Raw genomic sequence first — 125177 nt, 5'->3', positions numbered from 1 at the left:
TTGAGATCTAATGTTTCATATGAGGTGACAGTACAGAATGTCACCTTTAATTTGAGGGTACTTTGAGACGTATCTGTTCTACCGTTTAGAAATGAAAGCACTTTATGTATTTAGTCCCCCAGTTGAAGATGTCGTAAGTATTTGCACAAATTCACTTATAGTGTATTAAAGTAGTCAAAAGTAAAGCGTGTGCATTACATTTTGTTTTATGGGCCTAATAATAAAGACGTAATTTAACGTTAAAAATGAATTACCTTTTAATGTGGCATGAACACAACCGGTCATGATATTTTCATCTGGTTGTCAAATAAATCACTTCTAAAAGTAGGCTAACTGCATGGTCGTCCACCCAAATAATTCCAGCATCCAAACTGCATGTATTCTGGCGCCATTTGATAAATGGAAATAGACATCTGTTACAAAACAGTGTGCCTAATGATATTTAGCTATGGTCATTGATTAGGTCTATATTGATTAGGTCTATATTAATTAGGTCTATATGAATGAGGTCTATATTGATTTGGTCTATATTAATGAGGTCTATATTGATTATGTCTATATTAATTAGGTCTATATTAATTAGATTTTAGGTTTCTATTGATTAGGTCTCTATTGATTAGGTCTATATTAATGAGGTCTATATTGATTAGGTCTATATTAATGAGGTCTATATTAATGAGGTCTATATTAATGAGGTCTATGTTAATGAGGTCTATATTAATGAGGTCTATATTGATTAGGTCTATATTAATGAGGTCTATATTGATTAGGTCGATATTAATGAGGTCTATATTGATTAGGTCTATATTAATTAGGTCTATATTGATTAGGTCTATATTAATGAGGTCTATATTAATGAGGTCTATATTGATTAGGTCTATATTAATGAGGTCTATATTGATTCGGTCTATATTAATGAGGTCTATGTTAATGAGGTCTATATTAATTAGGTCTATATTGACTAGGTCTATATTAATTAGGTCTATATTGATTAGGTCTATATTAATTAGGTCTATATTAATTAGGTCTATATTGATTATGTCTATATTAATTAGACCTAATTAATTAGGTCTTAGGTCTATATTGATTAGGTCTATAAGAATTAGTTCTATATTGATTGTGTCTATATTAATTAGGTCTATATTAATTAGGTATATAATGACTAGGTTTATAATGACTAGGTCTATATTAATTAGGTCTATATTAATTAGGTCTACATTGATTAGGTCTATATTGATTATGTCTATATTAATTAGGTCTATATTGATTAGGTCTATATTAATTAGGTCTATATTAATTAGGTCTTAGGTCTATTTGATTAGGTCTATATTGATTAGGCTTATATTAATTAGGTCTATATTAATTAGGCCTATATTGATTGGGTCTATTAATTGATACATCTTGCTGACAAATGTATTTTTTTTGTAGCCTGAAAAGGTTGGACACCTTTAATTAGGCTGAACCTGTCCCGGGAAATACGTGATGGCCACGCTAACACACACATGTCAACATACTAGACTAGGCTACAATGTGTATTACCATGAACTTCTAATAGGCCTACCGGTAGTGATGTAGTAGTAAAAACAATTGGTGGGTTATCTCTGATTGCCTAACACTCCCTATACTTTCAATGCATTTTTCTGAAAAAGGTGGGTAAATGGCGTTTACTTGCGTTTACCCTCCGCTAGGCCTACCCCACTGGCAGTAGCCTATCCTCTCAGCTGAGGCAATTCTACACACAGGAACATACGCAGAACAGGTAGCCTACATTCACTATAGACCTCATACTTAGTTGAATCAAAACATGTTTGTTGTGCATAATTCATGAGTTAATGCTTGAAGTCTATACAGACCATGTGATATAAAACACTACTTTTCTTTCCTTACTTTAATAGCATTTATGACAGTGTTATTTGTCATTACTAAGCATTTAAACAATGGAATTAGAACATTGAACCTAAACCCTGTGTGTATCTTGGAGATCTCTGAAAATGCACTGTAACTGTAACTAACTATGCCTACGTAACATTTCATTATGTTCTGCCGTGACAACAGTCCTCAAATCCAAAATAATGTAGTCCTATGCCGAATGCTTCTAACAGAAATAGTCAACTATAGGCCTACTGTCATTAATGTACTTGTTGGATGGATTGGATGCACGTTGGTGTCTAGTTGTCTAGTGATATTGTTGACCGTCATCAGCTGATCCAGGAAATAAAACAAATATTTATAGAAAATAATAAAGGTAAATAAATGGTCTAGTACTTCTGGCCACGGACGGCATGGAGAACACCAGCACCCGTGTGCACCTGAAAAACAAAGCAATGATCGCTCTAAACAGCTGACCGACAAAAAGTAAACAATGGTAAATCAACGGATAGATCTAATGCTTTGGGATAAAGGCTATTTTAATCAAGGACGCATGGCAAACAAATGGAGGAAGTACAAGATAAAATGAATTCTCAAATAAGCACAGCTGAGGCAGACATTCAGCCCTACTGAGTGGTGTAGTCTTAGATATGAGCCAATAAATGATGTAAACCATGACAGGGAGGTGGGGGTGTTCATTTCATTTGGAAGCTTTTATTTTCATATTTACCACTGTAAAACAGCTACCACTGTATTTTAAACAAATAGAAGAATGGTTAAATTAGCATTATATATATTTTTTTTTTTGGGGGGGGGGGGGGGGGGGGGGTTAAATTGAACCTTTATTTAACGAGGCAAGTCAGTTAAGAACAAATTGTTATTTACAATGACGGCTTACCCCGGCCAAACCCACCGCTCTATGGGACTCCCAATCACGGCCGGATGTGATGCAGCCTGGAATCAAACCTGAAATGCAGTGCCTTAGACCGCTGTGCCACTCGGGACCCCCCAATATTGTACTTTTGTTGCATTAAGGGGAGCTAACATCTCATTCAGGGGAGCTGAGCTCTCATTCCCCCGTAATTCGTACCCTGCTTGCCAGTCCAGTGGCAGCCTCAGAAGGTGGGCGGTAGCCTGTGTTATTTTGTGATTAATAGTGAGCTGCTGTTTTTCCACTGACAGACCATTACACAACAGCCTAACTGAGGCTACAGCATGTCGCACCCAGCCAGATTCACCATGAGAGAGGAAGAGAGAGGAGGGGGTTTTAGGTGATGCCTTGGCATTGAAGGTGTTTTATACAGGGAGGTTATTTGTTGATATAGTTGTAACATTGCTGACCCTGCAGCTGCCTTGAACCAGGTCTTTCTTGCAAAAACTTGGAAAAATGAAGATTAAATAGAAAAATCAAAAGCTTAAAGGACCATGTTTTTCCAAGTATGTTTTCCCTGCTGAGTTCAGAGTTGCTGACTTCTCCAGATGTTCTCTCTAGGTCCTAGGACATGATTTAGAACATATGCATGCTGTGGTGTACATAGATAAGAACCTGTCCCAGTTGACTGATCCAGTTGAATAATGCAGTGAGGCCCAGAGAGGAGCAGAGGTGATGGGGGATGTCAGATGTGGTGATCTCGTGGTTAATATATCACCAGGGAAGAACTGTGGCGAATGTCTCCTCAATAATTCAGCATGAATGCAGATGAAGCCTGGCTCCTTTAAAGCGGATTAGAATGAGACCTCCTTCTCTGCTTGTTAATGATGCAGAGCCTAGATTGTCTTAATGGTACATTTGGCTGATGTAAGTGGGAGATGTTACAGTAACAGCTTTGCAGGTCACGGACATAATGCAATACTGTACGGTGTGGGGCGTGGGGGATTATCATATTGTCATATTACTGTGGTTTATGTTTTACTGTAAGCACCAACAAAGGGTATTGTTAATACATCTCAGCCATAATGGGGGAGGGTAGTAATAGTATATGGTTAACAGTACTATATGAGAAGGTTCAATGGAAGCACTCTGGGGTTACTTTTCTTTGTACATTTAATAATAGACGTGACATACGTAGTCTGACGTCTGACTTTCCTATTCAGCTCTGACTGGTTTGCTTGTGTTTCTGTGAGCTTGTTTTTTACACAATTCGATGTTGAATGATGATTTGCATCCAAAGTAGAAATGCTCCCTTTGACGCAGTTCATCTGATAGAAGCAGAAGGTAAGCTGCATGTTTCTGAGGTGTCCTTGGTTTCAGTCGCAGCATGTGGGCTGCTCGGCTACAAGAGAAGGTGTTACGGAGGAATGACAGGGAAGGAATTAGAGTAGACAACAAGGATATATTTTTATTTTATTTTTTATTTCACCTTTATTTAACTAGGTAGGCTAGTTGAGAACAAGTTCTCATTTGCAACTGCGACCTGGCCAAGATAAAGCATAGCAGTATGAGCAGACAACACAGAGTTACACATGGAGTAAACAATTAACAAGTCAATAACACAGTAGAAAACAAAGGGGGAGTCTATATACAATGTGTGCAAAAGGCATGAGGAGGTAGGCGAATAATTACAATTTTGCAGATTAACACTGGAGTGATAAATGATCAGATGGTCATGTACAGGTAGAGATATTGGTGTGCAAAAGAGCAGAAAAATAAATAAATAAAAACAGTATGGGGATGAGGTAGGTGAAAATGGGTGGGCTATTTACCAATAGACTATGTACAGCTGCAGCGATCGGTTAGCTGCTCAGATAGCTGATGTTTGAAGTTGGTGAGGGAGATAAAAGTCTCCAACTTCAGCGATTTTTGCAATTCGTTCCAGTCACAGGCAGCAGAGTACTGGAACGAAAGGCGGCCAAATGAGGTGTTGGCTTTAGGGATGATCAGTGAGATACACCTGCTGGAGCGCGTGCTACGGATGGGTGTTGCCATCGTGACCAGTGAGCTGAGATAAGGCGGAGCTTTACCTAGCATGGACTTGTAGATGACCTGGAGCCAGTGGGTCTGGCGACGAATATGTAGCGAGGGCCAGCCGACTAGCGCATACAAGTCGCAGTGGTGGGTGGTATAAGGTGCTTTAGTGACAAAACGGATGGCACTGTGATAGACTGCATCCAGTTTGCTGAGTAGAGTGTTGGAAGCCATTTTGTAGATGACATCGCCGAAGTCGAGGATCGGTAGGATAGTCAGTTTTACTAGGGTAAGCTTGGCGGCGTGAGTGAAGGAGGCTTTGTTGCGGAATAGAAAGCCGACTCTTGATTTGATTTTCGATTGGAGATGTTTGATATGAGTCTGGAAGGAGAGTTTGCAGTCTAGCCAGACACCTAGGTACTTATAGATGTCCACATATTCTAGGTCGGAACCATCCAGGGTGGTGATGCTAGGCGGGCATGCGGGTGCAGGCAGCGATCGGTTGAAAAGCATGCATTTGGTTTTACTAGCGTTTAAGAGCAGTCGGAGGCCACGGAAGGAGTGTTGTATGGCATTGAAGCTTGTTTGGAGGTTAGATAGCACAGTGTCCAATGACGGGCCGAAAGTATATAGAATGGTGTCGTCTGCGTAGAGGTGGATCAGGGAATCGCCCGCAGCAAGAGCAACATCATTGATGTATACAGAGAAAAGAGTCGGCCCGAGAATTGAACCCTGTGGCACCCCCATAGAGACTGCCAGAGGACCGGACAGCATGCCCTCCGATTTGACACACTGAACTCTGTCTGCAAAGTAATTGGTGAACCAGGCAAGGCAGTCATCCGAAAAACCGAGGCTACTGAGTCTGCCGATAAGAATATGGTGATTGACAGAGTCGAAAGCCTTGGCAAGGTCGATGAAGACGGCTGCACAGTACTGTCTTTTATCGATGGCGGTTATGATATCGTTTAGCACCTTGAGTGCCGCAATACAGGCCCTTGTGCTCTGTTTGAGTTTATATATGTAGACGGTTAACTGGTTCTGTGAAAAGTATTTGTGTGTGTGTGTGTGTGCATGTGCACGTGTGTGTGTGTGCATGTGCACGTGTGTGTGTGTGTGCGTGTGTGTGTGTGTGTGTCTGTGCATGTGCACGTGTGTGTGTGAGTGAGTGTGTTTGTATGTATTCATAAATTGGCCAGGCAAAGATTTTCTGGGAGAATATTCATTGGGGGAATTTGGATCTCATTTATAAGAGAAAAAAAAGCTTCCGCCATTTTGGTTTACCATTTAAGCTTGGATGTTCCTAGAGTGTTAAAGAGAGAGGAGAAGACAGTGAGAGAGAGAGAGCGGGAGGGCAAGGGAAAGAGATTATCGTCTCTTGCCATCCTGGAACAAGCACATTTTTAGTTGGAATATGTTTCTATAGCATGTTGATGAGAATTACAGAATAACTACAGTACAGTTTGTCAGTTCATTAAGTGGGTGCAGTCTTAGATATGACCATTTAAAACCCAGTAGCCTTCGACTTGCACATTCATTTATTTATGTGCAGCCTGTAGAATATGGGCTTTCAATGAAATGTTAATGAAACCGTGGATTAACAAGCTACACATTTAATCATCTCTCCATTATTTCAAATTCATCCTATACCATCAAAGTGTAACTTGGCCTTCATTATGATTTCATGGTCCTCTTAATGGAATGATTCTTATTTTCAGCATCAGTGGCCTCAAAGACTAGATGTAATATAGTACATGTAAATCTGTGACACTCAAATTAGTATGATATGGTATGGTTACATAAGACAGAAGATTACTTTAAAAAAATTAAAAGGTGTGAGGTTGCTCAGGGTTGATGAGTAGGTGTTTAACTCGAACGTCTAGCAACCCAAACGTTGCGTGTTTTAATCACATCACGGACAACTTTAACATTTTAGCTAATTAGCAACTTTACAACTACTTTTGAGCTACTTTGCAACTACTTAGCATGTTAGCTAACCTTTCCACTAACTCTAACCTTAACCCCTAACTCCTAACCCTAACTTTAACCCTAACATAAACCCCTAACCCTAGCCTTAACCCGTAGCCCGAACCTTAACCCTTAACCCTAAGCCCTAGCCTAGCTAACATAAGCCACCTAGCCACCTATTATATAAATTGTAATTCGTAACATATCATACGAAATGGATGATGGACATCCACAAATGAATACATACCATACAAAACGTAACATATTATAAAACAGATTTACATTTACTATGTTACGTCTACCCCTGAGTCCAGGTTCTGTGTACAGCTCTCTCTGCCCTGCTTTCCTGCTCTGCTACCCAGCATCCAAAGCTCTCCATCTCATATCCTCTCTTCCAACCCATCTCTCACTCACCCTTTCTCTGCGCTATCTGTCTTTCGCTCCTCCCTCTTTTTTTTCTCTTTATCTTCTCTCTAATTCCCGTTTACCTCCCCCTTTCCCAACTCAATCTGCCTCTCGCTCTCTCTCCCTCACACAGACAGACAGAAAAACACACAGACAGACAGACAGAGAGGAGAGGGGAGCGCACATGTGAGTCGAGGACCTCCCTAACCGCTCAGCTCCACTCCGTATTCCCTCCCATGGCAGACAGAAAACTGGAGAAGAGGAGGAATAGAGGAATACTGCAGTGACCAACCAGCTGCTCTCTCTCTCGCCGCTCCACTGCTTTCATCCTTTCTTTCTAAAATTATTTCTCCCCCCGTGCCAATTATACCATGAACCTGCCTGCTGCTTGTTCCTAAGGACAGCAAAACAGGGAGCAGTGGACAAGGTATTCTTTTGTTGCTAAGGTAATGAATGCTTCATTAGTTGGGAGATATCAGGAGCATTGTATTGGCTGGCTGGTGTGAGTGAAGAGGATTGGCTGTGGATGATCCACTGCATGTCTGTTTTGTGCCTGTTGTACATAAACTTTTCACAGCTCAGAGTATCCTGTTGAGGCTATGGAATTAGATGGTGACTGTCAGTGCATGTATGTCAGTGCCTGTGTTCCATGCCTGTGTTCCATCCATGTTAACGCTAACGCAGACACTATCTACAGGACTGATGTTCTGTGACGTTAGATTTGCGTGCTTTGGAAATGAAGTTGTTCCCATGAATAATAGGTTGCAGCAGTTCATAGCAAGGAGCCATTGCAGGTCTTCATCTATTCACATAGGAATATATTGTCTTGTAGGTGTCATATACTTCATACGGAATGTCTGAATGGTTGGAGAAATTGATAAAGGGAGAGGATGTTAACTTAGTTCAGGAACTCCTGGTTACTTAGACATTCTGCTAATCAATGCAGGCTGCAAACAGCTCCTCAATCCATCATCATGGTGGCAATAACAACATTGGATAAAAAGGGGATAATGTGCATGATTACTGCTTCCTGCTCTATAGGATAATGCTCTTCGTGTGTTCAACAGTTGAAATAAATCATGACTATGAAAGACTCAAAGCAACCTTGAATGTCTAGTGCTGAGCAGCTAGTGGCTTATTGGATGTATTCAATCTCAATCCGATCCTCTAACCATTATAGTCTATGTTTGTTATGGATTACAATGCATCAGGTGGCCACACTTCAAGAAACAATAATTGTACTGAAACTCACTTAAGGAAAAATGTTGTTTTACTGATTTATACTATGTATGAAACTTTCATTTCATGCAATTTTGTACAGAATGTGCCATGATGCTCTCTCACTGCTGTTTCAGAATGCAGAGTTTCACAGCTCCTCCTTTCAGGACAACCATAATAACCTACGAGACTTTCTTGTAGTGGAACACAAACAGTTATTAAAATAAATATGATAAGGCTTTTTTTATAAAACTATTCTTGGAAGCTTTATCGTCCCTCTCTGTTCTACATACTCCAAAAATATGAATGTGTCAAATGATGTAATCCTCTCTCTTTCTCTGCCTGACACATGATTACAAATGCTTACTCCAATCTGATACACATTATTACTCAACTGGAGAGGAATATGATTGTAGCCTTGTGAACTTAGATTATGAAAATCCTTAGTTAAGCAGAATTAATTATCCTGTAAAGAGGGAGAGAGGGAGAGAGGGAGAGAGCGAGGGAGTGAGAGAGAGAGAGAAACAGAGAGAGATGTAGTGGGATAGATATTGAATGGAGGTCATGTATAATCCCTTACGGTAGCTTTTTAAGCCGTACGTGAGTACACAGGACTGGCAAGTCTGATGAAAGCACACTATGTGGCTAATGTTGTCTTAGCTGTGCAAATGGTCAAGGTTTTAACCATAGTAGCCTAATGAATTCAATAACAGGCTTATTGCACATTACCTATGCCCAACACACTATGTACCTATTATAATTATTGTTTACAGTCTCTGACTCACCAATGTCCTGAACACCACTGAGTATCTATACCTTATCAGCAGAAGGCTGTACGATGCCTGATTATACATGACTGTCGCCAGGACATTTTGCCACTTTCACTCACAGGCCTGACATTTTTCTTGGCTTAGTCAGCTAGTTTATATTCACCTCACTGTGCTGCATTACTGCCAGGGCTTTGTTATCTGCCTGTATTGTGGCAGGTGTTGTCACCTGAGAGAAGAGCAAACATTTTGGGGAATGTCATAATGATAATAATAAACTGACCGTGTTTTTCACCCTGAACCAAGTGAATACATTTCTGTGGGGAACTGTTAATCAAATATGGGATATTTGGCCAACCTGGGTAAATGAGTGTATATTATGAATAGTCTTTGACATTGATGATGGTCCTTTCATCTAACTCCCCTCTGCTCCCTGTGTCGGTGCAGCCTCCTGAGCCTAGGACACAGCAGTCATGGAGGAGGGATCCAGAGACCAGGGACAACAGTGTGTGGGGACAACAGATCCTGAGGAGGACTCTCCCAACACAATCATCTACAGAAAGGTATGTGTCTGTATGCGCTCTGACAGCCCATATAGCAAGATATAGGACAATTTGATCATTTACAAGATGGTACAGTTTCTATAGGTAAGCACCCAATGTAGTTATCCATTGGAAGCAAATTCATTTGAGTGTTTCTGAAGCAGATTGGTACAGAATCTCACAGTGGTTTCTGACACCTCAGCGGTTTGTCAAACATGTTCTAAACCCTCTCTGTGTGTGTCTGTCAGAGACAGCCGCTGATGTGACCCACACTGGCCACCACACACTTTCTCTGGCAGCCCGGCAGACTGTCTGTACTCTGCAACCTTCAAAAGTTTTAATAAGCTCTCCATCAGTGTGGGTTTGTGGAAGAAAAGGTCCTTTTATGTGTCAGGGGTAATTATATAATCCCTATGGCACTTGAGTCTCAATGCCTGTGCTTCGATTGGAGAAGAGAGAGGAGAGGGTGAGTGGCATCTTTGGTAATAATGTAGTAGGACTCACAGAAGTGGCTGCTCCTCCAAGGGTGGGCTCGTCTGCTTTCTCTGGAGCCGCTCATAAAGAGGTTGTTATCTTCACTCTCAGCTCTACAGCTTGCTCGGCACAGGCAGGCCCACTCAAAAACCTGCTCCTGATCATCTTAAACTAATCTCCGAACTAGTCCCTATGTGCTGATGATTGCAAAACTAAAGCAAAGAGTTGACAGATCCAGTCCCGATTCCATTCTGTTATTTTTGTCCTTTTTGCTAATGACTTTGCAATAGTGGGTAGAGAAAAACAAATTATTTGAGAAAAGAAATGGAGCCAATGGAAGATTGATGATGATATTGTTCAGGAAAAAAAATTTCACTGATTGAACTTCTTTCTCTAATGTCTGTCTGAAAATGAGTATGATTATAGGAGGATAATGAGTATAATGAGCTTGTGCCATGTTCAGTGCTGAAATAAGGTTCCTAGAATGAGCTTCCACTTCCCCGGGCCACCTGGAAGAGCAGTCAGAACATAAGCAGGCTTAATGTGGTTGCATGTGGTCACACGCCATGAAGATTGAAGCAAAAGTAGACAACGTTATCTCCTACAGCAGTGGTTCCCAAATTGTGGGTTGGGACCAACTTGTGGGTTGAGGCAGGTGTCCAGAAGGCTCGCGGGATTAACATTTTTGTGCATTGCAATAAAAATAAATATATATATATATATATATATATATATATATACTGTATATATATATACTGTATATATACTTTATATATTCAGTGCCTTCGGAACGTATTCAGACCCCTTTACTTTTTCCACATTTTGTTACGTTACAGCCTTATTCTAAAATGGATTAAAAAATAATAATTCTCAGCAATCTACACACAATACCCCAAAATGACAAAGCAAAAACAGGTTTTTAGACATTTTTGCAAATGTATTCAAATTAAAAACAGAAATACCTTATTTACATAAGAATTCAGACCCTTTGCTATGTGACTTGAAATTGAGCTCAGATGCATCCTGTTTCCATTGATCATCCTTGAGATGTTTCTACGACTTGGAGTCCACCTGTGGTAATTTCAAATGATTGGAAATTATTTGGAAAGGCACACACCTGTCCAAATAAGGTTGACAGTGCATGTCAGAGCAAAAACCAAGTCATGAGGTCGAAAGAATTGTCCATAGACCCCCGAGACAGGATTGTGTCGAGGCACAGATCTGGGGAAGGGTACCAAAACATTTCTGCAGCATTAAAGGTCCCCAAAAACATAGTGGCCTCCATCATTCTTAAATGGAAGAAGTTTGGAACCACCAATAATCTTCCTAGAGCTGGCTGCCCAGGCAAACTGAACAACCGGTGGAGAAAGGCCTTGGTCAGGGAGGTGACCAAGAACCCGATGATCACTCAGACAGAGCTCCAGAGTTCCTCTGTGGAGATGGGAGAACCTTCCAGAAGGACAACCATCTCAGCAGCTCTCCACTCTGGACCCCAGGACGAGTAGCTGCTACCTTAATGTCTCTGGACCCCAGGACGAGTAGCTGCTGCCTTAATGTTTCTGGACCCCAGGACGAGTAGCTGCTGCCTTAATGTCTCTGGACCCCAGGACGAGTAGCTGCTGCCTTAATGTTTCTGGACCCCAGGACAAGTAGCTGCTGCCTTAATGTTTCTGGACCCCAGGACGGGTAGCTGCTGCCTTAATGTTTCTGGACCCCAGGACGAGTAGCTGCTGCATTAATGTTTCTGGACCCCAGGACGAGTAGCTGCTGCATTAATGTTTCTGGACCCCAGGACGAGTAGCTGCTGCATTAATGTTTCTGGACCCCAGGACAAGTAGCTGCTGCCTTAATGTTTCTGGACCCCAGGACGAGTAGCTGCTGCCTTAATGTTTCTGGACCCCAGGACGGGTAGCTGCTGCCTTAATGTTTCTGGACCCCAGGACGAGTAGCTGCTGCATTAATGTTTCTGGACCCCAGGACGGGTCGCTGCTGCCTTAATGTTTCTGGACCCCAGGACGAGTAGCTGCTGCATTAATGTTTCTGGACCCCAGGACGAGTAGCTGCTGCATTAATGTTTCTGGACCCCAGGACGGGTCGCTGCTGCCTTAATGTTTCTGGACCCCAGGACGAGTAGCTGCTGCCTTAATGTTTCTGGACCCCAGGACGGGTCGCTGCTGCCTTAATGTTTCTGGACCCCAGGACGAGTAGCTGCTGCATTAATGTTTCTGGACCCCAGGACGAGTAGCTGCTGCATTAATGTTTCTGGACCCCAGGACGGGTCGCTGCTACCTTAATGTCTCTGGACCCCAGGACGAGTAGCTGCTGCCTTAATGTTTCTGGACCCCAGGACGAGTAGCTGCTGCCTTAATGTCTCTGGACCCCAGGACGAGTAGCTGCTGCCTTAATGTTTCTGGACCCCAGGACAAGTAGCTGCTGCCTTAATGTTTCTGGACCCCAGGACGGGTAGCTGCTGCCTTAATGTTTCTGGACCCCAGGACGAGTAGCTGCTGCATTAATGTTTCTGGACCCCAGGACGAGTAGCTGCTGCATTAATGTTTCTGGACCCCAGGACGAGTAGCTGCTGCATTAATGTTTCTGGACCCCAGGACAAGTAGCTGCTGCCTTAATGTTTCTGGACCCCAGGACGAGTAGCTGCTGCCTTAATGTTTCTGGACCCCAGGACGGGTAGCTGCTGCCTTAATGTTTCTGGACCCCAGGACGAGTAGCTGCTGCATTAATGTTTCTGGACCCCAGGACGGGTCGCTGCTGCCTTAATGTTTCTGGACCCCAGGACGAGTAGCTGCTGCATTAATGTTTCTGGACCCCAGGACGAGTAGCTGCTGCATTAATGTTTCTGGACCCCAGGACGGGTCGCTGCTGCCTTAATGTTTCTGGACCCCAGGACGAGTAGCTGCTGCCTTAATGTTTCTGGACCCCAGGACGGGTCGCTGCTGCCTTAATGTTTCTGGACCCCAGGACGAGTAGCTGCTGCATTAATGTTTCTGGACCCCAGGACGAGTAGCTGCTGCATTAATGTTTCTGGACCCCAGGACGGGTCGCTGCTGCCTTAATGTTTCTGGACCCCAGGACGAGTAGCACACTGACCACGTGTCAGAAAACTCCTCTTATGCACTCTGGACATGCGTTGGTAGTACCCAACTCGGTAATGACCTTCAGGTTGCTAATGGCCTGGTACTCAGGGCTCTAGTGTCGCTCTAACCACTCTGACATCAATGCAAATGCAATTGAAAATCACATCAAACACTTATCAAAACAGTAGGCCTATAGTACTTTTTAAATTCACCTCCCTGTGATAATCAAGTTGAAGAAAAAAGTTCAACAACAGGTTGAAACTGAGTGGAAAACATGGTCATCGTGGATGTTGTTTCAAAGCCTAACACAAGGAAATGGACGTGAAAGGTGATGATTCATTCAAAACACTCATCACCTATTAGGGTTTATGTATACACAGAGTCCGGAAAAAAATTAATTAAAATAATAATTGTGCCCTTATACAATACATAGCCTACTGCATATTATGCACAGCAGTAAAAAAAATAACAAAAACTGATTTCAGATGTCTATGTTACATAATTGGTCTAGCCTATTCTCCAAAAGTAAACAAATTATAGTAATCGCCTTTGAGTGTGGACTGTATTATTATTATGGATGGACTGGTTATCTTGTGCTATACTTCAAACTTTCTATTCATGATACTGGGAGAGAAGGTATAGGCCTAAGCGATGGTGTAGGTTCATTGATTTTGCAAGGCGGCTAAGCCTACAATTTTATTGAATTTGTATTTGATTTTGAATAGTCTAGTAATAGGGCATTTTTTATATATTCATAATTAATAGGCTGACCCATCTTTAGCTACAGAATATCTCACCCCCATGTGTTTCCATCTCTTCCTCTCTCTTCTTCATTCCTTTCTCCAACGTACAGAGAGAGGGGCTGCCAACAGTTTAATTAAATATGTATATTTTGTTGTGAAAACATGTTACTATCGATGTTCCCGAACAGATTTCACAAGGTTTCCCAAATAAATCACTGGGCAGCTGTCACGTTCTGACCTTAGTTCCTTTATTTTGTCTTTGTGTTAGTATGGTCAGGGCGTGAGTTGGGGTGGGCAGTCTGTTCATTTTCTAGGTTGTGTTTGTGTTTGGCCTGGTATGGTTCTCAATCAGAGGCAGGTGTCGTTTGTTGTCTCTGATTGAGAATCATACTTAGGTAGCCTTTTCCCACCTGTGTTTTGTGGGTGAATGTTTTCTGCTTAGTGTATGTCACCTTTCAGAACTGTTTCATTTCATTCTCCGTTGTTATTTTGTTTATTGTTCTGAAGAAATAAATTAACATGGACACGTACCACGCTGCATATTGGTCCGATCTCCCCTACTCCTCCCCAGACACGGACGATGATCGTTACAGTAGCTGCAGGAACGGGGTTGGAGAGCCCATGGCATACAAAATGTTGGGGAAATATCACCTGTCGAGCAGCGAGAGGCTGCATGCTCCTCAACCAGTGGTGGATGCATTGAGTGATAGAAACTGAGTAGCCTAAAAAAGGAACCAGCCGGCAAAGCGGCCTCCATTCACTATTGGAGTGCATATGGAGGACATGTCTTTTTTCCCCTGCCCCTGTTCTTGCCCATTTGATAATGGTTCATTCTATATCGAAACTAATTTTACATGTTAGTAAAGACAAGATTACATTTAGAATAGTGAAAATATGATCACTTGATGAGAGAACAGCTGTGCAGCCTGAGGCAAGCAACAGAGCGCAATATTTTTTTGATACTTTCTCAAATCAACAGCCTAGTCACATCATGCAGCCCATATATGTTTTGATTTCTAAGCCCTTCTATGGTTTGGATCATTCATAATTAAAGTTGCCAAAAAACTCTAAATATAGTGTATAAGACCTGTTTCAAATGGTCACTTTTACGCTTAACATACAGTTGAATTCAGAAGTTAACATACACCTTAGCCAAATACATTTAAACTCAGTTTTTCACAATTCCTGACATTAAATCCTAGTAAAAATTCCCGGTCTTAGGTCAGTTAGGATCACCACTTTATTTTAAGAATGTGAAATGTCAGAATAATAGTAGAGAGAAATATTATTTCAGCTTTTATTTCTTTCATCACATTCCCAGTGGGTCAGAACATTACATACACTCAATTAGTATTTGGTAGTATTGCCTTTAAATTGTTTAACTTGGGTCAAACGTTTCAGGTAGCCTTCCACAAGTTTCCCACAATAAGTTGGGTGAATTTTGGCCCATTCCTCCTGACAGAGCTGGTGTAACTGAGTTAGGTTTGTAGGCCTCCTTGCTCACACATGCTTTTTCAGTTCTGCCCACAAATTCTCTCTAGGATTGAGGTCAGGGCTTTGTGATGGCCACTCCAATACCTTGACTTTGTTGTCCTTAAGACACTTTTCTACAACTTTGGAAGTATGCTTGGAGTCATTGTCGATTTGGAATACCCATTTGCGACCAAGCTTTAACTCCCTGAGTGATGTCTTGAGATGTTGCTTCAATATATCCACATCATTTCCCTGCCTTATGATGCCATCTATTCTGTGAAGTGCACCAGTCCCTCCAAACATAACGATGGTCATTATGGCCAAACAGTTTCTCCAAAAAGTGCGATCTTTGTCCCCATGTGCAGTTGCAAAAAGCAGTCTGGCTTTTTTATGACTGTTTTGGAGCAGTGGCTTCTTCCTTGCTGAGCGGCCTTTCAGGTTATGTCGATATAGGACTCGTTTTACTGTGGATATAGATACTTTTGTACCCGTTTCCTCCAACATCTTCACAAGGTCCTTTGCTGTTGTTCTGGGATTGATTTGCACTTTTCGCATAAAAGTACTTTCATCTCTAGGAGACAGAATGCGTCTCCTTCCTGAGCGGTATGACGGCTGCGTGGTCCCATGGTATTTATACTTGTGTACTATTGTTTGTACAGATGAACGTGGTACCTTCAGGCATATGGAAATTACTCCCAAGGATGAACCAGACTTGTGGAGGTCTACAATCTTTTTTTCTTCCCATGATGTCAAGCAAAGAGGCACTGAGTTTGAAGGTATGCCTTGAAATACATTCACAGGTACACCTCTAATGACTCAAATTATGTCAATTAGCCTATCAGAAGCTTCTAAAGTCATGACATCATTTTCTGGAATTTTCCAAGCTGTTTAAAGGCACAGTCACCTTAGTCTATGTTAACTTCTGACCCACTGGAATTGTGATACAGTGAATTATAAGGGAAATAATCTGTCTGTAAACAATTGTTGGAAAAATTACTTGTGTCATTCACAAAGTAGATGTCCTAACCGACTTGCCAAAACTATAGTTTGTTAACAAGAAATTTGTGGTGGTTGAAAAATGTTTGAATGACTCCATCCTAAGTGTATGTAATCTTCCAACTTCATCTGTAGCCATTCCAAAATATCCTTTATTTTTTATTCAGTTAAGTTCAATTATATATTTTTTTAATATAAAATCATTTAATATAAAATAATGTTGTGGGACTTATAAGCATGTCTTTGCTAAATGAACAAGCCTACAGCCTATGGCATGGCACATAACCAGATAACATACTGTACTCCAACCCATATTCTGTTCTTCTGAAATACATGTTCTTCATATCATACTATTTTTATTGTGATGGTGTATATTGAATAGATTTTTGACTTTTATAAATGCAGATGTTCCAAAGGTGCACATCAGCGGCTTGTATGCACGGAGGCCTAGAGATGCTAAATGTGTTTATGTTAATTAACCGTCAATTACTGTGAGACCGGCAGTCTTTTGCATGACAATAATTGGCTGACAAGACATCATGACTACCACAGACCTAATAATTGATTTAGTGTTTGTTTTTATGCCACAGTACACAGTAAAACGTGTTAACAGTTATAAGACAAATCTTTACTAGGCCTTCTAGACCCACAGAGATCATATTCAATTCATAGGGATTTTACATGCAATTCTATGATTACACCTGTAAAAAAAGAGAGTCCTGTACCGGTAAGAAATTAAATCGACTTTCACTCCTGAGCTTGACAACTAGGCCCCGATTGATTTTGTTACAATGTTTGAGCATAAGAACATAGCATTCACCATCTCAAAGTGTGTAGAATTGCAGGAAATTGGATTTAAAACTACATTAAATTGAGGGCTTCAAAAGTTCTTGCCCAGGGCCCAGACACAATTCAGCTCCCTGTCATGCCCACCACCTAAGACCCTTTTTGATACAGAAAAAAACCCTGCATTGTTACAAATAATATCATTATTATATAGTAAATGTCTTAAAATTTGTCACAAGAGCCCATACTCAAATCTACATTCAGTTAAATGTTTTTAACAAGAGGGTATTGTTAATATATTTTTTACTTTTCTTTGGTCTGGGTTTGTTTTTTCACCGCTCAACCCTCATGGTGGGTTGCGACTCAGAAGACATCTCAATTGGTGGGTCACAAAGTCAAATAGTTTAGGAACCCCTGTCCTACATTACGACATCTACACACTTCAATGTCATAAATATTCACCCTCCGTAGATTGCAGACAGCTTTTTCAGCCTCTGATTGTTCCTGGCAGATGTACTTTGACAGTAAATCGTTGCCTGGCCTGAGGGCTGCCAATGCTTCCCGATGATGGCCTCAGTAATCACATTAGAAATGTATTTTTCATGCTCCTTATTCAGCTTCCTTTTGAGCTGCAGGCATTCAAATCAAATCAGTCAATCAAATCAAATTGTATTTGTCACATGCTTTGTGAACAGCAGGTGTAGACTAACAGTGAAATGCTTACGGGTCCTTTTCCAACAATGCAGAATTAAAGAAAAAAAAGTAGAAATAATGACACGAGGAATACATACACAGTGAATTACGAATAACAATGACGAGTAAAAATAACATGGCTATATACAGGAAGTACCAGTACCAAGTTGAAGCAGGGGTACGAGGTAATTAAGGTAAAGATGTACATATACTGTAGGTATGGTAAAAGTGACTAGGCAACAGGAGAGATAATGGAGAGTAGCAGCAGCGGGTAGCTGCTAGCTATTTAGCAGTCTTGTTTAGCAGTCTTGTTTAGCAGTCTTGTTTCAAGAACAGTCTATGGCTTGGGTGGCTGGAGTAAATTTGTTGGGCTTTCCTCTGACACCACCTAGTATAGAGGTCCTTGATAGCAGGGTGCTCGGCTCCAGTGATGTACTGGGCCATACTCACTACCCTCTAAAGCGCCTTGCAGTTGCCGTACCAAGCGTTGACACAGCCAGTCGAGATGCTCTCAATTGTGCAACTGTATAACTTTTTGAGGATCTGAGGGCCTATAACAAATCTTTTCAGCCTCCTAAGGGTGAAGACGCACTTCTTCACAACTGTGTGTGTGTGTGTGTATCAGTCATGTTCATTTCTTGTGATGTGGACATTGAGGAACTTTTTCGTTTTCAACCCGCTCCACTACAGCCTCAACGATGTGCTCGGCCCTCTGTTTCCTGTAATCCACGATCAGCTCCTTTGTCTTGCTGACGTTGAGGGAGAGGTTGTTGTCCTGGCACCACACTGCCAGGTCTCTGACCTCTTCCCTATAGGCTGCCTCATCGTCGTCTGGGATCAGTCCTACCATCGTCGTGTTGTCAGCAAACTTGATGATGGTGTTGCAGTCTTGCGCTGCCATGCAGTCGTGGGTGAACAGGGAGATTAAGCAAACACCCCTGAGGGGCCCCCGTGTTGATGGTCAGTGTGACGGATGTGTTGTTGTCTACCCTTACCACCTGGGGGTGGCCTGTCCAGGATCCAGTTGCGGAGGGAGGTGTTCAGTCTCAAGGTCCCAAGTTTGAGCTTGGAGGGGAGTATAGTGTTGAATAATGAGCTGTAGTCAATGAACAGCATTATTGCATAGGTATTCCTTTTGTCCAGGTGGGAAAGGGCAGTGTGGAGTGCAATAGAGATTGCATCATCTGTGGGGCTGTTGGAGCGGTATGCTTATTGGAGTGGGTCCAGTGTGTCTGGGATGATGGGGTTGATGTGAGCCAAGACCAGCCTTCAAAGCATTTCATGGCTATAGATGTGAGGGCTATGGGGTGATAGTCAGGTTAACTTGGGCACAAGGACTATGGTGGTCTGCTTGAAACAAGTTGGTATTACAGACCGGGTCAGGGAGAAGATGTCACTGAAGACACTTGCCAGCTAGTCAGCACATGCTTTGAGTTGTTCTCTGATGACAACTGTGCCGCAGCGGTCTACCACACTGCATCTCACTGCTAGAGGTGTCACTACAAACCCTGGTTCGATTCCAGCCTGTACACAACCGGCCGTGATTGGGAGTCCCGTAGTGCGGCTCACAATTGGTCCAGCATCATCCGGGTTAGGCCGGGGTAGGCCATCATTGTAAATAAAAATTTGTTCTTAACTGACTTGCCTAGTTAAATAAAAAAATAAAAACATACTGCCTTCTGGTGCTATAGAAATGGACTGTGTGTGTGTTTACATGGAAATGCTTATTCAATGTTGTTTTTCCAGGACCTTACATGTTCTAAAGGAGCTGTCATGTTGCAGTAAAGCGGCCGGGGCTGTGCCATTGATTCTATTTTAAAGTGGACATTGTAAGCGTTTTAAATAATACTCCTCTATCATCTTGAAGAACTATGTTTTGACAGGTAGCTTATCCTACAACAGGGATGCAGTGTTGCAGTTGAGGTGGTGAAGGACTCTATCCCAGCTCCCCGGCATGCTAATGGCCCTCTGGGCAGGCAGCCTGGCATAGTCAGTGTGAGATGATGCTGGAGCTGCTGGGGTAAGACCAGATGGTCATCAATACGCTCTGCCACCTGGGAATAGGCAAGGACCATCGTCCCCTAATCCTGGTCGCACATCAACCTGGAAGAAATGTATTATCCTAACGCAAAGAGCAACAGACAGTTACAGTACAGCCCACTAGGTATGAAAACATAATGAGGGGTTTTCACCCCAGTCACTGTAGCTGGGAAGATGAAGCTGTAGTACATGGGGCCGTTCACTGCATGGACATTAGTGCCATGTCTAAGCCTGTCTTTTGTTGAGAGTGAGTTGTAATAATATTAACCTGGATGTGCAGTTAGATGAAACTGACTGTGATGACTACACAGAAAGTGGAGAATGCCTGTCCCGGTCTGGTCTTAACAGCATTGTATTGAATTCTCACAGAGGAATTGTTGAAGCAAAACAAGGCAATAACTGTGGCACACTTTAGAGAGAGCTCGATATGTAGTGGATGCACACACACACACATACTATTTTGCTATCCTTGTGGGGACCAAACAATTGATTCCCATTCAAAATCCCATTTCCTAACCCCAAACTTAATCCGTAACCCTAAATCTAACCCTAAATCCTAACTCTAACCCTAAACCTAACCCTAATTGTAACCCCAACCCTAAACCTAACCCCTAAGCTTAAAATAGCCGTTTTCCTTGTGGAGACTGGCAAAGGAGTCGGGCCACAGCTCAGCTCCGACGGGGTAAAGCTCATTACCTATTAATAGACAAGTCAGATATCCAGTCCCCAGGACAAATTGTTCCTTGTTCTTCTGTGACACTGCCCCAGGTCTGGGTTCTTCTCTGTGGTGGTGGCTTGCTGAATACGCCGCAAATTTTTACTCGGGGACTCATGGCATGCTTTTGTAACAGTACAAATTTAGACCGTCCCCTCGCCCATAGCCGGGCGCGAACTAGGGACCTTCTGCACACATCAACAGTCACCCTCGAAGCATCGTTACCCATCGCTCCACAAAAGCCGCGGCCCTTGCAGAGCAAGGGGAACTACTACTTCAAGGTCTCAGAGCAAGTGACGTCACTGATTGAAACGCTATTTAGCGCCCACGCTAACTAAGCTAGCCGTTTCACATCCGTTACACTCACCCCCCTTTTGACCTTCCTCCTTTTTCCGCAGCAACCAGTAATCCGGGTCAACAGCATCAATGTAACAGTACAAATTTAGACCGTCCCTCGCCCATACCTGGGCGTGAACCAGGGACCTTCTGCACACATCAACAGTCACCCTCGAAGCATCGTTACCCATCGCTCCACAAAAGCCGCGGCCCTTGCAGAGCAAGGGGAACTACTACTTCAAGGTCTCAGAGCAAGTGACGTCACTGATTGAAACGCTATTTAGCGCCCACGCTAACTAAGCTAGCCGTTTCACATCCGTTACACTCACCCCCCTTTTGACCTTCCTCCTTTTTCCGCAGCAACCAGTAATCCGGGTCAACAGCATCAATGTAACAGTACAAATTTAGACCGTCCCTCGCCCATACCCGGGCGCGAACCAGGGACCTTCTGCACACATCAACAGTCACCCTCGAAGCATCGTTACCCATCGCTCCACAAAAGCCGCGGCCCTTGCAGAGCAAGGGGAACTACTACTTCAAGGTCTCAGAGCAAGTGACGTCACTGATTGAAACGCTATTTAGCGCCCACGCTAACTAAGCTAGCCGTTTCACATCCGTTACACTTTCTCTCTCTGCCTAGGAGAATCATGTGTTGGTCCTGTATTTCATCTCTGTTTGTAATCAAGTGTTTAAGTGTGGGATATGAATGTTGTTATGCATCCCATTTGTACCTGAATTGTGAGTGTATAGATGTGCTTTGCATGGTGGTATCAACCTCCAACCCAGATGCTTTTTGAACAGTGTGTTGATTGTGAGTGACTAACACAGAAATGAGTCCTGCTGAGACCGAGTTGATGAGGCAATTTGTTGTGCCAAGGCCTGTTGGGCATTCTGAGAGTAATGTTTCATTACAGCTCCATTCTCTGTGGCTCCACTGTGCAGAAAGCACACCCTGCCTAAAGTTAGTGTTCCAACACAGCCCACTCTATGTACTTTCTAAAATACAGCTATTTTCAATGGGAATGTTCTTTTGCTTGGTGGATGTATTCTTTAGGCTGATTTAAAGAAGTACTCCAGACATTTAAAAACAACTTTTACTGTTGAAAAGCAATACAGTAAAGTAAAGTACACATGCTAAAGGGTACAAAAATATGTTTTCATCAAAATAGTGTTTTTTTTAGATATACCTGCAAACTTCAAGGAGTAGGGAGGACATTGGTGGGAAGCCGTGCTATGTCCTGATTTACCTAGACCATCTTTTGAGATGTGCCTTTTGTTAAGTAAATTAGGTGTTAAATTAGGTGAAAAGGAGACTGGAGTGCCACTTTTAGCCTGTGTCCTTAGAGTGAGAAGATGTATTTATTTATTTTATTTATTTTACCTTTATTTAACCAGGTAGGCAAGTTGAGAACAAGTTCTCATTTACAATTGCGACCTGGCCAAGATAAAGCAAAGCAGTTCGACAGATACAACGACACAGAGTTACACATGGAGTAAAACAAACATACAGTCAATAATACAGTATAAACAAGTCTATATACAATGTGAGCAAATGAGGTGAGAAGGGAGGTAAAGGCAAAAAAGGCCATGGTGGCAAGGTAAATACAATATAGCAAGTAAAACACTGGAATGGTAGTTCTGCAATGGAAGAATGTGCAAAGTAGAAATAAAAATAATGGGGTGCAAAGGAGCAAAATAAATAAATAAATTAAATACAGTTGGGAAAGAGGTAGTTGTTTGGGCTAAATTATAGGTGGGCTATGTACAGGTGCAGTAATCTGTGAGCTGCTCTGACAGTTGGTGCTTAAAGCTAGTGAGGGAGATAAGTGTTTCCAGTTTCAGAGATTTTTGTAGTTCGTTCCAGTCATTGTCAGCAGAGAACTGGAAAGAGAGGCGGCCAAAGAAATAATTGGTTTTGGGGGTGACTAGAGAGATATACCTGCTGGAGCGTGTGCTACAGGTGGGAGATGCTATGGTGACCAGCGAGCTGAGATAAGGGGGGACTTTACCTAGCAGGGTCTTGTAGATGACATGGAGCCAGTGGGTTTGGCGACGAGTATGAAGCGAGGGCCAGCCAACGAGAGCGTACAGGTCGCAATGGTGGGTAGTATATGGGGCTTTGGTGACAAAACGGATTGCACTGTGATAGACTGCATCCAATTTGTTGAGTAGGGTATTGGAGGCTATTTTATAAATGACATCGCCAAAGTCGAGGATTGGTAGGATGGTCAGTTTTACAAGGGTATGTTTGGCAGCATGAGTGAAGGATGCTTTGTTGCGAAATAGGAAGCCAATTCTATATTTAACTTTGGATTGGAGATGTTTGATATGGGTCTGGAAGGAGAGTTTACAGTCTAACCAGACACCTAAGTATTTGTAGTTGTCCACGTATTCTAAGTCAGAGCCGTCCAGAGTAGTGATGTTGGACAGGCGGGTAGGTGCAGGTAGCGATCGGTTGAAGAGCATGCATTTAGTTTTACTTGTATTTAAGAGCAATTGGAGGCCACGAAGGAGAGTTGTATGGCATTGAAGCTTGCCTGGAGGGTTGTTAACACAGTGTCCAAAGAAGGGCCGGAAGTATACAGAATGGTGTCGTCTGCGTAGAGGTGGATCAGAGACTCACCAGCAGCAAGAGCGACCTCATTGATGTATACAGAGAAGAGAGTCGGTCCAAGAATTGAACCCTGTGGCACCCCCATATAGACTGCCAGAGGTTCCGGACAACAGACCCTCCGATTTGACACACTGAACTCTATCAGAGAAGTAGTTGGTGAACCAGGCGAGGCAATCATTTGAGAAACCAAGGCTGTTGAGTCTGCCGATGAGGATGTGGTGATTGACAGAGTCGAAAGCCTTGGCCAGATCAATGAATACGGCTGCACAGTAATGTTTCTTATCGATGGCGGTTAAGATATCGTTTAGGACCTTGAGCGTGGCTGAGGTGCACCCATGACCAGCTCTGAAACCAGATTGCATAGCAGAGAAGGTATGGTGAGATTCAAAATGGTCGGTAATCTGTTTGTTGACTTGGCTTTCGAAGACCTTAGAAAGGCATGGTAGGATAGATATAGGTCTGTAGCAGTTTGGGTCAAGAGTGTGTCCCCCTTTGAAGAGGGGGATGACCGCAGCTGCTTTCCAATCTTTGGGAATCTCAGACGACACAAAAGAGAGGTTGAACAGGCTAGTAATAGGGGTGGCAACAATTTCGGCAGATAATTTTAGAAAGAAAGGGTCCAGATTGTCTAGCCCGGCTGATTTGTAGGGGTCCAGATTTTGCAGCTCTTTCAGAACATCAGCTGAATGGATTTGGGAGAAGGAGAAATGGGGAAGGCTTGGGCGAGTTGCTGTTGGGGGTGCAGTGCTGTTGACAGTGGTAGGAGTAGCCAGGTGGAAAGCATGGCCAGCAGTAGAAAAATGCTTATAGAAATTTTCAATGATGGTGGATTTATCAGTGGTGACAGTGTTTCCTATCTTCAGTGCAGTGGGCAGCTGGGAGGAGGTGTTCTTATTCTCCATGGACTTTACAGTGTCCCAGAACTTTTTTGAGTTAGTGTTGCAAGAAGCAAATTTCTGCTTGAAAAGCTAGCCTTGGCTTTTCTAACTGCCTGTGTATAATGGTTTCTAGCTTCCCTGCACATCTGCATATCACGGGGGCTGTTCGATGCTAATGCAGAACGCCATAGGATGTTTTTGTGTTGGTTAAGGGCAGTCAGGTCTGGGGAGAACCAAGGGCTATATCTGTTCCTGGTTCTAAATTTCTTGAATGGGGCATGTTTATTTAAGATGGTTAGGAAGGCATTTAAAAAAAATATCCAGGCATCCTCTACTGACGGGATGAGGTCAATATCCTTCCAGGATACCCCGGCCAGGTCGATTAAAAAGGCCTGCTCGCTGAAGTGTTTCAGGGAGCGTTTTACAGTGATGAGAGGAGGTCGTTTGACCGCTGACCCATTACGGATGCAGGCAATGAGGCAGTGATCGCTGAGATCTTGGTTGAAGACAGCAGAGGTGTATTTAGAGGGGAAGTTGGTTAGGATGATATCTATGAGGGTGCCCGTGTTTAAGGCTTTGGGGAGGTACCTATATAAACATAATGTGTACTTCAACTGATATATTAGTCTCAGTCAAGTAATGCTGCTGATATGTTAACCATCTGTTATGTTTTACCAGCCCTCTGAGATGTAAAACTCATTACTGTTCAGTACACATGATGAAACATGTTTACAACATATTACACAGCAGATTCAATTTGGACTAAATAGCTGTAATCATACTGTCTATTGTCTCTTGGGTGCAACAAAAGTCGCACAGCACATGTCAGATATATACTGGTTCTCTCTCTCTCTCTCTCTCTCTCTCTCTCTCCTCTCTCTCTCTCTCTCTTTGGATCTGCCTTCCCTCATCTCTACCCCTCTGTCCAACTCTCTCTCTCTCTCTCATTGTCTATTCCTTCACTCTCATTCTCTTACACTCTATTCCTCTGCTTATTGCACATGAATAATTGAAGCTCATTTCAAGCATTCCATTTTTAGAGAAATATCGTGTCGATTGGGACGTCATTCCTCTCCTTTCTTTTATTCATGTGCATCACATTTATTCTCATCAGTTGGTATTTTTATCCCTTGATGTGACACTTTATTGTGGAGAGTTTGGGAGAAAAATAATGACTGGATATATTTACATTTTTGGAATATATTTTAGGTTGTTGTGTCCTCAAAAGTAGAATTTTAAATTAAATTGAACTGAGCTATGCAATCAATCAGGGAATGACAGACCGGAAAGTATACGTCTCTCATACAGCAGCTAGTGCCAAACATACTGTATTACCCCTCACTCAGCAACAGCTCCTACCCACTGATGAACAGGAGACTGTATAGAGAGCAGCCCTCACCTCACCTTACCTTACCCCTCATCACAAGTCCATTATCTCACCACAGGAAGGACTTGGCACCGTTTGGGATTGTTGATTTTGTACCTTTAGCTGTGAGAGACACAGGCAGGCATGGTCTCCACTGGAGCAGGTCTGAGGATAGAAGTGTGCCTGCCTGTCTGCCTGCCTGCCACCGACCATGACTCACTCGCCAATCACCGTCAAGTGCCTCTGGGAGACTGGAGGATAGTGGAGGATATCTGAATACTCCAAAAGACTCTCCCCATCATGGTGTCCACTGGCTCTTCTTCACGGTTCCTGTATGCAGTTTAGGTAACACGGTCCAAATGGACACATTGGTTATCAACTCTACTGCTGGGTATGAGGCCTCCTGCTACTTTATCAAGCATGAATGGTTTTACAAGCGTGTCCACTGGTGCCAAGGCAGGCCTATCAGAAGTGCTGGTATGGTGTCACTCATACGGTTGTACTAAAGCTTGTGTATCGAGGTCAGGCTGGGTCTCTAAACTCTCTGCATATTTCACTTTTGATACTGTTAAATTGTAAAGGCCAAACTACACAAACTGTAGTTAACTCAAACTGTTACATAACATTAACGCTCCCTTTCTTTAGTAAGTAATGGACTTTCTGAAAGTTATTTTACCCATCCAAATTATAATAATGCAGATAGCCAAAAACAAATCCTGGAGGTCTTGAATTCAATCAGTCACACTATGTGGGTATACTGTGTTAAAAGGATTATTCACCACTCAATAGTGAAAATGCTGTGATGGAAATGAAGGGCTTTGCTCCAGCTAGCTAGGGGAAATCCTCTCAGTGTGGATTCTGTCTCTTCTCTCGCTGTCTGTACTGGTACTCCCACTCAACTGCAGTCAAAAGGAGCACATTAAATAGAGACACAGGCACACAAGAGATGTTTGTCGTGCTCATTAGGGCAGATGCATGGGGTTCCATATGTGTACATACGGTGATGCAGGGCTCCCCGCAGGCAGGGCACCGCTGTGAGCTTGGCAGGGGGAAGGTTGGCAGGAGGGTGTAGGGAGGGATCAGGCGCCACGCTGCCCCACTTCTGCATGCTCCACATCCCCCCTGCGTCGCACCTCGCCCATTACAGGCGGAAAATACAGCTTAGAACTCCATAGCAGCGTAAACGGAACATGTCTTAAATATCATCACATAGTAGATTACTCCAGAAACTGGGTGTGCAGATCACTGATGACAACCCACCTCATAGGGTTAGAGTTGAAGAGGATTTTTAGCCATATATCAATCAGTTGAAATGCAATCAGGTGGGCTCTGAAATCTTTTATGACGCTGATCGACAATGATTCCCCTGTCCTTTTGTGTGTGTGACGTGTAAACAGAATAGCTGCTCTCGTCATCTCTCTGCCTGCCCAGGTGAAAGGACCGAATCATCCCTGGTCTGACATTGTGACATGTCTGACAGGCAGGCGTGTGACTGGCAGGCCTCTCACTGTGGCGCTGCGGTGCTGCTGACACAGTGAATTAAGAGCTGGACTACAGAGTTGGACCATCCATTAGATCATCAGTCTGTGGCCATTTATTCGTTCTATGAGAGAAGTAGAGCAACGTGAGGCTCAGTGGACCTGCCACAGTCAAACGAAACACTTTTTCTATTGTATTCTACCAGTCGGTGTTTGGTTCTTCTAACAGAGCCTCTCTGTTAGTCTCATCCTCATCATGCAATCTCTCTGCATTCAGTTCCAGCTTCAAATGAAGCACCGACTTCAATGGAGACACATTCAAACCTCTGGAGGTGTTTCTAAAGAAATGCTCCTCTACTTCCACCGTCCCACATTTTGCTCTCACTCGTCTGCTTTGTGAGGGGAGTGTTTTTGTTAAATGCTCCAGTAGATTTTCACACTGTATACTGTTTCTGTGTTGGGCTCGCAGCCACTGATGCGTGGTTCTGTGGACTACACATTCTGTCTCCTCAGAGAAAAGCCACAGGGAAGAGGGGCTTGAGGAGGAATATGAGTTCACAGATAAACAACACAGGAGAATATAGTGACACATTCAATGTTGAGTCAATCATGACAGTGGATGGTGGCTTTTTACAGCTGACAGATAGACAGTGTAGTGTTAGCCTGAAATAAAAAAAAAAGAATATTGATGTATTTCACTATTGTCACCAAATAAAGTCGGGGAGAGACAGTGTTGCTCATGTAAAACTCTTTCAGCAATTTAACATATCACCATCTGCTCTCCTTTTCTGTCTGTTTTGATGACAATCTGAGGCATACAGATGAGTTTTCCTCAAAATAGCATTTGATTCATCTCCATGTAGCACAAGTCATCAGGTCTGTAAGGTAATGATGGACTGTGGTGTTCCTGGAGTGTTGGAGGGGCTTGTTAATTGCCTGTCTGATGAGGGTGAAGCAGGGATGAGTCACCCGCCCTTAATGTTAATCATCACAGCCAACTGATCTTCCTGGAGAGCCCTCAGAGGGCCAGACTATTGGCCTGGATTCAGAACATGGACCTGCATCAAAATAGCTTTTCAGGATTCACTGACAGCTCACCCAATTGGAACCATTCTGTTTTTTCTTCTTGTGTTTCTTGTTGTCAGAAAGCCACAGCTCAATGGCGGAATAGGCAATAAACTAAAGAAACAGGAAAAAATACAACCTGGCTTGAATGTTCTCAATCATGTATCATTTTAATGCTATTGTCCCATAACACAATATCACCATACCTAATCCATATGGCTAAGCCAAGTTATAAGTTCAGAGAGGATTGACTACAGTTTTGTAACAACCAGTAGAATATAGAAAATACAGTACATAACATAACCAGAATACACAGGTAACTGCCAAAATAAAGGAAACACTTGAGTAAATGAGGGATACAAAGTATGTCACCAGATGTCAACACAATTGAACCCTTATGGGAGATTCGGTAGTGGCACCTGAGACAGCATGTTCAACCAACATCAACAAAACACCAAATTCGGTAATTTCTCGTGGAAGAATGGTATCATACACCCATTTGTAGAATCTATGCCAAGATGCATTGAAGCTGGCAGCTGGTGGTGGCCCAACGCCCTATTATTAAGAGACTTTATGTTGGTGTTTCCTTTATTTTAGCAGTTACCTGTACATAACCAGTTTGAATGTTTTAATATCAAGTCTGGGATTCATGTTGGCAGACAGATTTTCAAGTAAAGAAAGTTATACTACCTAACATTTTGTGTCAGATACCACAATCATTTCTCTATCTTTCACTCTCTCTCACTTTCTCTCTCTCACTTTCTCTCTCTCAACTAAGTGCAGAATCTATCAGAGGTGAAATAACATTCAGTAAACCTACAATGGTTCAAAAACGGCTTACCTTTACCTGGTACAGTGCTCATTTTTGAAGATGCTGAATTTGAAGATGCTCATTTTTGAAGGCCCTAAATTTGAGCCTGCCTTAACTTAAAGTGGAGATTAGTCTTCATAAGGGCAGAGGGAAGACGGAAAGAGAGCCCTGAAGCTTTTAAGCTCACAATAATCATGGTAATCGATACGGCCCAGAGAAGAGTTAAGGCTATGCTGCAGCCAGATTGAAACATGAGAATAAGCTAATATGGTTATTCCCACGGTCTGATGCGGTACCAGAAATTGAGTTACCGACAAATGCACATTTGTAAATATATGTGCATTTTTCATTGAGCAACGTTTTGGATTTGAACCTCTTTTTGAATGCTGCTAATCCCCTGAAGGACTAATTGTCTCTGCGATGCTGTCACATACAGTGCATATTCACTGGGAGAATGGAGGAAAGAGCCTCTCCAGAACAGAGCAGCGCTGTAGGCTTTACTTGAAAGCCTGATAGATGTTGACTTCACAGCCCAAGCAGGGTAGCACTGGGTTAGAAGAACTGTGGAAACTAGGCCATGGAATCCCATTACAGACACACTGACCATGCTCTGACTGCCTGGGACTCTGGTTACAGATGGTGGTTAGAGAATAATATGATTTAGCCAAGGTACTAAGGTGCAAAATCTTATCTGGGACACATCAGAATCAGATTTAGAATCAGAATCACCTTTATTCACCAAGTACATTTACACATACTCAGAATTGTACTTGGTAATATGGTGCTGCTAGTGATAGAAAATATGTAATGTTAGAGACAGAATACAGACAACAGAGTTTCAATACATTATATTCAATTAGATAGAGTAAGCGTAGAGCTATAAGCGAATGTGCAGATATACAAATGTACAGTGGGTATACGGTTGATATACAGTGGATGTACAAATGTATAGTATCAGTATGAATATACTGTACATTTTTGTGATAAGCCCAATGTGTTCTGTTTGCTGAATACCACTGGCCAGACTACAGTTTGATCTGGAGCTACTGCAACTTAACATGCAGCTTCTATAAAAGGCACTGTATTCTGTGCCAAGACGACAGTACAACTGTTTTTCCAATTAAATGTTTGCAACACTCATGAACTTGTGCACAGCAGGATGCATCTAAACGTGCTTTGCATAAAATAAGTATATATAACATTAGGTGATTTTTAATATCTACATTTCAGCTCACTCTGGTTTAGGTAAAAACTGGCCAACATTACTCAATATCACATTTAAGGGATGGGTTATCTCTACTATGAAACTTGACCCCCAGAAATGACGGGCCTCATTTCCACGGTCTGACAGGAGCATCAGCAAACACTACTGCTCTGGGGAGACTTTGACATTTCACATTTCAGAGTCACATATTTGCCTTTTTCTCTCTTTCATGTCCTTAATTCCTGGTGCATTAACAGCTTACCCGTGTTTTGGAGAGAAATATTCCAATTCCTTTCCTGAAATATGTCCTTCAGCAGGGGCCTTTGTAGAGGGAAATTACAAGATAATTGGGATGTTCAAAGTCCCGAGGCAGGTATTGCCAAGCCGTTCGCCTCCAAACTAACTCACTGAATTACAAGCAGCTGTCACGCTCAGATAGGACCAGCAGAGAGAGAAACACAGAAATGACATTTCACATCATTTTGAAATATAGTGGCAGGATGTTAGATTACAAAGCATGGCTCATGTCTCAGTGGGTAGAGTCTTCAATAATGCATTGGGTGTACTGGTCCAGTAGCAAATTCCACCTCCACTGACATTATAGTTTGTTATTTTTGTTCTCCACTGAAGTAAAATAATAAAAGATGCATAAGCAACTATACATTTGAGCATTTGGTTACTGCTGTGCTGCAGTCAACCACTCCACAAATGTCTTGTTAACAAACTATAGTTTTTGTAAGTCGGTTAGGACATCTACTTTGTGCATGACACAAGTCATTTTTCCAACAATTGTTTACAGACAAATTATTTAACTTATAATTCACTGTATCACAATTCCAGTGGGTCAGAAGTTTACATACACTAAGTTGACTGTGCCGTTAAACAGCTTGGAAAATGCCAGAAAATGGTGCCATGGCTTTAGAAGCTTCTGTTAGGCTAATTGACATCATTCGAGTCAATTGGAGGTGTACCTGTGGATGTATTTCAAGGCCTACCTTCAAACTCAGTGCCTCTTTGCTTGACATCATGGGAAAATCTAAAGAAATCAGCCAAGTCCTCAGAAAAAAATTGTAGACCTCCACAAGTCTGGTTCATCCTTGGGAGCAATTTCCAAATGCCTGAAGGTACAACGTTCATCTGTACAAACAATAGTACGCAAGTATAAACACCATGGGACCAGGCAGCCGTCATACCGCTCAGGAAGGAGACGCATTCTGTCTCCTAGGGCTGAACGTACTTTGGTGCGAAAAACGCAAATCAATCCCAGAACAACAGCAAAGGACCTTGTGAAGATGCTGGAGGAAACATATACAAAAGTATTTATATCGACAGTAAAACGAGTTCTATATCGACATAACCTGAAAGGCCGCTCAACAAGGAAGAAGCCACTGCTCAAAAACCTCCAACTGCACATGGGGACAAAGATCGTACTTTTTGGAGAAATATCCTCTCGTCTGATGAAACAAAAATAGAAGTTTGGCCATATTGACCATCGTTATGTTTGGAGGAAAAAGGGGGAGGCTTGCAAGCCGAAGAACACCATCCCAACCGTGAAGCACGGGGGTGGCAGCATCATGTTGTGGGGGTGCTTTGCTGCAGGAGGGACTGGTGCACTTCGCAAAATAGATGGCATCATGAGGCAGGAAAATGGTGTGGATATATTGAAGCAACATCTCAAGACATCAGTCGGGAAGTTAAAGCTTGGTTGCAAATGTGTCTTCCAAATGGACAATAACCCCAAGCATATTTCCAAAGTTGTGGCAAAATGGCTTAAGGACAACAAAGTCAAGGTATTGGAGTGGCCATCACAAAGCCCTGACCTCAATCTCATCGAACATTTGTGGGCAGAACTGAAAAAGCGTGTGTGAGCAAGGAGGCCTACAAAACTGACTCAGTTACACCAGCTCTGTCAGGAGGAATGGACCAAAATTCACCCAACTTATTGTGGAAAGCTTGCAGAAGGCTACCCAAACGTTTTATCCAAGTTAAACAATTTAAAAGACACTGCATCGAAATAGTAATTGAGTGTATGTAAACTTCTGACCCACTGGGAATGTGATGAAAGAAATATAAGCTGAGATAAATCATTCTCTATACTGTTATTCTGACATTTCACATTCTTAAAATAAAGTGGTGATCCTAACTGACCTAAAACAGGGAATTTTATGAGGATTAAATGTCAGGAATTGTAAAAAAAAAAAAAAAAAAACGGAGTTTAAATGTATTTGGCTAAGCTGTATGTAAACTTCTGACTTCAACTGTATTATAACTATAATAAATCTTCCAAACAACATTGCTGATTTATTCCATCATTAGACCATCCCCCGATCACACAGACAGGCTACAGGGCTGTGTTACATGCTGCATGTAACAGATCCTATTATAAAACACTTGTTTTCACTCTCTGATTCAATCAAAGAGCCTCCATGGCATCAAATACCTCCAGGCTTATTTGTGGTTATTAAAAGGCCATTAGAGAATAATAATGGGGACAAGTGGCCCTGCAGGGAGATGAGGACACGGTGACAAAGGCCAGTGCCACTGACACCTTCCCCTCTGTCTGTCAGGAGAACGAGGAGCCAGCCATGCCCTGGGCCCCGGGGAGGGGACAGACACAACCTCATCTGAGGTGAGCAATGCTAGTGACTCTAGTGCCCTGTGGCTCGACATGATGAGGCTCCCCTTTCCTTGTCACGTGTTGCTGCTCAGCCTGTTCAATGCGGTTTGGTTATCAACCATACGAGTGTGCAGGAACAGGAACAAGTTTGTGAAAGTGGGTAGAATGTCACCTCGCAAGGAAATATGAGGTGGTAAAACATTGTTCTGAACTCATTATTGAATCCAGTGTTAGTGGGTTTTCTGAAAATAGTAGGTTGCTCCTTTCTCTCCCATATACTGTAAAGCACATTCTGCACATTGGTACATTGGTCCTGATGTTCTCATGTTGCTCTCAGACAGCAGAGTGGGTTAGTAATAGCATCTATATGTCACTGAGGAAGCCAGTGGAAACTTCCCCAAGTGATGCACTGGTACGTCTCTTTGGCTCTCACAGAACAGGCATTTTCAATTTGTTTCCCTGTTGTCAGCGCAGCATCCTCTCCTCTCAAGAGCTTGTGAATGTTCTAGCAACACTCTGGAGGTTCAAACATAGGATACAGGTAACAGGCACAGTGCTGCATAGAGGAGGACTGTCACACTCTGGGAGAAGGGAACGGGACCCCATAAAATCTAACAAGGCAGCAGCCACGACAGATATTGCATGTGTGTTTCAAAGGTCAAGGCCCTTACCTCACTGATTGCCTGTTCCTGAAGATGGAAGATGGCATCATTTTGGGATGTGGCAAGTGTGTATTTTTCTATGACAGGGACTGCAATGATGCAGTGTTGTCAGATTGTGCATGGTTCTTTCTCATGAGAGTTGTTTAGTATCAATTAAGAACAGATGCCTTCATAGGTGACACAAGGAGAAAAAAAGAGAAAACCCTTTTAAATCAAGACGTTGGTAAAATTATTAGGATTCTATGGAGCATTTGGCAAAGACACACACACACACACGCACACACACACACACACACACACACACACACACACACACACACACACACACACACACACACACACACACACACACACACACACACACACACACACACACACACACACACACACACACACACACACACAAACATACACACACAGGCTAAATAAGCATATCTTGCTGGATGTGTGTGTGTGTGTGTGTGTGTGTGTGTGTGTGTGTGTGTGTGTGTGTGTGTGTGTGTGTGTGTGTGTGTGTGTGTGTGCTTGATGGAAAAGTGTTTTCTCATATGATCTTTATTTAATATTTGTCAAGAGCTACAGTTGTTTTGTTTTTTTTCCCTATTGTAAATGTCTTTCAAATTATTTCCTTTCTAACTTTCCTGTCTTTTTGGGTTCCAAAAACATCATAAGGATAGTAAAACAAGGGGGGAGTGGGGACATTTTGCCGGTCCCCAAAAGGAAAAAGGCTATTTTAGGCTTAGGGGTTAGGTTTAGGGCTAGGGTTACAATTAGGGTTAATTTAGAATTAGGGTTAGGGGTTTGGTTTAGGGCTAGGGTTAGGGTTAGGTTAAGGGTTAGGGTTAGGCTTAGAGTTAGGAAAAATAGGAATTTGAATGTGAATAAAACAATGTGGTCCCCACTTGGATAGTAAAACCAACTCGTGTGTGTTTTTGTATTTGAATTTTTATGGATCAGATGTCCAGAGAAGTAATCTCATCGTCCCTGAGCAGGAAACAAACTTAGTTCCATTTAAATACCCGTTGCTGTTATTTTAACCCTTTTGATACCAATCACCTGTTAGCATCCAATGAGCGTCAGGAATACATTAACAATAGATCTGGATGCAAAATGGTCATTATAACACTGATTACAACAAACATAAGAAAGGATTGTTAGGAGGAAGTCAGGCTGCCCCTGTTTTGTGTGTTAGTAGTAATGACATGCTAGCTAGAGGAAAGGCACAGCCAGGTTTGTCTCTGCTGTGAAGATACCTTCTGTACAGATGTAACTTATCAGTAGTCCTTTCAGTAATAAGGAGAGCGAGATCAAATTTGTGGAGTTCCATCTGTTCCAGCAAACCAAATACTTCAAGGAGTCTGTCTAATAACTCTAATAATAAAAAATATTATTCTCTGTCCTTTGTTTGGCATGGCACCCTGCCTGTCCTCCCTGTCAAGACTGCCTCACCACTGTAGCCCACGGGACTCGCTTGTCCTGTCCTCCCTCCTGCACATAAGGTGGAGTGGATTCTGTAATGAAGGAACAGAATTCCTCCTTCTCTCACATAAGGAACAAGCCTGTGGGCTCATGTAGATGTGTAGGTGAGTCAGATCAAGGCCTAAACAAGCATCCCACTAAACTACCAATTTTTTATGTCACCATAACAACACAAATGCAGATTGTAGGAGACCCTGATGCACTTTCATGTCAGCGTTGCAAAGTCAAGAATGAATTGAACATCCTGGTTTTTTTTGCTTTACGTACATGCATGTTGTATTTTTATTTCTGCTAGAAATGAGAAATCAGACTTGGATTGGATATAAAGATGTTGAGCTACCACACAATGAAAATAACAACGGCCTATAACCAATAACCAAATCTGACTCAGCTGCTGTGAGTACTTTGTCTAGTAGCAGCATTCATCTTTAACCTCTCAGCCACCCCAGATGGTTGTTGCTATTTATGTTGAACACATCACGTCAAAGCGTACTCATCCGAACAACCACGGCCTTCCATCACCCCTCCTCTCCCAGACAGTGCTAATGATGACAGAGAGTGGGCTTCAGCGACTGCAGCAGCTAAATGGTTATCAGTACGGCGGGGCTGTGATCATCTGATGCCCACACAGATAATCTATCTGTGTGCATCTTCCCTTTCCTTCTCAAAATAGAACAGTTCTATCCGGGGTTCTCACTCAAGACAGGCACCCTGTTGTCAAACACTCTTGTTGTCTTATAGCACTTTCTCACATTTCAGTAGCTTGGCTTTACCTAACTAACTCTGTGTTGTTGTTTGTGTCGCACTGCTTTGCTTCATCTTGGCCAGGTCGCAGTTGTAAATGAGAACTTGTTCCCAACTGGCCTACCAGGTTAAATAAAGGTGAAATAAAAAATAAATAAAAAATGAATACCTCAGAAACAGAGGGAAAGAGTGCAGATGGATGCAACTTAGAAGTGAGACTGACTGTGATTTTAGCTCAGATGAAGGACACATCCACATGTTGAAGTGGTGAAATGTGAATAAAAAATGACTTCCTTGCAGTCATTTACAAATCTCTCTGACTGTCACCATGTTGCAAGTGGAATAACTTTTTAAAGTGCCTACCAGGCAAATCTGAAACACCCAGTACAGTCCCAGCAGGGCAACTCTTCCTCCAAGTGCAATATATTGCTGTTGATCTTTCAGACAGTTGTAGGGCTGCCACCAATCTCACTTCTAACTCATCTTTTGTATTTGATTGCGCAACATGCAAAAAGGGTTCACTATAGCGTTTCTTACCCAATTACCAAGCAGGGCTAAAGTCAGGGGACCTTATTAGACCACAGACCCTCTGGAGTCCTACTGGTGCTCAGGATGTAGATGGTGTGAGATTTGTTTGTTTGACCTAAGTGCCTCGAAGACTAGCTGTTGTTTTCAATAGATGTTGAACCCCAGTTTTGGTGAATGAGATCCAAAGAAATGGCTGTGTTGAACTTGATATAGGGTGTTATGGGCTACTTGTTTCTATCCTGAAATTGCTAATGCTTTTCAAGGACATTCGTCATTGCAGATAATTGAAATTAGTCACTATCTATGGGCCACTTAGATTTAAAAGTGCACCATTCATTCTGACTGAGGGATTCAAATGTGTTTCTGTGTTGTCTGCACTCATGTCCTTAGCAACCCATTGAGTCTGTAACAACAGATAATTGCATGGGAGGATCTTTTTCTGTCCCCCTTGTCTCACATTGAGAGAGGAATAACCTGGCGAGTCACTCAGGGAAGAGGACGGTCAAGGGCTTCTCTATATCTGGTCCATATGTTGTTGACAGAGTACATTCAAGCTCCAATATTTCCTATTTCCTGCTTCATCCTCTGCTTTCTACTGGCATTTATATTGTTTCTCTGTTTTTCAAAGGGACTACTGACTAGATTATCCCTCTCTACAGGCCTGATGGGAATTTGTAAACTGTGTATATCTGGCTCTCTTCCCATGCAGGGAAGTGTATTGTGTATTGTTGTATATTTCTTGTGTTTTTATTTTCTTATTTTTAACTCTGCATTATTGGGAAACAGCTCATAATTAAGCATTTCACACTTGTTGTATTCGGCGCATGTGACTAATAACATTTTATTTTATTTGAGTTCATCAAACTCTTAATTGTTCTGTTCCCCTTCTCTCTATGCATGTTGCCATGGAAACTAGAGCCCATTGTAGACCCTCCCCTTATTTCCCATTCTTCCACTACACTCCTATATTAGTCTCTTTAACAAGAGAGCTCCAATTGTCCCAAGCAAGGAGCTCCATCTTTCCCAAATAGGGAGCTCTAACTGGCCCAAGCAGGGAGCTCCAACTGGCCCATGCAGAGAGCTCTAACTGGCCCATGCAGGGAGCTCTAACTGGCCCATGCAGGGAGCTCTAACTGGCCCAAGCAGGGAGCTCCAACTGGCCCATGCAGGGAGCTCTAACTGGCCCAAGCAGGGAGCTCCAACTGGCCCATGCAGGGAGCTCTAACTGGCCCATGCAGGGAGCTCTAAATGGCCCATACAGGGAGCTCCAACTGGCCCACACAGGGAGCTCCAACTGGCCCATGCAGGGAGCTACAACTGGACAATCAATGAGCTCCAACTGGCCCATGCAGGGAGCTCCAACTGGACCAGCATGGAGCTCCAACTTGACAAGCAGGGAGATTCAACTAACCCAAGCAAGTAGCTCCGTCTTTCCCAAACAGGGAGCTCCAACTGGCCCAAGCAGGGAGCTCTAACTGGCCCATGCAGGGAGCTCTAACTGGCCCAAGCAGGGAGCTCCAACTGGCCCATGCAGGGAGCTCTAACTGGCCTAAGGAGGGAGCTCCAACTGGCCCATGCAGGGAGCTCTAAGTGGCCCATACAGGGAGCTCCAACTGGCCCACGCAGAGAGCTCCAACTGGCCCACGCAGGGAGCTCCAACTGGCCCATGCAGGGAGCTCCAACTGGCCTAAGCAGGGAGCTCCAACTTGACAAGCAGGGAGCTCCAACTGGACAAGCATGGAGCTCCAACTTGACAAGCAGGGAGCTCCAACTGGACAAGCATGGAGCTCCAACTTGACAAGCAGGGAACTCCAACTTGACAAGCAGGGAGCTCCAACTGGACAAGCATGGAGCTCCAACTTGACAAGCAGGGAGCTCCAACTTGACAAGCAGGGAGCTCCAACTGGCCTAAGCAGGGAGCTCCAACTGGACAAGCAGGGAGCTCCAACTTGACAAGCAGGGAGCTCCAACTTGACAAGCAGGGAGCTCCAACTGGTCAAGCAGGGAGCTCCAACTGGCCTAAGCAGGGAGATCCAACTGGACAAGCAGGGAGCTCCAACTGGCCTAAGCAGGCAACTCCCATTCCCATTAACACTTTGACCATGTTGGTCCTGGTTCTGAATCACACACACATTCACACTGGGGCTTTTCCTATGGATTTTAGGGACAGTGGGACAGCAGGCTGAACAGCCAATCAAGCTGCAGCTAATTAGGTCTTATTCAGAATGCTGCACCTCTGGGCAGTTTACCAGGGTGGGCTCAGAATGTTGTTTACCAGGGTGGGCTCAGAATGTTGTTTACCAGGGTGGGCTCAGAATGTTGTTTACCAGGGTGGGCTCAGAATGTTGTTTACCAGGGTGGGCTCAGAATGTTGTTTACCAGGGTGGGCTCAGAATGTTGTTTACCAGGGTGGGCTCAGAATGTTGAATGTCCGCTGAGGTTTTTAGAAGAAAGGTTCAAGGGGTCACAGTCCTAGCTGTGGAAACACGGCTGAGGGTTATTTTACGGAAGCCCTGTGCTACTCCCCCTCAAAGGAGTTATCCAATGTTACAGTGAAGGATCATTTCCTCCTGCTTTGTGTGCCAACCTACAGTTAAACAACCACAACCCAGACTCTCATCAGTACAATTTAACAAGGACATGGTAGAATATGGATTTTCACCTTCAGGAAGCATAAATCCCAACCAGGATTTGAGTGATTATGCTTTGTTTTCTCCACGCTCTCCAGTGATCAAGAGGATTTAATGAGCTATGTTGGTGGAGGAAAAGGGCTTCAGTGAGGTGTAAAACGATCTCCTTGGTAACAGGAACATACTGTCATTAAACACTGAAACATACACATACGAGAAATGTATCCTGTTGAGATATTCATAGGACTATTTCAAATACACATTCATTAATCAAATCAAATCAAACTTTATTTGTTTACAACAGGTGAAACCGTGAAATGCTTACAAGCCCTTAACCAACAGTGCAGTTCAAGAAGAGTTAAGAAAAGATTTACCAAGTAGAGTAAAATACAAAGTAATAATAAAAAATAACACAATAAAAATAAGAATAACGAGGCTATATACAAGGGGCACCAGTACCGAGTCAGTGTGCGGGGGTATCGGTTAGTTGATGTAATTTGTACATGTAGGTAGGGATGAAGTGACTATGCATAGATAATAAACAGAGAGTAAGGGATGGGGGGGTCAATGTAAATTATCCGGTGGCGATTTTATTAATTGTTCAGCAATCTTATGGCTTGGGGGCAAAAGCTGTTGAGGAGCCTTTTGGTCCTAGACTTGACGCTCCAGTACCGCTTGCAGTGCGGTAGCAGAGAAAACAGTCCATAACTTGGGTGACTGGAGTCTCTGACATTTTTATGGGCTTTCCTCTGACACTGCCTATTGTATAGGTCCTGGATGGCAGGGAGCTTGGCCCCAGTGATGTACTTGGCCGTTCGACCTACCCTCTGTAGCGCCTTACGGTCAGATGCCAAGCAGTTGCCATACCAGGCAGTGATGCAACCGGTCAGGATGCTCCAGATGGTGCAGCTGTAGAACCTTTTGAGGATCTGGGGACCCATGCCAAATATTTTCAGTCTCCTGAGGGAAAAAGGTTTTGTCGTGCCCTCTTCACGTCTGTCTTGGTATGTTTGGACCATGAGATTATTAATCTCATATGTATACGTATATACTGTACTCTATATCATCTACTGCATCTTTATGTAATACATGTATCACTAGCCACTTTAAACTATGCCACTTTGTCTACATACTCATCTCATATGTATATACTGTACTCGATACCATCTACTGCATCTTGCCTATGCCGCTCTGTGCCATCACTCATTCATATATTTTTTTGTACGTATTCTTTATCCCTTTACACTTGTGTGTATAAGGTAGTAGTTTTGGAATTGTTAGTTAGATTACTCGTTGGTTATTACTGCATTGTCGGAACTAGAAGCACAAGCATTTCGCTACACTCGCATTAACATCTGCTAACCATGTGTATGTGACAAATAAATTTGATTTGATTTGATGATAGTTCATTGGTGATGTGGACACCAAGGAACTTGAAACTCTCAACCCGCTCCACTACAGATCCCCATCGATGTTAATAGGGGACCTGATTGGCCCGCCTTTTCCTGTAGTCCACGATCAGCCCTTTTGTCTTGCTCACATTGAGGGAGAGGTTGTTGTCCTGGCACTAAACTGCCAGTTCTCTAACCTCTTTCCTATAGGCCGTCTCATCGTTGTCGGTGATCAGGCCTACCACTGTTGTGTTGTCAGCAAATTTAATGATGGTGTTAGAGTTGTGTTTGCCCACACAGTCGTGGGTGAACAGGGAATACAGGAGGGGACTAAGTACACACCCCTGAGGGGCCCCAGTGTTAAGGTTCAGCATGGCAGGCATGTTGTTGCCTACTCTTACCACCTGGGGGCTGTCCGTCAGGATCCAGTTGCAGAGGGAAATGTTTAGCCCCAGAGTCCTTATCTTAGTGATGAGCTTTGTAGGCACTCTGGTGTTGGAAACTGAGCTGTAGTCAATGAACAGCATTCTCACGTAGGTGTTCCTTTTGTCCAGGTGAGAAAGGGCAGTGTGGAGTGCAATTGAGATTGCGTCATCTGTGGATATGTTGGGGCGGTATGCGAATTGTAGTGGGTCTAGGCTGTCCGGGAGGATGCTGTTGATGTGAGCCATGACCAGCCTTTCAAAGCACTTCATGGTAACCAACGTGAGTGCCACGGGGCAGTAATCATTTAGGCAGGTTACCTTCCTTGGGCACAGGGACTATGGTGGTCTGCTTGATACATGTAGGCATTACAGACTCAGTCAAAGAGAGGTTGAAAATGTCAGTGAAGACATGCTTTGAGTACACATCCTGGTAATCCATCTGGCCCAGAGGCTTTGTGAATGTTGACCTGTTTAAAGGTTTTGTTCACATCGGCTAATGAAAGCATTTCTGTTTTCAACCCATTATACATTGTTGATATATCAGCTGTATGTAGGTATTTGGCCTTTCCAGTCATTGCTGGTACTGCTGTAGCTGTCACAGTGTCTGTCCTTGGTGGAACGAATCCAGAAGAGGCTCCCTAACACCCGGCACCCCCTCATCATGACCAGGCCTGCAGCAGCCCCCCTCTGGTCCATAGAGGGTACAAGGAGACCCTCTCCACCAAAGCAGCTGTCATTCACACCTGCATCCCCAGAGAAGAGCAGCTAGAGCCAAGCTAGACATCAGCTTGCTATTCACACAGTGTGATGCCTGGCTGGTCCTAGGAATAAGGGGGGTGGTGGAGGGTTGGTTTATTTAATAATACTCACAGCCAAAAGTCAGTTGGATTTTTTGCCTAAAAGTCACATGCTCTATATACAGTTCATTGTGATGGCTTAGACTGTTGGAAAGCACAAACAATTCCAGCATATGAAGACATCCAGAGCAAGTCAGAAGAATGTATTGGGACCGGTGAACTCTCACTGCACTGAGTTTACACTTATCCGATACTCACTTTATGTTTCATATTGTTGGGCTCTGTTCATATGTTAATTGGGCAGTAAAGAGAATCTCATTCAGCAGAAAGTAAGTTAGAAAACAGTCTTGAAAAGTTATCAGATTGGCCATTATGACTTTCACAGCCATAAAGGTCTTTGAACAATGACCAATGTGTCTGTGGTGATGACGGCTGTTGAATCATTAATGCTCTCTTACACCCTTCTACATTTTTTATCAAGGTCTCATTTTGGGGGACTTTCTGCTTTTATTAGCTTATTATTAGCTTGTCTGGCACCATTTATGGATATAAGGTAGTTAGTATTAGTCACAGTTGGAGTACTGGTCTTATCCTGACCGGTATTTCAAAACATCCTGGTAAATGGACATGTATTTAATCTCATCTCCATTGATAGACACAGTTGAAGTCGGAAGTTTACATACACTTAGGTTGGAGTCATTAAAACATGTTTTTAAACCACTTCAGTAATTTCTTGTTAACAAACTACAATTTTGGCAAGTCGGTTAGGACATCTAGTTTGCGCATGACACAAGTCATTTTTCCAACAATTGTTAACGGACAGATTATTTCACTTATAATTCACTGTATCACAATTCCAGTGGGTCAGAAGTTTATATACACTAAGTTGACTGTGCCTTTAAACAGCTTTAGAAGCTTCTGTTAGGCTAATTGACATCATTCGAGTCAATTGGAGGTGTACCTGTAGATGTATTTCAAGACCTACCTTCAAACTCAGTGCCTCTTTGCTTGACATCATGAGAAAATCCAAAGAAATCAGCCAAGACCTCAGAAAAAAAGATGGCAGACCTCCACAAGTCTGGTTCATCCTTGGGATAGTACGCAAGTATAAACACCATGGGACCACGCAGCAGTCATACCACGCAGTAAGGACATGCGTTCTGTCTCCTAGAGATGAACGTACTTTGGTGCGAAAAGTGCAAATCAATCCCAGAACAACAGCAAAGGACCTTGTGAAGATGCTGGAGGAAACAGTTACAGAAGTATCTATATCCACAGTAAAATTAGTTCTATATTGACATAACCTGAAAGGCCACTCAGCAAGGAAGAAGCCACTGCTCCAAAATCTCCATAAAAAAGCCAGACTACGGTTTGCAACTGTACATGGGGACAAAGATCGTACTTTTGGAGAAATGTCCTCTGGTCTGGTCAAAAATAGAACTGTTGGGCCATATTGACCATCGTTATGTTTGGAGGAAACATCCGTAAACGTCCGACTTCAATTGTAGCTCCCAGTCATTGTTTTAACTGAAACCACTGTTTGAGGTAGAAACTACAGTTGGGAATCTAAGCCACACAGCATATACAGTACCATAAGTCCTGATAGTGTTTCTGTGTTGATAATAAGTTGAGCAGTCCACTGTAATGGCCTGCTAGGGAGCGTCACAGGGTGGCTGGCTGAGTAGCCACTGTCCTGACAGCAGCATGGGCCCTCAGTAACCTCACAGATAAGAGGAACGGATGACAATGGGCCCCAGCAGACACACACACACAGGCACACACACACATACCTCTTCCCCGATTGCCGTTAATAGAGCTCAGTGTGGCGGGGCAAAGTACTGTTATCGGCAGCTAGCAGGAATGTTCCGCTCTCAAAAGCCCTTCACACCAAGATGCAAATACCATTAGCTTCCACAGTGAAAAGATACTGCTGGTTTCTGTACCCCTGCTAAGTACTTCGTGCCCACTGTCATTATATAGGGAGATAATTTGTTATTTTCAAACCTGTTATGGAGTCCAAGGTCCATTATTAAACAAAAACAAAATAACCAAATCCTTTTACTGTTGTCGCTCTCGGGGTGTGTAGAGTGGCATTGTATTGCAGCGAATGGAGATAATTTCATAACTTATTCCCATTGTTTTGTCTCAAGGTTTGTACTCAGACACAGGAAGACAGTAAATCTGGTTGGACTGATAGTGCTGTTCTAAAAGATAAGAACGTAACTGTACTGTAAAATCCTTGTTTCTTCTCTCTGAAAATAGAGTTGATGTGGTGTAGTATCTTAGTGCTCTCTCTCTCTCTCTATCGTTCTCTCTTTCTCCCTCTCTTTCTCCAACTGCACAGTCTGTGTAAAGAGGCAGTCATTCGGTGAGAGAATTATAATTGTCTTGCCTCACTATTCCTTCTCTTCTCCACATTATCGGACTATTATTAATAAATCCATACGCATCTAAAATGTGTTGCTCAGGTATATTATATTCATGACTTGAGTGTCTGAGTCATCTATTTAATATTTAGCCAGTTTGATTGTGAGGCTTGCAGAAGAGTAAATATAGCAACTTATACTGTTTTCGTAACACTCCTTCTAGCCAAAGATGGACCTAGTGTCTTCTCAACACTACTTCTAGCCAGAGACGGACCTAGTGTCTTCTCAACACTCCTTCTAGCCAGAGACGGACCTAGTGTCTTCTCAACACTCCTTCTAGCCAGAGACGGACCTAGTGTCTTCTCAACACTCCTTCTAGCCAGAGACGGACCCAGTGTCTTCTCAACACTACTTCTAGCCAGAGACGGACCTAGTGTCTTCTCAACACTCCTTCTAGCCAGAGACGGACCTAGTGTCTTCTCAACACTCCTTCTAGCCAGAGACGGACCTAGTGTCTTCTCAACACTACTTCTAGCCAGAGACGGACCTAGTGTCTTCTCAACACTACTTCTAGCCAGAGACGGACCTAGTGTCTTCTCAACACTACTTCTAGCCAGAGACGGACCTAGTGTCTTCTCAACACTACTTCTAGCCAGAGACGGACCTAGTGTCTTCTCAACACTACTTCTAGCCAGAGACGGACCTAGTGTCTTCTCAACACTACTTCTAGCCAGAGACGGACCTAGTGTCTTCTCAACACTACTTCTAGCCAGAGACGGACCTAGTGTCTTCTCAACACTACTTCTAGCCAGAGACGGACCTAGTGTCTTCTCAACACTACTTCTAGCCAGAGACGGACCTAGTGTCTTCTCAACACTACTTCTAGCCAGAGACGGACCTAGTGTCTTCTCAACACTACTTCTAGCCAGAGACGGACCCAGTGTCTTCTCAACACTACTTCTAGCCAGAGACGGACCCAGTGTCTTCTCAACACTACTTCTAGCCAGAGACGGACCTAGTGTCTTCTCAACACTCCTTCTAGCCAGAGACGGACCTAGTGTCTTCTCAACACTACTTCTAGCCAGAGACGGCCCTAGTGTCTTCTCAACACTACTTCTAGCCAGAGACGGACCCAGTGTCTTCTCAACACTACTTCTAGCCAGAGACGGACCCAGTGTCTTCTCAACACTACTTCTAGCCAGAGACGGACCTAGTGTCTTCTCAACACTCCTTCTAGCCAGAGACGGACCTAGTGTCTTCTCAACACTACTTCTAGCCAGAGACGGACCTAGTGTCTTCTCAACACTACTTCTAGCCAGACAGACCTAGTGTCTTCTCAACTTCTAGCCAGACACGGACCTAGTGTCTTCTCAACACTACTTCTAGCCAGAGACGGACCTAGTGTCTTCTCAACACTACTTCTAGCCAGAGACGGACCTAGTGTCTTCTCAACACTACTTCTAGCCAGAGACGGACCTGCTAATGGGTCTACTGAATTATGCTTGTTGCTCTCATCAGGCCATCAGACCAGAGACACAATGATTGTAGGGGCTGGTTGTTGAAATAGTGACCAATGTTTGTACTTGTTGCGACACCAACCATTCTTATTTATACTGTCCTTGGCCTGTTAGTTGGGATTGGCCAGAATACTGCACATCTCTATGGTTGTCGTTGTGAGGGCAGAGATACACAGTACTGAGGCATGCCGTGCAACTGCAACCTGCTGCAACCACTTAGGAGAGGAGGCAGTTGGCCCTTGGTGCGCTCGCTAAGAGATGAATTTCTGAGGCTAAGGAGGCTGCTGGAACATGCAAATGTGTCTGTTTGAATGATGGATGAGAGGAGAGAGAGAGAAGGGGGTCAGGAACATGCTGGAATGGCAGTGGCACACAACAGAGAATTGCTTGACTTTATCACTGTCCCCTATAGGGCTCTATACAAATGGCTGATAAAGAGCGTTTTCTGATTGTTGCTGAATATTGATGGTAATAGAACGAGTCGATCCATGCCATCTCCCATTTAACAGTACAGATAAATACAGATGACCTTTCTGAGATTGTGAAGCTAAAGGAGCAGCCAAATCAAATCAGCTTTGCACACAATCAGGCCTTTGAATTCATCCAAGCATAATCGTCTTTGTTACAGTCAGTCAGTATGTGGGTGTGTGTGTGTGTGTCTGAGTCTTGAGCTGCGAGCACGGTGCAGCCGTGCCTAATTTTAGGCTGCTGTTGTGTGATGTGGCGGGGTGCTTGCTGCCTGCAAGGCATTTGAGGTGTGATGTTTATCTTAACCTCTGGGGAATCGCTCTGACAGCCATCTTCAATGGGCCTAGTCTCCCCATTAGTGGGCCTTGTTACCGTGGGAATTGTGGGGCTGGATAAACAGACCCTAGATTTCCACATTAAAATTGGATTGTTATATGAAAATGAACCATTTTAATGGAGAGACTGTGGATGGTTTGGTTTGTGTTCTAACCCTGATCACTTTTGTTGTGTCTCCTCTCCCCGTTAGATTGAAGATGTCATTATGCGGCTACAGGATGAGAAGGCAGGAGGAGTGGCTATCCGAACTGTCAAGAGCTTCCTGTCCAAGATCCCCAGTGTGGTATCAGGTGACCAGCTGTGTGTGTGTGTGTGTGTGCGTGTGTGTGTGTGTGTGTGTGTGTGTGTGTGTGTGTGTGTGTGTGTGTGTGTGTGTGTGCGTGCGTGCGTGCGTGCGTGCGTTCTTGCGTGCGTGCGTGCGTGTGTGTCTGTTGTCTCATACAATAAGAGAAAGCAGAGAGAGCAGACAGAGAGTCAGAATCATTAAAGCAAATATGACCTTTCAGGCTCATTTGACTTGCTGCCTCTGCAGAGGGGGACAGATGAGGCCGTCTGGCACTGACATTGTAGAGAGTGGCTGGTTGTGTGTTTTATGACATGGTTTTAGGGGGCAGTGTGAGTGAGTAAGACTGTTCTGGCTGGTGTGTGTATGTGTGTGTGTGAGTCAACAGAGTCAACAGTAGCCATGGGGCTGGGGAATAGGAGAGGAGGGGGGGGGGGGATCCCAGTAACGTTGCTCTGAGTGTGACTTACCCTCTCACGTCTCTTTAGGCCTGCTGGGCTCACGCTTCACTCTCCCAGTCTCACCCCTTCTCACATTATGCCAAATATGTTGCTGTCCAGGAGAGAAAAGATGGTTACCTGGTTTCAAATCAAATCAAATTGTATTTGTCACATGTCGAATGCTTACTTACAAGCCCTTAACCAATAATGCATTTCAAGAAATAGAGTTAATAAAATATTTAGTAAACAAAATTAAAAACAGAGGTAATTTGTACATGTTGGTATGGGTAAAGTGACTATGCATAGATAATAAACAGCGAGTAGCAGCAGTGAAAGACAAAGGGGGGGGTGGCCTTTTGATTAATTGTTCAGCAGTCTTTTTGCTTGGGGGTGACGCTGTTAAAGAGCCTTTTGGACCTAGACTTGGCGCTCGGGTACCACTTGCCGTGCAGTAGCAGGGGGGCCGACGGAGGGGGGGTTGTGCTTGGCCATGCAGTCGTGGGTGAACAGGGAGTACAGGAGGGGACTAAGCATGCACCCCTGAGGGGCCCCGGTGTTGAGGATCAGCGTGGCAGATGTGTTGTTGCCTACCCTTACCACCTGGGGGAGACCCGTCAGGAAGTACAGGATCCAGTTGCAGAGGGAGGTGTTTAGTCACAGAGTCCTTAGCTTAGTGATGAGCTTTGTGGTGCAGTATGGTGTTGAACGCTGAGCTGTAGTCAATGAATAGCATTCTCACTTAGGTGTTCCTTTTGTCCAGATGGGAAAGGGTAGTGTGGTTTCCTGCCTATTGTTAGACCAAGATCACATTGTTCCATTTGGATTGTTCATGCAAACACATACTCAGCTGTGCCACATTCAGCCTCAGCCAAGGGCATTGTAGCTGTGCTGTAAGCTAAAAGTAATAGATTGTTGAGGGGAGACCTGTTAACTATTGCAGCTGTTGTGTAGAGGCTTTCTGTGTGTGTACAATGCCATTTCATTGTCCCTATCAACCATTCTTCTGCTTTGAATACCAGGAGCAGACATTGTGCAGTGGCTGATGAAAAACCTCTCCATTGAGGACTCAGGTATGTCTGCTATGTACATAGCCAGCGTGACTGGGATTGACCCCTGATGTCAGTCTCTACTCAAGCCATTTTTCTCTACTCAGCGTTAGTCTTCTTTCCTGTAGCTGAAGCCATTCATTTAGGGAGCCTGATCGCTGCCCTTGGCTACCTCTTCCCCATCTCCGACCACGTCCTCACTCTCAAAGATGATGGGACCCTGTACCGCTTCCAGGTAAGCTACCATGGTAACTTCAGGCACCAGTAGACGTACCTCCTTCCACTCTTAGAAAAAAAGGGTTAAAAAAGGGTTCTTCGGCTGTCCCCCATAGAGAAACGTTTTCTTTCTTATTTTCTACATGGAACCTAAAGGATTCTTCAAGGGGTTTTATGTGGGGACAGCTGAATAACCCCTTTCTAGATAGCACCTTTTGTTCTAAGAGTGTAGTGGTCCCAAACTGGATTTACTGTCCACACCACCATCCATAACTTGAGTTATGACCATAAATTATCCTGTGCACTGTCTAGAACAGTAGCCTCAATACCTTGTGGCTGGTCACTTTACGCTCTAAAGCAGAGAAAACCAGGGGAGAGTGTTCTAACAGAGCAACTGAATTGAGAGATTCCTATAGTCTGATCCTTAGTAACAGGTCAAGTGTTGTAATTGGTCTGGACACCCCTACCCTTGTTCTCTCCCTTAACCCGTGGGTAAATCACTACAGATCACTATATTATAAATATCAATAACAATGTTGATTTTATAGATGATATCAATTGGAGAGGCACAATGTACAGTGTTGCATATCTACTCACAGCATCCCACAATCTGGCATTGCTGTTCAAATCAAATGTTATTTGTCACATGCTTCGAAAATAACAGGCATAGACTAACAGTGAAATGCTTACTTACGGGCCCTTCCCAACAATGCAAAGAGAAAGAAAATAGAGAGATAATAGAAAATGTATTTCACATTATAATAAAAGTAATAGTAAATACACAATGAGTAACAATAACTTCACTCTATTCTGTACATGGGGTCATAGTACCGAGTTGATGTGCAGGGGTACGAGGTAATTGAGGTACCCCTTGACTTTTTCCACATTTTGTTACGTTACAGCCTTATTCTAGAATGGATTAAATATTTTTTATCCTCATCAATCTACACACAATACCCCATAATGACAAAGCAAAAACAGTATTCAGACTCTTTACTCTGTACTTTGTCGAAGCACCTTTAGCAGCGATTACAGCCTTGAGTCTTCTTGGGTATGACGCTACAAGCTTGGCACATATGTATTTATTTTTATTTTATTTAACTATTTGGGGAGTTTCTCCCATTCCTCTCTGCAGATCCTCTCCGGCTCTGTCATGTTGGATGGGAAGCGTTGCTGCGCAGCTATTTTTAGGTCTCTCCAGAGATGTTTGATCAGGTTCAAGTCCGGGCTATGGCTGGGCCACTCAAGGACATTGAGACTTGTCCCGAAGCCACTCCTGCGTTGTCTTGGCTGTGAGCTTAGGGTCGTTGTCCTGTTGGAAGGTGAACCTTCGCCCCAGTCTGAGATCCTGAGCAGGTTATCATCAAGGATCTCTCGGTACTTTCGACTCTATTCATCTTTCTCCCGACTCTGACTAGTCTCCTAGTTGCTGCCACTGAAAAACATCCCCACAGCATGATGCTGTGATCACCACGCTTCACCGTAGGGATGGTGCCAGGTTTTCTCCAGACTCGACGATTGGCATTCAGGCCAAAGAGTTCAATCTTGGTTTCTTCAGACCATAGAATGTTGTTTCTCATGATCTGAGAGTCCTTTAGGTGCCTTTTGGCAAACTCCAAGCGGGCTGTCATGTGCCTTTTACTGAGGAGTGGCTCCGTCTGGCCATTCTACCATAAGCGGCTGATTAGTGGAGAGCTGCTGAGACGGTTGTCCTTCTGGAAGGTACCTCAATCTTCACAGAGGAACTCTGGGGCTCTGTCAGAGTGACCAGCGGGTTCCTGATCACCTACCTGACCAAGGACCTTCCCCCCCGATTGCTCAGTTTGGCCAGGCGTCCAGCTCTAAGAAGAGTCTTGCTGCAGAGATGTTTTGCTACCCTTCCCCAGATCTGTGCCACGACACAATCCTGTCTCGGAGCTCTACAGACAATTCCTTCAACCTCATGGCTTGGTTTTTGTTCTGACATGAACTGTCAACTGTGGGACCTTATAAAGTCAGGTGTGTGCCTTTCCAAATCATGTCCAATCAATTGAATTTACCACAGATGGACTCCAATCAAGTTGTAGAAACATCTCAAGGATGATCAATGGAAACAGGATGTACCTGAGCTCAATTTCAAGTCTCATAGCAAAGGGTCTGAATACTTATGTAAATAAAGGGAAAGAAAAGAGGGATACCTAGTCAGTTGTACAACTCAATGCATTCAACTGAAATGTGTTGCATTTAACCCAACCCCTATGAATCAGAGAGGTGTGGGGGGCTGCCATAATCTAAATACACGTCTTCGGCTCCCGGGAACAATGGGTTAACTGCCTTGCTCAGGGGCAGAACGACAGATTTTTACCTTGTCAGCTCGGGGATTCGATCCAGCAACCTTTCAGTTACTATCCAACGCTTTACCTGCTGCCCCTGTTTTTGTTTTGTTATATAAATTAGTATGTCTAAAACCCTGTTTTTGTTTTGTTATATAAATTAGTATGTCTAAAACCCTGTTTTTGTTTTGTTATATAAATTAGTATGTCTAAAACCCTGTTTTTGTTTTGTTATATAAATTTGTATGTCTAAAACCCTGTTTTTGTTTTGTCATTACAGGGTATTGTGTATAGATTGATGAGGAAAATATGAATTTCATCCATTTTCGAATAAGACTGTAACGTAAACAAATGTGGAAAAAGTCAAGGGGTCTGAATAGTTTCCAAATACACTGTAATATAATAAATGCAGTATATTTTTTCCTTAATAAACTCAGCAAAAAAAGAAACGTCTCTTTTTCAGGACCCTGTCCTTCAAAGATAATTTGTAAAAATCCAAATCCACAGATCTTCATTGTAAAGTCTTGTTTCCCATGCTTGTTCAATGAACCATAAACAATTAAGGAACATGCACCTGTGGAACGGTCTTTAAGACACTAACAGCTTACAGACAGAAGGCAATTAAGGTTACAGTTATGAAAACTTAGGACACTAAAGAGGCCTTTCTACTGACTCTGAAAAACACCAAAAGAAAGATGCCCAGGGTCCATGCTCATCTGCGTGAACGTGCCTTAGGCATGCTGCAAGGATGCAAGCATCACACCTGCGGGACAGGTACAGGATGGCAACAACAACTGCCCGAGTTAAACCAGGAATGCACAATCCCTCCATCAGTGCTCAGACTGTCCGCAATAGGCTGAGAGAGGCTGGACTGAGGGCTTGTAGGCCTGTTCACTCGCGTCCGATGTGTTACAACATCATTGGACTTAGCTTGTTGTCATTGCAGGCAATCTCAAAGCTATGCATTACAGGGAAGACATCCTCCTCCCTCATGTGGTACCCTTCCTGCATTCTCATCCGGACATGACCCTCCAGTGACAATGCCACCAGCCATACTGCTCGTTCTGTACGCGATTTCTTGCAAGATAGGAATGTCCGTTTTCTGCGATGGCTGGCGAAGAGCCCGGATCTGAATCCCATTGAGCACGCCTGGGACCTGTTGGATCGGAGGGTGAGGTCCATTCCCCCCAGAAATGTCCGGGAACTTGCATGTGCCTTAGTGGAAGAGTTGGGTAACATCTCACAGCAAGAACTGGCAAATCTGGTGCAGTCCATGAGGAGGAGATGACTGCAGTACTTAATGCAGCTGGTGGCCACACCAGATACTTACGGTTACTTTTGATTTTGACCCCCCCTTTGTTCAGGGACACATTATTCCATTTCTGTTAGTCACATGTCTGTGGAACTTGTTCAGTTTATGTCTCAGTTGTTGAATCTTGTTATGTTCATACAAATATTTACACGTTAAAATAAGTTTTCTGAAATTAATGCAGTTGACAGTGAGAGGACGTTTCTTTTTTTGCTGAGTATATATTTATATTTATATTTTAACTTTTATTTTTTTATTTGTTTTATTTTTTGCTGCCTCTTGGTCCCCCATCGGGCCTGGGCCCAGGGGCTTCAGCCCTAGTACGCCCCTGCATTAAGCCGGCCCTGCATGCATTGTGACATTCAGCACAGTGTGTTACAGTGTAGTGGAGGCTGAATGGTCCCTGGTCCTGCTGAAAGGCTCCAGAATAATGAGTCACTATGGCTGGCTAATCCCAACTAGGAGCAGCTCCCTTTGGGAAGCGCTAAGCTGGCACTCTCTTCCTCTGCACTTTTCTCTGTCACTCACCCATCCCACTCCTCCCCCAATCTACCGGAGAATCCATTTATGCACTCTTCTTTTCCCTCAGATTAAAATGATGAGACTTTTTCTGGAAGGGGATGCGTGTGTGTCACCCATAATCAATCGGACTAAAAATACCCTTCCTCAGATGTTACGTGTGGTGCAACAAGTGAGCGTCATCATTGCCAATAAAAGAGGACCTGCATGCTTTTTTGAGTATGTTGATGCCCTTTTGAGTGTGTCTCTGTGCCAGCACTGAGGAGCTTTGACAGAAGCTGTGTGGGCACGCTGTGCTATAAATAGGTGCTGCATCTTTGGAAGCCCCGCTTTTAATGACAACTTCTTGCTGTGCTTTGAGATAAATCTGTGATGTTTCGGGGCAAGCCTTTAATAAACACATTTCATGCATGCTACGTAATTTACACAATATAAGACATTAGCAGAATATTTTGTTATTAATACCACACATACAGTACCAGTCAAAAGTTTGGACACACCTACTCATTCAAGGGTTTTTCTTTATTTGTATTATTTTCTACATTCTATAATAATAGTGAAGACATCAAAACTATGAAATAACACATATGGAATCATGTAGTAACCAAAAAAGTGTTAAACAAATCAAAATATATTTTATATTTGAGATTCTTCAAAGTAGCCACCTTTGCCTTGATGACAGCTTTGCACAATCTTGGCATTATCTCAACCAGCTTCACCTGGAATGCTTTTCCAACAGTCTTGAAGGAGTTCCTACATATGCTGAGCACTTGCTTTTCCTTCACTCTGCGGTCCAACTCATCCCAAACCATCTCAATTTGGTTGAGGTCGGGTGATTGTGGAGGCCAGGTCATCTGATGCAGCACAACATCACTTTCCTTCTTGGTCAAATAGCCCTTACACAGCCTGGAGGTGTGTTGGGTCATTGTCCCGTTGAAAAACAAATGTGTCCAAACTTTTGACTGGTACTTTATGTGCAACTTGCTACTCAGGTAGGATGCAAAAAAACAAACATATTTTTTAGCATTTGCTTTATTATTTTTGTTATGTATATAATTGTTATTATTGTAGGCATATGTATTAGTCTAAATCAGTTCTTTAAAAAGCCTATGCAAAATGTATTTTGTTTAATTCTGAGGAGACATTTTCGTTGGCTAAATTCTGTATTTAGTTTAAGATAAGTTATAAGGCCTGTTGTAAAATAAACATCATTAGCCTATTTGCTGTCATTTGTTGGGTATGGTAGGCACTAGCCTTTCTTGGTAATTGCTGCAATACAGCCTGTTCAAAACCTTTGTGAATGTTTAAACCAGTTCGCAAGTGTTTTGTTTCATTCTGTTGAGCCATTTTTTGGGGCCAAATGAAGTTCCAACTGTAGTGTTGTGTTTACCATGATATATTATCCTGCTCATATTTTCCAGATAAACAATGGCTTGACTTACTTTTGGTATTACCTTAAATTAATAAAGTTTAGAAACGTTTGTGAAGGTTTTGTGTGGTGTGGCTATTAGCCTCTATTATACTGAAGGCCTATGACATGAAGGCAGTGCGCACAGGCGCTCCAACTGACTCTGACAGTTGAAATTGAGGTGAGGAATAATGTTTTAGGCCTACCAGAGTTACCCCTATAATATAACAATATAATACTTATCTTTATAAAAAAATATTCAGATAGAAAATGTATGAATTAGACTCCTTCTGTATGCCTATATCTGTATAGCAGACGCAGTAGCCAATCTGACAAGGATAAATGAATGAATGTTGGTGTCATAGCATGCCTCAGGCATCTCTCTCTCTCTATGGGGAGAGACTAGGACTAAGCTTCTCTTCCTTTATATTTACTTTTTAAATATTAATATCATACATACAGTGGACACCTAAGTCTATAGGCCTATGCATGCAATTCATTGTTGCATTTAGTGCTCAAATTTCCCACAGCTGAACATGAGATGGACAATTATTGTTTTAGGAAAGTAAATACCAATAAAACAATGGGCTATAAAGTTTTGCATATGCTACACATCGAAATTCGAAACACAAGGAATAGTGTTTTTGTAATTTCTTATAGACTGTTTTTAAGTGCATGTAAATGTGGCTCATTTGGCCAATATCCCTTGATTATTGATGGCGCTGGCTGTGTGGGTGGACACCCTAATGGGTTACACACCCAATGCATATGGATGACTGGTAAATTCTTAAAATGTCCAATAAATTATAAATCTTCCCGGGTCCCGGTCACTTGTCCGGCTCAGGGTTTCCGTTAGCCAGTAATAGCTGGATTTTGGCAGATAAAAATATTGAAAAGACAAAAAAAAGTATTGGCCTCAGCCAATTCTCTGGGAGAAGAAGAAAAAAGTTGTCGGAGTTTGCCAAAAGGCAAACCAGATTCTCTGGTCTGATGAAAACCAAGATTGAACTCTCAAACGTCACGTCTGGAGGAAACTTCGCACCATTCCTACGGTGAAGCATGGTGGTGGCAGCATCATGCTGTGAGGATGTTTTTCAGTGGAAGGGACTGGGAGACTAGTCAGGATGGAGGGAAAGATGAACAGAGCAAAGTACAGACAGATACTCGATGAAAACCTGATCCAGAGCGCTCAGAACCACAGACTAGGGCGAAGGTTCACTTTCCAGCAGGACAACGACCCAAAGCACACAGTCAAGACAACGCAGGAGTGGCTTCGGGACAAGAATGTCCTTGAGAGGCACAGCCAGAGTCCAGACTTGAACCCGATCTAACATCTCTAGATAGACCAGAAAATAGCTGTGCAGTGACACGCCCCATCCAACCTGACAGAGCTTGAGAGGATCTACAGAGAAGAATGGGAGAAACTCCCCAAACACAGGTGTGCCAAGCTTGTAGCATGATACTAAAGAAGTCTCGAGTCTGTAATCACTGCCAAAGCTGCTTCAACAAAGTACTGAGTAAAGGGTCTGAATACTTACAGTTGCAGTCGGAAGTTTACAAAAACCTTAGCCAAATACATTTAAACTCAGTTTTTCACAATTTCTGACATTTAATCTTAGTAAAAATTCCCTGTCTTTGGTCAGTTAGGATCACCACTTTATTTTAAGAATGTGAAATGTCAGAATAATAGTAGAGAGAATGATTTATTTCAGCTTTTATTTCTTTCATCACATTCCCAGTGGGTCAGAAGTTTACAAACACTCAATTAGTATTTGGTAGCATTGCCTTTAAATTGTTTAACTTGGGTCAAACGTTTCGGGAAGCCTTCCACAAGCTTACCACAATAAGTTGGGTGAATTTTGGCCCATTCATCCTGACAGAGCTGGTGTAACTGAGTCAGGTTTGAAGGCCTCCTTGCTCGCACACGCTTTTTCAGTTCTGCCCACACATTTTCTATAGGATTGAGGTCAGGGCTTTGTGATGGCCACTCCATGTGCACCAGTCCCTCCTGCAGCAAAGCACCCCTACAACATGATGCTGCCACCTCCGTGCTTCACGGTTGAGATGGTGTTCTTCGGCTTGCAAGCCTCCCCCTATTTTCCTCCAAACATACGATGGTCAACAGTTCTATTTTTGTTTCATCAGACCAGAGGACATTTCTCCAAAAAGTACGATCTTTGTCCCCATGTGCAGTTGCAAACCGTAGTCTGGTTTTTTTTATGGCTGTTTTGGAGCAGTGGCTTCTTCCTTGCTGAGCGGCCTTTCAGGTTATGTCGATATAGGATTCTTTTTTACTGTGGATATAGATACTTTTGTACCTGTTTCCTCCAGCATCTTCACAAGGTCCTTTGCTGTTGTTCTGGGATTGATTTGCACTTTTCGCACCAACGTACCTTTCATCTCTAGGAGACAGAACACATCTCCTTCCTGAGCGGTATGATGGCTGTGTGGTCCCATGGTGTTATACTTGCGTACTATTGTTTGTACAGATGAACCTGCCAAAGCTATAGTTTGTTAACAAGAAATTTGTGGAGTGGTTGAAAAACATATTTTAATGACTCCAACCTAAGTGTATGTACATTTCCGACTTCAATTGTATGTAAATTGGATATTTCAGTATTCATAAAACCTGTTTTTGCTTTGCTTTGTATGGGGTATTGTGTGTAGATTGATGATATATATATATATATATATATATATATATATATATATATATATATATATATATATATATATTTATTTATTTATTTATTTATTACATTTTAGAATAAGGCTGTAGCCTAACAAAGTGGAAAAAGTCAAGGTGTCTGAATACTTTCCGAATGCAACGTGTGTATCTCGTTAATCAATTATTGCATAACAATTCTAAATGCAATCACTTGTTAAAAATTCTTAGCTTCAACAGTCTAGTCTTCTTAGATTAGTCTTCTCTTTTCAGCAGTAGGGATTTGCTTTCCAAATGGTATCCCATTGTTTTTTCTTGTGCATTTAGAAATGTGCAAAAAGCTATTTGACAGCCACAACCAACCATAGATGACAGTTCCCATTCAAGGGTGCGTTCGTAAATGCACTCTGGCTATCTACTCCGATTTCAGAGCACTCTCGTCTGAGTGTGAGTAACTGATGCATTTACGAATGCTCAACACTCATTGAATAGGACCGGAGTCAGTAATCGTCAGCAAAGAAACTTAATTAAATTGTTGCCAGCACCAGAGTTAACGTTAACCAACGCTCTGGATGAAATGAAAACAGCCTAACCAGCTCTGCTAGGGCGAGTAAAATGGTCAGAGTGAGATGTTCTCACATATGAGTCTTGAAGTAGCTAGCAAGCTAGCCACCGTTAGTCAGTTAGCTTGGGTGCATGACTGCCGTTGTGAGGTCAGAACACGTGGATCAACACTACTCCTCGGCCAGAGTGTCCAGTGTGCGCTCTGAACGCTCTGAGTTTACGAACGGATAATCTGACCATGCTCTGGCACTCCAGATGGAATTTACAATCGCACCCCAAGTAAGGCCTGGCAACCAATGCTTGTGTACCCTTGATTTTAACAGTCAAAGTACCAGGTTTAAAGGTTCCAAAATTCTTCTATATAATATTTGTCTTTGGCCACAGTGCAACAAGCTGTTCTATATTTGACATGCATGTTTCCCAAATTGCAGCTTTCACAACTGTAAGTGCTTGTGATAAAACTTAATCCACAGCTATTTTTTAAAAGCTACTGATCCTCTGTGGCTAAATTATGCTCCCTGGTGTAGTATTTTGAATTTGTACATTGATTTTAAATAATTTTGGCAAAAGTATTTCAATTTGCAGCACCTTCAGCACCCCTACTTCCCGTGGCTAGTCACACCATGATATGTCACTGCTGCAGTTTGGTTTAGACTTAAGAAAATACATGTTAACCTGTCTGTTTGATGTGTTGATTCTGACACATATTCATATCTCAATCATCTTGTTAGCCTTTTGTTGTTAGAGGGGCAGTGCAGTTATGATATTTCCACACTATGAGGTCGAAATAACACTAAGAAACTGTGAAAATGATCAGATTGCCCTTTTTGTGTAAGAGCTGTTTGAAAGGAAATCCTGAAATTTCAGCCTGTTCAGGTGGGATGGAACTTTTGGCCCACATCATGATGTCACAGTGTAATCTGATTGTTCATCTGGGTAAGGGGGTCGGCTCTAGACCATCCTATCAGCCAATCAGGGCTGCTTATGTAAATATCTTCAAATTTGTTTCCTAACACCCACATGATCAGACTGAGCATTTAAATTACACATTTTCACTAAACACTCAGGGATCTTTTAGACATACAGTGCTGATTTAAAAATAAAATTGCAAAGACTGCATGGGGGCTTTAAGCTAATAATATTGGAGATGTCTCGGCACATCTCTGCATTCTAATTCTGCCTATCATTAAAAATGATAGATCTGAGAAATCCATTATTTATGCATCATGGAATGAACTGTGAATCTGAAATATCAATTGCGATAATCAAAGAAATCCGGATGGAGAATATAGATATTGTTCTTACCTATATAGTTATGCAGAGCATAAGAAGGGCATTGATTATCACACCACTCATCTTATTTTATCTTCAGCATGTTCGTAGAGAGGGAAAGGCATGAACAAAGAGTATGGACGGTTTGTGTGTTCTCCAGCATCTTCATCTCAACATGACTTAGGGCTATGAGTCAGGGTGGACTGGACACAACATGCATATTAAAACCGGGGCTGCCCATCTTCAAACTAAACTGTGTCTCAGAAATGTGTTTAAAACCTCATTATTTGAACATTTTAATCCACATACTCAACACAAAAATGTTTACCGAGTGAAACAAAATGAAAAGGAGCTGTTTACTTCACTCCTAGGGACAGCGTGGAAAAAAATGTCTGCATCAACATTAGGAAAAACAGTAAAAAGGAGACCTTCTCCAGTCTTGGACAGATGCTCTGATGTATAAATGATCTTAAGATGATGAGTAAGTTAATGATCTCTCCACTTTCCTCCTCAGGCTCCATACTTCTGGCCCTCTAATTGTTGGGAACCTGAAAACACAGACTATGGTAAGTTATGTTGTGGTCCCTAAGGGTGGATTGAGAAAATATCACTGAACTCAAATGTGTCTAAATGTTACCCCTCATATTTTCATTATGTGTAACCCCCAGCTATTCCCCCCTGATGCCTCTCCCTGCCAGCCTAACCTATAGCCCTGCTCAGTGCAGAGTGAGAGCAGTGTCTGGCCCAGACTGTGTCATATCCTCCTGCCTAGAGTCTAAACACAGACTATGGATCTGTTGTTGTCTCACAACCAGTATTGATTGAGTGGCCCACTCTGTAATGCATCCCACTATCTCCCCAGTAGGATCTCATTTTACCCCCAGGCTATATTAGCCAATCAGGGTACAGACGTCTTATGTGACATTATTGTACATCTCCAGGGTTTCATGTTTGCATGGCATTTCTCCAGCCTGATTATGTAAATGGAAAGTTGCCAACTGTCTCATTAAATATTGCTCACCTCACTCTGATCGGAACAGATTTACTCAGGCGGAAACCGAGTAGGTGGCATTTGTTTGCAAGAAATAAACTACACTTACAACTGGCGATACAGCATATGTGACATTTGTTTGGCAATATCACTAAAGGCAGGCAGTCTGCCAAGCAACAGTAAGTAACTGACTACACTCTGCTGTCTTCTCTCTCCTCTGCAGCTATCTACCTGTGCAAGCGCACCATGCAGAACAAGGCCAGGCTGGAGCTAGCTGACTACGAGGCTGTGAGTCCCATATTCACCCTACTGGAACTGTCGTCAGTACACTATCAATACACTACTGACTCTTTAAAAGAGGTATCAACTACACAACTACAGATTCTCTCAGATCACATGCCATGCTCATAAGCTCTTGTCTATTCCATGCCATATAGGTTTAGTCAGAGTGTTGTTTTTCCCACAATTCAAATAGGTGACTTCATTGAATATGTATGACAGATGTTTGTATTGCTCACTTGCCAAGCAGATGCCCTTATTATATGCAAATTACAACAGCCATGATATTACTTCCCGGTTAAGCTGAGCTGGCTAGCTTTATGCAGCAAAAAGCATTATAGCGATGCAATTACCCAAGAACTGGTCTACTCACTGGTCTACTCTTACCCCTCATTTCTCAATGATTGGGGGTCTTACAGGAGAACCTGGCTCGACTGCAGAGGGCCTTCGCCAGGAAGTGGGAGTTCATCTTCATGCAAGCTGAGGCGCAGGTCAAGTGAGTGGACAGTAACTAGGCAAACGAGCACGCACACAACATATTGTGGTTTTGATACTTTGTCTATTGTGCCCTATGTCAGTGTATTCCTTATATTTCATGCATTGATGCAGGTGACTATAGAGTCCCCAGTGTGCCAGATGCATACCCCTAGGTTACTTTCTAGGTGATATATTACTCATTGACTATTATCACTGTTCCTTCCACTACATCTCCATCTGCTGGTTGACATTTGTAAACATGATATCAGGGCATGAGAAAAACCTAACTGGTCATGATTACCCTTTCAAATGATTATAGTCTGAGCACTAAGTATTTACTGTAGTTAAGAGATAATACATTTTAGCTTTGTTACATTCCGAGTGAGAGAGAGAAACAGTCCAACCAAGCACTGATCAGTAAATGTCAGTTATGTAAGAGTTGTACCCTACCAGCCAGCGGCCAGACCACAGATTGTTTGGTGACGAAACAGGTTGTGACTTCCACTTTGAGCTTTTACCCTCCTCTGGTCTCTCATTAAGAGTGACATGTCTGTCTGTGTTCTCAGTATTGACTTGGCTCTGTCCTCTCTCCCCTACCCTCAGGATCGACAGGAAGAAGGACAAGGCTGAGAGGAAGATCCTAGACAGCCAGGAGAGGGCATTCTGGGACGTCCATCGCCCTGTGGTAAGCTGAAAGGAGGAAGGAAGGAGGGTGCTGGTGCTAAGCTGAGAGGAGGAGGTGGTGGTGCTAAGCTGAGAGGAGGAGGTGGTGCTAAGGTCTGAAGGAGTGATAGAGAGAGGGCATGATGAAAGGACAAGGAATGTTACAGTGAAAGTCCTGTAGGGCTCTACTGTTAGAACAATACAGTGTTTTAATGTCTGGTGGGGCCTGGGTTAGCCTGAATTCATCTGGATCCTAGTGGGGCTCTGTATTAGCCAACTCCAGTTTTGAATTAAGTCTAGCCTGCAGGCTAGGGAAGGATGTCTGGTGACCCACTATAATCTGACCTGAAAACTAACTCTCTCACAGCCAGGCTGTGTGAACACCACAGAGATGGACATTCGCAAGTGCCAGAGAGAGAAGAATCCACAGAGGGTGAAAAAGGTAAGGAAGAAGGCTTTTAGTGATGTTTAGTCTCTGTTTATGTATGTATGTATCTGTGTGCGTGTGTTGAGGGTGAGTGTATAAGCAATATGGAAACAAATTGACAACTGAATTTTAGCATGCTTATAGGGAAGGACACTCAACAAGCACAGCACTTACACAAATGACTGATGATTGGTTGAGAGGAATTGATGATAAAATTATTGTGGGGGCTGTCTTGTTAGACTTCAGTGCAGCTTTTGACATTCTTGATCATAGTCTGCTGCTGGAAAAACTTATGTGTCATGAGTTACTTGTCTAACAGAACACAGAGGGTGTTCTTTAATGGAAGCCTATCAAATATAATACAGTTAGAATCAGGAATTCCCCAGGGTAGCTGTTTAGGGCCCTTGCTTTTTTCAATTTCTACTAACGATATGGCACTGACTTTGAGTAAAGCCAGAGTTTCTATGTATGCGGATGACTCAACACTATATACGTCAGCTACTACAGCGACTGAAATGACTGCAACACTCAACAAAGAGCTGCAGTTAGTTTCAGCTTGGATGGCAAGGAATAAGTTAGCCCTAAATATTTCTAAAATGAAAAGCATTGTATTTGTAACAAAACACTCACTAAACCCTACACCTCAACTAAATCTTGAAATAAGGAATGTAGAAATTGAGCAAGTTGAGATGACTAAACTGCTTGGAGTAACACTAGATTGTAAACTGTCATGGTCAAAACATATTGATGCAGTATTAGTTAAATGGGGAAATCTGGCTAAAATAAAGTGATGCTCTGCCTTCTTAACAACACTATCAACAAGGCAGGTCCTACAGGCCCTAATTTTGTTGCACCTTGACTACTGTTCAGTCGTGTGGTCAGGTGCCAATTGCAATTGGCTCAGAACAGGACAGCACGGCTGGCCCTTGGATGTGCATAGAGAGCTGGTATTAATAATATGCCTGTCAATCTCTCCTGGCTCAAAGTGGAGGAGAGATTGACTTCATCACTAATTTTATTTATGAGAGGTATTGACATGTTGAATGTACCGAGCTGTCTGTCTAAACTACTGGCACACAGCTCGGACACCCATGCATACTCCACAAGACATGCCACAAGAGGTCTCTTCGCAGTCTCCAAGTCCAGAACAGACTATAGGAGGCACACGGTACTACATAGAGCCATGACTACATGGATCTCTATTCAGTAAAATTTGATTTAAAAAACAGATAAAAAACACCTTATGGAACAGCGGGGACTGTGAAGCAACACAAACATTGGCGCAGACACATGCATATATACACACACACACGCACGCACGCATGCGCACACGCACACACACACGCACGCACGCACGCACGCACGCACGCACACACACACACACACACACACACACACACACACACACACACAGATTTTGTACTGTCTCCTGGCAGTACTGTAGATATGTGGTAGTGGTGGAGTAGGGGCCTGAGGGCACACAGTATGTTGTAAAATCTGGGAATGTTTTGTAAGGTTTTAAAATGGTATAAACTGCCTTAATGTTGCTGGACCCCAGGAAGATGGGGATCCATAATAAATACAAATAACAGACATGTATAACCATTCTGTCCCTGTCCAGTCGGTGTATGGGGTAACAGACGACACCCAGACTCAGAGTTCAGTCCACCAGTCCCTCCCGTCCCAGCCGTCCAGGAAGCCCACCAGAGAGGACGTGCAGAAGGAGGTAACACACTGTGATGCTCCTGACAGGTCATTACTAACACTGCCATTATCCATTATTTCATGCTGTCTGTCTGTCTGCCTATCTGTCTCACTCATCAATCATAACGCCAACTCTCCTCTTGATTAATGCTACTCTCTCATTTTGCCGTCTTTTCTCTCTCAGATTTCCTTCTTGAACATGCAGCTGGACAGACACTGTATGAAAATGTCCAAAGTAGCAGACAGCCTCATGAGCTACACAGAACAGTTCATGGTCTACGATCCTTTAGCGTCAACTGTTGAACCGTCCAACCCCTGGATCAGCGATGACATGACCTTCTGGGACCTGGAGGCTAGGTGGGTTCACTGGGGAGGCAGTGTGAGGCACAGGAGGTTGGTGGAACCTTAATAGGGGAGGACGGGCTCATAGGAATGGCTGGAATGGAATAAATGGAATGGTAATCGAACATGGCCTCCATGTGTTTGATACCTTGTTCCATTTACTCCGTTCCAGCCATTATTATGAGCCGTCCTCCATTCAGCAGCCTCCGGGGGTGTGAGGCCATAGGCCCCATGGACCGACCTCACTAGTCAAACATAATCACTCCTCAAATGACTAGTGGGGTCAGGCAGAGGGTCAGTACTCTCAGGTGCTGGCCGAAATGCCATGATACCCTCATGGCTAGCTCCTCTTTCTTTCCCTATTCATCCACATATTAAACAGCATACACACCCACAACATATGTACTGTGGGAGAATAGTGTGAGAATAGCATGTACAGTAAACCAGCTCTATGCTAGGCTTGATTGGCATTCTGAGATGCCTCACAGTCGTCTCTCTCTCCGTTCTTCCCTGTGAGCAGCCGGGACCCCAGCCAGCACCGTGTGAAGAAGTGGGGCTTCTCTCTGGAGGAGGCCCTCAAGGACCCAGCGGGACGGGACGCTTTCCTCAAGTTCCTGGAGTCGGAGTTCAGCTCAGAGAACCTCCGGTGAGAGGTGGAGCCTTATAGGCTCAGGCAGGCGCAGTTCCCAATGATAACACTGTCACTATCTTCTTCCCTTCTACTGTTTCACATCCATTTATATTCCCCAGGCCAATAGAGGCTTTTGAGTGGCAGCAATGAGATTAAATGGAATGACTGCTATGCATGTCCACAAGGGGCGCTCTCCTCTCCTGGCAGTTTAACACTAGGAAGTGAATGCAGACACTGATCTCTATTGGCTGTGCCCTACCTGTGCCCCTTGACTAGGTTCTGGTTGGCAGTGCAGGACCTGAAGCGGAGGCCCCTTGAGAACGTGGCAGCCAGGGCCCAGGAGATCTGGCAGGAGTTCCTGGCAGAGGGTGCACCCAGCTCCATCAACCTGGACTCCCACAGCTATGAGCTCACCAGCCATAACCTAAAAGATCCTGGACGATACAGCTATGAGGACGCACAGGTACATATCAGTCTCCCATATTCACTCAAACACATATGCATGCACGCCCACACAGATTGTCAATATTACTGCTACTACTGCACACACATTCAACCACTCACACAAACACATAACATCATAATCCCCACCCACACACTGCTGGCTGAGAGGGGGGGTGGAGGGACAGATGGAGTGAAAGGAAATTAAGTGAATGGTGGTGACGAAACTATGTTTTTCAGGGTCTAATGGGCCGAGTAATACCTGTGAATGGCACATGCATTCATCCTAGATTCGAACTGTATTTGCTTTGCACCTCACGGTGCATTAGCTTCAATGGCTATACGATGGCTTTGTGTTCATTCAGCCATCTCAGGAGACTCCTTCTTCCCTCCATGTTATCAAGCATGGTTTACACTCAGCTCCTTCGTTCCCACTCTTACATAATCATCAACTCAACTCAACTCAACACACACACACGCACGCACGCACGCACGCACGCACGCACGCACGCACGCACGCACGCACGCACGCACGCACGCACGCACGCACGCACGCACGCACGCACGCACGCACGCACGCACGCACGCACGCACGCACGCACGCACGCACGCACGCACGCACGCACGCACGCACGCACGCACGCACGCACGCACACACACACACACACACACACACACACACACACACACACACACACACACACACACACACACACACACACACACACAATCAACCACCTCTTCTTCTTCTCCAGGAACACATCTTCAAGTTGATGAAAAGTGACAGCTATGCACGCTTCCTGAGATCCAACATTTATCAGGACCTCCTGCTAGCCAGAAAGAAGCTGGTGAGCTGTAACTAACACCTACTCAGTCACAACTCCGCCATCTTAAACCTGTGATAATATGCATTTACTAAATATGTTTGAAAGCACTCCATACTTTTTTTTGGAAGATGCAACTTTATTCTCAAATCCACACTTTCTGCAGATACTACATGACCATTTACATCTGAACTGAGACGGCTTACCTTTCCTCGAGTATTCATGTCGTTCAGTTTATTATATTATTTGACTCCTTCGGATTTATACATTCACAGCTCTCTAAAATGGAAAATAAAGCAAGTCCTGTTATACTGTGTACTAGGATGATCAGCACTACAGCAGATCAAAGCATCATCTTCTCTTGGTGAGCAGCAGCAGTGCATCACTGTGTTATGTTGTCCCCTTCAAAGACACTCCCCCCTGCTGGCCTGGTCCCTAGCTCTTCTACCATAGCCACCGCTTCTGGCTTCATGGCCTAAAATGTAACCTGTGTTTTTCCTTGACACTTTTCTAATCTTCCCTCATCCCATCCCCTCCCCGTGCCTCTCACCGTTTCCCACCCCCACACCATGCTGCCCCTATTCGCAGACAGAGGGTGAGCAGGGCCGCCGTACCTCCCTGGAAAAGTTCACCCGCAGTGTGGTAAGTCACCAGGAACTGGGGCTGTATCACGGGTGCGCAACCTAATGAAGATCTTTTTCAAGTTCAATATAATTGTGCAGGCTAGTAGTGCAGAGGTCTTTTGATGGTATTTATTACCATTTTAAGGACAGGTAAGTGCTCAACATTTATGCAGGGGTAACTAGTCTTAGTACTTTCTTGGCACAGCACTGTACACAGACTGCATTCTTTTCCAAAAACTGAGCCAGTAATGTTTGTTTCCATTTTCCAGGGCAAGTCATTGACGGGCAAGCGGCTGACAGGGCTGATGCAGTCATCCTGACACTGCCTGGGCTGGAGGGGCACAGACAGACACCCCTGGAGGGGCCATGACCATGCAGGGATAGGGGCGCTGCTGGGGTGGGGAGCTCTGCTCTGGTGGGTCACAGACAGTGCCATGCAGCGCTGGAATTAGGACTACTCACAGAACCACAGATCATGCCAGCTGGGGGGGGGGGGGGGGGGGGGAGCTTGACCCACTCACCACATGGTATGAACACAGTACAAGCACATACAGTAGGGCTACCTACAAGCTCAATGAGTCATAGTGGGACATGTACAGATAGGAAGTGAATGCAGACACTGGGTTCGAAGTTTACATACACCTTAGCCATATACATTAACACAGTAAAAATACAGTAAAAAATCCCTGTCTTAGGTCAGTTAGGATCACCACTTTATTTTAAGAATGTGAAATGTCAGAATAATAGTAGAGAGAGTGATTTATTTCAGCTTTTATTTCTTTCATCACATTCCCAGTGGGTCAGAAGTTTACATACACTCAATGAGTATTTGGAAGCTTCCCACAATAAGTTGGTTGAATTTTGGCCCATTCCTCCTGACAGAGCTGGTGTAACTGAGTCAGGTTTGTAGGCCTCCTTGCTCGCACACGCTTTTTCAGTTCTGCCCACAAATGTTCGATAGGCTTGAGGTCAGGGCTTTGTGATGGCCACTCCAATACCTTGACTTTGTTGTCCTTAAGCCATTTTGCCACAACTTTGGAAGTATGCTTGGGGTCATTGTCCATTTGGAAGACCCATTTGTGACCAAGCTTTAACTTCCTGAGTGATGTCTTGAGATGTTTCTTCAATATATCCACATAATTTTCCTGCCTCATGACGCCATCTATTTTGTGAAGTGCACCAGTCCCTCTTGCAGCAAAGCACCCCCACAACATGATGTTGCCACCCCCGTGCTTCACGGTTGGGATGGTGTTCTTCGACTTGCAAGCCTCCCCCTTTTTCCTCCAAACATAGTGATGGTCATTATGGCCCAACAGTTGAATCAATTTTTGTTTCATCAGACCAGAGGACATTTCTCCAAAAGTACGATATTTGTCCCCATGTGCAGTTGCAAACCACAGTCTGGCTTTTTTATGGCGGTTTTGGAGCAGTGGCTTCTTCGTTGCTGAGCGGCCTTTCAGGTTATGTCGATATAGGACTCATTTTACTGTGGATATAGATACTTTTGTACCTGTTTCCTCCAGCATCTTTACAAGGTCCTTTGCTGTTGTTCTGGGATTGATTTGCACTTTTCGCACCAAAGTATGTTCATTTATAGGAGACAGAATGCGTCTCCTTCCTGAGCAGTATGACGGCTGCGTGTTCCCATGGTGTTTATACTTGCGTACTATTGTTTGTACAGATGAACGTGGTACCTTCAGGCATTTGGAAATGGCTCCCAAGGATGAACCAGACTTGTGGAGGTCTACAATTTATTTTCTGAGGTCTTGGCTGATTTCTTTTGATTTTCCCATGACGTCAAGCAAAGAGGCACTGCGTTTGAAGGTAGATCTTGAAATACATCCACAGGTACACCTCCAATTGACTCAAATGATGTCAATTAGCCTATCAAAAGCTTCTAAAGCCATGACATAATTTTCTGGAATTTTCCAAGCTGTTTAAAGGCACAGTCAACTTAGTGTATGTAAACTTCTGACCCACTGGAATTGTGATTCAGTGAATAATAAGCGAAATAACAATTGCTGGAAATATTACTTGTGTCATGCACAAAGTAGATGTCGTAACCGACTTGACAAATCTACAGTTTTGTTAACAAGACATTTGTGGAGTGGTTGAAAAACAAGTTTTAATGACTCCAACCTACGTGTATGTAAACTTCCGACTTTAACTGTATATACATATACAGTACATTCTGCCCACACTAGGCAGTCAGCAATAAGGACAGCAGGAGGACACTTTTATGTTCTGTATTTAACAAATCTCTTTTTTTATATCTTTATCTTTGTCTAAATCTGTATCATATTTTTTTCTTATACAGTACACCATATAATCCAATTTACTGATGGAAACTTAAAACCTATTATTTTTGCAGTGATTGGGAATATATTTTTGTTTGCCCATAAATCTAAGGTATTGTAATTGTTATTATAGAAGCGACTTTGAGGGAAATTCTCCATGATTTTATTACATTCCAGGAGTAGGCATAAGGGCTTGATAGACAATCTACAATTAATCATTGCATGTTTCATCAAATTGTGTTTGTTTAGAATTCATGCTATGGTTGGATTCTTATTTTTTGAAAGCATGAAGTCCAATTGAAGTCATAGGCCTATTTTTCAAAGGAGACCTGGCCAACACAGACCATCATACACTCAAGAGAACACCTACCATTTGATTAAATCAATATAGACAGCTTTAAAGCTCGAAAACCCTGTCACTTATGGAAAATCTCAATAATGTTGTCTCAGAATCAGTGATTTCAGCCTTATTTAGTATTTTACACAGCACCAAGTTTCGAGTTTTAATGTCACATGCACAAGTACAGTGAAATGCCTTTCTTGCAAACTCAAAACCCAACAATGTAATGATCAATAACAATGTGATACGTGGTGTTTCTGTATTATCCTGCACCTATTCAAGCAGATACATGCCAAATAAATGCCACATTAGACCAGTCACAGAGATATTTAAGTGACATTCACATGCCTTACAGGCCCCTAATAAAATAGCCCTGCATCACTACCACTTTGGAATGTCACCAGTGTCATCTAATGGAGACTAAACACCATGCACCTCTATGGGCCATGGTGGCCAGGCATGCCGACCAGGAGGACTGTGGCAGGAATATTTATTTGGATGTTGAAATATGTCATCACCTCACAATCAGAAGGATCCTATATCGCTTAACAGACCAAGAGAAGCATGTTTCATTTAGTGCTAGCCTTTTTGTTGCATTCATGTCAATGTAAACCATGACTTACATGCTCAGTCATTACAGAGATATGTGTATGTATTATTCCTCATGTCATGTTGTTGCAAGCCATTGTTTTATTTGCCAAACAGTGTGTATGCTTGTTAGGGGAAATGCTCTGTGAAATGAAGTTTAGGGAGTCTGAGCTGGGGAGAAAAGGTTACGTGCACAGCCAACCAGCAAGCTGCTTGGTTCTTCTTCTTCTTCACCTTCTTCTATCTTCAAACACAACCAAAAGGGAAATTACCTCAATCTCCACCACTGAACAGAACAACGAACATCTCTGCTGAAAGGACATAAACCAACAGGATGCACCTGACTGATATCACATCCATCCCTGGAACTGGAAGATACATGATTCATCTGAAGGCCTCTGCTGCATCGCTCTTCTACATTCAAGTCCTGAGATAGAGGAGGGTATCATTCACAGCACAACAGCTCCCTCGTGTGGTAAGGGGGGCATATGATCAACTGCCAGAGTCAATATTACTAAAGTCAAATACTGAGAGAATTACAGTACTTCAAATTAAATTAGAGTTGCTGCCATGCACTGTACAGGTTGATATTTATATGATTATCATAAACTAAAACCTCTTGACTATAAGATAGAAATGCTTAATTTATTGAGGGATAGTTCACCCAAATTACAAAATGACATATTGGCTTCTTTACCCTATAAGCAGTCTATAGTTGAGTTTCCCTGGCAGTTTCCTGATGCTAACATTTTAGGCGTTGTAGTACAAATCCCACATGTTGACATTTATTGTCACGAGTCTTGCCCTGGAAGCAGAATGGAACACTTTCTGTTAGCTAGGCCAGCATTTGAAAACAGTGCTAACACTGCCAGGGAAACTAAACCAAAGCATGGATTTCTGTCATACCTTGTCCATGGACTGCTTACAGGGCAAGGAAACCAAAGTCTAATTTTGTAATTTGTGTCAAATATCCCTTTAAAGAATATTGTCTGCACAAACACAATAGCACTGTGTGTGTGTACAGAGTGCATTGTATATAAATTGGCTATATAGATTTCCATTATCTAAAGGCACATGTTATGGTATGGGCACATTACTATGCATGTAACATAACCAGGACATTTGTGCTTCTAGTTTCTCAAATCAGCAAAATGACTATTAGCACTCTAAAAGACCCATGCACCTAATATCTTGTGGGGACTAAAAAATAAAACCGTGGGACCTCCATCTACATGGTGTCCGCCTCTCATTTACAGTAGCACATGTGGCACCCAGTTAGTAGCATTTTGGTACCCAGTTAGTAGCATATTGGTAACCAGTTACTTGCATATTGGTAACCAGTTAGTAGCATATTGGTAACCAGTTTGTAGCATATTGGTAACCCGTTAGTAGCATATTGGTACCCAGTTAGTAGCATATTGGTACCCAGTTAGTAGCATATTGGTACCCAGTTAGTAGCATATTGGTACCCAGTTAGTAGCATATTGGTAACCAGTTAGTAGCATATTGGTAACCAGTTAGTAACATATTGGTAACCAGTCTGTAGCATATTGGTACCCAGTTAGTAGCATATTGGTAACCAGTTGGTAGCATATTGGTAACCAGTTGGTAGCATATTGGTAACCAGTTAGTAACATATTGGTAACCAGTTAGTAACATATTGGTAACCAGTCTGTAGCATATTGGTACCCAGTTAGTAGCATATTGGTAACCAGTTGGTAGCATATTGGTAACCAGTTAGTACCATATTGGTAACCAGTTAGTAACATATTGGTAACCAGTTAGTAGCATATTGGTAGCCAGTTAGTAACATATTGGTAACCAGTTAGTAACATATTGGTAACCAGTTAGTAACATATTGGTAACCAGTTAGTAACATATTGGTAACCAATTAGTAGCATATTGGTACCCAGTTGGTAGCATATTGGTAACCAGTTCGTAGCATTTTGGTAACCAGTTAGTAGCATATTGGTAACCAGTTTGTAGCATATTGGTAACCAGTTCGTAACATATTGGTAACAAGTTAGTAGAATATTGGTAACCAGTTAGTAGCATATTGGTACCCAGTTACTCTTATAACTGGGTAGTAATGTAAATACTACAATAGCAACAATGGTGTTAAATAGGTCCACAGCAAAACATCCCCAAACATCCGGAGTGGGCGGAGTCTCATTCTTTATTTTCTTTCATTACAATAAAAATAGTTTAACAAACAAAGACTTCATTCTCTCGATTTTAGTTATTTACAGTTGAAGATAAAATGACCGGTCAAGTCCATTTCATCTGTTCTTGGCTCCATTCCAACCCCTGCACTCCCCGCTAACTCAGGAAGGCTTGCTGAGAGCTCTTGGGTTATTGCCGTCTTTGACGAGGTATACAGGCTATGCAAGATTATATGATTGGTGGTGATGACACTTGTTTCTATACAGACATCACTGACTTTAATGAGTGTTGTTTGGAAGTGCACCATGCTAGACCCGTTTGTTAGAGGAAGTCACCAGTGAAAGAAAACGTTAACCATAAACCACACACTCTCCGCTGACTCCAGGCGGGTTAATACAGATGTAAGACTTTAATTTGATCACTCTTTTGCTGCTGAGAATTTGCAGATTAATTCATTGAAAACCTGCACTAACACAGTTATATTAACAATATAACACTTTTCATGTAGCCTCATTTTGACTAGCTAATAGCCTGACCACCGATCAGGCAAAATTATGGACTAAACATTAAAATTCTGTTGCTGTAGAATTATTTTGCTGCGACAATAAAGGTCAAATTAAGATCCTACATCAGTACCGGGTTGTCATTCCAAAACGACTGGTGACCATGTAATTGATAGGGAGGTTGTTGCTGATTACCAAAATAATTATCCATAAAAAAAGACCTAGAAACTGTGGATGAAGGTGTCCCTGAGGGAATTCAGTGTTAAGAATGTGTATTGTAAGTGAGTGTCTAATGTGCCAACATTTAAGACATCCCTTTCTATTTAAATGCTATCTTGCATTTTCAGGTTATTTTAGCTAATGGAACAACTAACAACTTGCTCATATGACCACATGGAAGGACACATGACTTTGTGTGACAGATATACAATACATCAACATGTTTTTGGCTCAATATCCCAAGCACCCTTTACACTTCATAAAGTATCTATGCCTAATATAGCACTCAAATCAAAATGTCACATAACATTGTTTTACAGCTCTTCTGCAATTGTACATAACTCTCCTCGCATTATGTACACATGGCATGTATAGGTAACTAGCAAAATAAAGTAAACACCAACATAAAGTGTCTTAATAGGGCGTTGGACACCACTAACAGCCAGAACAGATCAAATAGATTATAGATTCTACAAGTGTCTGGAACTATATTGGGGGGATGCAAGACCATTCTTCCATGAGAAATTCCATCGTTTGGTATTTTGTTGATGGTGGTGGAAAACGCTGTCTCAGGCGCCACTCCAGAATCTCCAATAAGTGTTCAATTGCTTATCCCCATCCATTAAAAAGTGCAAGCATGCACACATGGACACACACCCAAACACTTTTAACCCCCTAGCTATGCTCTTTTGAGACCCCTCTTTCAAAATCACTTCTTCTAGCCATGGTAGCAAAAAAAATCTGGGCAACTGGGCATTTTTATACATCACTCTATGCATGATGGGATGTTTTAATTGCTTAATTAACTCAGGAACCACACCTGTGTGGAAGCACCTGCTTTCAATATACTTTGTATCCCTCATTTATGTGAAGCATTTTCTTTATTTTGGCAGTTACCAATAAGTGATTCTGGACAAAAGTGTTTGAGGAATCAGAGAAATTGGAGTAATGTGCCCAAGAACTCAGTTGGGCACAGTTCAGAATGTTTTGTTATTGCAATGGTTCGTTAAAGCTGGGCTAAATAGATATGTGTTAGTGTGATGACTAAACTCTGTGGCATTCATTTTATTTTATTGCCCTTTCTGATTCCTTGTCAATACCCTCATCAGTTATTTCTATCCTTTTGACCAATAGAATATATCATGAGGCAGGCAGGGGAGAATGGCCTGATACTGACTGCATCATTATGCAGACACAAGAACAATCAACAGCAGTACACATCATATGCCTGAGTAGTAGTACTGTAGTAGTAGTAATAGTAGGTATTGTAGAAAGACATATCAACAAAGCCAGAACAAACAGAAGACATCAGAATAATCAGCAGATACACTTAAATGACACTAAGAACCCAATCTGTCAATATTCTGTTCAAAACGAAGGAATATAGCACAATTCTGAAACATGAGGATGGATGGGATTAAAGCAAACTCTACATTAGTTTGACATTAAAGAGAGCAAGAGAAGAGAGAGGAGAAAAGAGCATGTCTAAGTAGTCCAGAGGTTTTGTTGTATTAGTGACGGAGGGAGTTCAGCACCGTCGCTATGGCAGGGGTCAGAAGTTAGAGGTCAGAGTGGTTCAATCAGGTCACTGGGTCACTATGGCCGTCAGAGCTGGTTCCCAACTGGGTCGCAGGCTGGCACAGTGATGAAGTTAATGACGTCTCAGTGTCATATTGGATCCCATGGGCATGGTGGACACAGCCGTAGAGTAGCAACACACAGGGTTCAAACACACTCTGTGGGCAGAGAACCCACAGCCCTGACCTTTCCTTATTACAGGATAGGTACCGTACAGCACAGTGCATTGCAGTGCAGGAGAGACTCACTGTATGTGGAGCCACTCGTTTTCTACGTTCCGTCTGGGATAATCAATACATATTCTCAGGGGGGAAATTCAAAGAGAAAATGTCAGAGAGTATGGGGTTGTGTGGTAGCTGGCAGGCTGGCTGGATGGCTATATGTTGTCTGACTGTCAGCCAGATAGATTTTTTGAGTCCAGTGGAGGGGTATGTAGAGGCCCAGTGTTGAGGGTCCTGAACCTCACCCCTCACTGGCTTCACAGCCCTCTGGATCTTCATTCCATGGTACGCCTACAACAGAGAGAAATAGGTCAGACTCACCCCTCTCCAAGATAACTGGCATACAACCAGCAGCAGTTGTTTTTTTAATCTTTCTTTGTTGATGGTGATCGAGATTAACATGAGCACTTTTACATTCAATGTTCTTCAAAGTGCAAAGCCCTCTAGCATGATCTGATGGAATAAGGATATACCTTGCATTTAAATGAGAAAGTGCTGTACTACTATAATGTGTGAATAGGACCTAGGTGCTTACCTTTCAGCTAGCCATGCCCTGCTTCTGTTATGCCTTCCTAGCCCTCTGCTTCATCCACACACGTCAATCCTCCACTCCTTCATTGCCACATTATTATAATCCAGAGAAGGAAGCAGTGGAGGTGTCATCTAAAAGCTCCTCTTTCCAAACTGCCTGGTGATTCCAGTGACATCAACAAGCCGAGGGATGGGTTGGTGTTGACATTCATTCTCCATCCAAACTCAAGTTTATCATTTAAGTTGTTTAATTTCAGATAAATTATTGAATTTAATTTTCACTGGCAAATCATCCCAAAAAGAGCAATACAATGATATCCACGTTCCAGTGTTTGTTTATAACATAATTGCCTTTTCTGTTCCAGGGGGAAAAAAATCCAAGAAGTGATTCTTCCTTCAGTTTCACATGAAGAGCAAGTCACTTGTCAAGAAACACTGTTTCTTGTTGCTTTCAAAGTTAATATAAAAAACATGTTCATAAATTATTAAACAAGGTTCAGTAGATAATAAAATAACACTTCTTGCATTTCTCTCCTGAAATAATCACTTGTGCTTTCCACAACAACAACAAAAACATTTAAAAAGAAGCAGCAGACTTTTGCTAGAGGTTATCCATATTAAAAATAGTCTTTAAACCTAGTAAGTTCTTCTCTATCTGTATCGGTTGGATGTCCCCTTGCCGTTTGACGAGGGCTCTTCAAGCTCATCGTCCTCAAAGCCGTGAAACGTGGACGTGTCGCTCTCTGAGGTGGTGCCAAACAGTTCTTCTGCCCTGGCAAACGGCCTGCTGTCCTCCTTCTCTTCTGGGCATCCAGCTGGCAACAAGATGACAGGATGAGGACGGCATAACAGCTACAATACAGCAATCAGTACAGCTTAGTCATAATCATGGTGTGGATGCTGTGTAGCAGAGCAGGGTACTCACTGGAGCATCGGCAGACTGAGCAGGGTACCCTCTCCCCAGATTTACCCCTGTTGGAGCCTGGTGTGCACCGGCACAAGTTACAGTAGTTATTGGTACTGGCAGACCCACCTGGGCCCTTCTGACCTGCAGAAGAAGGCTAGATCAAACACTGAGCCCTGAAGCAAGCATTCAGACATTTTAACAATTTATGAAGAAAAAAATTGTTTTCAAGCGACCTCATCAGACAGGGCTGACCCGAAAACGATTAGTGTACATCGTTAGTTAAAACGGAGCTAGTGAATTTGCACTGAAGACAGAAATCACATGTTGAGAGCCCAGTGGAGGTAGTCAGCCATGAGGTGCAGGTGGAACTGTAAGCTCAGTTTTCCTTTCTTTAGCTAATTGACTTTCCTACCTATCCCTACTTTAGCTAATTGACTGCAACAAAGCTTGAAAAAACATGCAAACCATGTACTAGGAAAAGCAATGACGGTTAAAAACACCCCCACAGATGCTCTCTGTACATTTCTGTTGCTGATGGTGACACCAGAAGAGAGACATTTTAGAGGCCTTGAATACGAGTGTCTTACGTTTGTGTCTGTCGGAGCGTTGTGTGGAGGGTGACTGGGAGGACTCGGACCCCCTCTCCTCTGCCAGGTGGGAATGGGTGTAGTGGTAACTCAGCCCCGTACGGTTTTTGTAGCGCTTCCCACAGACTGAGAGCACAAAACAGAGACAAAACATTCACTTCTTTCCTGAGAATGTGTCTGAGACAAATTGCATTTACAGTTGAAGTCGGAAGTTTACATACACCTTAGCCAAAAACATCTAAACTCAGTCTTCACAATTCCTGACATTTAATCAGAGTAAAAATTCCCTGTCTTAGGTCAGTTAGGATCACAACTTTATTTTAAGTATGTGAAATGTCAGAATAATAGCAGAGAGAATTATTTATTTCAGCTTGTATTTCTTTCATCACATTCCCAGTGGGTCAGAAGTTTACATACACTCAATTAGTATTTAGTAGCATTGCCTGTAAACTGTTTAACTTGGGTCAAATGTTTCAGGTAGCCTTCCACAAACTTCCCACAATAAGTTTTGTGAATTTTGGCCCATTCCTCCTGACAGAGCTGGTGTAACGGAGTCAGGTTTTGTAGGCCTCCTTGGTCGCACACGCCGTTTCAGTTCTGCTCACACATTTTCTATAGGATTGAGGTCAGGGCTTTGTGATGGCCACTCCAATACCTTGACTTTGTTGTCCTTAAGCCATTTTGCCACAACTTTGGAAGTATGCTTGGGGTCATTGTCCATTTGGAAGACCCATTTGCGACCAAGCGTTAACTTCCTGAGTGATGTCTTGAGATGTTTCTTCAATATATCCACATAATTTTCCTTCCTCATGATGCCATCTATTTTGTGAAGTGCACCAGTCCCTCCTGCAGCAAAGCACCCCCCACAACATGATGCTGCCATCCCCGTGCTTCACGGTTGGGATGGTGTTCTTCGACTTGCAAGCCTCCCCCTTTTTCCTCCAAACATAACGATGGTCATTATGGCCAAACAGTTGTATTTTTGTTTCATCAGACCAGAGGACATTTCTCCAAAAGTACGATCTTTGTCCCTATGTGCAGTTGCAAACCGCAGTCTGGCTTTTTTATGGCGGTTTTGGAGCAGTGGCTTCTTCCTTCCTGAGCGGCCTTTCAGGTTATGTCAATATAGGGCTGTGGATTTGGATACTTTTGTACCTGTTTCCTCCAGCATCTTCAAAAGGTCCTTTGCTGTTTTTCTGGGATTGATTTGCCCTTTTTGTACCAAAGTACGTTCATCTCTAGGAGACAGAACGCGTCTCCTTCCTGAGCGGTATGACGGCTGCGTGGTCCCATGGTGTTTATACTTGCATACTATTGTTTGTACAGATGAATGTGGTACCTTCAGGTGTGAAGGATGAACCAGTCTTGTGGAGGTCTACAATTTTTTTCTTGGCTAATTTCTTTTGATTTTCCCATGATGTCAAGCAAAGAGGCACTGAGTTTGAATGTAGGCCTTGAAATATATCCACAGGTACACCTCCAATTGATGTCAATTAGCCTATCAGAAGTTTCTCAAGTTATGACATCATTTTCTCTAATTTTCCAAGCTATTTAAAGGCACAGACAACTTAGTGTATGTAAACTTCTGACCCATTGGAATTGTGACACAGTGAATTATAAGTGAAATAATCTGTCTGTAAAAATCTGTCTGTAAAAATTAATTGTGTCATGCCCAAAGTAGATGTCCTAACCGACTTGCCAAACTATAGTGTGTTAACAAGAAATTTGCGGAGTGGTTGAAAAACGACTTTTAAATGACTCCAACCTAAGTGTATGTAAACTTCCGACTTCAACTGTATGTGTCACCCATCTTCAGTTCTAGACACATTGGGGATTTTGTGAAAATTCTAAAAGACCCTTAAGTCACAATGTTTTTGTCAATGCACTGAAAACATTAGGATCCATTTCAACAGTAGGTCAAATACCCACTGACACAGTGTCAGGTAGTTTTCAACCTTTAAGCATTCATGTCATTATTGTTGCAACATGGCTTTATTTCATCTTCAAGTGTGCCCAATAAGGTTGCCAAATAAGGTCATATCTGTAGACTAAGAAAACATGCCATGAGAAATTCATCAAGTTGAGTTCTGTAAATAGACTGATAGGATCCAAATGTTGGAGCTTAGCTTATCTGTTGGAGAAAGGAATGAAAATACAGGGAAATGGTTCACTACTCAGTAATACGGAACACTCTCAGGACAAAGCATAACCCTGATGCGGGAACATAAGGACAGTGAGGGAGAAATGTGTGGCAAGAGTCACACATACAACATGGACTCATTGTTAAGAGAACGGATGTACAGTACACAAGTTACACCAATAAGATCACTAGGAATACTAATCAACTATGGTCTTTAACTACATCAAACCACTTCAAAATGTCCTAGATACAAGTAAAAAGGCAACAAGTCCAGATACTGGAGGCGGCAGTTTTTGACTTTTTTGACTGGAGGCGGCAGTTTTTGACTGCTTTTGTTTGCATCTGTCTGAAACAGAGAAAACACAAAGCAAAGCAGAAAAAAAGGAAAGAAAATGGTATGTGGTATGGTATGTCACCACAACTAAAGGAAATACAATACCCCTGCTTAGGTTTTCCACATGCAAATTGTGTGCCTACTGGACAACTTGAGACGGTACATTGACAACACTGGTCTCCTCTGTGTGCTTCTCATTCATGTGATTCATGTGATTCAAATGATCCAGAAGAAGATTGGGAGAATGTCATATGGTCAGATGAAACCAAAATAGAACCTTTTGGTAAAAACTCAACTCGTCGTGTTTGGAGGACATAGAATGCTGATTTGCATCCAAAGAACACCATACCTACTGTGAAGCATGAGGGTGGAAACATCATGCTCTGGGGCTGTTTTTCTGCAAAGGGACCAGGACGACTGATCCGTGTAAAGGAAAGAATGAATGGGGCCATGTATCGTGAGATTTTTTTATTTATTATTATGTTGTTGTTTTTTTTACCCCTTTTTCTCCCCAATTTCGTGGTATCCAATTGTTGTAGTAGCTACTATCTTGTCTCATCGCTACAACTCCCGTACGGGCTCGGGAGAGACGAAGGTTGAAAGTCGTGCGTCCTCCGATACACAACCCAACCAAGCCGCACTGCTTCTTAACACAGCGCACATCCAACCCGGAAGCCATCCGCACCAATGCGCCGGAGGAAACACCGTGCACCTGGCCACCTTGGTTAGCGCACACTGCGCCCAGCCCGCCACAGGAGTCGCTGGTGCGCGATGAGACAAGGACACCCCTACCGACCAAGCCCTCCCTAACCCGGGCGACGCTAGGCCAATTGTGCGTCGCCCCACGGACCTCCCGGTCGCGGCTGGTTACGACAGAGCCTGGGCGCGAACCCAGACTCTGATGGCACAGCTGGCGCTGCAGTACAGCGCCCTTAACCACTGCGCCACCCGGGAGGACGTATCGTGAGATTTTGAGTGAAAACCTCCTTCCATCAGCAAGGGCATTGAAGATGAAACGTGGCTGGGTCTTTCAGCATGACAATGATCCCAAACACACCGCCCGGGCAACGAAGGAGTGGCTTCGTAAGAAGCATTTCAAGGTCCTGGAGTGGTCAACCCCATAGAAAATCTTTGGAGGGAGTTGAAAGTCCGTGTTGCCCAGCAACAGCCCCAAAACATCACTGCTCTAGAGGAGATCTGCATGGAGGACTGGGCCAAAATACCAGCAACAGTGTGTGAAAACCTTGGAGACTTAAAGAAAACGTTTGACCTCTTGTCATTGCCAACAAAGGGTATATAACAAAGTATGGAGATAAACTTCTGTTATTGACCAAATACTTATTTTCCACCATAAATTGCAAATAAAATAAACAATGTGATTTTCTGGATTTTTTTTCTTCTAATTTTGTCTGTCATAATTTAAGTGTACCTAAGATGAAAATTACAGGCCTCTCTCATCTTTTTAAGTGGGAGATCCTGCACAATTGGTGGCTGACTAAATACTGTATATGTATATACATTGGGTGTACAAAACATTAAGGACACCAGCTCTTTCCGTGACAGACTGACCAGGTGAATCCAGGTGAAAGCTAGGATCCCTTATTGACGTCACCTGTTAAATCTGTGTCAATGAAGGGGAGGAGACAGGTTCAATAAGGATTTTTAAGCCTTGAGACATAGATTGTATTTGTGTGCCATTCAGAGGTTGAATGGGAGAGACAAAAATATTTAAGTGCCTTTGAATGGGGTACGGTAGTAGGTGCCAGGTGCACTGTTTTGTATCAAGAACTGCAATGTTGCTGTGTTTTCACGCTCAACAGTTTCCCGTGTGTATCAAGAATGGTCCACCCCCCCAAAGGACATCCAGCCAACGTTGACAACTCTGGGAAGCATTGGAGTCAAAATGCACCAGCATCCTTGTGTTTGTTGACTAATGTTTTTAATACCACTACTCACCACCCTCGCAACGATGCACATCTCTTGATGCTGTGATGTAGGCATAACTGCCGAAAAGCGTTGAAAGGAGGTGTTTGAGGTTTTTTTTTTTTTTTAATTAAATTTTGGAGTGCTGCCATTTCCCAATGTTATTGAACATGGGAATTCAATTGACAGCACCTAATCCCTTTGTAGAACGACTTCCAGAACAGACCAGAGAAATCAATACAACTTTTGAATAACTAGCTTATTGAGGCATGGTAGTACATAATCTCTCTTTAGGAGATTGTCCTTAAGAAAAACAAACCACTTGAAGTGGAGATCAAATGTCTCATAACTGGATGATATAATAATTGATCCGATATGTGAGGAAGGTCGATCATTTCTTGACTTTTCTACTTACTGTCACAGCCGTATGGCTTGTCCTGGTCTTCCATCTCTGTCCTCCTGCGGCCTGAACCCCGACCCTGTGGAGACAAAACAACCATCACCATGGTGACCAATCACACGACAACGCTAGTCCTACAGAGGCCCCAGTGATCCAAAGTAAGTTGCAATGAAACAGAAACCTACAGTACAAGCCCATATCATACGAAACTAAAAGTCCAACTGAAAAAGACCAGCTTATTAAAGGTAAATATAGCACACTCAATAGAGTGCATTAGTGTAGCAAAAATCTTTCCTGCCAGCCAACAACTATGTGGTAGAATATATTTCTAATGCATTAGATGAAACGGTGATTCATTAAAATAGCATTTTGTTGGAAAGATACAGAGTAGAAAGGGAAGGTGTTTTGTATAAGAATTTACATTTTTACAAATAAATCCGATAAAAAATGTAATTCACTGGCAAAGAAAGCAGCCAACAAAAGATAAGCTAATTTCTAAAGGTGCATTCAACTGGCTGGCAGGAAAATATCTTAGGTGGGATGGTAGTTAGTAGCTAGCTATAGGTCGTCTGTTTCCTTTGTCATCAATGTCATAGTAACGTCTGTATGGAGGAAATGTTTCTCAGGACAAGTCATTTCTGAAGCTTATGACTGGGTTGTGTTGAAAAACATACTAATCTACAATGAGTATACAAATCATTAAGAACACCCTCGCTTTCCATGACAGACTGACCAGGTACATCCAGGTGAAAGCTATGATCCCTTATTGATGTCACTTGTTAAATCCACTTCAAAATCAGTGTAGATGAAGGGGAGGAGACCGGCTAAGGAAGGATTTAAGCCTTGAGACAAATGAGACATGGATTGTGTATGTGTGTCATTCAGAGGGTGAATGGGCAAGACAAAAGATTTAAATGCATATGAACGGGGTATGGTAGTAGGTGCCAGGCGCACCGGTATGTGTCAAGAACTGCAATGCTGCTGGGTTTTTCATGCTCAACAGTTTCCCGTGTGTATCAAGAATGGTCCACCACCCAAAGGACATCCAGCCAACTTGACATAACTTTGGCAAGCATCGGAGTCAACATGTGACATCATCCCTGTAGAACACTTGACACCTTGTAGTCCATGCCCCAACAAATTGAGACTGTTCTGAGGGCAAAAGGGGTATTCCTAATGTTTAGGATACTCAGTGTATAATGTAATTCTGTCAGTATAAGTATATAAGAGCACTTAATATTTATTAATATTGGTACTGTAGTTTATAATGAATTGATTCAGATCAGTCTCTAGCACCTAGTGTTATTCAGACAACAGGAAGTGCTTGCAGCACATATAATGATGCAAATATAGTACCACGGAGTTTCTAAACCCAGAGGCCCAACATCACGAGACTTCCGAGAACGCTTGCGAAGCAGACTTGGCAGACCAGACCGGGGTTTGAGAAGACAATGAGTGAAAATTCATCCTTAGTTCATATTTTTCTCTACTTCTAAAAGGCACAAAACTTAGTTTCAAGCCAATGTCTTAAGTAGCTGAACATGTTATTACTCAAAAACGTTATATCGAAAGAGTGCCTTTGATTTGATGGCATGCACACGCACATTTGGGGCAAAACCACCGTTAGTTAGATGGTTATATGCATGATCTTAGCTAGCTAATGTAGCAAATTTGATTTCTACTGAATGAGTTATGAACTAGAGCAGTCATGTACATTAGCAGCAGTTTACTACAGTACAGTATGTCTTCTGTGGATCACTTACTCTGCCTTTTCCTCGGTGTCTTTTTTTGGGGGGGTCCACTTCATAGTCATCGTCATTGTATGCACCTTCAGCTGCGTCAGCCTCCAACACCCTCTGTGGTGGGAAAAAAGGGAATAGAGGGACCAATCTCTTGTCTGGAGGTCAAAGACACTGCCTGACTCTCAGTCTGAGGAACAACAAAATAAAACACGTTCAAAAAAGATGGTTGTAATAAATTATAAGGCCATAAACCTCTGATACTAGCTATTTGCATATTTAAAGTGCATTATGACAGTGTGCCCTTTTATACCTTTCCAGGCAGTTTTGGTATTAGGCTCAGACTGGTTATAGTCATGGCAGAGGTTAGATAAGCTGATCCTAGATCAGAGTAATCCCTTTCCCTTTAAGCCATTGGGATAAAACTTAATTAGGACCCACCTGGATTTCTAGGAGACTCTCCTCATCCTTAGAGTTGGTCCTCTGGTCTAGGCCCTCCCCTCTAAGAAGAGCCTCCAGTGTGGTGTCCTGTGTGGGAAGCGTATCCTTGCCTGGGAGTCCTCCATCTGGATACAGAGCAACAAACACACACAAATAAATCAAACAAACCCGGGAGCCGCCCCTCACATCAGTTAAAGTAGACATGTATACCAGTAACTCTAAAGACACTGACAGGCATCACCCCATCTAGTCAGTCTTTGCCAGGAAGATACAAATGGCTTGCTTTAACAAAGCATCACTATAAATGCCAAATCCCTTCATTAGGGAGGTGTGATACTTTCTGTATAACTTATGTTTCTATTCAGCAATGTGTAATGCCTTGTTACAAAGATAGTCTAATCTGGGATTGCTATTTAAAGCACGCTACCAGGGACGACCTGCCATTGTTTAAAAATAAATAATGCAAAGCTATAACTAAACAAACCTTAACCCTGGGTCGCTGATTCTCCTAGTCAAACTAGGAAATGTCCATAAACGTAGGTACATTTGTGATTTGGGTGAACTGTCCCTTTAATGTGAAATATTCCAAAGCTTTTCTGTTGTGATAGAGGTCAAAACAAAGAGTGTGGATGAGATAAAAGACTAACATTGGTCTATCATGGACATCATATTCAAGACTTTCTCTTCACTGATGGGCATTTCATTCAGCCTTATGCTTTTAGAAAAAAGGACAGGCTTCAAAGCCTCAAGCTATCATACCTTCACAGACACTCATCTCCCCAAGTAAAATCACCTAGCAGTCTCAATCCCTAAGCTGAATGCTAACATGCAGCAGTTGATAAGAGGTGAGGATCTGAGTAGATAGAGGTGGAGATAATGTTGCACGGAAATACTTTGATACTAGAACATGAAAAATGGTTCGGTACTATAATTTTTGTTACTTCTGTACTTCTGTCAAATGTGTCTCACATCATATACGGAGGATAAGAGGATCGAGTGTCTAGTAATTTGTCTGATTCTTCTCAAGGGGGCAGTAGCTAGCCAGGATACTTGCGCTTGTGTATGCAGTCGACACAGCTTGAGCCACTTTGAGAAGCAAGCCAGAGGAGAGAGACAGCATGGCTTCTTCTTGCAAAAACATACTACCTCCACGCTCACAACTTGTTGACAAACAGCTTGTTGACAAAACTGTCTGCAGGAGTGAACTATGGGATTATTTTGATTACAGAGCAGATGAGGTCCATCCCACAAAAAAAAAAATCAGAATGGCACAAATTCCCCGATATCAGGGTACTCATGTCAACATGTTTGCTTTCAGAGCATATTTGATCCCAAATTATAAGGGGGAGCAGAAGGGGCTGACCAACTGGCGAATGTCTTCACTGACATATTTAACCTCTCCCTGTCTGAGTCTGTAATACCAGCATGTTTCAAGCAGACCACCATAGTCCCTGCGCCCAAGAACACTAAGGTAACCTGCCTAAATGACTACCGACGCATAGCACTCACGTCTGTAGCCATGAAATGCTTTGAAAGGCTGGTCATGGCTCAAATCAACACTGTTATCCCAGAAACCATAGACACACTCCAGTTTGCATACCACACAAACAGATCCACAGATGATGCAATCTCTATTGCACAGCACACTGTGCCTTTCACACCAGGACAAAAGGAACACCTATGTGAGAATGCTATTCATTGACTACAGCTCAGCATTCAACACCATAGTGCCCCCAAAGCACATCACTAAGCTAAGGACCCTGGGACTAAACACCTCCCTCTGCAATTGGATCGTGGACTTCCTGACAGGTCGTCCCCAGGTGGTAAGGGTAGGTAACAACATCCGCCACGCTGATCAACGCGAGGGCCCCTCAGGGGTGCGTGCTCAGTCCCCTCCTGTACTCCCTGTTCATTCATGACTGCACGGCCAGGCACGACTCCAACACCATCATTAAGTTTGCTGATGACACAACAGTGCCTGATAACAGTGCCTGATCACCGACAAGATGAGACAGCCTATAGGGAGGAGGTCAGAGACCTGACCGTGTGGTGCAAGGACAACAACCTCTCCCTCAATGTGATCAAGACAAAGGAGATTACTGTGGACTACAGGAAAAGGAGGACCGACCACACCCCCATTCTCATCGATGGGGCAGTAGTGGAGCAGGTTGAGAGCTTCAAGTTCCTTGGCGTCCACATCACCAAAAAACTAACATGGTCCAAGCACACCAAGGCAGTCGTGAAGAGGGCACGACAAAACCTTTTCCCCTTTAGGAGACTTGGTATGGGTTCTCAGATCCTCAAAAGGTTTTACAGCTGCACCATCGAGAGCATCCTTATTATTCAGTTGTACATGTACATGTCTACCTCGGTAACCTCATTGTTGCTATCCCTGCATTTCAGTTGCATGCCTCCTTGCACTTTCAATTTGCCTTCATTGCATATTTATACATCCCACTTAATAACATACATTGTACTTAATTGTTTTACTTATTTGCACTTCTGGTCTGATGCTAACTGTATTTCGTTGTACTGTACTTGTTCAATGACAATAACGTTGAATCTAATCTAATCCTGACGGGTTGCATCACTGCCTGATATGGCAACTGCTCGGCCTCCGACCGCAAGGCACTACAGAGGGTAGTGCGTACGGCCCAGTACATCACCGGGGCCAAACTTCCTGCCATCCTGGACCTCTATACCAGGCGGTGTCAGAGGAAGGCCCTAAAAATTGTCAAAGACTCCAGCCACGCTAGCCATAAACTGTTCTATCTGCTACCGAAAGCGGTACCGGAGCGCCAAGTCTAGTTCCAAGAGGCTCTTAAATAGCTTCTACCCTCAAGGCATAAGACTCCTGAACAGCTAATCACCCAGACTATTTGCATTGACTCCCCCCCACTCTGGAACGCTGATGCTACTCTCTGTTATTATCTATGCATAGTCACTTTAATAACTCTACCTACATATACATATTACCTCGACACCGGTGCCCCCACACATTGACTCTGTACCGGTACCTCCTGCTATTGTTATTTAATGCTGCTCTTTAATCATTTGTTATTCTTCTCTTACTTTTTTAAAGGTATTTTCTTAAAACTGCATTGTTGGTTAAGGGATTGTAAGTAAACATTTCACTGTAAGGTCTACTACACCTGTTGTATTCGGCGCATGTGACAAATACAATTTGATTTGATTTGAACCCAGACACGTCACAAGGGCTATCAAGCTGAAACATTGGTTTAGAATGTTTTCTGATGAGGTCCAGTTGCGGGTGTAGTAGGAGAGGGTGGAACTAGGTTAACCTGGGCCGACATTCCGCAAATTTTCTCATTCATGAAACATCTGATCTTAATAAATGCTTCTGTTCCCAAAACTAGAATATGTTAGAAACACTAAAACTTTAGAGACTTTATGCTTTGCAAAAGTTTTAAAACATTTTGTTGTGTAGAAGGAGTGCAAGGTTGAATTGAGTTTGTCCACAAGTGCACTTCACAGAGGCGGTGTTTCCTAACGGAAATATGCAAATACATAGGATCTCACTAGCTCGTGCTTGGCTTTGCCCACCTCCTTGCTTATTCTGCCCACTATGCTTCATTTGCTCCAACTGTAAACGATACAGATTAACTACCTTGGGTTAGTTATAAATATCTTTGAGCAAAAGGAGTTACAAAGCAGTGCAGTGCAGTGCAGTGCAAGGGAGGTTTAGTTCAAAAACAACATAAAACTATTTTAACCATGCCATTTGCATTGTAACATTGTCGTTATTCTACTAGCAACTAAATTATAATTATTTTTGAGTCAAAATGACAAACATGTATTCAGCATCTCATTCATGGGAGAGTTATAATATGATTACAACCCAAAAGTAATGTGAAATGCACTCATAACGTGACAGTAAAATATTTGAGACTACTTTACATATGTCTGGGCTTGCTAGCAGTAGCCAGCCAGCAGCCCTGGGCAGATAATCGCACCCTGGGAAGTGAATACTCCTTGGGAATCGTATACTGTGTAAAATCCATTGTATTTCTATGGTGTGTAGACGATTGCAATATAGAAGCTTCAGAAATGAGCTTCAAAGTGTTTATGTAGTTTTGGAACTAAACATTTAATAAATTACAATATTTAGCTATAATGAATAATGTCTATGGAAAGTTATTTGACCCAATATTATGGCCACAGATTAGCAAATTAACCCTGATATGTATCAAATTACATTTAAAACAGTTTAGACTGTCATTGTACAATTATTTTGTTTGCTCTAAGTAGTGCTGAGCGATAAATCGAAACATCAGATATTTTTCCTTTATTAAACAACTAACATTTAATTGTTCCATTTTTCTTAGTAATTAAAACTCGTTTTTCAACCACTCCACACATTTCTTGTTAACAAACTACAGTTTTGGCAAGTCGGTTAGGACACTTTGTGCATGACACAAGTCATTTTTACAACAATTGTTTACAGACAGATTATTTCACTTATAATTCACTGTATCACAATTCCAGTGGGTCAGAAGTTTACATACACTATGTTTAAAGAGCTTGGGAAATTCTAGAAAATGATGTCATGGCTTTGTAAGCTTCTGATAGGCTAATTGACATCATTTCAGTCAATTGGAGGTGTACCTATGGATGTATTTCAAGGCCTACCTTCAAACTCAGTGCCTCTTTGCTTGACATCATGGGAAAATCTAAAAAAAATCAGCCAAGACCTCAGAAAATACATTGTAGACCTCCACAAGTCTGGCTCATCCTTGGGAGCAATTACCAAACGCCTGAAGGTACCATGTTCATCTGTACAAACAATAGTATGCAAGTATAAACACCATGGGACCACGCAGCCGTCATTCCGCTCAGGAAGGAGAAGCGTTCTGTCTCCTAGAGATGAATGTATTTTGGTGCGAAAAGTGAAAATCAATCCCAGAACAACAGCAAAGGACCTTGTACCTGTTTCCTCCAGCGTCTTCACAAAAGTATCTATATCCACAGTTAAACAAGTCCTATATCGACATAACCTGAAAGGCCGCTCAGCAAGGAAGAAGCCACTGCTCCAAAACCGCCATCAAAAAGCCAGACTACGGTTTGCAACTGCACATGGGGACAAAGATCGTACTTTTGGAGAAATGTCCTCTGGTCTGATGAAACAAAAATACAACTGTTTGGCCATAATGACCATTGTTATGTTTGGAGGAAAAAGGGGGAGGCTTGCAAGCCGAAGAACACCATCCCAACTGTGAAGCAGACGACCGCAAAGTCCACTATTGTGGCTAATCCTAATTGTGGCTACCTTCACATAGATGGGTACGACCAGCATTAATCAAATAAGAACTGAGCTTCATTACACATAACCTGGTCCGGTCGAGCCTCACTAGCCAGATGAAGCTAGCTGGCTGCTTATAACGTTAGCTTTGGAAAACAGGGTTGTTTAGCTGGCTACCTATTTATTTTCATGAACTGGAGGTAATTTTCAATAGGCAAACAACAAGTGGCAACCTTGCTAATACTTACAAGGATTCCTAAATCATTGATAAGAATAATGAAAATGACTGCAGTTTCTACTGGTCATTGTTTTCAGGCTGGTTGTATTGTTGCTAGCTAGGTACCAAGCTAAAGCTCATGAACCCAGAAGTTGAGGTCAAACAAATTATGCTTTATTACCAACGCGTTATTGTAAACACATCGTTCGTGGCCGGTGTTCACTTGTTTGCAGACATTTTTGTACAGCTTTGACAGTGCTACTGTATCTTTTTTGACACGCAAAGACCCAAACAGTGTTCCATAGTATGTATGTTGTGAAGCTAATAGCAGTGACACTATTACTGTGTAACTCCGGTAGGGCAACATCTGAAAAATAGCACACTTGGTAGTGTGTACCGGTGCTTGACCAGTCGGCGAAAGCCAACATCACCCACGACTGAGAACGGTTGCTTGTCAAGGGCAATGAATTCCATTATCTTGGCTTTAATGGATTTGGCCTTTGAGTTGTCTCGCTGAAATTTACTTACTCTTTCAAATGACTGCTCGACTTGCTGACTGCTCGATCCACACAGCACATTGTGGGCTAGGTTAGGAATGCTGTGTTACACGTGTAGCGCAAAATGGAGTCATTACGTCCTGTTATGCCTTTTGCACATAATGTATATAGACTCTTTTTTTCTACTGTGTTATTGACTTGTTAATTGTTTACTCCATGTGTAACTCTGTGTTGTCTGTTCACACTGCTATGCTTTATCTATATATTTATAGTTTTATCGGCCAGGTCGCAGTTGCAAATGAGAACTTGTTCTCAACTAGCCTACCTGGTTAAATAAAGGTGAAATTAAAAAAAATCAATAAAAATATAGGTATGCACGGTAGCTTTGACATCAGATTTTAATATTGGTGTTAAACTAGACATCGGCCAACACCAATGTTTGCAATTTTAGCTAATATCGTCCGATTCCGATATGTTCACTGATATATTGTGCATCCCTACTAAAAATAAATGGAAGCGGGTGATAGAGTGAGTGAGTAAATGGTCAGGATTGTAAGTGAGGAGCAGTGACAAACTCCATTTCATAACATTTATTAAATGTCTTGTTGTGATTCCTGTCCATCTCCTCCCAGCAGGCAACCATTTGTTACATGTTCTTGTTCTCACAAAAAAAGTTTACTCGGTTACTGAACAGAGCACTTTTCATTTGATAAAAAGTGACTAGCAGTCTGTTTGATTTCCACACTGAAATTAAATTATGTGCTTTCAGTTAGATGATCCCAGATCATAAGTAATAAGACAAAAGAGTGGGTGATGAGACGTGGCAGAGAGAGACACTGGACTTTTGGGGGGTGGGGTGGGAGTAAACTGGTATTTCTATTACCTAGCTGTAGGCCACAGAGGCGTAGACGAGGGTCCATGGAGGCGTGCAGCCGTCTCTTCTTCCTCCAGCAGCGGGCAGGGTATGTATACATCTGACCTGCAGCCACCCCTATAATAATAATACATTCAACTATTAAGAACTTTTCATTACAACCTCAAAGTGCTAAAGACAGACAGAGACAGGAACTAAAGAAAACACCTCTCACGTCTCAATGCCCCCCACCCAGATACATAATGTGTTGCTTACTGACCCTAAAAATATCCTTACACAGGTGTATACAGTGTACTCGTAAAGTATTCAGACCCCTTCCATTTGACATTTTGTTACATTACAGCCTTATTCTAAAATGGATTAAAGAAAATAATTTCCACATCAATCTACATACATACATAATGACATAAGGGAAAACAGGTTTTAGACATTTTTGCAAATGTATAATAAAATTTACATCGGAAATACCTCATTTTACTAACCATAATTTTCACCATTGGTGAACGGATGATCTCCGCGTGTGTGGTTCCCACCGTAAAGCATGGAGGAGGTGGTGTGGTGGTGCTTTGCTGGTGACACGGTCAGTGATTTTATTTAGAATTCAAGGCACACTTAACCAGTACGGTTACCACAGCATTCTGCAGAGATATCCCATCTGGTTTGCACTTATTGGGACTATCATTTGATGACCCAAAACACACCTCCAGGCTGTGTAAGTGCTATTTGACCGAGAATGAGAGTGATGGAGTGCTGCATCAGATGACCTGGCCTCCTCAAACACCCAACCTCAATGAGTTGGACTGCAGAGTGAAGGAAAAGCAGCCAACAAGTGCTCAGCATATGTTGGAACTCCTTCAAGACCGTTGGAAAAGCATTCCTCATGAAGCTGGTTGAGAGAATGCCAAGAGTGTGCAAAGCTGTCATCAAGGCAAAGTGTGGCTACACTTTGGTTACTACTTTTTTGGTTACTACATGATTTCATATGTGCTTGGTCTTTGTTTTGATGTCTTCACTCTTATTCTACAATGTAGAACATTTTAAAAAGAAAAACCCTTGAATGAGTAGGTGTGTCCAAACTTTTGGCTGGTACTGTATAGTGTAGACTACTGAATAGCCTATTCACGCCAAAGTTAGAGCGGCTCAATTCTCTTTTGCATTTTCAAAAAAATGATGGTTCTCAAAAAGAGTTCTGGAATAGCTATCATAATCCTGTTGTGATGAATAATAATACTTAATTTTGTATTGTTCTTCTCGTGGATTTGCTCAAACTGTCTTCCAAGTTATTTGCAAGGGACTTGTTGGAAGAGTGATGTGTTATGTATGGTTTGGGAGAGAGCGAGAGAGAGGGAATGAAACCCAGCCATTGTTTCACTCACACTTCCTATTGTATTGTTTTCACTGATGCTCACTCTGCTCTGCCTGTCACTAACACTGTGCAACATACCAGTGAATGTGATCGTGCCCAGTAGAGGAGCACTAGCTGGTTCTGCCTGGTGTCTACAGACTCTCCACTGAGAGAGGGCCTTCTCCTGTAGCTGGGCAGAGGTAGCTAGCATTGCAGCAAGCCAGAGTAAGTTGCTGGCTGTCTGACTGGCGGTGGTAGAGGGAGACTCGGGCTGCATGCAGAATCAGCTCCTTGCTGCAGGCTGCCTGCTCTATTTTTAGCCTGCAGCTCCAAGGGGGAGAGGCTGTCTAGTTGTGGAGAGTTGAAAGTCAACATGTGCAGACACATTGGTGATGGGCTTCGGTGTGAATGAGCCCTCAGAGTAGCTAGCATATGGTAGTTAGTGAATACCCCTGGCTCTCTCTCTTCTAACTAGGGTTGTCACGATACCACATTTTTTTACTTCGATATGATTCCAGGTTTAATATCATGAGTTGATACTCAATACCAAAACAATACCCGATACCGAAACGATACCACAGCAAAACAATATACACCCAAAAAAAGCTAGTCATAAAATAACCACTGGGCTTTATTTTTTAAAACGTGAAAAATATCTTGATAACTGGTAGAACAAATAAAACAACACATTCATATTCAAATACCATATTAAAACAGAAAAATACTTTACATTTTCCAAAACCATGTCTGAGACTCGAAGCTAGCCAATTTATGCTTTTTGGGGTCGTTTCGGTTCGATTATAAAAAAAAGAAATCACAGATTTCGGTTTCAATGTAATATTTTTAAACATGAAATGCTTTGTGCATTATGTGGGATGAATGCTGTAACACAGAATAAAACAAAGTCCCCATTACTGCTTCACATTACCTTCCTTTAATAAAATATTCCAATTGTGAATAAGGCATACTTTTATGACTGCTGAACTATCAATCACTTAGATGAGGTATTCCCAAACTGGGGTACGCGCAATGCCGTCAGGGGTACGCCAAATAAAAATGTGATTCACATTAAAAAAATAATAATAATCTTCACATTTTCAAACAGTCCATTTATATTTTCCAATAGGGCTATACATTTGGGTGAGTTTCTCTCTCGCCTGAGTAGCCTCGTTTCACTGCCAAAAATAAAATTAAACCATTTAATGTTCAGCGAAATAACAACACAATGTCAAATAAAGTTAGCCTAGTCAAATAATGAACATTCACTCACATTAACCGTTACTCTCTTGCGGGAATTCCACTAAAGGTCCGTATGTAACCAAACATAGCTGTTGCTCATACCGTTTGCTTGAAAATTGATAAATGGTTAAAAAAAGAGTAAAGGCCTGGGTCAATAGACACACATACCAGCTCTACTAGTAGTACTGCTACTACCAGCAGTACCACACCTGTCGACGACACAAGTTGTTCTGCTTCCACGAGCACATCCAATGCCAGCATCAGTAATTCTACATGTTGTTGTTAACCCAGCTAGCATGGACACTGACAGTTGTGAATCGGATGCAGCCGAAGAGCTACTGCCCCCTTACCTGGGAAAGCACTGAACAACAGACAGGGACGTTGGACCATCGAAGGGGTTCACTTATATTGGGAGTAGTGCCTTTCCTCGGCCAGTGTGTTATATGTGCAAAAGAACTATCTCACAACTCGATAAAACCTTCACTCTTGCACAGACATTTAGAAACAAAACATGCCAATTTGAAAAATAAGCCACAGGAGCTTTTTTAGAATTAAGATGACTTTCGAGTATTAAGACATGTATAAAAGCAACAGATACCATTAATACGAAGGGGCTAGAAGTGCCTTATATGGTGAGCTACCGAGTGGCTAGGACAGGCAAGTCCCATACTATTGTGGAGGACTTAATTCTTCCTTATGGCTGGGACAATGCTGGGGTAAAAGGCCCCAAAAAAACTATACAGACAATGCATTCATCAAACAACACTGTTTCACAACGCATCAGTGACATGGCAGAAGATGTTTTGAAACAATTACTGCTTTGCATACATGCGGGTGAATTCTATGCATTACAGCTGGATGAGTCAACAGAAGTGGCGGGCCTGGCACAGCTCCTGGTATATGTCCGTTACGTTTATGGGGGGTCAATTAAGGAAGACATCCTCTTCTGCAAACCACTGGAAATCAGGACAACAGGAGAGGATATTTTTAAAGTACTGGACAGCTTTGTGATATCAAATGGACTTTGGTGGTCAAGATGTGTTGGTATCTGTAATGATGGTGCAAAAGCCATGACAGGGAGACATAGTGGAGTGGTAACGTGCGCGCAAGCAGTTGCTCCCGACGCCACTTGGGTCACTGCAGCATCCACGAGAGCCTCTTGTTGCCAAGGGAATGCCTGACAGCTTGAAAGACATTTTGGACATTACAATGAAAATGGTTATCTTTGTTAAAGCAAGGCCCCTGAACTCTCGACCATGTAACGCTTTTACAACACACAGAAGTGCACTGGTTATCAAGGGGCAAAGTACTGACACGTTTTTTTTAATTCAGAGAGGAGCTTAAAGTTTTCTTTACTGACCATAATTTTCACTTTATTTAACTAGGTAAGTCAGTTAAGAACAAATTCTTATTTACAATGACGGTCCAGACAACGCTGGGCCAATTGTGCTCCGCCAGATGGGACTCCCAGTCACGGCCGGATGTGATAGAGCCTGGATTCGAACCAGGGACTGTTACGCTTCTTGCACTGAGATGCAGTGCCTTGGACCGCTGCGTCCATGTGTGTGTGTTAACTATTTAACTGTATTAGAATGCTTAAAAGGCCGCAATTTATTTTTATATCGGTTAACGGTGTTGTTTTTTTTGGCAAGTAAAATATCGGATATCGTCTATGGTGTCTGTCTGATTCCATTCGTACCATGGTTTGCTGCAGGTGAGAACGCAGTCCAGACCAAACACAGGAAAAGAATCAGAGGTGTGCAGTATTATTTGTTGTTTGACTGCAAGTGTTTTGATGAAATGCACACAGTAGCCTCCCAAACATTTGAGCGCCTCCAATGCAGATTAGAGGAGATGAGGCTATGCAACTGATATACACTACATGATCAAAAGTATATGGACATAGAACTTCTCGTATAACATCTCATTCCAAAATCATGGGTATTAATATGGAGTTGGTTCCTCCCTTTGCTGCTATAACAGCCTCTGCTCTTCTGGGAAGGCTTTCCACTAGATGTTGGAACATTGCTGCGGGGACTTGCTTCCATTCAGCCACACGCATTAGTGAGGTCGGGCACTGATGTTGGGCGATTAGGCCTGGCTCGCAGTCACTGTTCCAAATCATCCCAAAGGTGTTTGATGGGGTTGAGGTCATGGCTCTGTGCAGGGCAGTCAAGTTCTTCCACACCAATCTCGACAAACCATGTCAGTATGGACCTCGCTTTGTGCATGGGGCATTGTCCTGCTGAAACAGGAAATGGCCTTCCCCAAACTGTTGCCATAAAGTATGCTGTATGCTGTAGTGTTAACATTTCCCTTCACTGGAACTAAGGGACCTGGCCCTAACCATGAAAAACAGCCCCAGACCATTATTCCTCCTCCACCAAACTTTACAGTTGGCACTATGCATTGGTGCAGGTAAGGTTCTCCTGGCAACCACCAAACTCAGATTTGTCCATCGGACTGCCAGATGGTGAAGTGTGATTCATCACTCCAGAGAACGCGTTTCCACTGCTCCAGAGTCCAATGGTGCTGAGGTTTACACCACTCCAGCATTGCGCATGGTGTGTTAGGCATGTGTGCGGCTGCTCGGCCATGGAAACCCATTTCATGAAGCTCCCGACTAACTGTTATTTTGCTGACGTTGCTTCTAGAAGCAGTTTGGAACTCGGTAGTGAGTGTTGCAAACAAGGACTGACGATTTGTACGCGCTTTAACAGTCGGAGGACCCGTTCTGTGAGCTTGTGAGGCCTACCACTTCGTAGCTGAGCTGTTGTTGCTGCTAGACGTTTTCCACTTTACAATAACAGCACTTACAGTTGACCGGGGCAGCTCTAGCAGGGCAGAAATTTGACAAACTGACTTCTTGGAAAGGTGGCATCCTATGACGGTGCAACGTTGAAAGTAACTGAGCTCTTCAGTAAGGTCACTCTATTGCCAGTATTTGTCTATAGAGATTTTGACTGGTACTGTAGGTATTCAGACCCTTTGCTATGAGACACGAAATTGATCGTCCTTGAGATGTTTCTACAACTTGATTGGAGTCCACCTGTCGTAAATTAAATTGATTGAATATGATTTGGAAAGGCACCTGTCTATATAAGGTCTAACAGTTGACAGTGCATGTCAGAGCAAAAATCAAGACATGAGGTCTAAGGAATTGTCTTTAGAACTCCCGAGACAGGATTGTGTCGAGGCACAGATCTGGGGAAGGCTACCAAAACATATCTGCAGCATTGAAGGTCCCCAAGAACACAGTGGCCTCCATCATTCTTCAATGGAAGAAGTTTGGAACCACTAATACCCTTCCAAGAGCTGGCCGGCCGCCCAGCCAAACTGAGCAATCAGGGGAGAAGGGCCTTGGTCAGAGAGGTGACCAATAACCTGATGGTCACACTGACAGAGCCCCAGACTTCCTCTGGGGTAGATGGGAGAACCTTCCAGAAGGACAACCATCTCTGCAGCACTCCACCAATCAGGCGTTTATGGTAGAGAGGCTAGACGGAAGACACTCCTCAGTAAAAGGCACATGACAGCCATCTTGCAGTTTGCCAAAAGGCACCTAAAGGACTCTCAGATCATGATCATTGGCCTGAATGCCAAGAGTCACGTCTGGAGGAAACCTGGCACAATCCCTACAGTGAAGCATGGTGGTGGCAGCATTATGCCTTGGGGGACACGTTTTTAAGCGGCAGGGACTGGGAGACTAGTCAGGATCAATGGAAAGATGAACAGCATCTTTGACTGCAAGTGTTTTGATGAAATGCACACAGTAGCCTCCCAAACATTTGAGCGCATCCAATGCAGATTAGAGGAGATGAGGCTATGCAACTGATATACACTACATGATCAAAAGTATATGGACATAGAACTTCTCGTATAACATCTCATTCCAAAATCATGGGTATTAATATGGAGTTGGTTCCTCCCTTTGCTGCTATAACAGCCTCTGCTCTTCTGGGCATAGTACAGAGAGATCCTTGATGAAAAGCTTCTCCAGAGTGCTCAGGACCTCAGACTGGGGCGGAGGTTCAACTTCCAACAGGACAACGACCATAAGCACACAGCCTAGACAATGCAGGATTGGCTTCGGGACAAGTCTCTGAATGTCCTTGAGTGGCCCAGCCAGAGCCCGGATTTGAACCCAATCCAACATATCTGGAGAGACCTGAAAACAGTTGAGCAGCAACGCTCACCATCAAATCTGACAGAGCTTGAGAGAATATGCGGAGAAGAATGGGAGAAACTCCCTAAATACAGGTGTGCCAAGCTTGTAGCGTCATACCCAAGAAGACTTGAGGCTGTAATCGCTACCAAAGGTGCTTCAACCTAGTAAAGGGTCTGAATACTTATGTAAAAGTGATATTTCAGTTTTGAATTTTTATACATTTGAAAACATTTCTACAAACCTGTTTTTGCTTTGTCATTATGGGTTATTGTGTGTAGATTGATGAACGAAAAAAATGATAGTTTTAAGGCAATTCCATGCTAAAAGAGTGATGCCGAGACTTTTTCCCTTTAAAAAATATATGTCAAACAAAAACCAATGATTGCAAAGTTAAACAAACCATACAACTGTAGTATGCAAAATGACTACTTTGAACAATTTCAACTGAACATTTAACAAAAACACATTGCAGATGCAAAGTTTGGTAAGAGAATGACAGCATAAACCGCAATCATTGTTTTTATTTGACATACATTTCAAAGTGAAAAATCTGAGTCTCAGCAACACTGTTGGCGCGTGGAATTGCCCTTTAGTAAACCACAGAGCCAGCCATCATAACTCCCAACCAACAGAGTAGTGCTTCTCTACCCACCAGGGCTGCGGTGGTGGCGCTCCATCCAGATGTAGCAGTTGTTCTGTGCCACACCGGTCTGCGAGTCCAGGAAGGGCAGGCGCACGCTGCGCTCGGCACACAGGCGGGCATTGTAGCTGCGGCACTGCTCAATGGCCTCTTTGTAGAACTGGTCACCCAACCTGCAGCAGGGAGACAATTCAGATAGAGGTCAACACCACATGTGGTTGGCACAGACATGCATTTGGTTATGTGGCTGTTATAGACACTGAAATAGGCCAAAATACCAGATTAGTGGCTAACCAGACAATTCATTTCAGCCATGACTCACTGACCACCATGGACCACTAGAAATATCCCTGTATGTATGTTCTTCAGGGGAAGAGAAGTTTCCATTTGACTGTCATATACTGTACATTAAGCCATGTAGACCTAAACCCAGCCCCAAACAAAACTATAAGATGAGTTTGTATAGGCCGTCATTGTAAATAAGAATTTGTTCTTAACTGACTTGCCTAGTTAAATAAAAGTTTCAATAAAATAAATGAATAAAGGTTTTCCTGATCTGACAGATTATACACCATGTAAAACATTATAGGGTCTGTATTGTCTACATTCTGGAAGCATATTTTCACCTCTTCATCCTCTGTACTGCTCTGTCGGCATACAATCAGGGATGGCGGGTCATGGGCCGTTCCCTAGCGACCAGCAGAAATGCAATGATGATTACAGTCAGCTTTTAAATCATGTTAATCACCAGGGTCAATCAAATAATCAAACAAACACTATTCCCAGGATCTTCAACGGCTGATTGGAGTGGCTCTACCATGGACAAACAAAGTGACTAAGATGAATGTTGTCTGTGTGATGCTTACATTGCTCTTTGCGGAGACTGGCGTGACTTTCATATAGCCTAGCCCAGGGTTCCCCAACTGGTGGCCCGTAGCCCAAATTGGCCCATCAAGTTCTGATATATATATATTTTTTGCACTTTCATTCATTTCAAGACTGTAAAACACCAGAAAATCAGCTCCAAGTGAGGTTTGAAATTATTATGTTTTAGATAAATATTATATCTGTTTGGGCTTCTTGCGGTCAATTCGCAGTCTACAAATGATTTGTAATTACGTTCCGACCCCCTGACCATCCGCTCAATAGAAAAAATAATAATAATTGGCCTGCCGCTGAATCTAGTTGATGATCCCTGGCCTTTCCTTTCATCATCTGGAAGAAAAATATGGCCTTAACAGCCATATACTCTTATAATCTCCACCCGGCACAGCCAGAAGAGGACTGGCCACCCCTCAAAGCCTGCTTCCTCTCTAGGTTTCTTCCTAGGCTCCTGCCTTTGTAGGGAGTTTTTCCCTAGCCACTATGCTTCAACATCTGTATTGCTTGCTGTTTGGGGGTTTAGGCTGAGTTTCTGTATAAGCACTTAGACATGTGTGGATGTAAAATGGGCTTTATAAATACAGTTGATTTGATCATGACCTCTGGGTCGCTGGGACATGACTGATTCTACACAGTAGTGAGCCTTGGTTTCTATTTAGGGTGATGAATTAATGAGGAAGATGATGTGCTGGGCGAGGGTATCACAATATAGAATGTGTTCAAAGATTCTCATGTCTAACATATAAAGATTTACAGACACTACTACTGCTAACATTATCTCAATGATCTTATAGTTTGTGGAGATTTTTTCCAATGCCGGTGATAGTTTGGCAGCCCCTTAGGGTATCAATGTTAATATTTGCTGTGAAAGGAGGATATTTCACATTCAAACCTTCAGTCCCTGCCACACAGCTCATATGGTAATTAGTCTGCTTAATTAATCTCAGCAGAGCCGCTAGCACACAGACAGGTTTTAATTTGACTACATCAAAGATGAGGATAAATGCTGAATCTTACACAAAAGGCAGCAACATATGCCTGTGTAAAGTTCTACCTAGTTGGGCCCGCCACTGGTATAGCCTACCCATAATACATTTTCACCACATGTTCTCGATTACAATACGCACAAGCAGCCATTTTGAAAAGACACACTTAATGAGGCGCTATAATCGTAGCTCTCCCAGCCTCAATTAGAGATACGGAGGTCTGTGAGAAGAGGAGGCATTGGCACGCTTGGGCCGGGCAAAGAAGGCCAAATCCGCTTTCTCTCTCTCCTCCTTGTCCTACAAATCTATCCTCTCTTTCTCCCTAACGCTCTGATTAGACAACTTCCAACAGATAAACAGACATGCTTGGAATGTTTTCCCTCACATAGAGGAAGGCACTGCGGTAAGACAAAGCCACAGTGTTTGAGGATTCTTGGAATGAGGCTGCATGTCAGTGTGGTTGTGAAGAGTAAACAGTTCCAGGTACACAAGGCAATAAGGAGGGAAAAGGGAGAGAAAGGGAGAGAAAGAAGGGGAGAGCACAAGAGAGACAGAGAGCATGAAGCTCAGAGAGAGAGGTTAAAGACAAACCATCAGAAAGGATAGCACGGTAACTAGCAGGCTGCATTGTTTTCCTTCCTCGTGTTATAAACCAACAAAGACAGTGAATAGTAGGCTAGATAATACTGCCAATGTTATTCTTTGCCTCGTGGAAATTTCATAGAGCAATGACATTTCTAAAGGTTCTAAAACTAGCCTCTGAGCAGCACAGGAATTCTTACAGGAACAAATCACAAACTGGGGTTTATGCACATGCAGAGTGGCCAACTGGTAAGCGCTCGCTTGAGGGTTTAATATAAAATAATCCATCTGAAAAGGTGATTGAGCAGTGAGTGACAGAGTTTATTACATTTTAAATAAACCTCAAGACTAGACTACTGATAATAATGATGACTATTATGCCTGCCCAAACTAAAGCACCACGTTCCTGGGACCAGAAATGACTAATATGTCATAGCACTTCAGGATTGTATGCCATAAACAGCTACAACACATGTAACTGTTGAACAATACAGTCATTAGGCTACTAACCTACTTAAAGAACATTTAGGCCTTAAACTACCATCATGTCATGTGAATCTAAATGCTGAACCTAGATCACTTCAGTCGAGCTTCAGCATCTGACCAAAAACATCCAGATGGATAGAAAACAAACAAGCCGCGAAAGTCATGTTAAAAGCTCCCTCTGTTATGAGGTGTCAACTGTCTGTCTCAAAGGCTGCTGCATGTCTTTCATCCTACTAGTGCACTGGCCCTGAGCAGCAGATGCAGCAGCCTAGGTGAGAGACATCTCCAACACTCATCATGAGTGACGAGCCTCAGCGTCTGAGAGCACAAGAGGTGAGAGAGGCGCCGCTCATACTCACATACGTTTTTTCCCCCACTGTCCGTTATTTAGCACCTTTGTGTGACATTGAAGTGGTTGGAAGGTTGTTCCAACGGTAAAAATACATAGCAGAGCTAACCAGACACAGACACTGTTGTGACTTAGCTACAGTAAGGGAAAGCCTAGTTCAAAAACACACATCATCTTACAGATGTGAGTGAGGGGGAAACAACAACAAAAAAATGTGGCTGCTGGGGCCTCCTCTATCAGTGTGCTCCTGTCAACAGTCTGGGCGTCGCATGTCTGTGCCCAGTCCTTAGTTTGAGCATTAGATGAACACACATTTTGCATAATAGAGAATGATAACTCAGTTTCCATGAGGCCAGGCAAGCCAAGTGATCTGCAGAAGCCTAATTCAGAACATTAATTCCATTTATTTTTACACTACATTTGAGGAACCCCTAGAGTTTTATACTGAGCAAAAATATAAAAACACAACATGTAAACATGTGTTAGTCCCATGGAATATGGGGGAAAAAATGCACCAAATTATTTTCAGTCTTCAACATAGAAATGCTACCAAAAAAATGTATTGAAACTTGTTACAAATGATGGAGTCACACAAGATTCACAGAATTATATTTTGAAAGAGGAAGTAAAGTACTTTAAGAATATGTTTTCATTTCAGGCTCCTCCATCTCCACTAACCGAAGCTAATTGTATGGATTTCTTTCCTATTAATAATGTAAAATTAACATCTGTACAGAAAGACTCTGTGAAGGCCAAATTACAGAGGAGGAATGTTTTGATGCAATTAAAGCCTTTAAGTGTGGGAAAACTCCAGGGCTGGATGGCATACCAGTGGAAATATACCAAACTGCTTTTTGATATACTCAGAGGACCATTATTAGCATGTTTTAACCACTCCTATATAAAATACAACAAGAAGGTCTGATATCATTATTACTGAAACAGAATCCAAGTGTATATTTAAAGATCCAGTCCATTTAAACAATTGGAGGCCTCATACAGGTCAAATCAAATCCAATTTTATTTGTCACATACACATGGTTAGCAGATGTTAATGCGAGTGTAGCGAAATGCTTGTGCTTCTAGTTCCGACAATGCAATAATAACCAACAAGTAATCTAACTAACAATTCCAAAACTACTGTCTTATACACAGTGTAAGGGGATAAAGAATATGTACATAAGGATATATGAATGAGTGATGGTACAGGGCAGCATAGGCAAGATACAGTAGATGGTATCGAGTACAGTATATACATATGAGATGAGTATGTAAACAAAGTGGCATAGTTAAAGTGGCAAGTGATACATGTATTACATAAGGATGCAGTCGATGATATAGAGTACAGTATACACGTATGCATATGAGATGAATAATGTAGGGTAAGTAACATTATATAAGGTAGCATTGTTTAAAGTGGCTAGTGATATAGTGATATAGGTCAGTGTTATGATGCAAAAATCCTAGCTAAATGCTTGGCGCACAGAATTAACAAGGTATTGTCAGATATTATCCATCCTAATCAGACCACTTTTTACATGGATAATACATTGGAGATCATATAAGACAAGTACTGGAAACAATAGAATACTATGACGTATCGGGGAAACCAGGCCTGGTTTTCATAGCTGATTTTGAAAAGGTTTTTGATAAAGTACAACTGGAGTTTATATATAAAATGCCTAGAATATTTCGATTTTGGGTTATGTATGATAACCCTAGGTGTAAAATTGTAAATAATGGCTACATCTCAGAAGGTTTCAGACTGTCAAGAGGAGTAAAACAAGGTTGTCCACTATCGGCATATCTATTTATTATTGCCATCGAAATGTTAGCTGTTAAAATTAGATCCAACAATAATACTAAGGGATTAGAAATCCGTGGCTTAAAAACAATGGTGTCATTGTACACTGATGATTCATGTTTTCTTTTAAAAACACAATTAGCATCCCTCCACAACCTCATAAAGTATCTACATACTTTTGCTAACCTCTCTGGATTAAAACCAAATTATGATAAGTATAATGATAAGTACTATATTACGCATTGGATCACTGAAAAATGCTACTTTTACATTACCGTGTAGTTTACCAATAAATTGGTCTGACGGGGATGTGAACATACTCGGTATACATATCCCGAAAAAAAGAAATGTTCTCACTCCAATACATTTTTATAGAAAGTTAGCAAAAATAGATTAGATCTTGCTACCATGGAAAGAAAAATACATGTCTATTTGTGGAAAAATCCCCCTGATCTTTAGTCATATCACAGTTTACCTATTTGCTTATGGTTTTGCCTACACCTAGTGACACACGTTTTAAATTATATGAAGAAAAAATATTCAATTTTATTTGGAATGGCAAGCCAGACAAAACTAAAAAGGCCTACTTATATAACGAGTATGAATTCAGAGGGCAGAAATTCTTAAATTACTCACTAAAGGCATCAATCATACAAAAGTTATACTTCTCTTGTAAATTAGTAAGAATGTATCACCCCATGTTCAAGAATGGCCTTTTTCCCTATATTCAGATTACAACTGCTCACTTTCGGTTTTCTGAAAACTAAATCATTTCCAAAATATTGTTATTTTTTAAACAAGCCTTAGAAAGTTGGTTGCAATTTCAGTTTAATCCACCTCAAAAGACAGAACAAATAATACAGCAAATATTGTGGTTAAACTCAAATATATTAATTGATTTTTTTTAAATAAGTATTTTTCAACAAAAAAAACATTTAAAAAAGGTAGCATTTTTGTAAATTATATCATAAACAGGACTGGTGGAGTTGTCACACGTGCAGCTAACACAGACATATGGAAATGTCTGCTCTACCCAAAATGATCACCAATTAATTGCAGCATTACCACAAAAATGGAAGAGGCAAGTGGAAGGGGGAAAAAGTAAAGAACTTGTCTGTCGGCCCTGCATTAAAGACCAAAAGTTGTTAAAGAAAATTGTGATAAATAAAAATATATACAAATTTCATTTAAGGACCAAAACATTGCAAAATAGTTGGGAAGAGATTTGCGATGTACCGATTCCATGGCACATGGTTTATGAACTGACAAGCAAAACGAAGCAGGATTCAAAACTTCATTTTTTTAAATGTAAATTATTATACAAAATTATTGCAACCAATAGAATGTTATATACAGTATATGGGGGATACAATCTTCCCAGCTCTGCAGATTTTGCTGCGAGGAGGCAGAGTCATTTGATCATTCATTTTGGTACTGTCCATACGTAGCTCATTTTTGGTCACAGGTCCAGGAATGGCTGAAGAATTGCAACATTTACATAGAACTAATACTGCAGATAGCAATACTGGGTGATTTGAAAAGTCATACTCAAATTGATCAATAATATAATCATTATTTTAGCAAAAATGTTTATCTTTAATTTACAATCTGTAGAAGCTATGAGAATAGAAAGGTTAAGGGCTTTTTGTGAAGCATCAAATCACAGCACAAAAAAATATACGGCAAATAGAAATCCAAAATGGATGCTGTTAAGAGATAGATGGGCGGGGTTGAATGGAGCTGAAGGGTGGGAACTAATAACAACAAGATAACCAATGTAAAACATACGGGGTCTGTAAAATGTATATAGGTTCAGAAATGTTGCAAAATAGCACAGTTACAAATAGAAATAAAACTGGATGGACATCAGAAATCGAGGAAGGACTAAAAACAAACAAAATATCACTATTGTAAAATGGATTGTGTCCGTAAAGTATGTATAAACTGAAGGTAGAAGCCTAAGTGTTATTGTTTATTAGTTTACTCCAATTGGGGAAGGGGTGGTAGGGTCTGTGATGAATAATAAAGGTATATTTGATTTGATCGAGTATATATATATATATATGTTTTTAAAGTGTGTATATGTATGTATGTATGTATGTATGTACAGTGGGGCAAAAAAGTATTTAGTCAGCCACCAATTGTGCATGTTCTCCCACTTAAAAAGATGAGAGAGGCCTGTAATTTTCATCATAAGTACACTTCAACTATGACAGACAAAATGAGGGAAACAAATCCAGAAAATCACATTGTAGGATTTTTAATTTATTTATTTGCAATTTTATGGTGGAAAATAAGTATTTGGTCAATAACAAAAGTTTATCTCAATACTTTGTTATATACCCTTTGTTGGTAATGACAGAGGTCTAACGTTTTCTGTAAGTCTTCACAAGGTTTCCACACACTGTTGCTGGTATTTTGGCCCATTCCTCCATGCAGATCTCCTCTAGAGCAGTGATGTTTTGGGGCTGTTGCTGGGCAACACGGATTTTCAACTCCCTCCAAAGATTTTCTATGGGGTTGAGATCTGGAGACTGGCTAGGCCACTCCAGGACCTTGAAATGCTTCTTACGAAGCCACTCCTTCGTTGCCCGGGCAGTGTGTTTGGGATCATTGTCATGCTGACAGACCCAGCCACGTTTCATCTTCAATGCCCTTGCAGATGGAAGGAGGTTTTCACTCAAAATCTCACGATACATGGCCCCATTCATTCTTTCCTTTACATGGATCAGTCGTCCTGGTCCCTTTGCAGAAAAACAGCCCCAAAGCATGATGTTTCCACCCCCATGCTTCACAGTAGGTATGGTGTTCTTTGGATGCACCTCAGCATTCTTTGTCCTCCAAACACAACGAGTTGAGTTTTTACCAAAAAGTTATATTTTGGTTTCATCTGACCATAAGACATTCTCCCAATCTTCTTCTGGACACGTCTGGCACTGCAGGATTTGAGTCCCTGGCGGCGTAGTGTGTTACAGCTCTTTGGTCTTGGCCATAGTGGAGTTTGGAGTGTGACTGTTTGAGGTTGTGGACAGGTGTCCTTTATACTGATAACAAGTTCAAACAGGTGCCATTAATACAGGTAACGAGTGGAGGACAGAGGAGCCTCTTAAAGAAGAAGTTACAGGTCTGTGAGAGCCAGAAATCTTGCTTGTTTGTAGGTGACCAAATACTTATTTAACACCATCATTTGCAAATAAATTCATTAAAAATCCTACAAATGTGATTTTCTGGATTTTTTTTCTCATTTTGTCTGTCATAGTTGAAATGTACCTATGATGAAAATTACAGGCCTCTCTCATCTTTTTAAGTGGGAGAACTTGCACAATTGGTGGCTGACTAAATACTTTTTTGCCCCACTGTGTGTGTGTGTGTGTGTATATATATATATATATAGAAACATGTCATCTCAAAAAAATGTAAACGCGAAAAAAGAAATGTTCTCTCACTGTCAACTGCATTTAATTTTAGCAAACTTAACATGTGTAAATATTTGTATGAACATAAGATTCAAAAACTGAGACAAAAACTGAACAAGTTCCACAGACGTGCGACTAACAGAAATTGAATAATGTGTCCCTGAACAAAGGGGGGTCAAAAGTAACAGTCATTAAGTACTACAGTGCATCTCCTCCTCATAAACTGCACAGATTTGCCAGTTCTTGCTGTGAGATGTTACCCCACTCTTTCACCAAGGCACCGGCAAGTTTCCGGACATTTTTGGGGGGTAATGGCCCTAGCACTCACCCTCCGATCCAACAGGTCCCAGACGTGCTCAATAGGATTAAGATCCGGGCTCTTCGCTGGCCATGGCAGAACACTGACAATGCTGTCTTGCAGGGAATCACACACAGAATGAGTGGTATGGCTGGTGGCATTGTCAAGCTGGAGGTTCATGTCAGGATGAGCCTGCAGGAAGGGTACCACATGAGGGAGGAGGATGTCTTCAGACCATGTGGGACCCTCCACCTCCAAATCGATCCCGCTCCAGAGTACAGGCATCGGTGTAACGTTCATTCCTTCGATGATAAACGCGAATCAGACCATCATTCCCGGTGAGACAAAACCTCGACTCGTCAGTGAAGAGCACTTTTTGCCAGTCCTGTCTGGTCCAGCGACGGTGGGTTTGTGCCCATAGGCGATGTTGTTGCCGGTGATGTCTGGCGAGGACCTGCCTTACAACCAGGCCTACAAGCCCTCAGTCCAGCCTCTCTCAGCCTATTGCGAACAGTCTGAGCACTGATGGAGCAATTGTGCGTTCCTGGTGTAAGTCGGACAGTTGTTGTTGCCATCCTGCACCTGTCCCACAAGTGTGATGTTCGGATGTACCAATCCTGTGCAGGTGTTGTTACACTTGGTCTGCCACTTTGAGGATGATCAGCTGTCCGTCCGTTCTCCCTGTAGAGCTTTCTTATGCGTCTCACAGTACGGACTTGGCAATTTATTGCCCTGGCCACATCTGCAGTCCTCATGCCTCGTTGCAGCATGCCTAAGGCACGTTCACGCAGATGAACAGGGACACTGGGCATCTTTCTTTTGGTGTTTTTCCAGAGTCAGTAGAAAGGCCTCTTTAGTGTCCTAGGTTTTCATAACTGTGACCTTAATTGCCTACCGTCTGTAAACAGTTAGTGTCTTAACGATCGTTCCACAGGTGCATGTTCATTAATTGTTTATGGTTCATTGAACAAGCATGGAAAACAGTGTTTAAATCCTTGAATGAAGATCTGTGAAGTTATTTGGATTTTTTACGAATTATCTTTGAAAGACAGGGTCCTGAAAAAGGGACGTTTCTGACAATTACATTGATGGCAGCAACAATCTATCCACAATATTAAAGCTGATCCTCCCCCTAGAAAAAAAATACATACATATATACACATACACATACATATATATATATATATAAAAAGTGTTGGTCCCAAGTTTCATGAGCTGAAATAAAAGTTCGCAGAAATTTTCCATATGCACAAAAAGCTTTTTCTCTCAAATTTTGTGCACACATTTGTTTACATCCCTGTTAGTGTGCATTTCTCCTTTGCCAAGATAATCCATCCACCTGACAAGTGTGGCATATCGAGAAGCTGATTAAACAGCATGATAATTACACAGATGCACCTTGTGCTGGGGACAATAAAAGGCCATTCTAAAATATGCAGTTTTGCCACACAACACAATGCCACAGATGTCTCAAGTTGAGGGAGTGTGGAATTGGCATGCTGACTGCAGTAATGTCCACCAGAGCTGTTGCCAGAGAATGTAATGTTAATTTCTCTACCATAAGCCGCCTCCGTCCTTTTAGAGAATTTGGCAGTAAGTCCAACCGGCCTTACAACCACAGACCACGTGTAACCACGCCAGCCCAGGACCTCCACATCTGTCTTCTTCACCTGCGGGATCGTCTGAGACCAACCACCCGGACAGCTCAGTAATAAAGCCCTTTTGTGGGGAAAAACCCATTCTGATTGGCCGGGCCTGGTTCCACAGTGGGAGGGCCTATGCCCACCTATGGCTGTGCCCCTGCCCAGTCATGTGAAATCCATAGAATAGGGATTGATTAATCAATCAATCAAATGTATTTATAAAGCCCTTCTTACATCAGCTGATGTTACAAAGTGCTGTACAGAAACCCAGCCTAAAACCCCAAACAGAAAGCAAAGCAGGTGTAGAACCACTGTGGCTAGGAAAAACTCCCTAGAAAGGCCGGAACCTAGGAAGAAACTTAGAGAGGAACCAAGCTATGAGGGGTGGCCAGTCCTCTTCTGGCTGTGCCGGGTGGAGACTATAACAAAACATGGCCAAGATGTTCAAATGTTCATAGATGACCAGCAGGGTCAAATAATAATAATCACAGCAGTTGTAGAGGGTGCAACTGATCAGCACCTTAGGAGTAAATGTCAGTTGGCTTTTCATAGCCAATCATTCAGAGTATCTCTACCGCTCCTGCTGTCTAGAGAGTTGAAAACAGCAGGTCTGGGACAAGGTAGCACGTCCAGTGAACAGGTCAGTGTTCCATAGCAGCAGGCAGAACAGTTTAAACTGGAGCAGCAGCACAACCAGGTGGACTGGGGACAGCAAGGAGTCATCAGGCCAGGTAGTCCTGAGGCATGGTCCTAAGGCTCTCTAATGAATTTATTCCAATTTACTAATTTCCTTTTATGAACTATAACTCAGTAAAATCGTTGAAATTGTTGCATTTATATTTTTGTTCAGTATAGTTTAGGGCCTATGAGGGCTGGAGTTACAGTGTTGGAGTTACAATGTTGTTGTCTAGACCTTGATACTCTTATAGCCATACATTTTCCAACAGGCTGAAAAAGGGCAATACAATACATATTTTTCAGAATAACCATTTCCTCCACCAACTTCTGCCTTTTGAGATCTGTTGAGGCAAATGTCTTGGGTTTTGTAGGTACATGTCAGCTTTACAGGAAACCAGAGCTGCAGCATAGAAAGAGGGGAGGGTCTAGAGAGAGACTGCATCCTGACAACAGGCCCTTGATTACAACCATCAGCACAACAGAGCCAGGATGAGGGCTAGAGGAAAACCAGACGATAGGCCTACACCTCACTGCAGTACCAATACACATACAGCATGACTCACTCAAAGCCAACCGCAGAGTAATGGCATAGTGTCATACAAGACTTCCTATCGAACACGTTGACCCTATAGCTAAGATAGCCAGTTCACTGAGTCATCCTTTAAGATAACACACTGTGCACACACAGGCTCAATATTTATATTCAATATTTATGCTCCATTTTATCAGTAGCTTGTAGAGGCCCTTCTCATCTCTTCTTCTCACCCTATATCTCCCTCTCATGCATACAGGAATTAACACACACACAGTGTGGGAGGAGCAACACTTAAGGTACACCCACCACATCCTTCTCTATAACAAAGCCAACAAGACTCCCTAATTAAATTTGCCTAATCTCAAATGAGAATACTCTTGATACAAAATTGTCAAACTGGTCCACATGAGCAACATCCAATTAGTGTCAAGTGTGACTAATTATAATCTGAAAAATGACATGTGGCTAATTATAGCAGATTGAAACACTTCATTAAGCATAGCTTATAGCGAGGAGACATTCCACATTTGAATGTTAAAACCTCTCTATGAGATGAAGAAGCAGCAGCTTCAGGCACAATAGAATGTGTAGGTTGATCTTGTTGGATGCAAGGATAAAGTGGTTTAGAGGAAATTAGTCCAGCAAAATGTATTTTAAAAAATGGCACATGCTCAAACTAGGCTACATTGTGCCAACTGGGAACCACAGCCATGAAATTATGAAACAAGACTATCCCTTTATGCTTGTCAGTGGTAGAGCTATTCCCTCTCATTTATGCAGTCATGAATGTATAATAACAATGGCAATCATACGTAAATGGAGGGTATAGGCGAGGAGCACACTCCCTTGATCCTGTAGGGCCCATGGGGGTGCCAGGGTACTTCAACTGAGGAGCAGATGGGTCTTCTGTCCAGCAGCGTAGGCACAGGTGGGCCTGGGCCCACCCAATCAGATTGAGCAGATATGCTCTCTCTACTTGTTCCAAATGGGACATTAGTCTTTTTACCTAAAAATGCAAACAACCTCAGAATTCAGAGCAGTGCACTGGAATGACATTCAGATTAACTGGAATGGCATTCACTCTCATAGGATGGTTGGCCAAAATTAACTGAAAGCCACACCCCCCAATAAGCCACAAATATGACCGCATTGAGGTATATGTCACTGTGTTTCTATGGCTATATGCACCATGCCACTGCCTACATTATTTGTTAATTTAGCAAACAAGACAGCTTATAATCCAGTGCCTTTATGACAGTCAACACACCTACAGTTTAGCTTTAAAAAAATGCTCAGCCTCATGGCAAAATGTGTAGAATTGCAGGAAATCAGCTTTAAAAACAGCCAAATTGTATCTTTGCCCCATAGCAAATTTTTCGAGGCCCATCCAACCAACATCTTTTCTCTACACTACTGACATCTGCCATAGCATCCTGATAAATTGGCACAGGATCCTGGACCAGGTTAATCTGCACCACTCCTCCATTTAAAAAAGGCACTGTCAAGTTATAGCCCTCATTCTTCACCTCCAGACAGTCTCACCATCTGTACTGCACATTTCAAAAGGTCTGGTTATACCTAAACTGTCCTGCTGCACTACAGCAGTCTGTCAGTGTCCAAACATGGATAGCAACAAAGAAATGGCCTACTGGTAGGTCTTGTACATTTTCTCAAAGACATGGACATACAGGCGTTGCCAATACCACTCAATACATACAAACTTGCTTTGAAACTATTAAATTGACAATAGTTTTTTCTCAACTTCAATGGGATGAATATATATTTTATGACAAAAGAATGTTAGATACAATGTTAAAGGGCTCCCGAGTGGTGCAGCGGTCTAATGCACTGCATCTCAGTGCTAGAGGCGTCACTACAGACCCTGGTTCGATTCCAGGCTGTATCACAACCAGTCGTGATTGGCCCAGCGTCGTCCGGGTTAGACCGTCATTGTAAATAAGAATTTGTTCTCAACTGACTTGCCTAGTTAAATAAAAATACTACAAAACATATATGGAGTCATGGACAAACACTGTAGAGACTCATAAAGTGGTGCCTGCACACAGAGCGTAGCATAAAACTGAAATTATGGCACTGGCGTTACAAAATACATAGGCCTACTATCTCCAACTGAAATTCCGGGGCTCACGTTGCTGTCACTTCGCTTTCGGAAGGAAAGGCATGCAAATGTAAAATTCCTCCTCCCTTGCTCTACCGGGTCCTGGACCTGACAACATCTGCGCTCAGCGCCAAAGTTGATATGTCGACAATTCACACCAACTATAAACGACTCTCTGAATCGGAATGTCAATGTTATTACGTAAATATCCAACATTAATGTAATATTGTATTTTATTCGTTCTCGTCACAGCGCAATGCATGTTGAAACACTTTTGTGCTTAATTTTGAAGTAGGATTAAAAGTATCGGTCAAAGCGTCTCTGGATGGGGAGTCAATAAATTAGCAGGTTTAGGCTATAGGCCTAATGTGTAATTCATATATCATTCGCATATCATAACCAACATTATAGCTAGAATACTGTAAATCATAAGCCGAAATGTCTAATAAAAAACTAAGTAGGTGCTACTTTGGTGAAAGCAGTGGCACATTATGCAAGTAGACATACACAAAATGCTAAGACAGCATTATTTCTAATTTGCACGCGTCTTGTACTTGCTTGAAAAGACGGATCATTTTAATTTAAGTATTGGCAACAAAGTAACAAAATAGAATTTTATCAATTTGTCAAAATTACTTACGCTTTTAGTGGGTTCTGAATGACAGCCGCCATTTTGCTACACTGTAATGCAATATCAGCGTCTTGCAGTTCTGAGGGAAACCTACGCAAAAGCAACCAATCAGGGCTCGGGGTAAAATCGTTGGCCAATGCATCCACAGTATACGTAAATAAGGCGTGGCCTGTGTGGTAAACTCAATGAGTAAACTGTCAAAACGATTTTAAAGGGTTCTGCCTGTATTTATATTGTAGAAAACGGAATACCGACCATATGTCTATGATACTGACTTCTTGAAGAGATAGCTAAAGTTGTCAGAAACTTTCTTCCTACCAATGCAACAAAACTAAGGTTGCCAGGGTTCGAAGAAGAGCACATCTTATTAGAAATTTGAAATAGAACCTGACTAAATATCCATAGCCCCCCCCCAAACCAAATAATTATAAACATCCATGAGCTGATAAGACTTTAATAATATAGTTATTCCACCACTTATGGGCATTGTCAATATGCAGACATCCACACTTTTTCATGATCTTATGTTCAATAACAGCATAACATAGTGTTTCATACCACTTTCTTCTCTGTGCATTAGGAGTGTCGATTCGAGAATTCAATCCATTATCATTTCTGTCACAAAGGTCTCTCTCAAGCAATAGGTTTGGAAAACAAAGGACTAGATGGGGACATAGCTGACATTCCTGGCTATTATTCTGTGCAATATTAGCAACACAGACATGACTTAGTTTCATACAATGACATCATTCAATCAGATAAACATTTTGACAGCAAACAAGGCAGATTCCATCGTAATTTCTATACCTCACTATCTAGGGTTACAGCTTAGACAAAAGGGCAAAAATAAAATACAAATCTAACAAAATGACAATTATCTCTTAAATGCTTACAGGACAACCTTTTTTTCTTCATTTTCTTTTTTTCCAAACACAAAGGAAATAAACATGTGCTTGGTTGGCATGTATCCAGGTAATATTGTTCCCTGGGTTCTGACATTTCAGCCTCTTATTCATCTAACCATCAAAGAAGTGAAATGGTTAAGGTATAAATGCTAGCTGACTGTGCATATCCAAGTGTTGTATGAATGAAGGACAACAGATTCCAGTCAAGAAAGCAATTGAACTCAAATATACCAATAACACTATTCAGAAATAAAACCACATTAAACTAACTTAAGATGACTTACTGTCTACATATAGCATATCATCTCTCAATTATTAAAAAGCACAAAATATGAAAGAATGAGCATGCAATCTATTTCACACTGCAATCTTTAACATGGATGACAAATAATGCCACAGAAGCAGAGGGCTGAAAACAAATGCTGAGTTCATTGTCCCACCAGCCTATGCTTATGGTGATCAAACAAGATTCAAACAAACGGTAGTAACTGCCACACCATTCAAATTCTAGGTGCATAATGCACATCATGTGTATACACTTAAGTAACAGAAATTGTCAGATACATTACAAAAATACCACCCAGTATAAGTTATATTTTAACAATGAGGTTAGGTATTGATTTATTCAGAGATCACCAGACCCTCTGAACATCTCAAAGGCTATGCATCTTTCAGACTCAAGCTGAACAATTGTTTTCTACAAAACAAAGTTTCTAAAATCCTGAATTCACCTTCTAGCATAATTCCATGTCTTCATAGAACCATAACCTCTGAAGTAAATATGAAGTTAGTGTCAACAGAAGCAGTAACCCAAAAGGCTATTTGCAGACCAAATATCCTAAATCTAAAGTTGACTAACTCTTGACAGACTGGTTGAAAAATGGGATATGGGTGGTCATGCATGCTCAAATCTAAGTCAAATCTTTGTTTTTTTGTATTTTTCTGGCTATGATAAGCAGCAGCTTTGTAAAGCTGCAACAGACTTAGAGCAAACTTAAAATAGTGTAGTAGAGCATGCAATTAACCTGCAGCAGGGACTTCACTGACACCATTATCCCCTCAACATTAGTAGTAACATCAGTAAAACAAGGCCTTATGGAAAGTATTGATTAAAACTAACCCCCTCCCCAGGGTTCTCAAGAAAATAACATTGCTAACATGCTACAAATGTACTTTTTTTCCATGGTAGAAAAATATTTTTAAACCATTTAAAAAAAGCTGTGATTTGGGTAAATGAAGAGCTCAAAATATCTTCCTGGCTCACTCTTTTGATAAGGACAAATTACATAGATGTTCCTGTTGTTCTACAAGGCATCAGAAACCCTAAAACTAGATTTACTAAAAACACACTTGCCACAGACACGGGACAGAACCATTAAATGGAGGTCTATAAGGGGTGGGTGGAGGGTCTAGAGGTGGTTCAGTCCAGTGTTGTAAGGGAAGAGGGCCAGCCCCGTTAAAGGTCTCCAGGTTTCTGGTTGCAGTTAGCACAAACACGGACGGGGTGGTCCCAGCCCCGCGACGGGACCGGCCGGCGCTCCAGCGAGCACTCATCACACACGCCTTGCCCGCAGGCGCGACAGTGGTGCTTGGACAACTTGGCAGTGAAGCTGCACTGGCAGTTGTGGCAAGAGAGGATATCCTGGTCAGGCACCCAGTAGGTGGGACGCGCAGCATCCTTGACCAGACCTGAAGAGAGAGCGGACACACAGTAAAAAACGACTGTTACAATAGAATGGTTTAGTATTGCACTTCCAATAACATGTCGAACGATAAAAGTATCCTAATACTACAGGATCTAAAAATACTTTTATTTGTGATAAGGAGCAGCAGAGACATTTTTCATATGCCACCAGATGGCAGCCTGTCCATGGGTTTAAATTCCTGCAGTCATTGCCCATTACACAATTCTTTCTGGCTCTTGTGTTACATAACTCACCCAGTGGGATGTCAATAGCAGTAGCCACGGCGCCCAGTGTGTTTGACACTGCTTCTCCAACCTTCCTGGCTAGGTTTCCACCTTCCTCATCTTCAACCTCTGCATGCAACAACTCTGTACAAAGCATACAACTATGTTACCACTGTACAGTATGGCTAAAATAAACACGTATGCAGACTAAGTAAGGCTAAAAACAGATTTAAAGGCTAAGTATACTAAGTTACCACTGTACAGCATGGCTAATAATAAATACATACAGGCTAACTTTGGCTTTGAGGTGTTGGTACCTGTATGTGTGGCCCTCTGCTCAAAACAGGTGTCACAGACTCTCACGGGGACCAGACCCCAGCCTTTCTCTGGGACAGGCGTGACTTTGGACGAGCATGTGTCACAGAACCCTTCCCCACAGGCACGGCAGTGATGCTTGGTATCGTTGTCTTGGAAGACCTCTTGGCACTTAAGGCATGTCTGGACATTACAGGGGAAAAACAAATACAAGAGGCAGTTATTGACTGGGGAATCTAGGACGAGGGGTCGATCTGAGCCTTATCTTGTGACCCGCAAACATGGGTTGTGTAACATTGGCCCCCTGCTGAAAAGCAGCGAAGGGCAAATAAACAGGTTCCTGGACAAGAAAGTGTTGACTCAAATGTTCCACGTATGATGTGTGTGGTTGGTCCTCTGTCACTCACCAGGATGAGGGAGTTGGGTTTCCAGTAGGTCGGGGCGATCTGATCCGTTAGCCAGGAGGTGACGGCCTTGGCAGGCTTCACACTGAGCTCTGACACAGACTGGGCCATGAAGTTAACACCATCCAGCAGACGCTGTGCTGCATTGCTATTGTCCTTCAGGAATCCATCTGCCTGTGGAAAGTGAACATTGAGTTATTTTGTTTACATATAAGACTATGTTGAGAATGTGGAAATAATACCAAGGGGCATTTAGAAGTATTTTAGTAGGTATGTGGTGTGGTAGTTCTCTTACCCCAGGCCATATATGCTGGATTTCAGTGCGGACCACCGTATCCACTGGGTCCTGGTTCCCATACCAGTACTGCCGGCTCCGATAGATCACCCCACAGTTTGGACATTCAATCACGTACCTGCAGAGACACACAAAAAAGTTACATTTTACAGAGCAGTTCTAACCATATACAGTGCAGTCGGAAAGTATTCAGACCCCTCGACTTTTCCCACATTTTGTTACAGCCTTATTTTCAAATGGATTAAATTGTTATTTTTTCCCCTTCAATCTACACACAATACCCCATGACAAAGCTAAAACAGATTTTTAGAAATGTTTGCAAATTTATACATTTAAAAAAAGTATTCAGACCCTTTACTCAGTACTTTGTTGAAGCACCTTGGCAGTGATTACAGCCTTGAGTCTTCTTGGGTATGAGGCTACAAGCTTGGCACACCTTTATTTGGGGAGTTTGTTCAATTCTTCCCTGCAGATCCTCTTAAGCTCTGTCAGGTTGGATGGGGAGCGTCACTGCACAGCTATTTTCAGGTCTCTCCAGAGATGTTCGAACGGGTTCAAGTCCGGGCTCTGGCTGGGCCTCAAGGGCATTCAGAGACTTGTCCCAAAGCCACTCCTACATTGTCTTGGCTGTGTGCTTTGGGTTGTTGTCCTGTTGGAAGGTGAACCTTTGCCCCAGTCTGAGGTCCTGAGCAGGTTTTCATCAAGGATCTCTTTGTACTTTGCTCCGTTCATCTTTCCATCGATCCTGACTTGTCTCCCAGTCCCTGGCGCTGAAAAATGTCCCCACAGCATGATGATGCCACCACCATTCTTCAACTTAGGGATAGTGCCAGGTTTCCTCCAGATGTGACGCTTTGCATTCAGGCCAAATAGTTAAATCTTGGCTTCATCAGACCAGAGAATCTTGTTTCTCATGGTCTGCCATTTGGCAGACTCCAAGCGGGCTGTCATGTGCCTTTTACTGAGGAGTAGCATCCATCTGGCCACTCTACCATAAAGGCCTGATTGGTGGAGTGCTGCAGAGATGGTTGTCCTTCTGGAAGGTTCTCCCATCTCCATAGAGGAGCTCTGTCAGAGTGACCAGCGGGATCTTGGTCACCTCCCTGACCAAGGCCCTTCTGCCCTGATGGCTTAGTTTGGCTGGGCGGCCAGCTCTAGAAAGTGACTTCGTGGTTTCAAGCTTCTTCCATTCAAGAATGATCGGGGACCTTCATTGCTGCAGATATTTTTTGGTACCCTTCCCCAGATCTGTGCCTCGACACAATCCTGTCTTGGAGCTCTACGGACAATTCCTTCGACCTCATGGCTTGTTTTTTTCTCTGACATGCACTGTCAACTGTGGGACCTTATATAGACAGGTGTGTGCCTTTCAAAATCATGTCCAATCAATTGAATTTACCACAGATGGAATCCAAACAAGTTGTAGAAACATCTCAAGGAAGATCAATGGAAACAGGGTGCACGTGAGCTTAATTTCAAGTCTCATAGCAAAGGGTCTGAATACTTATGTAAATTGTAAATGGTATTTCAGTTTTTTTTTTTTTATGTGTAAACATTTTCAAAAACTGTTCTAGCTTTGTCATTGTGGGGTATTGTGTAGATTGAGGAAAATGTTTAATTTAATCAATTTTAGAATAAGGCTGTAACTAACAAATTGTGGAAAAAGGGGTCTGAATACTTCCCAAATGCACTGTACCTCAAGACAAACAACTACATATCTGGAGTGCACCAAATAAGTTAGTAAACAGCTAAGGGTTAGCAATGAATCGATTGGTGATTCTAGATCAAAAAGCACCATGACTTAAAATTAGAGACACCGGTAGAAATCCAACTCCAACCGATGACCTCAAGTGTCACTCACCCTGACCAAGCAAATCTAGCAAGGCCCAGCCACGGAGAGTCTGAGGACGCAGAGGTCTTGGGAACCACCACCACTTCCTTTCCCCCTTCGTAACAGGCCTAGTGGGACAACAGAGGCATTGCGGTCAGCCTGATACAGAGTCAGATCTTCAGAATGTCATATGGCAACATTGGGTTCAGGTAGTACAAGATTTAGGTGGATATCCACAGAACTAACCTTACAGGTGTAGATGCGATTGTCGTATTGGGGTGAGTAACGGCAGCGGTGTTTGGCCTCATGACACACCCCCTCCCCAAGGTGGTTCATGCTGTTCTTGCAGCCAGAGCTAAAATAGCAACAACAATGTGACTGGGTAAAACCCTTGCTGTAGTCAGTGGCATGAGATGGAGAAAATGAAATAAATGAGAGGACTTACCCGCAACTGAGGCAGAGGCAGGAGCAGGTGAAATATTCATCGGGGAAGAAGCAATTGTGGGCTATGAGCTCATCAGAGATCTCCCCATTGAAGCGCTCACTCAGGGCCTAGACAGAGAGAAACAATACATCAGAAATGTCATACACATAGCCTGACTAGATTATTCAAACAGTGTGAAAGTAAACAGATCTGTAACTAATGAATAGCAACTTTTCTAACTTGCTAAAACATCCTGTTCTTGTTTTAGTGTTTGCCTCATGTAAATGTGAGCCTGTTTGAAACTGTTTTGGAGCCAGTTGACTACTGACTGAGTTATAAGCATGTCTACTACCTGCAAGGCTTTGAAGATGACGACTGGGGAGCGAGGGGAGCGGGTGGCGTTGTTGTCCAGCAGCTGCTCTAGGGTGTGCTGCAGGCCACCAAAGTCGGTTGGGGGGCTGCAGGTACGCGTGCCTCGGTACTGGATGGAGCTAAATGCCTCTGGGAAACGGCCTAGCTTCCTGAACCGCTCAAGTAGCAACCGATCTACAGACTCTGATGAGTTGTCTGTTATAAATGAGGGAGAACGAAGAACAGGATGAGAAGACAGACTTAACTTTTATATATCCCTTCATAAAAAGGACATTTCACTTATTACGTTGATCAATCAAAACTGAGATGGAAGGTGCCTCACACAACAAAAAAGTCAAACTTTAAAGACAAGAAACATTCACTGAACAAAAATATAAACAACATGTAAAGTGCTGGTCCATGTTTCATGAGCTTAAATAAAAGTTTCCAGAAATGTTCCATATGCACAAAAAAGCTTATTTCTTTTAAATGTTGTGCACACGTTTTACATCCCTGTTAGTGAGCATTTTTCCTTTGCCAAGGTAGTCCATCCACCTGACAGTTGTGGCATATAAATAAGCTGATTAAACAGCATTATTGCACAGGTGCACCTTGTCCTGGGGACAATAAAAGGCCACTCTAAAATGTGCAGTTTTGTAACCAATGCCAAAGATGTCTCAAGTTGAGGGAGTGTGAAATTGGTATGCTGACTACAGAGCTATTGCCAGAAAATGTAAAGTTAATTTCTCTACCATAAGCCACCTCCGTCATTTTTGAGAATTTGGCAGTACGTCTAACCGGCCTTACAACTGTAGACAATGTGCATGTTTTTCTCAATCATGGACACGGTTACTAACAGTTGTGGTTGCTTTGAGTGACGCATTGTTGTCTCTACCTTCTTGCCCTTTGTGCTGTTGTCTGTGCCCAATAATGTTTGTACCCTGTTTTGTGCTGCTACCATGTTGTGTTGTCATGTGTTGCTGCCATGCTGTTGTCTTTAGGTCTCTCTTTATGTAGTGTTGTCTCTTGTCGTGATGTGTGTTTTGTCCTATATTTTTATTTTATTTATTTTTAATCCCAGCACCCCTCCCCGCAGGAGGCCTTTTGGTAGGCCATCATTGTAAATAATAATTAATTCTTATCTGACTTGCCTAGTTAAATAAAGGTTAGATAAAATAAAAATACAAGTACGGCGTCATGTGGGCGAGTGGTTTGCTGAAGTCACCGTTGTGAACAGAGTGCCCCATGGTGGCGGTGGAGTTATGGTATGCGCTGACATAAGCTACAGACGACGAACACAATTGCATTTTAACGATGGCCATTTGAATGCACAGAGATACCATGATGAGATCCTGAGGCCCATTGTCGTGCCATTCCACCACCATCACCTCATGTTGCACGATAACATACAGCCCGATGCCGCAAGAATCTATAGACAATTCCTGGAAGCTGAAAATGTCCCAATTCTTCCATGGTCTGCATACTCACCAGACATATCACCCATTGAGAATGTTTGGGATGCTCTGGATCGACATGCATGACAGCGTGTTCCTGTCAATATGTAGCAAATTCACATATCCATTGAAGAGGAGTTGGACAACATTCCACAAGCCAAAATCAACACCCTGATCAACTCTATGCAAAGGTGATGTGTCGCGCAGCACAAGGCAAATGGTGGTCACACCAGATACTGATTGGTTCTGATCCACACCCCTACCTTTCTTTTAAATGTACTGTATCTGTGACCAACAGATACATATCTGTATTCCCAGTCATGTGAAATCCATAGATTAGGGCCCAATTCATTTATTTCAATTGACTGATTTCCTTATATGAACTGTATCTCAGTAAAATATTTTAAATTGTTGCATGTTGCGTTTATATTTTTGTTCAGCATATTTTAAGGGATTTAAAATAATTTACAGTTCAACAGCCACATACTTTAAAATGAAAAGGTCTCTAGATTATTCAAACTGCTTGACTGGTCAGTTACCTGTTCACACTGTATCAAAACAGCTCTGTTGGAATAACAATTACTAGTCTTAGCGTGTCAAAGGGAGATAGGGACGAGTAGGATTGTGCACCAGTAATGACCAAATCACATGTTTTATGATCTTCTATAGCAGCATTCTTGACAATATGCATGAATCTACTGTATTCCTGCTTCCACTCTGTCAAGGAAGGTGAAATAACAATGAGACTGATTAGTGCAGCAAGTAACAATCTTCGATTTGTGTACAGCATACTATGGTAAGTGATGACTACAGTATTTCTCAGCACTGACCTGAGCCCAGCAGCTTGGTGTGGACGGTCTCATGGAAGATGATGACGGCCGGACCCAGGGTGGACAGAGGCACGTCAAGGCCACAGCGGGCCGTAGTGGCCTTCAGCTCCTTGGTAAAATGCTTCAGGTAGGCGTCCGACGCATCGCACAAAAACTTGAAGAGGTCGTCATGGAGGCGGTCGGCATGGGTACGGTAGATTATGAGGTCGGAGATAGCTAGCACCTTGAGAAGGAGTCGTGTTCTTTGGCCCTGGTTGGAGCTGTTACCCAGCAGGCCCTCTGTGTCAATGACCACCACCTTGTGGATGGGGTCGAATGCTGCCCACACCCCCACTGTGCAGGACTCCTGTGTGGGGGACGTCTTGAACACCTCCCTGCCTATGAAGAAAGTGTGGTTCAGAGTGTGGGATTTGCCCTCTCCTGTGTTGCCAAAGATGGACACCACCTTGATCAGCTTGTCAGGTTTGCAGTTCAATTTCTTCACAAATGCGCCATCGTCCTTTACCTGGAGAGAAAAAAAGAGTGGAGTTAGCAGATGAGGTAATTCCATTTCACAAAACACAATTTAGTTTAGAAACAAAACTGACAGAATGCAAAAACTCAAAAGGACTTTTTTTTTTATTCCCTTCACTACCTACCTGCATCTCCTCATTCGCATCAACCAGAAGAAAACTGCAGACTTTCTCCAGAAGTTTTGCCTTCTGGACTTCTGCCTCGTCTACCAATAAGCTTAAATTGATCTCTGCAGGTTTGGGTGGAGGGGTTAATTTGACTTCAACAGGTTTTGCTGAAGGGGTTGAGTTGATCTCTGCAGGTTTGGGTGAAGGGGTTGAGTTAAGCTCTGCAGGTTTGGGTGGAGGAGGATAGGCAGTGAGTGGGTGCTTCTTCTTGTTACCTCCATTGTGGGTGCTTTTCCGACACGGTTGGCACAGGTTGACTTTGCAGTTCTGGCAGCGGACGACAGACCTGTGGCGGTAGCCATTCACTGGCCTTTCCTTCCCTCCTCTGCAGTTGTCACAGTAGGGTACATGCCATGGGCCTATTGCTACCCGTTTATGGTTCTGCAGGCCCTCTTGACTATGGAGTTCCTGCTCACAGCGAACACACTGCAAGCTTCTACATTCATCACATTCAAAAGCAGCCTCTTCTGAGCCCCCACAAGCATAGCTCTCTTGACAAATTAGACTGGTGTTAATTTCCTTTTCTGATGAACCATGACCACTCATTTTTCCTTCACAAGCCAAATCTGAACAGTTTTATGCTAGCTGGAGTAATTTGACTATAACGCCAAATAGACCCAAAAGAAGAGTAAATAAATATAAATTAAGTAGTTTCAGTGATAACACATGACCGTAGTATTAAATATTGTGTGTTTTTTAGGCTACACCTACACAACACCTAGAACATAGACAACTTGATGTAAGTAGACTTATTAACAGGGTTGCATGGTGACAGTGCTCCAATTGACCTGTAAAGGTTCAAGATCCACTAGAACTTCTTACAGCTTATTAGCCAACAATTACTGCAGCATTCCATACATTTAATACAAAAATGTCAATATGTGACACATTGCAAATATAGTACTGTGAGGCAATATGGTTGAATGTTTGTTCCTGCTATTTTAAGTCAACCTGCTCTTGACAATAACATACATTACGGTTATAACTGGCTTCGTGAACATTATAACACTGCCAGAATAAATACGTTACAGCAAAGTAAAGCTGGAAACTCAATGTATGCAATAAAACAAATGTTTGGCAAGACAACTTCCCTGAAACATATAGCTAACCACACTAACATGAATATGTGCAAACTGGCACCAACTTGAAACCACAGCTGGGAAAACTGGCCAGCTGTTTAGAATCAAACATAAATCACTTCCCTTGTTAGCTAGCTTCCTAATTGCTACCTAGCACGAAAATAAAATAACCTAGCTGACAGCTGCCTAAAAAAAAGCTAGCTAGTAAGTTAGCTGCCTGTAGCTTGACATTTAAACAATAGTTAGCCAACTAACGTAGTTAGCTAGTTTAAAATAACGTTATTCCAATGTCAATGTGACAAACTACGAGTTCTGATCAACAAAACACCGACAACAAATCACAATCGCCCCTGTCTGAAACAGCTAACATTAACTGGCTGGCTAGCTAGCTGTGTTATCCAAGCTAGACAGTTTTGGTAAACTCGGTTGTCAATAATATTATAGACGAATGCTACGATAACAACTGGTCGGTCAACAAAAGCATACAAAGAAAAATAGCCCAAGTCGTTTCGGGAGACTTTAAAATATATTATTGCATTGAAATCCTTCCTAGCTTTGTCATTGTTTTGATCATCAACCCCTTCCCTAGCGAATGTCTGTGCGCTAGGATTGTTGTTGTTGCCAGCCAGGTCAGATCAGCTGATCAGATTATAAAGGCAAATTGAGGTGTATGCTGGGAAATGAAGTTGTTTTGAATGAAACAAGCAGGCGTTGTAGTCAAAAAATCTATCAAATAGTATTTGATAATATGTGTACTTCTACATAAAGACACACACAGACATGGATGATGGATTGTCTAGTAAAATATGACATTTTATCAGAAAGATATTGGATTGTACAACCTGATTTAGTTGTGTGTTGAATCTGTGAAAGGGAACTCCTTCTGACACTACCACCAATATTGCAAGACTTTGAATTTGATCATTATAAATAATACATTTTCCTGACAGAATTAACAAATATAGATTTTCTATGCAATTTGTAATATGCTTTAAACAAGTAAAAGCTCAGTAGCTTCTGTAATATTCTGTACACCCGTACAACAGTAGAGGGCAGTAGATCATTTATAGTTTGAATCCTTTGGTAAACGACTACCTGATAACAAAATCATATTTCTCTATGGTTTGATCATGACAGTGGGATGATGTGAGACCTGCCCAGAATGAAAATGTCCTTAAGTGGACACAACGTAATTGTGTCGGTATGAATGTGACAAATTATTATCAATCGCAACGGACTTAACCTTAGTACCCGTGTTTACCCTACACCAGGGTTCCACAACTGGCGGTCTGCAGGTGATTGATTTTATTTGATGTCTTCATCCTTTGCTTGCCCCACAAGATCAGAGCAAATATACTGTATATATACAGTAAGAGTCAAAAGTTTGGACACACCTTCTCATTCAAGGGTTTTTCTTTATTTTTACTATGTTATACATTGTAAACTATGAAATAACACATATGGAATCATGTAGTAAAAAAAAGTGTTAATCAAATCCAAATATAATTTATATTTGAGATTTTTCAAAACAGCCACCCTTTGCATTGATAACAGCTTTGCATACGCTTGTCATTCTCTCAACTAGCTTCATGAGGAGGTCACCTGGAATGCATTTCAATTAACAGGTGTGCCTTGTTAGAAGTTAATTTGTGGAATTTATTTCCTTCTCAATGCGTTTGAGTCATTGTGATAAGGTCGGGGTGGTATACAGAAGATAGCCCTATTTGGTAAAAGACCAAGTCCATATTATGGCAAGAAAAGCTCAAATAAAAAAACGATAAACAACAGTCCATCATTACTTTAAGACATGAAGGTCAGTCAATCCGGAAAACTTTGAAACGACTACTAAAGACATCAATAATAAGAAGAGACTTGCTTGGTCCAAGAAACATGAGCAATGGACATTAGACCGGTGGAAATCTGTCTTTGGGCTGTTGAGTCCAAATTTGCGATTTTTGGTTACAACCGCCGTGTCTTTGTGAGATGCAACGTAGGTGAACTGATGCGGATCTCCGCATGTGTGGTTCCCACCGTAAAGCAGGTGTGATGGTGTGGGGGTGCTTTGCTGATGACACTGTCTGTGATTTATTTAGAATTCAAGGGACAGTTAACCAGCATGGATACCACAGCATTCTGCAGCGATACACCATCCCATCTGATTTGGGCTTAATGGGACTATCATTTGTTTTCAACAGGACAATGTGTAAGCGCTATTTGACCAAGAAGGAGAGTGATGGAGTGCTGCATCAGATGACCTGGCCTCCACAATCACCCGATCTCAACCCAATTGAGATGGTTTGGGATGAGTTGGACCACAGAGTGAAGGAAAAGCAGCCAACAAGGGCTCAGCATATGTGGGACTCCTTCAAAACTGTGTGGGACTCCTTCAAAAAAGCATTCCAGGTGAAGCTGGTTGAGAGAATGCCAAGATTGTGCAAAGCTGTCATCAAGGTAAAGGGTGGCTACTTTGAAGAATCTAAAATCTAAAATAGTTTTTTTTAAATTGGTTACTACGTGATTCTATATGTGTTACTTCATAGTTGTGATGTCTTTGCTATTATTCTACAATGTGGAAAATAGTTTTTAAAAATAGTAGGTGTGGTTGTGTCCAAACTTTTGACTGGTACTGCATATTTTAATGTTTAAATTGTTGGACATAAGACTGTAAAGACACCAGCAAGATCATTACATAGGTGCACCTTATGCTCTGTACAATTAAAGGTCACTTTAAAATGCATTGTATTGTCACACAACACAATGCCACAGATATTTAAGGTTTTGAGGGAGGTATGCTGACTGCAGGAATGTCCACCAGAGCTCTTGACAGATAATATAATGTTAATTGCTCTGCCATAAGTTGCCTCCAACGTCGTTTTAGAGAATTTGGCAGTATGTCCAACCGGGGGGGGGGGGGGGGGGGGATTTCCTTATATGAACTGTAACTCAGTAAATTCTTTGAAATTGTTGCATGTTGAGTTTATATTTGAGGTAGTGTTTCCATTTGGTCAGATGAAGCAGAAGAACTTCTTCCACCCGCCACTAGAGAAAGTCTGCACGATCCAAGAGATTGAGCTTCTTTGTTTCTGACAGGCCTTGTGTTTGATGGCAACAAAGATAGCAGAGTAAACTGCTTCTTTGAGGTTCTTCTGGGTCACTGTGGAAAACTCCACATAGTCGTGGGCTCTGATCTTCTCTGCCAGCCCCCTGACCTGGGGGCTTGTCCCTCAGCCGGTCCAGATGGATAAGGATGTTAAAATCATGCCGGAGGTCCAACTGTGTCCCCACTAGAATTATGGGTGAAGCAGGATG

General features: G+C 42.5%; 3 protein-coding genes across 6 annotated transcripts; 1 reads left to right on the top strand and 2 right to left on the bottom strand.

Moving 5' to 3' along the window:
• Positions 1 to 7229: 7229 nt before the first annotated feature.
• On the top strand, positions 7230 to 70287 carry LOC110497940 (regulator of G protein signaling 6). The gene is made up of 17 exons (XM_036954886.2): positions 7230 to 7590; positions 9577 to 9692; positions 46586 to 46685; positions 48138 to 48188; positions 48293 to 48399; positions 58944 to 58995; positions 59644 to 59708; positions 60119 to 60195; positions 60780 to 60861; positions 61207 to 61281; positions 62888 to 62992; positions 63155 to 63327; positions 63833 to 63958; positions 64220 to 64406; positions 65140 to 65232; positions 65797 to 65850; positions 66101 to 70287. The coding sequence occupies exons 2-17, from the start codon at positions 9603 to 9605 to the stop codon at positions 66149 to 66151; spliced, it is 1488 nt and encodes a 495-aa protein (XP_036810781.1). The 5' UTR covers positions 7230 to 7590; positions 9577 to 9602; the 3' UTR covers positions 66152 to 70287.
• A 927-nt stretch (positions 70288 to 71214) lies between these two features.
• On the bottom strand, positions 71215 to 111487 carry LOC110498362 (zinc finger protein DPF3). 3 transcript variants are annotated; one of them, XM_036954885.2, is made up of 10 exons: positions 111401 to 111487; positions 96995 to 97155; positions 89600 to 89707; positions 82743 to 82867; positions 82326 to 82418; positions 80578 to 80641; positions 75766 to 75891; positions 75197 to 75319; positions 74276 to 75086; positions 71215 to 74031 (listed from the first exon to the last, which is right to left on the bottom strand). In XM_036954885.2, exons 1-9 carry the CDS (start codon positions 111430 to 111432, stop codon positions 74923 to 74925), a joined length of 996 nt encoding a protein of 331 aa, XP_036810780.1. In that variant the 5' UTR covers positions 111433 to 111487; the 3' UTR covers positions 71215 to 74031; positions 74276 to 74922. The 3 variants fall into 3 exon arrangements, with proteins under 3 accessions (XP_036810780.1, XP_090067475.1, XP_036810779.2); XM_090211349.1 differs by lacking the exon at positions 111401 to 111487 and adding an exon at positions 109454 to 109709 and having other exon boundaries at positions 82326 to 82491; XM_036954884.2 differs by lacking the exon at positions 111401 to 111487 and adding an exon at positions 109454 to 109642.
• Positions 111488 to 111829: 342 nt separating this feature from the next.
• LOC110497938 (zinc finger FYVE domain-containing protein 1) lies at positions 111830 to 122520 on the bottom strand. Of its 2 annotated transcripts, none has more exons than XM_021574417.3 (11): positions 120748 to 122520; positions 120110 to 120614; positions 117827 to 118041; positions 117496 to 117602; positions 117297 to 117405; positions 117081 to 117178; positions 115220 to 115337; positions 114928 to 115098; positions 114523 to 114703; positions 114236 to 114349; positions 111830 to 113985 (listed from the first exon to the last, which is right to left on the bottom strand). In XM_021574417.3, the coding sequence occupies exons 1-11, from the start codon at positions 121333 to 121335 to the stop codon at positions 113753 to 113755; spliced, it is 2439 nt and encodes an 812-aa protein (XP_021430092.3). In that variant the 5' UTR covers positions 121336 to 122520; the 3' UTR covers positions 111830 to 113752. The 2 variants fall into 2 exon arrangements, with proteins under 2 accessions (XP_021430092.3, XP_090067474.1); XM_090211348.1 differs by having other exon boundaries at positions 121005 to 122485.
• Between the last annotated feature and the right edge of the window lie 2657 nt (positions 122521 to 125177).

Source organism: Oncorhynchus mykiss, chromosome 19 (genome assembly GCF_057628025.1).
Source record: "Oncorhynchus mykiss isolate SJ-2025 chromosome 19, ASM5762802v1, whole genome shotgun sequence".
Classification (NCBI taxonomy): Eukaryota; Metazoa; Chordata; class Actinopteri; order Salmoniformes; family Salmonidae; genus Oncorhynchus; species Oncorhynchus mykiss.
This window is presented reverse-complemented; position numbering and strand designations above follow the sequence as displayed.

Bases quoted from the DNA above. Each gene is read 5' to 3' on its own strand.
- LOC110497940 (XM_036954886.2), top strand. From the start codon at position 9,603: ATGGAGGAGGGATCCAGAGACCAGGGACAACAGTGTGTGGGGACAACA. The intron at 59,709-60,118 runs GTGAGTCCCATA...GGGGTCTTACAG, and splicing joins AGCTAGCTGACTACGAGGCT to GAGAACCTGGCTCGACTGCA. The intron at 65,851-66,100 runs GTAAGTCACCAG...TCCATTTTCCAG, and splicing joins AAAAGTTCACCCGCAGTGTG to GGCAAGTCATTGACGGGCAA.
- LOC110498362 (XM_036954884.2), bottom strand. From the start codon at position 109,635: ATGTCCCATTTGGAACAAGTAGAGAGAGCATATCTGCTCAATCTGATT. The intron at 82,868-89,599 runs GTAATAGAAATA...CTCTGTATCCAG, and splicing joins CCTCTGTGGCCTACAGCTAG to ATGGAGGACTCCCAGGCAAG. The intron at 80,642-82,325 runs GTAAGTGATCCA...TTGTCTCCACAG, and splicing joins GACACCGAGGAAAAGGCAGA to GGTCGGGGTTCAGGCCGCAG.
- LOC110497938 (XM_021574417.3), bottom strand. From the start codon at position 121,335: ATGAGTGGTCATGGTTCATCAGAAAAGGAAATTAACACCAGTCTAATT. The intron at 117,179-117,296 runs GTTAGTTCTGTG...TTGTCCCACTAG, and splicing joins ATCGCATCTACACCTGTAAG to GCCTGTTACGAAGGGGGAAA. The intron at 114,704-114,927 runs GTGAGTGACAGA...TGTAATGTCCAG, and splicing joins AACCCAACTCCCTCATCCTG to ACATGCCTTAAGTGCCAAGA.